Source organism: Macaca thibetana, chromosome 6 (genome assembly GCF_024542745.1).
Source record: "Macaca thibetana thibetana isolate TM-01 chromosome 6, ASM2454274v1, whole genome shotgun sequence".
In the NCBI taxonomy this organism is placed as follows: domain Eukaryota; kingdom Metazoa; phylum Chordata; class Mammalia; order Primates; family Cercopithecidae; genus Macaca; species Macaca thibetana.
The window spans coordinates 109,794,945-109,926,941 of NC_065583.1; the positions used below are offsets into that span (position 1 = coordinate 109,794,945).

Consider the following 131,997-nt stretch of genomic DNA (forward strand, 5'->3'; position numbering starts at 1 on the left):
GAAAAAGTGGCATCCTTTGAATGAGTTGCTGAGTCCTAGGGAATGGGTAGAATTCCAACAATAACAAACATCCCATTCTGGGGCCTTGGGGGTGGGCAGGAAGCAAAGTCAAGTCACCGAGTCAGGAGATCTGGGGAGTACTGAGTGCTCTGGGTTGCTGGACAGTAGGGTGCATGGGAATATGAGAGACGGGGAAGCATAATGGGAAACAAACCTGAAAAGGAACAGTGGAGCACAAATAGAAAATCCAGAGTGGCAGTACATAGCTCCAAATTTGGGTCCAATAAACAGGAGGTAGGAGCACAGGTGAACCCAAAAGATTTCATTTTTCAAAAACTAATACTAAAAACAAGCTTTTGACCTAAATGCCTAGCCTGAGAAAAGTGGCCCTTTTCAGATATAGGGAGATAGCACTATATCTATAGGAGATAGATTGTTTCCTAGGACAAGGAAACATTTCTCTGGATCCCAGCACAGCACACCTTGTTGGAGTGTAGCAGGGGTGGCATCCCAGCACAGCACACCTTGTTGGAGTGTAGCAGGGGTGGCATGCCTAACCCACACTTCGCATGCCACCGCTAACCCCATCTTCTCTAACTTTTCCAGATCCAGATCTCCTAAGCTTATAGAAAGTGTAAAAGTAGCAGCTGATTAGAATACCCAAGAGATTAGCTATATGACTTAATAGGGAGCAATTTTGAATCATTCAATGATTGCTCATTGTCTATAGGTTCAAGTCAACTTCTCAGCATGGTGTCGAAGTTTCTTATAATATGGTTCTGGCCATATTTCTAATTTCATTTTTCTCTACTCCCAACCAGTCCCATCAAATATATTTTACTTTGTAGGTACGTCATCCTTATGTCTAAGTTTTGCACCAAATTTACTAGGTTATGCTGCTATAACAAACAACTCCCAAATCTTGTTGACATAAAAAACACGCAGCTATATTTCTCACTCATGTCCCATGTGCATCAAGAATTGATGGAGTGTTCTATTCATCGTGCTCACTCAGGGACCCAGACTGACAGATCAACCACCATCTCTAAAGTGGCTAATTTTGTTCCAAATGGAAAAAAGCGTTTTGGACAGTCTTTTGATGAACAACTAAAAACTTTGGCTCATAAGTGATACTTCACTGTTCCTTCCAACTCATTAGCCTGAACTAATCACACAGCTCCACCAAAGTCAAAAGGACTAAGAATTACAGTGTTACCAAGTGCCTAGAAAGCAAACATTATGGAACAGCACTAATGACTACACATGCCTCTGCCTTTGTTCATGCCCCTTCCTAGTCCTCGAATGTCTTTACCATACCTTGAACATCTAAAAAACTCATGCTTCCTATCAGCAGAATTTATTTCCTTGTGGATGTATTATTAAAGGCCCCCACCTCTTGCTAGCTGTTGACTGCAGGCCACCCTCAGGTTTTTAAGAGGCAACTCCCAGTTTTTAGACGCCACCCTTCATTCTTTACCATCTGAGTTCCCTCAATATGGCCATTTCATTAAGGACAAAAACGTAAGTCTCTAAGTGCAGTCTGCTAAGATGGAGTTTTACGTAAATTAGTTCAACCATTATGGAAGACAATGTGGTAACTCCTCAAGGATCTAGAACCAGAAATACCATTCGACCATCCCATTACTGGGTATATACCCAAAGAATTATAAATTACTCTACTATAAAGACACATGCACACATATGTTTACTGCAGCACTATTCACAATAGCAATTACTTGAAACCAACCCAAATGCTTTTCAATGATAGACTGGATAAAGAAAATGTGGCAAATATATACCATGGAATACTATGCAGCCGTAAAAAGGGATGAGTTTGGGCCAGGCACAGTGGCTCACACCTGTAATCCCAGCACTTGGGAGGCCAAGGTGGGTGGATCACCTGAGGTCAGGAGTTCAAGACCAGCCTGGTCAACATGGTGAAACCCTGTCTCTACTAAAATACCAAAAATTAGCTGGGCATAGTGGTGGGCGTCTGCAATCCCAGCTACTCAGGAGGCTGAGACAGGAGAATCCCTTGAACCCGGGAGGCAGAGGTTGTGGTGAGCCGAGATCACGCCATTGCACTCCTGCTGGGCAACAAGAGCAAAATTCCATCTCAAAAAAAAAAAAAAGGTGGGGGATGAGTTTATGTCCTTTGCAGGGACATGGATGAAGCTGGAAACCATCATTCTCAGCAAACTAACCCAGGAACAGAAAACCAAACACCGTATGTTCTCACTCATAAGTGGGAGTTGAACAATGAGAACACATGGACACAATGAGGGGAACATCACATCGGGGCCTGTCGGCGGGTGGGGGGCTAGCGGAGGGATAGCATTAAGAGAAATACCTAATGTAGATGACGAGTTGATGGGTGCAGCAAACCACCATGGCATATGTATACCTATGTAACAAACCTGCACTTTCTGCACATGTGTCCCAGAACTTAAAGTATAATAATAACTAAAAAAAAGATGGAGTCTTAAATAATGTAACGTAATTGCAGAAGTAACAGTCAATCACTTTTGCTATATTGTATTGGTTAGAAGCAATTCAGTTCCCATCCATACTCAAGGAAAGGGATCACACAAAGGGGTGAATACAAGAGGCAGAGATCACTGGCATCACCTTAGTTTTTGTCTGCCACATATGTACACTGTGAAACCATCATTACAATAAAGATAAGAGTTTCAATCACCTTCAGAAGTTTCCTTCTGCCCCTTGGCAATCCATCCTTCCTCCATCCTGTCCCCAGGCAACCACCTACTCACTTTCCTATCATCACAGATTAGTTTGCATTCTCTAGAATTTTGCATAATTGAAGTCATACAGTACACACTCTTTTTGTCTGGCTTCTTTAACTCAGCATAATTATTGTGAGACTCAGACATGTTGTTGTGTGTATCAACAATTCATTTCTTTCCATAGCTAAGTAGCATTCCATTGTGTGAATGTATCACAGTTGTTTATCCATTCATCTGCTGATGGACATTGGAGTTGTTTCCGTTTTTGATATAGCAAATAAAGCTGTTATGAACATTTATGTACAAGTTTTTGTATGAACGTATGTATTCACTTCGCTTGAGTAAGTGCTTAGGAGTGAAATGGCTAGTTCCTTTGGTAGATGCATGTGTAATTTTTTAACAAACTGCCAAAGTAATTGTATCATTTTATATTTCCACCAGTAGGCTAGGGGAGTTCTATGTCTTTGCCAGCACTGACATGATTGGTCTATAATTTCACCTAAACAAGTGAGTGTGAAATGGTATGTCTTTGTGGATTTACTTTGCCTTTCTCTGATGACGAGTGATGTTGAGCATCTTTTCATACGTTTATTGGCCATTAATATATCTTCTTTTGTGAACCATCTGTTCAAAAAAAAATCATGCTTTGAGACACATTCTATCTGAAGTCTTCCTCATCATGGCTCCATCACACTGTGAGATCTGCCTTGTCTTTGTTTCTACAGATCTTTATACACATATTTATTAATATGTCTAATGTATTCCATTATATTATCATATATCTATCTCACTTACTAGAAAAGGAGATCCTTGAGGGCAGGGAATGTATCTAATCACTCTTATATTTCCAGTATTTATTATAGTGCCTGATACCCAGAGGTATAGGGGAAAGTTAATTGCTGTGAAATGAAAGATAACCTGTAGACACTAACTAGATGGCCATTCAGTAAAGTACATAATCTGTGATTCACCAAGCACATTAGAAGCACTGCCAATTTACTGTCTAGAAACACCATTATTATCCTCATACCAGGAAAAAAAAATGTATCAGAGAGGAATAAATTCTTCAACAGCTAGTCAGTCTCAGAAGCAGGATATCTGAAGCATAGACTATGACCTCTCTCAAGAGTTCCTCTGACAACTACGTGCATTTCAATTGCAAGATGGAACAATTTTTCTAAATGCAAAACTGGAAGAGGTAAAGTCTCCACACTCTTGCCACAGACTTCTACTGCAATGCTTTCCCCTCACACTCTATGGTGCAATGTGAAAGGGAAAATCTTGGGCAGGATCATATCATAAAGAATCCTGGGGAATTTAAATCTTGTCCCTGATCACCAATTTCCAGTGTGTTTTTGATAGCTTAGATTATGGACTTGGAGAAAATTATTCCTGTGCTGGAAAGGAGTTTGTCTTTAAAGATGTCTAAGGTCACTTTTTAAACCACAATTTTGGGACTCTTCTATGCTTCCTTCAGAACTCATCTAAGTGAGGTCTATTTCTTTTGACATAAATTATAACCTCAGGAAAAACAGAATATCATCTGGCATGATCCAGAGAGGCAGGGCCTGGGGGTTAAAGTATATTTTATGGAAAGAAGAATCATCAACCAGTCTCTCCTTTATTTTTTAGGGGATCTCTGGTCCTGACATTTATCTGCTGTGTGTCAGCAGAAGTTTAATCTGGTTCTGGTTTTAGCAATAGATTCATCATGTTGGCTTGGCTTACCAGCTAAGTCAGGGTCTGACTTCTCCTGCAAGCTTCTCTGCAAGCTAGATGTATTACCATTCAGATCTCAACACTTCCCATGAAGCTGCTTTTCTAAAGCCAGCCTGGTGAGGCCTCTGAGGTAGATGGGCTAGCAATCACTCCTTAAGCTCCTCCAACATTTTCATAAAGCCCACATGGACTGTGCTTACTCAGGAAGGTGAGATTAGAGTGAGACTTTACTTATTACTCAGGAAGGTGAGATTAGAGTGAGACTTTGAGAAGACTGAAGCCCATAGGATGGCAGACTTGCCCAGGGTAATGTGTCAGGTTTCCTCTCCCATTAATTGACTGCCGCAAGACAGTTGTTTGAAAACACAGTTTAACTTTATGAACACGATTATTCATAAAGTTATAAAGACAAGGGAGGTGCTTTTATTTCTATACAGAGAAAACTTAGAGAACTTAGGGAAGGCAACCTAACCAATCAGAAGAAGGGTGGTAGGGGACAGGTCTTGAAGCTGCATTGGTCACAGAGAGTTCACTGGTTGTCGTGGATCTAAGGGAAGTGACAATGGAGATTATGGGACTGGTAAAAACCCTCAACTTCCCTTACTGTTTCACATTCCCTTAATTTTTCACCCTTCTCTAGGAAAGATAGCTCTTCAATCATAGCTTTGTCTCTTAGACAAGACTTGGGCTTTCTATACACATCCATTTGTGGATGTAAGCTGTTTCTTCTCTTTTCTGTACATCATGGCACTGCATGGCTACCACTCCCTCTGACCATGTACCATTTACACGGTGTCACTGTTCACAAATATGTAGTGCCCCTTCTTGGAGGAGGATTATACTCTGGGGCACTGTTGAACTGATATGTGACTATGTGACTAGCATTGTCCCATGAAATACAAGTAGATATATGATGTAACCTTCCCATTGGGAACCTGTAAAAACCAGTGCATACTTTGCCCTGCTCTCTTTTTCGTCTTCCAGGTTGATTTGCAATGTTCCAGATAGAGGGAGCTCTGTCAGCCTGAGTTCTGGAGGGTTCTGAAGGGAAGAAAATGTTAACCATAGTTACAGCCAACCTTCAATGGACATATAATGTGAGTAAGGAACAAATTTTTGTGGGTGTAAGCTACTGAGATTTTTGGTCATTTGTTACTGCAGCATATTTTAGCCTAATCTGATCAACACAGGTAGATATCTCACAGATAGTATTAGTTATCTACTGCTGCATAACAAACTTCCCAAAAACTTACTGGCTTAAAACAACACACAATTAGTATCTCACCATTGCTGTGGGTATGGCTGTGGGCAGAAATTCAGGCATGGCTTAGCAGGGATTCTCTGCTTTAAAATCTGTCATGAGGCTACAATCAAGGTGTTAGCCTAGGGTCTCTCACAAGGTGTTAACTAGAGCTCAGTTATCTCAAAGTTCAATTGGGACCAGATCCACTTCCATGATAACTCAGTGGTTGCTAGTAAGATTCAGTTCTTCACAGGCTGTTGAACTAAGTTACTTGCTGACCCTTGACCAGAAACCACTCTCAATTCCTTTTCAAGTGGCCCTCTTCACTGGAGCAAGCATGTGAGAAGACACTAACAAAACAGGAGTCACAGTCTCTTCCAAACTACTTACAGACTTGACATCCCATCACTTTTACCATATTCAATTCACTGAGTCCAGCCCACACTTAAAGGCAGGGGATTACACAAGGATGTGAATAGGAGGAGTCAGGGATCATGGGGAACCATGTTAGAAACTGCCTACTACAATGACTCTAACAACAAAATAAAACAAATCAACAAGAATCATGTAAGAAACTAAGCTTGAATGGTAAGGTAAGAAACAGAATTATGGAGTTTTATAACTGGGGCTCTGAAGCCCAGAAAGGTTACATATCTTTCTTAGGATACACAGTTTGAAGTAAAGCCAAAACTAAAATTCAGATCACTGCCATTTCCACTAGACAGAGATAAATGAAAAAATTAAATGGCATTATGAGACAAATTGCATTCAACTGAAACAGAATCTAGGACATCAATCACTAATTAAATAGTTAAATAAATCATCAATCACAAATGACAATGAGTGAATTAAAAGTGCAGAAAAGGCAAGCTCTTTAGGCTGGGGCAATCAAAAAAGTAGGTTTTTATATGAACTAGGCTTCAAAGGGTGGAATTGTTTGAGCAGAGAAGAAAGGAAAGGTGTTCTTGGCAAGGGACTGGCCAAGACAAGGCTTATTCAGGGCTACCCAGGCACCACACAGGAGTGTCAATGTCACTCTTTTTCTTTCTTTAATCTAAATTCATCAGATGACATTCTTGGTCCATGCCTAAATTCTTAGCACTTTGGGATGCTGAGACAAGAGGACCTCTTGAGTCCAGTTCAAGACCAGCCCTTGTAAAATATGAACGGTTCCATAGCTAAGCCAGTATAAATGGATAAAGTCAAGTCATTCTCATTTCAGCAGAGATTTCCACTGTCCTCTCATTTAAGTGGTCATGAACACACTCCAAGGGGCTTCCCAAGAGTTCCTGGCATGCAGAGATAAGCCCCCCAAATAGTAAGTCATCAAACTTTGATGAAAGACTTATTTATCCTTACCTTAGCAGATATTGGGCTCCCAGTTTTGCAGGTGATAAAACTGATTATTTAAGTAACTGTATGTAGGTCCCCAGGTAAGTGGGAAGGAGGTTGAATCCAGAATATCTGAAAACCTTGTGTTTTTTATTTACATTGCCTTTTTACTTTGTTACCAATTTTATCATTTTTTAAAAAAAGGAGATAGAAAAGGGAACAAAAGAGAAAATAAAGCTTGAATTCTAAAAATAAAAATCTTTAAATATTGTAAAAGAGATTCTCTAGTGGTTAGAGAATTGCTTGTTCTTTAAAAACAAAGTTGTTTTCCATGGGAAGCTGGAAATAAATGTCAGGATGAGTCTCCAAGTGCAAGCATTGACTATCCAAATGTGAAACGGAACTGGCCACTTTTTTATGACAAAGACCTTGAACTTTGGGCTGAGACCTGTCTTGGTGTCCCAGCAAATATCTTCCCTCTGAATAAACAGAGGAGGCCCTGGAAGCCTTTTGGCTGATGGAAGAGCAAAGGTCTCACCCTGAGTGAACACAAAACCCACCATGCCTGAGTGATAAGGAGGACCCTGAGGAGCCACAGCTGTGAACATTTATGATACTTTTTGCCCAGACGCAAATGTCATTTTCTGTCATTTGCACTCTTGACCAGGGTAGCCCTGGATGAAGACATCACTGATGGACATGGCCTTTGCCCAGCACCCTGCAGTGGGTGTTGGTTGGAATGGATATAATTGTAGCTTCGCCTACAGCGGCCGTCACACACTCACAGAGACCAAGCTCTCCCAATGCTTGCTGATGAAAATCTCTCCTCAGGAGATGAAAAAGACTTCAAAGAAAGCCGTCACGTTTGTTTTATTTTTTATTATGTGTCTTACTTCTGAAGCAAGGATGCACCTAAAAGACCAAGTTGTTTCGAAATGTCATTACTTGTTTTCTAGGAAGCTTAAGCTTTGCCACATGATAGTCTTAACGTCCAAAGCATTTCAAAGGGAAAAGGAAATAATCATCGGTTCATTCCTCATCTATTCTCTTTCCCCACCCACAATTCTGTAAAAATGTGTCTTAACTCTGAAAGCATAGACGTTAAAGTCATAAAGACCCAATTGCATGTCAGTCACGACAGGATGAATGGGGCCGCCTAAGAGATGCTGGGAGCAGAGTAAACAGCCACTTTGCATACAAGATTTCAGGAGCTCATTTCTCTGACAGAGACCCAAGGCTGGAATGCTATTTATGGGGAAACCCTAAAGCGGAGCTTCCTAACTTGGCTGCAGATTAGAGCCACTTGGGGAGTTTTTTAAAAAAGAAAAGTACTTTAAAAAAAGAAAATAAAAGAAAAGTACTAGTATGAGCTCCACCCTCGGGGATACTAATTCAATTGGTGCAGGGCAGTGCCCAGGTAAGCATAGTTTAAAAGCCCCCTAGATGGGAGCAAGAAGCATCTTATACTTTACTTTCAACGATCAGTATGGCTCTTTTGGTGCTTATGCACAGAATATCAGCTGGGCATTTAGGTCAGTTAGCTTTGTTCTAACTTAAGGGTTACAAACTCAGATTTCTACAAGCAAAGTAAGGGATGAAGAGTGCCAGACACCAGGAAATAGAGAGTGGTGGAGCTTCTAGTTTTTCAAAAGGAGATGAAGACTTATTTTTTATGTGAAAGATTCCCAATTTTTTAAAAAATTACACAACTAATTTAAACTCTTTGAAGATGTACAATGCGGCCACCTTGGTTCCCACCTGGAGCTTTTTCCAGTCCTCAGATGACCTGGATATCTCTTTCCTGAGGAAAGAAAGAACACGTCCATCTGCAGAGCTTGATTGCATGACCTGCTAAATGTTGGGCCCCATCAGTTGGCAGGGGTCGGAGGAGGTCTCATCCATACCTGTTTCAGTTGACATTTAACAAGACTGTGGTTGCAGGGAAGAAATAGGAATGTCCTCATAACCAAGATGGGTGGCCCTGGCCCTAAGAAGCTTTACCAGGGCTTCTGAGGAATGCGCCACTGGGTCAAGGGCTTGGAGGAAACCCAATAAAAATAAATAGGGGAATGACTAAGCCCCTAAAAATCATTGTTGTGGCTTTTTGTTAAAATCACCAGGTAGAGAGTGTGGCAAAGAAACACAGGCAATGAAGCCAGGCGCTTACCCACTGTATGACACAGGGCAAACCAAACCATTACGAGCCTCAGATTTCACATCCGTAAAATGGGCATAAAAATACCAGCTCCATGAAGTTGCAATGACAGATACAATGACTACAGTACCTGGCACATAGCACACAACCCACAAATTCCCAGTCACATAAGGCAACCATCTTTCCCCCCTTGATAATCTAATCACAGCCTCTCAGAACTCTTACAGTTGGAGCGTTCTTCCAGATATCTAATGTAATTCTAATTTCCCTTTATCTGCAACAGCTGACAACTACACTTTCATTCTATGTGTGTGGAACAAAGGTGACAAATGCTTCTTCAATCGTAGCTCTTTCTTCCTGCTAGTGTCGTACCAAGGCTGTCGTGATTCCTGTTGCCCTCTGAGTTCTGCCTGCCTATCCACACACCTCAAGCATATCACAGTATTACTATATCACCTGCCACTTGGCCCTCTGGAATAGGAACACCACAACTGAGCAGTCTGCATATGGTCGCCTGATATAATTATCCTCATAGAAGAGACTGTGTGTTGTTCATCTTTCCATCCTCTTTAGATACACAGATGTCGCCCAGGAGATGAACTGTCCCCCAAGGCAGTTCTTTCTTTCTCACAGCCTCTTTAGGCAAAACCCCATCTTGCCTCCAGCACCCACATCAGTTCCAAAATCACATTTCCCATCTCATCTTGGTGGGCTTTGCATTCCACAAAGTAGCTACAGTCAGGGCTCCCCATCTTCCACAACGTCTGTCTACATTCAGTTTAATTCCTCAAACATGTAGTGGTGTCTCTCTCCAACCACCCTCCTAAGGCCCTGGGGAGAAAGGCTGAACAATACACAGCCTTTTGCCCAAGCTCCCCACAGTATTAAGATAGTGTACCAAGTTTGCTTGAGGGGATGACATCTCACCACGAGTTAGACTGCTCCTTATTAACGCTTATTTGCTCTGTATCTCTTCCCCAAGCCGTCTCTGATCCAGAGTCCCTGGTGCCAGTGTGGAGTGGGTAAGACTATGAACTGATATAACTGATTATTTTTAAACAAAGAACTTTGATGCCCAAATAGATCCCCTTCAGAACAGACATTCTGGCGGCCAGTATACTTAGACTCGAAGGCTCAGGACCTACGCCCCTTTCCTAGGAAGGTCTGTCACAGCTGATCTAATTAGTGAGCAATTATTGCCTTGTGGGTCAGCGCTGCTGATGGAGGGCTACAAATAATTCTCTGTCCTTTAGCAATGGCGAGGCTGCTGGGTGTGCAGTGGGAGGTCAGCGGGGGAGGGGGGGACGCCAAACAATGACAGGACAGTGTGATATGAGAAGAGGAAAACTCAACTTAGAAGCTGTGCTTCTAGCCTCCTTCAAGTCCCAGTCTCCAACACAGCAGCCATAGTGGCCTTTTTTAGATATGCATTGAGCCCTGCAGTTCCGCTGCTTAAATCCCTTCAGCGCTAATTCCTAACTCCTTTCATGGCCTGCAAGATAGGGGTGATCTGACCCTTGCCAACCTCTCTACCTTCACTCATTTATGAGCATCTGTTAGGCTGTGGGCCTCGGCTCATCTTATTTAATGCCATTCCCCTTGGCCCACACCGACTCCTAGATGATTTCTTCTCATCCTCTAAGTTTTTTGCTTAGTATCACCTCAAAGAGGCCTTCTCTAGCTGCTCAATAATACTTGCCCTTTTTTATTCTTTGTCACAAAACTCCATGTTCTTCGGGACACTTATTTCTGTCTGTGATTGATGTATTTTGGGTTTTGTTGTTGTTGTTGTTGTTGTTTTGTGTTTTTTTTTGGAAACGGAGTCTTGCTTTGCCGGCCAGGCTGGAGCGTAGTGGCACGATCTCTGCTCGCTGCAGCCTCTGTCTCTCAGGTTCAAGCGATTCTCCTGCCTCAGTCTCCCGAGTAGCTGGGACTACAAGCACATGCCACCATGCCCAACTAATTTTTGTATTTGTAGTAGAGATAGGAGTTTCACCATGTTAGCTAGGCTGGTCTCAAACTTCTAACCTCAAGTGATTCGCCCGCCTCAGCCTCCCAAAGTGCTGGGATTACAGGCATGAGCCACCATGCCCAGCCTGATGTATTTGTTTAATTGTTAAATGTTTATCTTCCTCCTCAGACTGGAAAGACAACAAGTGCCAGGCACAGGCACAGAGCGTCCACGGAGTGAACTGTTCGGAAAAAGGGAATGAGCGAGAGGTCAGCCTTCTGGACATGTGCACCCCTGTCCATCTCCTCCCCTGCATGCCGGGGCTGTGCTGTCTGCAGTCAACCACCCCTCACCTGGTCACAGCACAGCAGGTGACAGATGCCCCCATAGACCCTGGCACATCCAGCGTATCTCAGGGTTCCTTTGCAGCTACACTCCTATGTTCCCTCCCCTCTCCAGGAAAGCCTTTTGAGAGTCCATTGGAGAGAAGTAGAAGCCCCTTTCTCCCCTCTCTCCACATCCCGCACCCCTCCTGGGCAGCCTGTCACACACATACTCACTGAAGGAGCACACCTTGGGTTCCGCAGAGGGAGACACAAACCTGCCCAAGAGCATCTCCTGTGAGGTACAATTTGGGCTTTGTTCTAAGATCTGAAACTCCCAGGCCCTTACTCCTGAGCCCTTGCCCAGGGGTTCCTGCGTAAGCCTGCAGCAAGTCAGCCTTGGGGACAAACTTTCCACTGCCACTCAGGACATCAAGTGTGACCAGAGCTACTGACAGTGCAGTGAGTGATGGTGGACAGCTGGATGACATCAGACATGACCTAAGTGCTGGACTTTAATGCCATACAGCAAGGGTTTCATCATGAGGTCCAGAAAATACTGACTTGATACCTTCAGAATGAAATGACTGAGATCTCTTTTCCTGGGGATCAGACAGATTGAGCTGAAATGGGTGTTGGTAATACCTACGGATTTCATCTCAAGGACCATTTCCCTGAACTAAGCCTGGGTCTTACTGTCAGAGAGCTTATTCCTTTGTAACTGCATCCACTGGGGAAATGCTAGTTCTAAAATACATAGCATTTGAGAAATGAAAAAAAAAAAATTCTTCTATAATTTATAGTGAAAAGGTAGGGGAGATAAAAACTTAATTAATTTCTAGGCTAGCGTGGAGTGGCTTATTGAACAGCGACCCTGAAGGAAAGATGCATTATCACCATCGGGGATATTCAATAGATTTTGCCATAAGAACCCCACTGTGTGCACTACTATATCAGAACCCCACTGTGCTACTACTACCCTTTGTTAGTAGTAACTCTGGCCCAAGCACTGAGCAAAATACAGACATTTCTCATTTAAGTAATTTTTTTTTAATATAGACAGACTCTCCCCGTGTTGCCCACAGGCTGGTCTCAAACTCCTGGGCTCAAGGGATCTTCCTGCCTTGGCCCACAGTGGTAGGATTACAGGCATTAGCCACTGCACCTGGCCGACATTTCTCATTTAAATCAAGGAGGAGGAATTACTCTCCCATTCTCAGATGAGGACATTAAGGCTCAGAAAAGTTAGGTAGCCACACAACTTCTGAGTGGTAGAGCCTGGGCCTTTGTCACATGGCTGGGCAATTCTTCCTACGACCATCTCTATGCAAGGAAGCCAGGGTAGGTACAGCCTGAAAGCCACCATCCACTGCCATCCACTGCCATGCTGCCACCATCTAGACGGCCTCGTCACTAGCCACCCTGGGCAGAGAGTTCTCAAGGCTGCTGCTCCACTCTGAAACAGGACTTGAAGGAGTGGTAAGGAAACAAGAGCAGGAAGACAAAAGCCTCAAAGTCCCCCTGTCACCTACTCATACTACTCCAATCACCCATGCCCAGGGACCTCCTGCCACCCAGGACACCTGCTGACTTGGCTTTGACACATTAACAGGACTCAGCTTTAGTCATCGTGTTTTTCCTGAACCTGAAAACACTGTACTTTTAAAAGAAAAAAAAAAGTTTCCATTCAAAGCTCCATAGAGAGAGCTGAATCTAATCAGTGACTTTTAAATATATTCTAGCATAGGTTTCTTTCCTGAGAGAATAACAATAATAATACATGTCTATTTACTGAATATCTGTTATGTGTCAGATACTTTACATAGGTGTTTCTCTCAAAGAGCTGTATCAGGAATAATGTACACTATATTAATATTTTAATAGCTATTAATTTATTACTAGTATCTTAATAGTTATAAATATAATAATAGTGTCTTATTTATCCATTTTTCATCATTAGCAAAATTGATAATTTCATTCTTTCAGACTTCTATAGCAATTACAGTTCAGAACAGGGCCATGTGCTATGAAGATTCATTCATTCAGTTCTCCTAACGAGACTATGTTATTATCCCATTTTTGTAGATGAAGAAACTAAGGCCCAGAGAGTCTAAGTAATTTGTCCAAGATCACACAGTTTGAAGGTAGCAGAGCTGAGGCTTTGATATGGCTGAGGCTTTGTGTCCCCACCCAAATTTAATCTTGAATTGTAATCCCTGTGATTCCCATAATTCCCAGGTGTCAAAGGAGAGAACAAGTGGAAGTGATTGACTCATGGGAGCAGTTTCCCCCATGCTGTTCTCATGATAGTCAGCGAGTCCTCACAAGATCTGATGGTTTTATAAGGGGCTTTTCCCCCTTCAATTGGCACTCCTCCTTCCTGCTGTCTTGTGAACAAGGTGCCTTGTTTCCCCTTCGCCTTCCACAATAATTGTAAGTTTCCTGAGGCCTCCACAGCCATGTTGAATTGTGAGTCAATTAAACCTCTTTCCTTTACAAATTACCCAGTCTCAGGCAGTTCTTTATAGCAGTGTGAAAATGGACTAAGGCAACCTTGAACCCTAGCACTCTGATTTCAGAGTCCAAGCTTGTGACCTCTATGTTCTGATGCATCAAATGTTTAGTGATCCCAATGGCTGAACTCTTGAGAGAGTTAACAATAAGCGCATAACAATAATACAATTGTTTTTTTTAAAAAAAAGACAACAACAAACGGATTAACAGATCAGACAAGAGTTGATACTGTGACAGTCAGAATCATGTATAATTCATAGAAACACCTTTACACACTGTCAAAATAAAAATAAATGGTAAGTATTTAATGTTATGCACATTATAGAGATTCTAAATATTTAAGATTAAGTAAAGGCTTAGAAATGCTTGCAGTATTTATAAGCATTTCTAATGGTCATTTGTTGTCACCATTTATAAACCAGCAGGAATGGTTTGTAATGTATTCACCGGATGTTCGGGCAGTCAGTGGGTGATCAGTTAAATCTCATATGAAGATGAATCTTGGGAAACACATCTAAATATTTTATTAATACATGTGTGCATGGATATGCCTATGTATATGGATACATCTTTGTGTGCATATCTAACATACAGCAGCCTGCAATATTTATGGATGGGAAATAGCAGAGTTGGTAAAATACAGAATACATTTACTGTCACACAGTCACCGAAGTGCTAGAGCCTGGATTTAAAGCAGATCACCTCCAAAGCCCATATACTATCTACTCACTACCCTGCCTTCCTGAAAGAATAGAATGAGAAGGGATTTCAGTTGTGTTTTCATTTAAAAAACTCTAAATTTATGTTTAAAGCTATTTAGCAAGAAGGCATAAACAGACCTAACACTCATAAAGTATAATTTATCTGCTATTCTTTCATCTATTAATTTTCTATCCTCCATGAATTTTGTATCCTCAGGGTCTTTTGTAATCATATTGGTTATCACTAAAAAGGTTATCTATTTAATTGATTGCTTTTTAATGTGAAATTCTGTGAAATTTGCTATAAGCTTGGAATTTACGTTTTGCAGTATTTCTTTTTAGTTTCTTGTAAACTAATTATTCCTTTCTTTCTTTTTCTAAGTGATTTATTTTTAACTAAAATGTGTAGCAACAGAAACCAGGGAGTTTCGCAGGAAACATGTCTGTGGATATTGTTATTAATTTATTGCCTATTGTCAGTCACAGAAAGCATGATCTTTATCACAACAGTGACTGACAGGATAATTATGAATAAGACATTGTCTGCAGAATAGGCCAAGGGAGAAAGGAAAGAAGAAGGAAAATGGTTAACCTCATTGTAACTGAGTCACACAGACAGAACAAAATGTTTAAGCTGTGATCCTTCCTCAAAATGTGTTTGTTGTTGTTGTTGTTTAAGAGATGGAGTCTCTCTCTCTCACCCAGGCTGGAGTGCAGTGGTGTGACCACAGCTCACTGCAGCCTCCAACTCCTGGGCTCAAGGAATCTTTGTGCCTCAGCCTCACAAGTAGCTGGGACTACAGGTGCATGCCACCATGCCTAGCTAATTTTTTTTTAATTTTATTTTTTGTAGAGATAGAGGTCTTGCTATGTTGCCCAGGCTGATCTTGAACTTCTGGTCTCAAGTGATCCTCCCATGTTGGCCTCCCAAAGTGCTAGGATTACAGGTATGAGCCACTACGCCCTCCCTCAACATGCATTACTTAAAAGCATAGTTTGCTTTTCTTTGCCTTTGACTACACCTTTGAGGCAAGTTTCTAAATCCACCCCTTTACCCCAACTGGCTGCCTTATCCTGAGGTCACTAAAGATAACTCCGGCTGGGCACGGTGGCTCATGCCTGTAATCCCAGCACTTTGGGAGGCTGAGGCAGGTCGATCTCTTGAGGTCAGAAGTTCGAGACCAGGCTGGCCAACATAGTGAAACCCCATCTCTACTAAAAAAAATAATAATAATAAATAAATACTAAAAATTAATCGGGCATAGTGGCGGGCGCCCATAATCCCAGCTACTCGAGAGGCTGAGGCAGGAGAATCACTTGAACCCGGAGGCGGAGGTTGCAGTGAGTCGAGATGGCGCCACTGCACTACAGCCTGGGCGACAGAGTGAGACTTTAACAAATAAATAAATAAATAACTCTAAGAATAACAGCTATGACCTTAAAGACTCAGGCTGCTCCTGACCAGAACTGACCTGCCTGGAGTGGGGGATCTGGCCGCCCTAGCCTCCCACCGACTCAAAGAATAAAGGGGCCCATTTGTTGGGAAGGCCTGTGTCTCCCTCTCAAACTACTTCAGAGATAAGGGTTAAGGTTAGGGTCAGGGACAGGGACGAGCCAAAGCAATGCCCTGAATTTTCACAGGCTGAGGCGACTCTCCGCTTGCTGCTTCCCAGGAAGCATGTGACGTGGCAAACGCCAGACACCGCTGAGCCCTTCACCCGCCACTCCGCAGCTCTAAGCCAGGAGAGCTCTGATTTGCGCCCTTTCTCAGGTGTGGAAAAGGAAGCTCAGGTTGGGACGGCAAAACCAGGCAAACTGGCTCCGGATCCCGCCACCAGGGGCGCTCTTCTGCCCGCAGGGCCCCCCAGCTCCACCACAGGCGTCTTAGGGCACTGGGTGGAATAATGGGGAGCATTATTCTACCTCGGAAGGCCAAGGACTTGGGAAAAGAAGGGGCGGGGGTCTGAGGGCCAAGGAAAGGGCTCAGAGTCTGCACCAGGTCCTCTCCCCACGGGGCCTCAGGAAGGTACACATCCACTCCCAGACCTGCCTTCAGGCTGCCATTTGGGTCCTCAGAGACCCAAAGGAGACACAAAGGGACTAAATCTGAATTTCCACTTTTTTTTAGGCTACTGAAAGCTGAGAATGGTCTGCTTGGGGGAAATTATAGAGCTTGTCCCTGGAGATGAACTTGATAAGAGAACAGACGGTCCTCTCTCAGGTGTTGAACTTCCTTCCTTTGAGCCAGGACTTCCTGCTGTTGCCCCACCTCTGCTACCAATGAAGTCCTCCTTTCTTGTCTCCTGTCCGTCTCCTTTCTTTCTCCTTCTCTACAATTCTTAGCTAATTTGACACTTTGAAATATTCCACCACTTGTCTAGTCACACCATCCAACACTTTACTGAGCTATTTGATATACAGACAATTAAATAGTTCTTGGCTCAGTAATACGACTTACTATGTCGGACTGAAAAAGAAATACTGTTTCAACGCATCTTGCCCCCACAAATCACCACTCTTTCAACTCTGCAACAAATGTCCATGATTAAATGTCCACTGAATAAATAAAAGTTCTAAAAATTAAAAAAAAAAATTATTTTTTTCTAATAAACTCCAATTTGGGAGTAATAAAAACTATTCATGTTGACAATATCCCTGTAAAACGTTTTTTGTTTGTCTTAATATGTATTGCATTCAGCTAAATATTCATTGTGGGTTCATTTATGAGGTAAGGAGACCTTTAATATCTCCCCTGACAAAGGTCCCTCCAAGTGATCTCTTAGGGATAATGTGCATCTCTGGAGAATTTTTCCATTAGCCATGGATCATCATCACCCTCAAAATGTACTGTCCATCTCTACATATGACTCTGTAAGTGGGAGCAACATAAGGTCTTCAGTATTAAGGAGGCCTGGGTTCAATCTCTACCCAGCAATTCTACATGCCCACGTGTGTGTGTGTAAGGAGACATGTACCTGGATGAAGATCACAGCATTGGTTTTAATAGAAAAACATAAGAAACAACCTAAATGTCCATCCCTAAGGAAATGAATGGATACGATGGAAGGTTATGCAAGAGTTAAAAGAAGTGACTGAGATAATGACAACAGCCCACACTTATCAAGTGCTCACAATGGAATAAATGGACAAATTCTGCTCAGTGGCTAGTGATTTCAAGTTCACCTTCATGCACCAATGTTGGTGATGCTTACTAAAGAAAACAAGAGGAATTTGGTGGAAATGAATATAAACAATTCAACGTTTGTCTTACAGATGGATGCAGGGCCATCTTTAATAACAACAGCAAATATCAGTTATTGAGTGTTTCCTGTGTCAGGCACTGTTCTAAGTGTTTTGCATGTCTTTAACTCAATCTGCTCAACAACCTAATAGACACGATTAGAGTCCACATTTCACAGATAAAGGAATTAAGACATAGAGTAAACAGGAAATTTGTTCAGAGTCACACAACTGGTAATGGTAGGGCTGGACTCAACCCAGCCAGGCAGTCTGGCTCTAGATCCTGTGATCTTAACCACTTTGTTGTCTGTTTCTCTACGTGAATTAACATGGAGGGATGTCAAAATAAAATGTGAGCAGGAAGAAAAGCAGGATGCAGAATTTCACGTATCATCTACAAAAACGTTAAGATCACACGTATGTTAAAATAACACCATACATTGGCTACTAATGTATAAATATATTATGCAAAAGTATTTGAAAGTGGACTGGAAGGGGGAAAGATGACAAAAAAAACATAACTGTCTAATGTTTTATTCTTTAAAAAGGAAATCTAGAAAGCAAATATAAATTAACATAGCTAATTCTTGTTGATAGAAATGTAGATGTCTACTCTATTTTTCCTTGGACTTTTCTGATTTTTTCAATTTCTCAAAAACAATTAAGCAAAAAAACAAACAAAAGGAAAAATGTCACAAATTAAGCTGCACTGTTTAGTAGCTAGGATCTTAAATCCTCTCTGAGTATCAGGGACCTAATGTATAAAAGAGAGCTGCTAAGACTATTAATCACCACACCTCCTAGGGCCGTTGCAAAGACTAAACAAGGTCATGTGTGTAAAGTACTTTGTTTCAGTGCCAAGGATATGGTAGCTACCATTTTTGAAATCTAACTATTGTAACATAATAGAGACAAAAGTAGCTGAAAGAATGTGAGGACTTTGGTTTTATGGGATTGCTTTCTTACAATGTTGCAACATGAGAAGCACTTTAAAAAGAGAAGAAAAGGTGAGTTAAGTGCTGGGCTGGCTTTATCAGAAAAGAAGAAAGCAAACCTAAAAAAATTTTTTTTTCTTTTCCTTTTAAGTCTAAAAGAGAAGCCAGCCTCAAGCTGACCAGTCATTCAACAAATACGTATATGGTCCTTGGAGTGACCATCACTGTGGTCTTTTTGGCCTCCCAGCATCTAAACCACCTTGGGAAATTCACCACTGTAGATGTCTTGATAGAAGGCAGGGCCCCAGTTCCCTGCACAGAAGCCCAAAGGTGAGGTGCTTGTTCTCTAGGACACCTGACCTCTGGGCGACAGGCAGATAATCCAAGTTGGGACAACTGGAGCCCTCACTCTAGACCAACAGTTGCAAAGAGGCAGAACAGTTCAAAGTTCACTCTGGCAGTGGCAGCTGTGGCACCCAGTGTGCAAGGGACTGGCCAAACATGCAAGGGCAGTGGCAGCAGCATCCTGGGTGGGTTGTCCTGGAGCAGGGCCCTGGCGCCTTTCCTGCCACCCGGCCCCACTTCATTCCTGCTCATCTTTCAAGCCAGGTTCTCCCTACTCTTGTTGATTCTAGGAATGAACCCAATACCTGCTGATTGAGTTGGCTTTCATCATTTCCAATTAAGGACTCTGATGGTACAGCATGGTGACTATGGCTACTAACAGTATGTGGTCTATTTAAAAATTGCTAAAAGAGTATGTTTTAAATGTTCTCAGCACAAAAAAAAATAAGTAAAATAATGCGTGTGTGAATTAACATAATTTAAGTATTCTACAATGTTTACATATATCCAAACATCATATTGTACACCATAAAGATATACTGTTTTGTTGATTTTAGCATTAATTATTTTGTTTAAAAGAACCCTGCTAGGTATATCCTCATACATGTAATATCTTGTGGTCAATGAATGAGAGCTGCTAGTGTTACTGTTAAGGCTTTGGAATGAGAAGGTCTTGGGCTTGAATTTCATCTCTGCTACATTTTGCAATGAGACCTCGAGCATGTTATTTCTGTATGAGCCTTGGGCCCCTTATCTGTAAAACAATACTCACCTTGTGGAATTGTTGTAAGAACTAAATTAAATACTGCATAGAACAGTGACAAGCTTGCAGAAAGAACTCCCTCGGTGGTAGCCGTGAAGATAATAAAGAAGACAGTGAAGGAGGAGAAGTAGAAAAAGGGCGGAGGAGAGCGATAGTTCCTGTCCTCAAGAAGCCAGAGGAAAAAGATTTTTTGTATGCCATATGGACTTATGTCACAAGAGAGGTACTAGTAGCGACTGTACCTATTGGAAACAACTAAAATACTGGCCAAAAACATACTTTCAGACATTGAACAACAGGCAGTACAGAGCCATAATCCTAGAGAGGAGAAAAACAAGCAGATGAGTCCTCTAACCAGATCCCAGCGCAGGGAGGGGAAGCCACACAGAGTACAGAGGTCCTGGTGAGCTGCAGATAAAGAGCTCAGAGTGTGGAAGAGAAACGTCTGAAGTGTGTGGGAGCTAGGCGGAGAGGGAGCTCCGGAAATCTGCCTAAGGGACCCCTTGGGACTCTGGCCAATTGTGATGGTTATGTACGGCAAAACTGCATAAAGTCCAGCGAAGAACAATCACTAGGGAAATAACGAACACTAGTAAGAAGAAAAAAAACCTGAACAAATACACAAAAAGGCAAATCTGTATGATTCCACTGATATGACATATCTAGATTAGTCACAGTCATATAAACAGAACTAGAATGGCAGTTGTCAGGAGAGAGGGGGAGGACAAAATGGGGAACTGTTTTTTTGTTGGTAATTTTTAAATTATCATTTCAGACTCCCTGCTTGTTATTGGTCTGTTCAGGGTATCTAATTCTTCCTGATTTAAGCTAGGAGGGTTGTGTATTTCCAGGAATGTGTCCATCTCTTCTAAGTTTTCTAGTTTATGTGTGTAAAGGTGTTCACAGTAGCCTTGAATTATCTTTTGTATTTCTGTGGTGTCAGTTGTAATATCTCCCATTTTGCTTCTTTTTGAGGTTTCTTGGATTTTCTCCCTTCTTTTCTTGGTTAATCTTGCTAATGGTCTATCAATTTTATTTATCTTTTCAAAGAATCAGCTTTTTCATTTATCCTTTGTATTATTTTTTGTTTCAATTTCATTTAGTTCTGCTCTGATCTTCGTTATTTCTTTTCTTCTACTGGGTTTGGGTTTGGTTTGTTCCTGATTCTCTCGTTCCTTGAGGTATAACCTTCAATAGTCACTTTGTGCTCTTTCAGTCTTTCTGATGTAGGCATTTAATGTTATGAACTTTCCTCTTAGAACTGCCTTTACTGTATCCCAAAGGTTTGGATAGGTTGTGTCACTGTTGTCATTCAGCTCAAATAATTTTTTAATTTCCATCTTGATTTCGTTTTTGACCCAATAATCGTTCAAGATCAAGTTACTTAATTTCCATGTATTTGCATGGTTTTGAAGGTTCCTTTTGGAGTTGATTTCCAGTTTTATTCCACTATGGCCTGAGAGAGTGCTTGTTATAATTTCAATTTCTTAAATTTATTGAGGCTCATTTTATGGCCTATCATATGGTCTATTTTGGAGAAAGTTCCACATGCTGTTGAATAGAATGTGTATTCTGTGGTTGTTGGATGGAACGTTCTGCATATATCTGTTAAGTCCATTTGCTCCAACGTGTAGTTTAAATTCATTGTTTCTTTGTTGACTTTCTGTCTTGTCTGTCTAGTGCTGTCAGTGGAGTATTGAAGTCCCCCACCATTATCATGTTGCTGTCTATCTCATTTCTTAGGTCTATTAGTAATTGTTTTATAAATTTGGGAGCTACAGTGGTAGGTGCATATATGTTTAGGATTGTGATATTTTCCTGTTGGAAATATTATATACGTTTTTAAATGTGGTTGCTTTAAAGTTTGTTTTGTCTGATATAGGAATAGCTACTCCTGTTCACTTTCAGTGTCCATTGCATGAAATGCCTTTTTCCACCCCTTTACCTCAAATTTATGTGAGTCCTTATGTGTTAGGTGAGTCTCTTGAAAGCAGCAGATAGTTGGTTGGTGAATTCTTATCCATTCTGCAGTTCCGTGTCTTTTAAGTGGAGCATTTAGGCCATTTGCATTCAATGTTAGTGCTGAAATGTGAGACACCATTCCATTCATCATGTTATTTGTTGCCTGTGTACCTTGGATTTTGTTTTTGTTTTTCAAACCATAGTTTTGTTTTATAGATCCTGTGAGATGTATGCTTTAAATGGGTTCTGTTTTGATGTGTTTCCAGGATTTCTTTCAAGATTTAGAGCTCCTTTTAGCAGTTCTTGTAGTGGTGGCTTGGTAGTAGTGAAATCTCTCAGCATTTGTCTGAAAAAGACTGTATCTTTCCCTCGTATATTAGTTTTGCTGGATAAAAAATTCTTGGCTGATAATTGTTTTGTTTGAGGAGGCTGAAGATAGGGCCCCAATCCCTTATAGCTTGTAGTGTTTCTGCTAAGAAATCTGCTGTTAATCTGATAGGTTTTCCTTTATAGGTTACCTTGTGCTTTTTTCTCACAGCTCTTAAGGTTCTTTCCTTTGTCTTAACTTCAGATAACTTTATGACAATGTGTCTAGGCAATGATCTTTTTTCAATGAATTTCCCAGGTGTCCTTTCTGCTTCTTGTATTGGATGTCTAGGTCTCTAGCAAGGCCAGGGAAGTTTTCCTCAATTATTCCCCTAAATATGTTTTCCAAACTTTTAGATTTCTCTTCTTCCTTAGGAACACCAATTATTCTTAGGTTTGGTCGTTTAACCCAGACTTCTTGAAGGCTGTATTCATATTTTCTTATTCTTTCTTCTTTGTCTTTGTTGGATTGGGTTAATTTGAAGACCTGGTCTTCAAGCTCTGAATTTCTCTCTTCTAATTGTTCAATTCTATTGCTGAGACTTTCCGGAGTATTTTGCATTGCTATAAGTGTCTCCAATGTTTCCTGAAGGTTTTATTCTTTTTTCTTTATGCTATCTATTTCCCTGAATATTTCTCCCTTCACTTCTTATATTATTTTTTGGATTTCCTTGCACTGGGCTTTGTCTTTCTCTGATGCCTCCCTGATTAGCTTAATAACTAACCCCTGAATTCTTTTTCAGGGAAATCAGGGATTTCTTCTTGGTTTGGATCCATTGCTGGTGAGCTAGTGTGATTTTGGGGGAGTGTTAAAGAGCCTTGTTTTGTCACATTACCAGAGTTGGTTTTCTGGTTCCTTCTCATTTGGGTAGACTCTGTCAGAGGGAAGGTCTAGGGCTGAAGGCTGTCGTTCAGATTCTTTTGTCCCACAGGGTGTTCCCTTGATGTGGTACTCTCTCCCTTTTCCTATACATGTGGCTTCCTGAGAGCCAAGCTGTAGTGATTGTTATCTTTCTTCTGGATTTAGACACCCAGCAAGTCTACCAGGCTCCAGGCTGGTCCTGGGGGTTGTCTGCACAGAGTCCTGCGATGTGAACCTACTATGGGTCACTCAGCTGTGGATACCAGAACCTGTTACTGGAGGTAGCAGGGGGGTGAAATGGACTCTGTGAGAGTTCTTAGCTGTGGTGGTTTAATGCTCTGTTTGTGTGCTGATTGGCCTCCTAAGGAGAGGTGGTGCTTTCCAGAGAGCATCAGCTGTGGTAGTATGGGGAGGAACTGGTGGTGGGTGGGGCCCTAGAACTCCCAAGAGTACATGCCCTTTGTGTTCAGATACCAGGTGGATAGCAACGGACCAGCAGGTGCGGGCAGGGCTAGGCATGTCTGAGCTTAGACTCTCTTTGGGCAGGTCTTGCTGTGACTGCTGTGGGGGATTGGGGTGAGGTTCCTAGGTCACTGTAGTTATGTAGCTAGGAGGATTATGGCTGCCTCTGCTGAGTCATGCAGGTTGTCAGAGAAGTGGGAGAAAGCTGGCAGTCACAGGCCTCACCCAGCTCCCACGCCATCCAAAGGGCCGGTCTCACTCCCACCATGCCCACTCGAACAGCAGTGAGCCTGTTTCCAGGCAGTGGGCAAGCAGGGCTGAGAACTTGCCCCAGGCTACCCACCTCCCAGCTGGGAAAGAGAGTAGGGTTTCAGTTCTTCCCCCGCCTGTGGAGTCTGCACTCCAGATTCATGCCCTCCCCTGAGATCTGGCCAGGGGGCTTCTTGACCAGTTCAAATTGTTACGAAGTTCAACTGGAGACTTCCTTCTCCCTGTGGCATTTCCCTCATGCCTCTGGCCACCCTCCCGTGGGATCCCTGTGATGCCAGGCAGGAATGGCCTGCTTGGGGACCCAGTGAGCTCACAGGGCCTTTCCCGCTGCTTCCTCTATCCCTGTATTTTGCTCAGCTTTCTAAATTTGCTCAGCTCTTGGTAAGGTCAAAATCTTCTCCCATAAACTAGACCTTCAGTTTCTCCAGTGAGGGTGTGCATTTGGAGGCGAATGACCTCCCTTTCCCACTTCCACAGCGTGGGCACTCACAGTATTTGGAGTGTCTCCCAGGTCCTGTAGAAACAATCCGCCTCCTTCAGTGTGTCTGTGGGTCCCCTCAGGCTTCCTGATTTATTCCTGCAGTTGTTCTGGAGCTAAAATTCACAATGCGAGCCTCCACATGCTCCTCTGTCCCTCCGAGTTGGAACTGCAATCTAGTGCTGCCTCCCGTCCACCATGATGTAATCCACACTAGAAAAAAAATTTTTTTTTGACACAGAGTCTCACTCTGTTGCCCAGGCTGGAGTGCAATCTTGGCTCACTGCAGCCTGCACCTCCCGGGTTCAAGTGATCCTCAACATTTACTGTTAAGCAAATTTTGTTAAGCTATATATTTTAATACTGTGAAAGGATTGGAAGAAAAAAACCGAACAGGCTGCAGCAAACAAATTATACCTTCTTATTACAATAATGAAACGGATTCATTTTAGAAATTTCGGAAAACTCCAATAAGCAAAAAGAAGTACTTCACTGATATTTCATTGATATGCCACTGCTTACATGCCCATGTATATAGTGTCAAGCTTTTACTTTCTTTCCTTCTTGGTTTTGTTTGTCCGATTGCTTGTTTGTTTTGTTGTTGTTGTTCTGAGACAGAGTCTTGCTCTGTTAGCCAGGCTGGAGCCCAGTGTCACCACCATAGTTCACTTCAGTCTCAACCTCCTGGGCTCAAGCAATCCTCCTACTTCATTCCCACCCCCCCACCCCCCATGTATCTGGAACCACAGGTGCGCGCCACCACACCCAGCTATTTTTTGTATTTTTGTAGAGACAAGGTTTTTGCCATGTTGCCCAGGCTGGTTTCAAACTTCTGGGATCAAGTGATCCTCCTGCCTCAGTCTCCCAAAATGCTGGGATTATAAGCATGAGCCACCGCACTTGGCCAGGCTTTTCCATAATCAAATATACATATATAACTTTTGTAGAAAAAATAACATTATACTATATATCCAGCTCCATAAACTACTGTTTTACACTTGATGTACAGTAAATGCCTTTAAATATACTTCTGAAATATTATAAACAGCTGCAAATATATATAAATATAAAACATATATACAAACACATTATATATAGCATATAAATATATTTTATCCTATTGATACACATATTGAACCAACTGTCACTGCCCCCACCTAAAAAAGAAGGTGAAATAAAGACATTTTCAGAAAAATGGAAGTGGAGAGAACTTGCTGCTAGCAGATCCACATCACCAAAAAACAAAACCGTTAAAGGAAGTTCTTCTGGCTGAAGAAAAATTATTCCAGATGGAAACTCAGATCTAAACAAAAGAATGAAGAGCATCAGATGGAAACTTTGGAGATAAATATAAAATACTCTTTTATTTTTTTATACTTGTTTATAAGATCATTTAAAGCAAACAATCATAACAATGAGTGTTGGGACTTATAACACATGTAACGTATATGACAATAGTAGCACAAAAGATGGCATAGAAAGGAAGCAAACTACTGTAAGGTTCTTAAAGTATTAAGGAGTGGTGTAATATTATTTGCAGGAGAATATGATAAGAGTGTATTGTAAACCTTAGAGCAATCACTGAACAATTAAAAACAAAAATATAACATATGACAGTGAACACATGAGTCAAAGCAATAACTAGTGTTTAAAGAAAGGATCATTGAAAGATGCTGCCAGAGTTCTCCAGTATTTTCACCCGCTGCTATTCCAGGAATAGAAATATCTTCTAACAATTTGCCTCTAGTCTAATTCCTTGGTCCCACTCTTCAACTCAAAATATGGGGGCAACAAAACCCACCTGAGAAAACTCCTAAAGAAAATGGACATAGACAAATAGTCCAGAGAGGTCCAAAGAGAGAATTGAACTATGTGAAATCCAAGCGTCTTCACCATAAGCCCATGACCTAACCAGAAACACTTGGGTCCTACAGCTTTGACACCAATTACCTTTATTTTCATTTGATGTTTTCACTGGTGAAGAAATAGTTTTGAATTTACTTTTTAACAGTTCAAATATCAATAACCAAAGGAAACATGATGACATTTTCAATATTAAGGGATCTTTTTTTAAGGCTCAGTTCCTTTTGCATCCGTGTGTCCATAGTAACAAAAACACAATGACTTGGACTTGAATGAGCCCTTCAGGGAACACTCACTTGTTGATGCCAAATACACAGCAGAACTCCAGTGACGGAAATCGGACAGACTTTCTGAATCATCTCATCCTGTTACTTGGATCCAGGCATAGGTCTGACTCTGTGACAGGTCCTCTTACTCAGTGAGGTGCAGCCAGTTGTTGCATCCTCTGGCAGCTAAGATTTTTTCAGTGGTCCTTGAATCCCAGAATATACAGATTACCCTCCAAGACCCAGCCTAGACTTCCTTGGTGGTTTCAGGCAAGCCACCTGTTCTAAAATCTTGCATGATTCACCTAGCAATTACTATATTAACAATAGCCAACAATTACATAGGGTTCAGTATGTGCCCTCCATGGGTTAAAAATGATTGTATATAATACATATATAAAATAAATAATGCATAACCAATATGTAATATCATAATATGTAATATATATTCACCTGATCTTCACAACAGATAAGGAGACTGGGATGAAGACAGTTTGAGTAACTTGCCCCAAAATTACAAAACCAGCAAGTGACAGAGCTGGGGATTGAAACCCAAGATACACTCTGGCTCTTTTTTTTTTTTTTTTTTTTTTTTTTTTTGAGACGGAGTCTTGTGCTGTGGCCCAGACTGGAGTGCAGTGACCGGATCTCGGCTCACTGCAAGCTCCGCCTCCCGGGTTCACGCCATTCTCCTGCCTCAGCCTCCCAAGTAGCTGGGACTACAGGCGCCTGCCACCTCGCCCGGCTAGGTTTTTTTTTTTGTATTTTTCAGTAGAGACGGGGTTTCACCGTGTTAGCCAGGATGGTCTCGATCTCCTGACCTCGTGATCCGCCCGTCTCGGCCTCCCAAAGTGCTGGGATTACAGGCTTGAGCCACCGCGCCCGGCCCACTCTGGCTCTTTTTTTTCCCTTAAGAAACAAGATTTTGCTCTATCACCCAGGCTGGAGTGCAATGGTGCACTCTTGACTCACTGCAGCCTTGACCTCCTGGGCTCAAGTGATCCTCCCACCTTAGCCTTCCAAGTAGCTGGGACTACAGGCATGCACCACCACACCTGGCTAATTTTTTATTTTTTATAGAGACCAGGGTCTTGCTGTGCTACCCAGGATGATTTTGAACTCCTGGGCTCAAGCAATCCTCTCACCTTGGCCTCGCAAAGTGCTGGAATTACAGGCATGAGACATCACACCCAGCCTTACTACACCTCTTAACATGCACACCAGATGGCCTCTGGTAAAAAAAATGATTGGAGATTGAGATATCACAGAATCAGCTCACTCCTAGCAACAATTCCAAGGTGATGATAGACAAAAACTGGGGCAGAGCACAGAAACCTGACTTCTTGCTCATGTTTCTACCATCACATCTGCTGCCACCTCAGTCTTTCATTGACTACTCCAAATGTCCATCTTGTAAGCACTTCCCCTAAAGAGTGGTTGGAAATAGATAGCTCTCCTACAATGACCCCTACAGAGATCCATCTGCATACCAGGTAAGTTCCAGGTGCGACATGTCCACCTAAATTGCCTTTCTTACCCTTAAGGAATGGATTTATTTGCTCATTTAACAAATATCTGGGCCAGGTCAGGCACTGTGCCAGTGACTGGGAATACAGTGGGAAACAAAGAGGTAGAGACATTGTTCTTGCAGAGCATACAGGCAACTAAAGGACGCAGATGTGGAATTCATCATTATTAACTGCTTGAGGAGAAAGAAAAAAATAGGAAAAATTTAATACAAGAGTTACCATTTGACCAGAATTTTGAGGAAAAGTCAGGAAGTTTGTTGGCCATGACAAGAATGAAATCCCAGGTAGGAGGAGAGCATGTGCAAAGGCTTGAAAAAGGGAAATAGATTTGAGGGTCCTATGATGGTTGGCTTGTGGACAGAAGATGAAGGAATAGGAACTTAGGTTAAAGAGATAAGGTAGGCTTTGACTGAAGGCCAAAGAAGCCCAGCTATATGGTTCCTCATCCTCTTTATATGCCAGTAAAATGACAGAAAGGAGCATGTAAGGAATAAGCTGACGAAAACGAAGAGCATAGGAGAGAGGTCGTCCGTGTATGTACAGAAGAATTCATCAAGCTGGAAAGCAGTGGAAAGGATGTTGATCCACGAAGCAGAGCTGAGGAAGCCTCAATCTATACACGGAGCTCTTGACAGATGCCGGAGTTTACGATTTCCCAAAAGCAGACTCAGAGACAAAGACTTCTATACGTGTGATTTATTTGGAAGGCGATCTCAGAAAACAATAGTGAGGGGATGGGCAAAGTGAAATGAGAAAGAAAGGAAGAAAAAGCCAAGAGTCCATGTTAATATGAAGATTACTGCTGCGGGCAACTAGAGCTCAAGTCCATGGGAGCACTGGAGGATACAGAACACATCTCAGAGTCATCTCACAGCAAGACCAGGGAGCCAGAGGATTTATGCAACGACTTCCATCTATCACAGGCTGATTGTTGCCCCTGGAGGCATTACACACCTGTAATCCCAGCACTTGGGGAGGCCCAGGTGGGCAGATCACATTACATGCCTGTAATCCCAGAACCTTGGGTGGCCAAGGCAGGCCAGGAGTTCAAGACCAGTCTTGCCAACATGGCAAAATCCCCGTCTCTACTAAAAATACAAAAATTAGCTGGGCATGGTGGTGCATAACTGTAATCCCAGCTACTTGGGAGGCTGAGACATGAGAATTGCTTGAACCTGAGAGGTGGAGGTTACAGTGAGCTGAGATCATGCCACTGCACTGCAGCCTGGGTGACAGAACGAGATTCTGTCTCAAAAAAAAAAAAAAAAAAAAAAAAAAGGCTGGGTGTGGTGGCTCACGCTGTAATCCCAGCACTTTGGGAGGCCGAGGCGGGCGGATCACAAGGTCAGGAGATCGAGACCATCCTGGCTAACACGGTGAAAACCCATCTCTACTAAAAACACACACACACACAAAATTACCTGGGTGTGGTGGCAGGTGCCTGCAGTCCCCGCTAATCGGGAGGCTGAGGCAGGAGAATGGCTCGAACCCAGGAGGTGGAGCTTGCAGTGAGCCAAGATCATGCCACTGCACTCCAGCTGGGTGACAGAGCAAGACTCCGTCTCACACACACAAAAAAAAGTCCCCAAAACCTCCAAGCTGCCCTGCATACTGAGCAAAGCTCTCACAGCACAGGAGAAAGCCCCCAAGCAGACTCCAAGCAGAGAGGCAGGTACTTCAGATAAGAAACTGTCAATATAGAGATAAATGACCTCATCTCTACAAAAAGTACAAAAATTAGCTGGGTCTTGTGACCTGTAGTCACAGCTACTCTGGAGGCTAAGGCAGGAGGATTGTCTGAGCCCAGGAGTTCAAGGCTGCAGTGAACTATGATTGCACCATTGCACTCCAGCCTGAGCAAGACAGCAAGACCCTGTCTTTTTCTCTTTCTGTCTCTCTCTCCCCACAAACACACACACACACACATACACACACGCACATACACACAAAGAATGGTGACTGGGGGTTAACTCAGAGGTGGGCTGCAGGGATGTGGTGCCAGGCATAATTGTTTCCACTACGACAGGCTCCAAACTCAGTGACCAGAATGTGTAAAGGGCAGCAAGGAGATCTAGAACAGGAATCATCTGAAATTCAGTTCATCAAGCAATGCTCTCCCACAGCCTTATACAGCCAGATGATTCCCCTATTTTTGCTCTGTTACTCATTGCAAACTGAAAGTTTACAAGGAAAAAGGCAGAAATAGCATTTTCAAATATGTTTCCACCAAAATCCAAAAAGGCCTACCAAGGGTTATGCCTCCTCTTCTCGGTAGACGCTGAAATGTACAGCAACCCTTTCACCTTGCAGGAGGGTGTGTGAACTGAACAGAAACTTCACTGAGGAGACTTCCCTGAGAAGACTTCACTGAGGAGACCGATCCCTCAATTCTCATGGTTTCACAATTGTCTCATTTAAGTATCATGAGTACTTTCTACTTCCTTCTCATCAGGTCTAATTAACTTAGTCATCAAAATTGTAATGTTGTATGGCATGTCAAAATGACCAAGGCTTTTGTGAACTACATTATGAGAGAAGCAGGACTCATGGTGTAATCCTCAGAAAAGACCGTGAAAATGTACTGTTGTTCCTGCCAGTTAAAAGCAAATGGTTTCTGGTGATACCTGCAAATTGGTAAAGATAAAAAAAGCATTTTCCAGGTCAATATCTGCATACCAGGTGCCAGGAGTTGTATTAATTTGCTCCAGTATGCATACCATACCTGCAAGAGCAGGTAAAATGGAAGTCAAGTATGAATGACTATCACCCATGGTCATTCTCCAAGATTCTTCCGCCTTCTGCAAGGGTCAAACAGACAAGTTCAACAGGGATGAGATAAGTATTAGCACCTTGCATATTTTATGTCTTCAACTGTGTTTCTGCAGCTCTTCTGCAGGATTAGCTATTTCCTCCCATGTCAGACTTTACACTTGTCTCCCTAGTTATTGACCTAGGGAGACAACAAGGGGAGATTGAAGTAGATCTTAAGGACAACAGGTATTCTCTTACAAGGAAACTCACCCAGGTAAGATTACTGCAAAGTCTTCAAAGTTGAGAAAGGCTAGTCTACAGAAGGGTAGCCTGCTTCCACCAACAAGGAAAGCTCACAGAAACTTGGGAACTTAAGATTTTCCGCTTCATCTAAGCCTACCAGATATCCCATTCCTTCTCAATCAGTGTCCTAACTCTCATAACGGAGACATGGCAAGGCTGTGAAGTCAGTTAAATTTTGTCCTCAGCAAGATTGATTTTGTGGTTATAAGAAATAAGAGATTATTTTAGGAATTTATTATTTAGCAGAAACGATTCTGCCTGGCACCACATCCCTTCAGCCCCCCTCTGAGTTAACCCCCAGTCACCATTCTGTGTGTGTGTTTGTGCATGTGTATGTGTGGGGGGGGGCGGGGTAGAGAGAGAGACAGTTCTCTTGTTCTTTATTAGTAGAGCTGAGAATTTAAATATCTAAACTTGCCATTTGCTTTCTCTAAAATACCCAGAAGAATCCACCCCAGGATACTGTCCTTTGTAGTCATCATTACTGACAAAATGGTCAGGGGCAGTAGCTACTTTTTCCCCAAAGGCACTTGCTTCACTAGACACTTTATCATAACTAAGTACATGTAAGATAGTTTAGAGATTGAATTTGACATAAAGTGGGTTTGGGCACCAAACTTACTCTGCCACCACCAAGAAAACCTTTTAGACTTAGTGGTCTTTCAATGATAAAACTGTGGATAAAAGATGATGACTCTGTGGTATTGTAACTACACTGAGGGGAGAATAGAGAGGAGGGGGTTGATTGTGTAACTAAACTCAAATGTTGACTTTTCATGGCAAAAATTAAATAGAAAATTTCTAAGGTTGAAAAACAATGAAATTGTAATATAGACATTCATATAGGGATATTGTAATCACCAAAGAACAAAGTATAGAAATGGTTAAAAGTAAGTATCTCTGAAAATAGATTTCAAGACAAAAACTATAAAAAGAGACAAAGAAGGTCATTATATAATGACAAAGGGGTTAATTCAGCAAGAGGATATAACAATTGTATACACATATGCAAAGCAAGTATTATTAGAGCTAAAAAGAGAGATAGACCTCAATAAAATAATAGCTGGACACTTCAACACCCCACTTTCAGCACTGGAGGGATCATCCAGAAAGAAAATCAACAAAGAAAATCAGACTTAATCTGCACTGTAGACTGAAGGGAACTAATGGATATTCAGAATACACATTCTTCTCCTCAGTACACGGATCACTCTCAAGGACAGACCATATGTTAGGCCACAAAACAAGTCTTAAAACATTCAAAAAATGGAAATAACATCAAGTATCTTATCTGATAAAAATGGAATAAAACTAGAAATAAACAACAAGAGGAATTTTGGAAACTATAAAAACACAAGGAAATTAAATAATCCTCCCACTTCAGCCTCCCAAGTAGCTGGGACTACAGGCACATACACCATGCCCAGATAATTTTTTTGGATGTTTTGTTGAGACAGGGTCTCACTGTGTGGCCCAGGCTTGCCTTGAGCTCCTGAGCTCAAGTGATCCTCCCACCTCAACCTCCCAAAGTGACGGGATTACAGGAGTGAGCCACTGTGCCTGACTTGATGTATCTTAATGAACTAGAAAAGTCAAAAGCAAACCAAACCCAACACTGGTGGAAGAAATAATACAGATCACAGCATAAATAAATGAAATTGAAATGGAGAAAACAATACAAAAAATTAACTAAACAAAAAGTTGGTTTTTTGAAAAGATAAACAAAATTGACAAACCTTTAGCCAGACTAAGAAAAAAGGAGAGAAGACTCAAATAAATTAAATCTTAGAGGAAAAAGAGGACATTACAATCAATACCACAAAAATTCAAAGGATTATTAAAGGCTATTATGAGCAACTATATGCCAACTAATTAGGAAACTTATAAGAAATGGATAAATTCCTGGACACATACAACCTACCAATATTGAACCATGAAGAAATGCACAATCTGAACAGACCAGTAACAAGTAATGAGATCATAGCCATAATAAAAAGTCTCCCAGCAAAGAAAAGCATGGGACCCAATATTCACTGCTGAATTTTACCAAACATTTAACGAAGCATGAATACCAATCCTACTACAACTATCCCACAAGATGGAGGACTAGGGGATACTTCCAAACTGATTCTACAAGCCCAGTATTATCCTGATACCAAAATTAGGCAAAGACACATCAAAAAAAAAAAAAGAGGCCAGGCACGGTGGCTCATGCCTGTAATCCCAGCACTTTGGGAGGCCGAGGCAGGCGGATCACGAGGTCAGGAGATCGAGACCATCCTGGCTAACACTGTGAAACCCCGTCTCTACTAAAAATACAAAAAAAAAAAAAAATTAGCCAGGCGTGGTGGTGGGCACCTGTAGTCCCAGCTACTCAGGAGGCTGAGGCAGGAGAATGGCGTGAACCCGGGAGGCAAAGCTTGCAGTGAGCAGAAGTCGCTCCACTGCACTCCAGCCTGGGCGACAGAGCGAGACTCCATCAAAAAAAAAAAAAGAAGGAAAGAAGAAAGAAAGGAAAAGAAAGAAGGAAGGAAGGAAGGAAGGAGGGAAGGAAGGAAGGAAGGAAGGAAGGAAGGAAGGAAGGAAGGAAGGAAGGAAGGAAGGAAGGAAGGAAGGAAGGAAGGAAGGGAGGGAAGAAGAGAGAAAGAAAGGAAACTAGCCAGGTGCAATGGTTCACACCTGTAATGTTAGCACTTTGGGAGGCCAAAGTAGGAGGATCATTTGAGGCCAGGAGTTCAAGATCACCCAGGGCAACATAGGGAGATCCAGACCGCACTAAAAAAAAAAAAAAAAAAAAACTACAGGTCAAAGTCCCAGATGAATATTGACGCAAAAATCCTCAACAAAATACTAGCAAACCAAATTTAACAACACATCAGAAAGATCACTCATCATGACCAAGTAGGATTTATCCTTGGGATGCAAGATGGTTCAACACATGTAAATCAATCAGGGTAATACATCATGTCAACAGAACAAAGGACAAAAACCATATGATCATTTCAATTGATGCTGAAAAAAGCATTTGATAAAATTAAACATCCCTTCATGATTAAAAAAATATACTCAAAAAACTCAGTATAGAAGAAACTTACCTCAACATAATAAAAACCATATATGACAGACTCACAGCTGGTATTATACCGAATGAGGAAAAACTGAAAGCCTTTCCACAAAGATCTGGAATACAACAAGGATGTCCACTTTCACCACTGTTATTCAACATAGTACTGGAAGTCCTAGCTAGAGCAATCAGACAACAGAAAGAGATAAAGGGCGTCCAAATTGGGAAAGAAGAAGTCAGATTATTCTTGTTTGCAGATGATAAAATCTAATATTTGAAAAAAATCCTAGAATGTCACCAAAAAACTATTTGAACTGATAAACAAATTCAGTAAAGTTGTAGGATATAAAATCAACATACAAAAATTAGTAGCATTTCTATATGCCAACAGTGAACAATCTGAAAAAGAAATTTAAAAAATAATCCCATTTACAATCATTACAAATAAAATTAAATATCTAGAAATTAACCAAACAAGTGAAAGCTCTCTATAATGAAAACTATAAAATACTGATGAAAGAAAGTAAAGAGGACACCAAAAAATGGAAAAATATTCCATTTTAATGGATTGGAAGAATCAATATTATAAAAATGTCTATACTATCCAAAGCAATCTACAGTTTCAATACAATCCCTATGAAAATACCAATGACATTCTTCACAGAAATAGAAAAGACAATGCTAAAATTTATTTGGAACCATAAAATACTCAGAATAACCACAGCTATCCTGAGCAAAAAGAACAAAACTGGAGGAATTACATTACCTGACTTCAAATTCTACTATGGAGCTTTGGTAACCAAAACAGCATGGTACTGGCATAAAAACAGACACACCGACCAATGGAACCAAATAGACAATGCAGAAACAACACACACATCTACAGAACTCATTTTTGACAAAGGTATCAAGGACCCACACTGGGGAGAAGACAGTCTCTTTAATAAATGATGCTGGGAAAACTGGATATCCATATACAGAAGAATGAAACTAGACCCCTATTTCTTGCCATATGAAAAAATCAAATCAAATGGATTAAAGGCTTAGACTTAAGACCTCAAACTATGAAACTGCTAAAAGAAAACATCGGAGGAACTCTCCAGGATATTGGACTGGGCAAAGATTTCTTGAGTAATACACCACAAGCACAGGCAACTAAACAAAAATGGACAAATGGGATCACACGAAGTTAAAAGGCTTCTGCCCAGCAAAGGAAACAATACACAAAGTGAAGAGACAGCCCACAGAATGGGGGAAAATATTTGCAAACTATCCTTCCGATGAAGAATTAATAACTAGAACATATAAGGAGCTCAATTCTATAGGAAGAAATCTATTAATCAGATTTTAAAATGGGCAAAAGATCTGAATATACATTTCTCAAAAGAAGACAAATGGTAAACAGGTATATGAAAAGGTGTTCAATATCATTGATTATCAGAGAAATCCAAATGAAAACTACAATGAGATATCACCTCACACCAGTTAAAATGGCTTTTATCCAAAAAACAGGCAATAACCAACAATGGTGAGGATGTGGAGAAGAGGGGACCCTCGTACACTGTTGGTGGGAATGTGAATTGGTACAAGCACTGTGGAGGACAGTTTGGAGGTTCCTCAAAAAACTAAAAATAGAGCTACCAGATAATCTAGAATCCCACTGCTAGGTATATACCCAAAACAAAGGAAATCAGTATGTCAAAGCAATATCTTCACTCCCGTTTTTATTGCAGCACTATTCACAATAGCAAGATTTGGTAGCAATGTAAGTGTCCACCAACAGATGAATGAATAAACAAAATATGGTACACAATGGAGTACTATTCAGCCATAAAAAGAATGAGATCTTGTCATTTGCAACAACATAGATGGAACTGGAGGTCATTATATTAAGTGAAATAAGTCAGGCACAGAAAGTCAAGCTTCGCATGTTCTCACTTATTTGTGGGAGCTAAAATGTAAAACAAGTGAACTCATGGAGGTAAAGAGTGAAGGATGTTTACCAGAGGCTGGGAAGGGTAATGGGGTTCGGGAGTACAGACAGAATGCTTAATGGGTACCAAAAAATAAAATGAATAAGACCTAGTATTTGCTAGCACAATAGGGTGACTATAGTCAAAAATAATTTAGTTGTACATTTTAAAATAAATAAAAGAGCATAATTGGATTGTTTGGAACACAAAAGATAAATGCTTGAGGTGATGGATACCCCATTTACCCTGATGTGATTATTACACATTGCATGCATGTATCAAAATATCTCATGTAGCCCATAAATATATATACCTACTGTGTACCCACAAAAATTAAAAATAAAAAAGTGGGTGTCTCTGTGGATAACGGATGATGAGAAAGGTGGATCAAGGGACTGTTTTAAGCCTCTTTGTTTATTTTTTAACCATTGGTAGGTATTATTTGATTTTCTAAAAAATTTCTAAAGTGTAAGCCAGGCTCAAAACACTCAGGGTTGCCAAGGAAAGACATTTAAATTTTATCCCTAAGTGACAGGGAGCTAACAAAAGTATTTAAGCAAAAGAGAGTGGCATGACCAAAAATCATTTTTAAGAATGCCAGGAGGGTCTGCAATGTGAAGAGAGCATTGGAGGGCAGTGGGGATGCGTGGGAGACTGGTTGGAAGATGAGCCTCCCACACAGCGTGAGTCCCCTCACTGAATGGCCCAAGATCAATTTCACCATGCAATTTCAGAGACACCTTCGCTGAAGCTCCAGCAGTGAGAGTACATAAGTGAATCCCTCAGACAGCTGTCAAGCAGTGGGACAGCACACTAACCTGGTTTCTTTGATTCACGATGCTATCAGTTATCATCATTGCCTCGAGATATGGAGACATATCTCCAGACCAGAGTGGATTCCTGGGGTTTAATGGCCATGAGATAAAGGTGCGGACAGAATAAGTGTGGATGGGAGCACCCTTCAAAAGGCCTTCGTTGCTTCCATGCCCCTTCCTTGCTGGCATGCATGGAAAAGATGTGGACAGGGAGATAATCGAGGGCTAGCAAACTTGGTCTTAAAACGGATCCAGCTTGCAAATCACATTTTAAAATATTCCTCCTCAAATTTTATCCCAAAATGTTTATGTAGAAAGTGTGGATAAAGAAAGAGAAGAAGGAGGAGGAAAAGAGAAGGAAAAAGGAAGAATTCACCAACAGACTAACACAATCCTGAAATGTTTGTTTTCTGTGAGTTGATATGTCCCCAATTATGATATACTTACTAACTTTATGTGTCACCTCCCCAAAAAATATAGACAGGGCCAGGCACAGGGGTGGACACCTGTAGTCCCAGCTACTCGGTAGGCTGAGGTGGGAGAATTGCTTGAGCCAAGGAGTTTGAATCCAACCTGGGCAACATCGCAAGACCCTGTCTCAAAAAAAGTCGAGAGATATAGATCAAACATATCAAACATAACACAGGTATGTAGATAGTTTCTCTTTTAAGAAGGGTTTTAGAGTTACGTTCCTAAAAATGGCTTTTGAAAAACTTTTTAGGAAGTAATTCTTTCTTACAAGTGGAGAAAATTCCTTCCCCAATTCACTGCGATTACAGAATATTTTTTTAATCCTCCCACCACTTTTGGGATGTATTGCTGAAAGCAAAGAGACATCAGTATTAGTAATGGTACTTTTAGCTAAAGTAATAGAAAACACAATTAAAATGGCTTAAACATTAAAGATAGGTATTATTTCGTGCAGTGTAAAGTCCAGAGACACAGCTTGAAGGCAGTGGTTCCGTGGGTCAATGGCAGGATCAAGGAGATAGATCCCTCATCCTGCTCGGCCTCCTCGGTGTTGGCTTCATCCTCCAACTGGCAGCAACAAGGCTCCACAGATCCCAGAGTCACGTCTCCACACGACAAGATCCAGGAGAAGAAACAGATCAAATTTCCTGGCTTTTCCTTGGGGCAAGGAAATATCTCCCTCCATGCCAATCCCAGGGCCAGTCCCTGGGAAAGAGAATGGGAAGTTTTTCACCAGTCAGGCCCATCTGGAGCTGTGAGTTAACTGGCTTCCCAAGACGCGTGGATACATTTGTAGGTATGAATAACAAAAAAAAACAATTGGAGTTCTGCAGGAGAGAAACAGGAACAGATGCTGGGCACACACCTAACAGACACCTGCTCTATTATAACACTAAATCCAAAAAATGGCTATGAGTCCAGGAAATCAAATTATATCCACTGATAATTTTGATCAAACTATGTAGAGAAAATATTTAGTTCTCAATTTGTGAAGGTGAAGGTCAGAAAATGCCAATCATCAAGACATGAGACACACACAAAAAGGTATTTCCAGTAACCTCACAGAAATTTGGGGAGAGTGCCTGGCCTCTGAAAACTCACCGTCATGGCCTATGACAGTTACAGAGTTCTCAAGAATCCTCCAAGAGCACAGGAGGAGTAAGGAGTGTAGCAGTGCATAGTTGATGCTTGGTTAAATTAATAACTTAATAAAAATCATAATGAACAGCACATATATATGCTAAGTACTTTACACACAGTAACACAATAATTATTCATATAAAAAGCCAGGCACAGTGGTTGACACCTGTAATCCCAGCATTTTGCATGGATTGCTTTAGTCTAGGAGTTCAAAAACAGCCTGGGCAACATAGTGAGACCCCAACTCTACAAAGAATTCTAAACTTAGCCAGGTTTGCTGGCGCACACGTAGTCCTAGCTACTCAGGAGGCTGAAGCAGGAGGATCACTCGAGCCCAGGAGTTTGAGGTTAGAGTGATTGTGACTGGGCAACAGAGTAAGACCCAGTCTCTAAAGAAAAAAAATTAAAACCAGTGAGAGGTTGTTACAGATGAGGAAATGAGGCTCAGATGGGTCATTACTTCCTAGCTTCATAGTCCTAGTAATGGTGAGGGCAATGCATAAACTCAAGTTTATTTTATTCTAAAGCTGTGCTCTTATGCTCTTGATCACTCATCTCTAATACCTAGTTTCTAGAAAAATGATAGAATTAAACTAACCTAATTAAAGCATATTCCACACCAAAAGTTCTGAAGGATTCCAATGCAGTGTTGTTAGATGCTTTCTCTATCTTGAATTTACTTTGCTGAATACCCTCTCTAACCTGAGAGATCGCTCAGGTCGTCTGGTCTAGACCAGTACTGGAATCGCCTACTACAGCCTTCTCTTACAGCAAAATCCACAGCCTGGCAGCACTGGCATCACTGAAAGCTCACCGGAAATGCAGAATCTCAGGCCCTACTCCAAACCTACTAATTGGAATTTGCTTTATTTTTTATTTTATTTTTATTTTTTTGAGACAATGTCTCACTTTGTCTCCCAGGCTGGAGTGCGGTGGCACAGTCTTGGCTCACTGCAACATCTGCCTCCCAGGTTCAAGCAATTCTCCTGCTTTAGCCTCCCAAGTAGCTGGGACTACAGGTGTGCACCATCACACCCAGCTATTTTTTGTATTTTTAGTAGAGACGGGTTTTACCATGTTGGCCAGACTGGTTTTGAACTCCTGACCTCATGATCTGCCCGCCTCAGCCTCCCAAAGCGCTGGGATTACAGGCGTGAGCCACCGTGCCTGGTTCAAATTTGCATTTGCATCAGATCCCTAGGGGATTCAAGCATTCAAGTTTGAAGTACTTCTCTACAGCATCCCTGACATCTGGGATCCTCTCTACTCTTTCCTGAGATAGCCTGGTCCATAACCATGCAGTCCCCAGCATTACTAAACTCTTTTTTTTTTTTTTTTTTTGAGACTGAGTCTTGCTCTGTTCCCCAGGCTGGAGTGCAGTGGGGACTGCCGTGTTAGCCAAGATGGTCCCCTGGATGCCGTGTTAGCCAGGACGGTCTTGAACTCCTGACCTCGTGATCCGCCCGCCTCGGCCTCCCAAAGTGCTGGGATTACAGGCATGAGCCACTGCGCCCAGCCAGTATTACTAAATTCTTATGAAAACTTGCCTGAAAACCACACCTTCCCTTCACTCTGTCATCTTAACTTACAAGTAACTGTGCTTCAGAGATCAGAAACACCTAATTTCGTCTCCCTATGTCCTTTCCTTCTAGGCTAAACACCCACTTCCTTCAGTATCTTCACCATCATGTCGTTCATGTCCTCCAGATCAGTGATACCCAATCTAAGATATGTATTAGAATCACCTGAAAATATCCGGGGGTGGTCCCAGGAATCTCTGTATTTTATATACTCCCCTAGTACAGCTGCAGGGCATTCCTCAGGCTTCAGAACCACTGCCCGCATGCCCTGTAGCTGGTTAATATTCTTCCAAGGATATGACTGACAGAACTGAAGGCAATGATCAGCCCAAAGAACAGGGATTATTATGGCCCATGATCAGGGTACATTTTTTTAATTAGTACAGTCTAAAATTGGATAGCTAAGCTGGGTGTGGTGGCACACACCTGTCAGCTACTCAGGAGACTGAGGCCCAAAAGTTCAAGTCCAGCCTGGGCAACATAGTGAGATTCCATTTTGAAAATTTTTTTTAAAAGGCCTGGTGTGGTGTCTCATGCTTATAATCCCAGCACTTTGGGAGGTCAAGGCAGACAGATTACCTGAAGTCAGGACTTAGAGACCAGCCTCACCAGCATGGTAAAACGCTGTCCCTACTGAAAATACAAAAATTAGCCAGGTGCCGTGGCATGTGCCTGTAATCTCAGCTCTTTGAGAGGCTGAGGAATGAGAATCGCTTGAACCCAGGGGGCGGAGGTTGCAGAGAGCTGAGATTGTGCCACTGAACTCCAGCCTGGGTGACAGAGTGAGACTCTATTTTAAAAAAAAAAAGAATGAAAGGAGAGAAAGAAAGAAAGAGAGAGAGAAGGAAGGAGGGAAGGAAGGAAGGAAGGAAGGAAGGAAGGAAGGAAGGAAGGAAGGAAGGAAGGAAGGAAGGGAGGGAGGGAGGGAGGGAGGGGGAGGGAGGGAGGGAGGGAGGGAGGGAGAAGAAAGAGAAAGAAAGAAAGAAAGAGAGAAAGAGAGAGAGAAAGAAAGAAAGAAAGAAAGAAAGAAAGAAAGAAAGAAAGAAAGAAAGAAAGAAAGAAAGAAAGAAAGAAAGAAAGAAAGAAAGAAAGAAAGAAAGAAAGAAAAGAAAGAAAGAAAGAAAAAAGGAAAGAAGGAAGGAAGAAAGGAAGGAAGGGAAAGGAGAGGAGAGGAGAGGAAAGGAAGGGAAGAGAAAGAAAGAGAAAAAGAAATAGTTATCATGAGGTATGTCATACCAGGATTAACCCATGTCAAGTTTGTTGACAAACAAAACTCCAGGGTCATTTTACTTTTCCATATGAACTATTGCAAAGCCAGATTTCCCCAGTTCTGTATGTAAGCTCTTTATTTTCCTAAGTTTAGAGACTGGATTCTGTATTTATTACTCTTAAATTTCATCTTGTTGTTCTGAGCCCTTGATTTAACCTGTCAAGAGTTTTGAATCTTTATTCCATCCTTTATTGGGAGGCCGTGAGTGGACTGAGGAAAGCGCGGCTCTGGAGTAAGACATACTTGGGTAAAATCAGATCTGTTCGAGACAGATGGCTCAAGGGGTTATGCGGAAGATGGTAATTGAAGAGACAGGCTCAAGGCCAGATGAGAAATGTTCATGCAGTGTATTTGTTGGGTGACTTCATGAAATAATGGCTGATGGCAGATAACCAGAGAAACTGGTTAGGGTGCTCTGACACTGATCCAAGAGAGAATAAAGGCCTATGCTGAGGCTAGTTCAATGATAACGGAGGAGGACTTAGTGAGCTTTTGGTGAGGCAGAATCAATGAGATGTATTGAGCAATTGGATGTCAGGGTAAAAGAGAGGGAAGAATCACAATGACACTCATGTTTCCAGACTGAGCAAGTAAGAGGATACAGTTGCCAGGAGCAGGACTAAATGCACACCACACCAGCCCATCCCGGGGGCTTCCTAAAAGCTCCGGGGAAATAGTTGCTCTGTTCATCACCTGTGTGTTTGTTTAACTGAAATGAGACTGACATCTTTATGGACCCAATTTAATTGTGACACGAATATATTTGATCAAAAAATAATCTCTGGATGAACCTTGATGACATTATACTCAGTGAAATAAGCCAGACACGAAAGAACAAATACTGTATGATTCCACTCATATGAGGTAGAATAGGCAAATCCACAGAAATAGAGAGTACAATAGTGGTTACCAGGGCCTGAAGGAAAGGAGAGAATGGGGAGTGATTTTTTAATAGGTACAGATTTCCAGTTTAGGATGAGGAAAAAGTTCTGGAGTTGGATGGCAGTGATAGTGGCACAATAATGTGAATCGATTAATACTTAATGCCACTGAGTTGTACATGTAAAAATGGTTACAAGGGTAAGTTTTATGTTATATGTATTCTACCACAATAAAAATCAAAAAGGTGGCCGGGCCCGGTGGCTCACGCCTGTAATTCCAGCACTTTGGGAGGCTGAGGCGGGCAGATCATGAGGTCAGGAGATCGAGACCATCCAGGCTAACATGGTGAAACACCATCTCTACTAAAAGATACAAAAAAATTAGACAGGTGTGGTGGCGGGCACCTGTAGTCCCAGCTACTCGAGAAGCTGAGGCAGGAGAATGGCGTGAACCCAGGAGGCGGAGATTGCAATGAGCCGAGATCGCACCACTGCACTCCAGCCTGAGTGACAGAGCCAGACTCTGTCTCAAAAAAAAAAAAAAAAAAAGATAATAATCTCAAGTTATCAGTCATCCATGTTGGTAATAAATATTTCCTATTTTATTTTATCTTATTTTATTTTATTTTTCAGACAGGGGTCTCACTCTGTGACCCAGGCTGGAGTGCAGTGGTGTAATCCTGGCTCACTGCAACCTCCTTCTCCTAGGCTCAGGTGATCTTCCCACCCCAGTCTCCCAGGTAGCTGGGACTACAGGCAAGCACCACCACACCTGGCTAATTTTTATATCTTTAGTAGAGCCGGGGCTTCGCCATGTTGGCCTGCTTGGTCTTGAACTCCTGAGCTCAAGCCATCCATCCACCTTGGCCTCCCAAAGTGCTAGGATTACAGGTGTGAGCCACTGCACCTGGCCTAATATTCCCTTTTTTAAAAGTCTAATCGTGGTCGGTTGGAAATGAATGGACAAGAATCCTCAGAGACCTCAACCCTGTGTTTATTCCACTAAGAAGTTACAACAAAGCCACCAGAGCAGAAAGAAATGACTCTGGAGATGATCCTATGGAAGCAAAACGTCAGCTACTGTGATGGCCCATTATATAAACTCCTGTCTTTGCTTGTTTGTTTTTGCTCTGATCTTATTTATTTCCATCACTGGGGATCTCATTAGAAATGTTTAGCTATTGGTACCCACTTCCAGCAGTTTGCCTGAAGTGAGGTAGGTCAAGAAACCAAAATAAGGCCAACTTTTATGTGCGCTGTGAGCTCTATCTGGAAAAACTACACACAATGTAAAATTTAAGATTTTAAATTCATGAAAGTGTCTGGAAATGAACAGGTGCCCCATTTTGAAATCTACTGATCTAGCCTTTCCCTGTGAAGTGACTCTCAGCTTTGACGGCACATCAAAGTCACCTGAGAGCGTTTTAAGAACTACTGATACCTGGGTCCTAACCTGAACAGGTCTGTTTAGTTCGCCTGGCATGTAGCCAGGGCATCAGGATTTTTCTTTTTCTTTTTCCTTTTTTTTTTTTTTGAGACAGATTTATTGCTCTGTTGCCAGGCTGGAGTGCAGTGGCGTGATCTTGACTCACTGCAACCTCCATCTCCTGGATTCAAGCGATTCTCGTGCCTCAGCCCCCCATGTAGCTGGGATTACAGGCGCCCGCCACCACACACAGCTTTTTTTTTTTTTTTTTTTTTTTTTTTGTATTTTTAGTAGAGATGGACTTTCACCACGTTGGCCAGGATGGTCTCAATCTCCTGACCTCATGATCCGCCCCCATGGCTTCCCAAAGTGCTGGGATTACAGATGTGAGCCACCGCACCCGGCCAGGATTTTTCGTACTCGGATTTTCTCAGGTGATTCTAATGTGCAGTCTGGGCTGTGAATCACTGATCTAAAAGAACACTTACTCACTGAGAAGTTAATACAAACCCTTCCCTGAAAATGGGGAAGAGAAATGTACAATTACCTAGCAAATACGCAAGAATGATAATATCACCAAAGCGGAAATTTATCTTAGGATCCTAACATTTTGGAGCTAGGAAGGGATTTAGCGATCATTGAGAGTGGTGGTTCTCAGAGCATAATCCCCAGACCAGCAGCATCAGGGTCAGCTGAAAACTTGTTAGCAATGCACGTTCTGGGCTGGGCGCAGTGGCTCATGCTGATAATCCTAGCACTGTGGGAGGCTGAGGTCCGCGGATCACTTGACCTCAGGAATTCGAGACCAGCCTGGGCAACAATTCGTTTATCATTAATAAGACCATCACTGTGGCCTTAAGGCTATCCAAAAGCCACTTAAGACTACCTAAGAAGTCACTTCCTTGTGTGTCCTGGTATGGTTGTCTTTCAACTATCCCCAGTGGAAGACTTTTAGATTTTAGCCAGATTTCCAATTAAAAATAACCTAAAATCTTGTTCAGTGACATAGTTCAGTGATCAAAACATTGCAATAAATCGAGTTGCCCTTGTGATAATTTAAACCCTTGATCCAGAAGCCCCACATGGTGGCCCATGCCTGTAAGCTACTCAGGAGGCTGGGTGGGAGGATCCCGGGGGCCCAGGAGTTTAAGGCTGCAGTGAGCTATGATCATGTCACTGCATTTCAGCCTGGGTGATAGAGCAAGCTCCTGTCTCAATCAATCATTAAATAATTAAATTTAAAAAATAAACATTCAATCCATCCTCACTGGGGATGGTGGTGAGAAGTCACAACCCTCCTCCTTTGAACGCTCTGTGTATTTGAGGACCAAAATTCTCAGTTTACTCTTCTGTCTATACCATCACTCTTTCACCAAGTTTGAAAATACAGACTGACGTACTGTAACCTCTGGCTTGCAGAACATGTTGCCAGGTAGGGTTGGTTGCTACAAGCATTGAAACATGACTCCACTAAATAAATCAATAAATAAGATTGTTGGAAGGATACAGATGCCTCTGACTCACAGATTCTCAGTAATCAGGGTTGTGCCAGGGACCCTGGAGCAGAGGCGAGTGAACAAACAGCTTCTTCAGGTCTACTTGAACTCAGGGTCGTTTGTCTTCCATCTTTGTCCCTCTGCTCATGAGTCAAAGCACGTGAGAGAGTCCACCTGGCCAAGCCTCAACATGTCTCCAGCTCTTAGTATCCAGGGCTCTTTGCTTGCCACACTGGCCAAGACTGCACAGAACAGGAGAGGGGTAGTTCCCAAAGGAGAATGAAAGAACAGTTATCAAAAGAAGACAGAGGGGTACCAAGAGGGCGAAGATAACCCTCAAGTCACTGAGCAGATGCTGCACCAGGCCAGGAGCCACATCTTCTTATCTTTGTGTACCATCCCAAAGCCTGACGCGTAGTGAGCCCTCGGTAAATGTATGCTCATTTGAACAAAAGCTGTGACCAACTGGAGAATGGGTCAACCTGGTAAATGATTGCCACCATGAGCTTCACCGAGCCCTGAGGCACGTGCTTTCCTGTGGAATAAAAAAGGCTCTCAGCATACTGTATCTACCCTTCCCTCCAGTCCTCACCCCTCAGCCCACCTTCCCTAGCACCACCCACTAGCAGAGAAAGAGGGAATCTGGAGAGGTGGAGAAAAGACTTAGGCATGTAGATGGAGGGAAGGAAAACAATCGCTAGGCCAGAAAGGCTGATTTTAATCCACTCCCATCCTCCTCAGATTCATACAGCGTGTTAGTAGCTGGACTAGAGCGAAACTGGCCCAAATCCCTCCCAGTGTTCTCTCCACGACCGTGACCTCCCATGCATTAATGCTCAGTCTTCACAACTCATTACTAATGTGACATGGTCACTTTGACACAGCTTTTTTTTTTTTTAGACAGGGTCTCGCTCTGTTGCCCAGGCTGGAGTGCAGTGGCGTCATCACAGTTCACTGCAGCCTTGGCCTTCCTGGGCTCAAGTGATCCTCCCACCTCAGCCTTCTGAGTGGCTGGGACTACAGGCACGCACTAACATGCCTAGCTAATTTTTTATTTTTCATTTTTATTTTTGTAGAGACGGGATTTCACCGTGTCGCCCAGGTTGGTCTCAAACTCCTCGGCTCGTGAGATCTGCCTGCCTCGGCCTCCCAAAGTGCTGGGATTACAGGCATGAACCATCACGTCCCGGCCTAGACACAACTTTTAACAATGAAAGAAAACATTGGTTTATGATAAACAATTTAATTCTATGGGAAGCTATTTCTGTATCTAAAAACACCAGGGTAACCATTATATCCAGCAATACCATAACGTACACTTATAGAGCAAAACTCACCAACATGTCTTAGAGGTCTGTGTATACTTTAACCTGTACACTTTTATCCAACAATACCATTGCTAAAAATGTATCCTAATAATCACAGATATGTAAAGAAACTAAACAGATGTTCGCTGCAGCATTATCTGTAATGTGGGAAACCAGAAATAACCTACAACAGTAGGGGAGTAGTTAAATCAAAGGGAGCATTCATGTACTGTATTATCATGCAACATCAGAATTATTGCAGAATATTAGGCTGGGCGAGGTGACTCACGCCTATAATTCCAGCACTTTGGGAGGCCAAAGTGGGTGGATCACCTGAGGTCAGGAGTTTGAGACCAGCCTGGCCAACATGGTGAAACCCCATCTCTACTAAAAATACAAAAATTAGCCGGGTGTGGTGACACACGCCTGTAGTCCCAGCTACTCAGGAAGCTGAGGCAGGAGAATCGCTTGAACCCAGGAGGCAGAGGTTGCAGTGAGCCAAGATCATGCCACTGCACTCCAGCCTTGGTAACAGAGTGAGACTCCATCTCAAAAAAGGAAAAAAAATTTGCACAATATTAAATTTCATGTAAACAGGTCAATGATTGGTTCTGTTTATAGTTCATGTAAACAGGTCAATATATTTACAATACATTAAGTGAAATGCAGACTACAGAATAACATGTAGCACAGCACTTTTGCAAAAAGGCCGGGCGCGGTGGCTCAAGCCTGTAATCCCAGCACTTTGGGAGGCCAAGATGGGCGGATCACGAGGTCAGGAGATTGAGACCATCCTGGCTAACACGGTGAAACCCCGTCTCTACTAAAAAATACAAAAAGCTAGCCGGGCGAGGTGGCGGGCGCCTGTAGTCCCAGCTACTCGGGAGGCTGAGGCAGGAGAATGGCGTGAACCCGGGAGGCGGAGCTTGCAGTGAGCCGAGATCTAGCCACTGCACTCCAGCCTGGGTGACAGAGCAAGACTCCGTCTCAAAAAAAAAAGATAGAAAAAGATAGACTAGTACACAAAAAATATTAATAGCAGTAGTTATCTCTAGGTAGTGAGACTATGAAGCTTTTTTTTTTTTTTCATTTTATTTTCTTCACTTTGTCTTCCTAAATTTTCCACAAGTAACATTGTTAGATTTTTTAAATTATAAATAATTTTAAGATAAAAATTACTTCTAATTATCCTGTAGATAAAGGAATGTCATTAACAATGCTGCGGCTGAAAAATGTTGAATACATTTTCTATAGAAACATTTAAAACTAGTCTGAGTATTCTAAAATTCTACCTGTTTTTCTTCTGAGTTCACTTCTTACAATCAACACTTACTGAATTACACTTAAAAAAATCGTTTTTCTCGGTCAAGCATAATGTTTCATGCCTACAATTCCAGCACTTTTGGAGACTGAGGCAGGCAGGTCACTTGAGTCCAGGAGTTTGAAGCCAGCCTGGGCAACATGGCAAAAACCCATCTCTACTAAAACAAAAATTACAAGATACAAAAATCAGCCGGACGTGGTGGCATGTGCCTGTAGTCCCAGCTACTCAGGAGGCTGAGGTGAGAGGATCACTTGAGCCCAGGGGGGCAGAGGCTGCAGTGAGCCAAGATCATGCCACTGTACTCCAGCCCGGGCACTGGAGTGAGACCCTGTCTCAAAAAAAAAAAAAAAATTTTTTGTTTTTTCCTCCAGCTTACTTCTAACATCTGGTTCTGGGTATATTTTCCCTGTGATAACTTCTCTGTGAAATCACCACCTTCCAAGACCTTATTCTCCCTCATAGATGCCTCTCTTGCTAACCCTAAAAAGTAGCACAAACATGTGATTCGGGTCACCTTTGTGAAAGAGAAAGCTGCCAGACATATTGAACCACTGATCTCAGAAAACCAACGGTTGGGAAACAAAATTATCCCCACCCTATGGTAAACTCTCCTCTAGGGTCAATTAAATGACTCCCTAGAATACGAATGCACACATATTACATGACTGGTATCATAGTACTGAAATCTATATTAAAAGCCATGAAGCAGGTATCCGGAGCAAAGGCTTCTGAGAATTCTCAAAAGCTGATATGCAGCCAAAGTATTTAGTCATGATGATACTACAGGCAGCGAGCACACATCCCTGTTCAGACCTGTTTCCCAGTGTAGTTATTATTGAGACCCCCTTTTTCTCACTCTCAAAAGCCCCAATGTGGATAAATTACACAGTCAACTAGATGGAATGTACATTTGCCTAGAAAGGTAAAAAAGGCATAGAAATTTCATTCATCCCTAAGAACAACTTAGTCCTCAGGATCCTGATTCCAGATACAAAAGAATTTGGAGCGCATAAAATAAAAGCACTATTTATTTATTTATTTATTTTTAATTTATTTATTATGTAGTAGAGACAGGGTCTTACTATGTTGCCCAGGCTGTTCTCCAACTGCTGGGCTCAATCAATCCTCCTGCCTCAGCCTCTTAAAATGCTGGGATTACAGGTGTAAGCCAGGGTGTCCTGCTGAAACAAACTGTTTTTAAGTGTTTAGTGGAAACGCACAAAACTTGTCAAAAATGATTAAAATCTGTGTCATCATTAAATACTAATTGTACTTAATTGTAATATTTTAAGAGAAATGAATGACACTAGGCTATGATAATCTAGCTCGTCTTCTTGCCATTTTTCCATATATGAAACTTCAGAACCAATCATTAAAAGATCACTAAGAAAAAAAAATTACCAAGACTCTCAGTGGAGATTTGATCTTTCATAAAACCAACCTCAATACATTTTACAACTAATGTGGCCTCTCAAAAATAATCTTATTAATGAAATCATCCCAAAATCTGCTTTGATTTGTCCCTGTGAAGGAAACATATGGCCTCTCTCCCGAGAGACATGCACATAAGCATGTTGGCAAATGATCAAGTGGCACTCAAACATCTATCAATAGTGCCTTCTGCTGGTGCAAAAGTGTTTGTTTTTTTTTTTTTTTGAGACGGAGTCTCACTCTGTCGCCCAGGCTGGAGTGCAGTGGCCGGATCTCAGCTCACTGCAAGCTCTGCCTTTTGGGTTCACGCCATTCTCCTGCCTCAGCCTCCTGAGTAGCTGGGACTACAGGCGCCCTCCACCTCGCCCGGCTAGTTTTTTGTCTTTTTTGGTAGAGACGGGGTTTCACTGTGTTAGCCAGGATGGTCTCGATCTCCTGACCTCGTGATCCGCCCATCTTGGCCTCCCAAAGTGCTGGGATTACAGGCTTGAGCCACCGCGCCGGGCCCTTTTTTTTTTTTTTTTTTTTTTTCTTAACAAATTCAATTTGAAAATATATTTCTTATGAACTGAAAAATAGAAGTAATCTTGTCTTTTTCATTCTTTAAGTACCAACAGGGGCAAATGTAGAGACTAACTTGTATATTTCTTCAAATTCCAAGTAGCTCATATTATCCTTGCTGGAATTCATATTTATGATAGTCAAAATGCTAAAAAAAGTATTACCTATTTTGATAAGACAATTATAAATGTTTATTATTGGATAAAATATACAAAATAGAGCAAGGCGTAGTGGTGCAAGCTTGTCGTCCCAGCTACTTGGGAGGCTGAAGCAGGATTGCTTGAGCCCAGGAGTTCAAGTCCAGCCTGGGCAACACAGCAAGACCCTGCCTCTAGAAAAATAAATAAAAATCCAATTCACTTAAATGTGGTTTTATTGATGGCCAGTTTCTTCCCAGAAAGGCAAACGCAGTCCTAAAATATCCATGAATCCTTGACTTGTTAATGGTTCCTACTAAAGGACTATTACCTAGTCTTTACATAGAAAATTTTGTTTTGACATAGATGTGCATTTTCATTAAAATTTTAATGTAACTTACTATTTTAATATACTTAATGTGTTTCTTCTGAAAACATAACCTACCACTGAATTTGATCATCTATCTGTATTCTCCCCACAAAAACTAAATTGACTTCCTGATACACACTGAACGTCACACACAAATGTTTAAAATATTAAGTACACACAAATGTTTGAAATATTAAGTATCACAAACAAATGTCTGAAATATTGACTTTATTAGGAAAACATCTGATAGTTCTATTCGGTCATACAATCAATCACCTAATTTTAAAACTATGTGGCCGGAGGACATCAATTACAATATGGATTTTTCATTCATTCAACATATATTTGAGCACCTACAAGTGCCAGGCATTGGAGGTACAGGGTAAACGGGAGGATCCTTGCTCTCACGGAGCTTACATTCTAGCAGGAGGACAATATGAAAGAAATGTGTATAGTAAAATGATGAGTTTACGACAAAGGAAGTAGATAGTGTTTCACAAGAGCATAGAGTAGAGAAGCTAAGGGAGGTCACAGAGACATCCCTAAGGAAGTGGAGCTTAAACTGAGAGAAGCAAGTGCTTAAACTGAAGGATGTGTTGAAGAAGACGGGAGAGTAGAACAATTTGGGCAGAGGGAACCTTATGGACCCTAAGGTGGGAAGGTTCAAAGAACTGAAAGACAGCTAGAACAGCTGGAGCCATTCTCCTGTGCAAAGAGGAGTCAAAGAAAAAAGATTAAAGATGTGAAGGTTAAGATCTTGGTGGCATTCAGGGATTGGTACTTCTACAAGAAATCACTGAAGGGAGCACCATGTGACATTACTTTTCACTTCAGGATGGCCTACTCCAGGGGGTAGACTGGACTAGTAAGACTGGAGGCAGATAGACCTCTTCTAAGGCCTGTGAGAGTGAAAGACAAAAATAAGTGGGGGAATTCAGGGGATAGTGAAAATCAGTAGGGCTTAACAAGCAAGCTAGAGGTTCCTCCACAACAACCAATACAGATGTCCAGTAGACCTATTGGATATGCAGGCCTGCAGCTCAGGGGAGAGCTGGGTTAAGAACTGTCAAGGCAGTAATCATCTGCATTTAGATGGCAATTGAAGCCATGACAGGGGCTGAAATGGCCCAGCAAGAGTAAATCAAACCATGAGAATCACATACATTTAAGAATAAGGAAACATGGCCAGGTGTGGTGGCTCATGCCTGTAATCCCAGCACTTTGGGAGGCTGAGGCGGGTGGATCACTTGAAGTCAGGAGTTCGAGACCAGCCTGGGCAACATAGTGAAACCCCATCTCTACTAAAAATACAAAATTTAGCTGAGTGTGGTGGCGCATGCCTATAGTCCCAGCTACTTGGGAGGCTGAGGCACAAGAATCGCTTGAACCTGGGAGGTGGAGGCTGAAGTGAGCCGAGATCATGCCACTGCATTCTAGCCTGAGCAACAGAGAAACACCCTGTCTCAAAAAAAAAAAAAAAAAAAAAAAAAAAGAATAAGGAGATGTCACAGGCTAGAGGGAGGGGGAAATGGGAGCACTACTGTTTGAATGGTATAATTTCAGTGTGGGACTGAGAACAAATTCTGGAGCTGAATGATGGTGATGGCTGCACAGCAGTGTGAGAGCACTTTATGCCACTGAAGTAACAGACGCCTGTCAAAAATAAGCCTGCTAAAATATCACCAAGCATAACCAGCAAAACAATCATTTCAGTGAAAATACAACTTCATATTAATCATCTCAATAATACAGATTACAGAACTGAGTTTACAGATTATAGAAATTTTCATACCTTGTGGGTCAGAAAGGATAACTGTAAATTACTGTCTCCACTTTATGGGTGGTAAAACTGAGCTACAGAGAAGATTCTCTGAGAAAATTTAAAAGGAATTGACGTTCATTAAATAAATATCCTCGCTGATTTTTTTAAGGTAGAAAAGTACAATGCACTGTGTTAAAAAAATTACTGTAATAGCCTCATGTTCGAGAAGTCTAAATTTCTAAGGTTACTACATGTATTAATTTTTGGTACATGTCCAACAGAAAACATCCTTTATTCCAGTTACATCCTGAAGATACCGAAGTCAGTCTTCTCTATTGGTGCGTTGAGGGCTGCACTAAAACTGAGACCCAAGACCAGTCTGGTGTCTGCTGGATCAATGATCCCATCATCCCACACCCTGACAAAAGAAGAAACAAAGAGTTATGAATTTACCATCGAACTACCATTTATACACTCTCCACGCGCAGAAATGCCAAGAAAGTTTTCCTTCAGGTAATATATGAATCTACTGATTAGCATCCACAACAGAAACTATGTTCAAGACAGAGGGGGAAAAGGTGGAAAAAAATGATACGACTTTCATCCCAGGCCACCACAGAATGTCATGTCTTAAGGCTTAAGGAACTACTTTTACAAGAGATCTCAAAGTAACCCCTGGTTTGAAAATATGTTTACTTATTTCAGGAAAAATTTTCCTATTCCTTTTCTTCCCACACAAATATACAAACCAAGTTGGTGTATTCTGTCATTAATATGGAGAACCATATATATCCAGGTAATAACTTCAAACTTCACTGGAAAAGGTATATTCCCCAACCCCCCCCCAAACTCTTAAGGAACTATGAAAATTATTGAATAGGCTTCAGTACATTTTATTTATTATTATTATTATTGTTATTTGAGATGGAGTCTTGCTCTGTCACCCAGGCTGGAGTGCAGTGCAGTGGCATAATTTCGGTTCACTGCAACCTCTGCCCTCTGGATTCAAGCAATTCTCCTGCCTCAGCCTCCCTAGCAGCTGGTATTACAGGAATGCGCTACTGCACCTGGCTAATTTTTGTATTTTTAGAAGAGATGGTTTTTCGCCATGTTGGCCAGGCTGGTTTCGAACTCCTGACCTCAGGTGATCCGCCCACCTCGGCCTCCCAAAGTGCTGTAATTACAGGTGTGAGCCACCGCACCTGGCCAGCTTCAGTACATTTTATTAATAAAATAGACATCTTCAAATGTAGGTCTTTATTTTTTGCTACAATAGGAAAAACAGGAACTTTAAACTGCTTGCGGAAGAAACTTTTAAGTAGAAATTTTAGTTTCCTTTTCATTGACAATCTCAAATGTATAAGGAAAAATGACTGAGAAATATTATTTTTCAAAGGTTATTAGCAGGTGGCAGTTTGCTTTTTTTATACAAACTCCCTTCAGTATCGGAACCTGGCATCAATTATTAAACCGTTCTTACATTGACAGACATGAATCAAATCTTTGCTCATAAAACATTCATAGTAGGGACCCTAAAGTATCAACACCCAATAAAAAGAAAGCCATTCTTGTCATCGGCAATCAGGCGAATTGATTACACTCCCTTCTGAAGCCTGCAGCACATCAAGCATGGTGATGAAGGGGCTGCCTAATAATGTTCATTAAAAAGACTGCCCCAGGTAAGACGCGCTAATGAAACGCCTGATACAAGTTTGATTATAAAAACAACTGAGCAGAAGCAAATTGGCACGCTACATATATAACCTATTAGGATTAAGGAAAACATTGTAGGTTACAGTAACTGATCATGACAAGCTTTGTCTCTGAAAAGACAGACCTAGCCATGTTCAAACCTAAGCAGGTCAGGGAATTTTACTGTGAAGCTGAGATTTACTAAACCCAAGGAAGGTAAACTGGCTTGGAAATCCTTTCAGCTTTGAAAGAAAGCTGCTGTCTCCATGCCACCAACTGTTTCAACAGAAGGGTTAAACATCTACAGATCCGGCCAGGCAGGGTGGCTCACACCTGTAATCCCAGTACTTTGGGAGGCCAAGGCGGGTGGTTCACATGAGGTTGGGAGTTTGAGACCAGCCTGACCAACATGGAGAAACCCTATCTCTATTAAAAATACAAAATTAGCCAGGTGTGGTGGTGCATGCCTGTAATCCCAGCTACTCGGGAGGCTGAGGCAGAAGAATCCCTTGAACCCAGAAGGCAGAGGTTGCGGTGAGCTGAGATCAGGCCACTGCACTCCAGCCTGGGTAAGAGCAAAACTCTGTCTCAAAAAAACAAAAAACTACAGATCCACAGAAAGCTTTACTGTCTGTTAACATTTATTTCCAAAGATAAGTCTCTCTGGGCCATTTACTCTTCTGCCTTGAATGTAATCCATTAAAAATAATAATAATAATAATAATGTTAGTATGAAAATAATAACTCTTTCGCAAGAGATGACTTATCTTAGCCAGGGCTGAAAAACAAGCTAATGGCTCACACCAAATACGCAATTTTTCAAACTTTAATATTTCAGCTGTCCCTGTGTATTTCAGTCAAAATCCTATGTGGAAAAGAAAACTATAGAAAAGCTTGACAATATATATTTTATATTTCATCTCAAACCTCTTATATGGCTTTCTATTGCTTCTTTCCATTTACTGGCTACTATATGTCTGTTTACATGATGATCAAATCAGGAACATGTTTAGCTCTCAAAGACTATAAAATATTTTGCTCTTAATTAAATGAATCAAACCACCACAACAAAATATACCTGCAAATTTGTTTGTAAAAATATATATTTAGCAAAAGACCTTTTAAAAATCCCAAATGCTGACCACCCATGATTACAGGTGGCTCACACCTGTAATCCTAGCACTTTGAGAGGTTGAGGCAGGATCACTCAAGCTCAGGCATTCAAGACCAGCCTGGCCAACATGGTGAAACCCCCTCTCTACAAAAAATACAAAAAAATTAGCCAGGAGTGGTGGCACATGCCTGTAGTCCCAGCTTTGGAGGCTGACGCAAGACGATTGCTTGAGTCCGGGAGGGAGAGATTGCAGTGAGCTGAGATCACGTCACTGTACTCCAACCTGGGCGACAGAGTGAGACTCTGTCTTTAAAGAAAACAAAACAAAACACATACACACACCCAAATGGTATTATTTATCTCCTCAAACTAATTATGTTCTTGAAAATCAGTATGTTTTGTCTTTGTATCCACCAAGGAACCATTCAAATAATTGTAATGGACTCTAACTTTTGCCTTTTTTTTTTTTTTTTTTTTTTTTTGAGATAGGGCCTTGTTCAGTCACCCAGGCTGGAGCACAGTAGCATGATCTCGGCTCACTGCAGCCTTGACCTCCCAGGTTCAACTGATCTACTTGCCTCAGCACCCTGAGTAGCTGGGACTACAGGTGCACACCACCACACCTGGCTAATTTTTGTATATTTTTTTGTAGAGACCAGGTCTCGCCATGTTGCCCCACCGGTTTCAAACTCCTGGGCTCAAACAATCCGCCTGCCCTGGCCTTTCAAAGTGCTGGAAATATAAGTGTGAGCCACTGTGCCTGGCCTGATTTTCTTTTCTCTCCCCTCTCCTCTCCAGTTTGCCTTCGCCAGCATAAATTACAACATAAGCTAATTTTACAAGATGCAGAAAGAGTTACTTTCTTTTTTCCATCTGCCCAAGGGATGAAAGGAAGACATGAAGCTTAGATTAGTCTTCAGAAGGCAGAACACTAAAGTTGTTGAAGACAGATGTGAAAGCAGGCACCAGCGGGTCTTCAGCTGGGACAGGCATGATAATTTATTACCTCATTAAGTGGTGTAAGAAACAAACAGAGCCAACAGCAGCAATGGTCTGTGAGGTAATTATTTGGCGCTGACACACAGACCCTGGCAGCGACTAATCACCTTCCAAACGTACAAGCATGCTTGTCAACAGATGCCAGTAAGTGTTCAAGCAGTCTCATGCTTAAAATGGGGTAACAACAAAATGATCAAGAAGAGGGGTTTTTAAGCAAAAATTAGAACTGCTGAAGTAACATAGCCAGCTTATAACTTATTCTCAGCTCCTAGCATGGCCCACCTCGGGCTGCAGGACCCCTGCGGGCCCCAGACACCTCAACTAGGGGCAAGACAAGAGAAGCGGGAATCAGACCAGTGGTGGTGAGTCCACAGCGCAGGGACGCTGGGAGGAGGGGTGGCATTTCAGCAGTAGCCATTCACATTGTAAAGAAACAACAGTACAAAATTAAGTGTGTCCACAGGTTATTCTCCAGTTCCTATGAATGCTGGACCATCCTGACTACATAGAGCTCTGTAAAGCTGCTCCCCTAAACACCATCTACACCCATCAGGGAGTTAGTGATGTTCTGGCCCCCACCTTGCACTGGAATAGTAAGGGTTCCCCTCCTCTTCAAACTTCTTAATGATGGGCTCTTTTAAAGCTGCTTCATCAGCACTGGAGAACTAAAGGAAAAAAGGCCATGAGTAAGTCAGCTTCAGTGAACAACTGGCCCTGTTTAGATCATCTCAATTCAAAAGAAACAACAGATTTCATGAATAATAATGTTACAACTAACATGTGCATGGTGATGTACAAATTACAAGTGATCATTAACATACATGCTCTCGCCTAAGACATGAGTATCAAGTGAGTGCCCCATCCCATCTCTCCTAGCAGAGAAAATATCCTGAGGCTATTTCACATAAGGTGAAAACCCAGGGTACTGTGTATCACAACAGGTTACAATAATGGATGTGAATTACACAACCTAACAAAAGGGCTGCATTACACTTAGCAGCCTCCAGTTAACAACGTGGAGAAGTATGAGATTTTCATTTAAAATAGCCAAAATTTAAAACTTAAGCTTAAATGTTTAAGTTTAAAGGGGTAGTATACCAACCAAATCTTGAATAACATTTTCAGTCAAGTTCCCGGAGAACTGAAAGATATTTTTCCCTAATTAAGAATTTCACAGCCTTCCCATCAGTATTACAAGGATCAAGTGATAATTAATTCAGATGTAAAAATCTTCAGAACTTAATTTGAAACCCTGAAAAATATTTTCAACTCAAAAAGCAACTCGACACCAGAAACAAATGACTTATTCCAAAAAAAAAAAAAACCCTACCTTCTTTTGTGTAAATACGTTAATACCTTAATATCATTTTCTAGGTCATGAATTCTAAGGGAGAACCATTAACACACTGTGCTTTCCTTTCCTATATGAAAATGAATGAACTCAAGTATCTGTATATTGAAGTAATCAAAGAACAACTACTTAATGAGAGATCACCATGCTAGGCTTCATAGAGTTTCAGACATGTCTTTGAAGTATCAGGTAGAATTTCATATACCACCTCCCCCGCCCACACCCCCACACGCCAACCACTCGCACAAAAGCAAAGCTATCCATTTCCTTTGACAGTAATAGGTACTAAAGTGAATCTGAAACCTCAATGTAAGCCTCCAGAGTTCCCTGTGCTTGGAAAAGACAACTAGGGATGTGAGGCATGGGTGGATGCATTCAGGGAGGCAGAAACCACCCTCTGGCTTTACAGTACCTCACTCCACAATCTAGGTGGAAGACCTGATGATTCCTGCACAGAGCAGACAGGGCTCCCTTCATTTCATTCCTTCCCATAATGAGACAACAGTGCACTTAAGCAACTTCAGGAACACACATCCATCATCTTCCTACTTGGTACTTACACAAGAGTTAAAAGTTGTAACTAATAAAAATTAATGCAAAATTTCAAAACAATCTCCAACAGAGACACAAACAAAAGAATTCATTTTAAAAGCAGCTGCTTGCTGATTTGCCTTTTATCAAGTTTCCACTGCCCTTTCCATTTTTCTTCATTTATACACAGGATAATGTTATTCAATTCTCAATAGATGACGGAGCCCTCCCACTCAGGGTATCCTTAACAACAATCTAAAAGTAAAATAGAAAGAACAAAATTCTGCTGCTTTTGGTCATAAAATCAAAGTAGTACATCAGACTTATTTAAATCTCACTAAGTACAAATGACTAAGAATCAAACATCTTTATGCCTCAGATACTTACTGGCAGTTTCTAAAGTGTTTTCTTGGCTGGGCACAGTGGCACACACCTGTAATCCCAGCACTTTGGGAGGTGGGCGGATTACTTGAGGTCAGGAGTTTGAGAGTAGCCTGGCCAACATAGTGAAACCCCGTCTCTACTAAAAATACAAAAATTAGTCTGGCGTGGGGGCGCATGCCTGTTATCCCAGCTTCTCAGGAGGCTGAGGCATGAGAATCGCTTGAACCCAGGAGGCGGAGGCTGCAGCGAACTGAGATTGCAGCACTGCACTCCAGCCTGGGTGACAGAGCAAGACTCTGTCTTAAAAATTAAAAATAAGAAAACAAAGTGTTTTCTTGGAAATTCTGAAAAAATTTTAAATGGCCACAAAGAAGGTACCCCATATGAAACGGCTTTAAAAAGAAAAAGAACAGAAATCCTGTGAGCCTCGATTGCTGGAACAACTTCCAGGGCAGCACCGTCTAAATATGGCCAGGCAGCGTGTGCCAGGTCCCCAGCCACGAACACTAAGGGCTTCCGAGCATGCTGCTCCTTGACTCCAGGGTGTTTATAGTGAGAGGCAAACCCAGGGAGAAACAAGAGAAAATGACACTGACCTGCTTTCCTTCCCGGGCTCTTTGGTCCTTTGCTATTGTGGCCAACACATTGGCTGCCTGCTCTCCTCCCATCACTGAGATACGAGCATTTGGCCAAATGTAGAGAAATCTTGGGCTGGGAGAAAAAAAGAAATAATAAGCAAGTTAAGTCAATATACAACATAGATTTTCAGAGGCCCATGTTTGCCTTTTAAATTAGTGGTTCCTGATTCTGGCTGCACATTACAATAATCTGTGGAGCTTTCACAAATATACAAATGCCTGGAACCCACCCCAGACTAGACTCCAGAGGAGGGGCCTGAGCACAGACGGGACTTCTAAGTTCTCCATGTAATTCTGGGTATAAAAGTGTTGATAATATCCTCTCATGATCTACGGTCATGTCCTGTTTTCCATTCCTGATAGTGGTCCTATGTGCCATCTCTCTTTATTTTTTAGTTTAAGCACAGGATTATCAAGTTTGTTAACCTTTCAAATCAACCAACTTTGGGCTATGCTGATTCTTCTATCTGATGTCTGCTCTTCATTATATCCTTTCTATTTGTCACGGGTTTAACATGCTGTTCTTTGAACCTCCCACAGCTGAAGTCTTAGCTCATTGACTTGCAGTCTTACTTCTTTTCCCATATATGCCTTTAAGGCTACATACCTTTCTCAGAGCCAGACTTTAGCTGCATTGCACAAATCTTAATGTGTGGCATTTTCATTATCAGCTATTTCAAGTATTTCTTGACTCCCATTGTAGATTTCTTCCAAATAACACCTTTGGCACTAAATTTCATTTCACCCCTCCAGATGATACAAATTATGGTATAATTGATTGAGATCTGGAAATGGCATTCTGTGTTTCAAATAAACCTGAAATAAACTGACCATGTATTTTACACTCAAAGTATGTTTCTTTGTTTCAGAGAAAATCATGACACCCTACCTATATGCTCTGCCACACATCCCATAGTTTCCAGCTCCGTACGAGCCCCCAATGATGAGGGTTATCTTAGGCACTTGGGCACAGGCCACAGCGGTCACCATCTTGGCACCATCCTTGGTAATTCCTTCAGCTTCATACTCTCTACCAACCATAAATCCTGAGAGAAGGATCAGAAAGACAGCCTCTGGGTGATGGGATTAATATGTGGAATGCAATTCCACCAAAAGGACATCTTGTTTTACTAAACTCATTTTACTAAACGCCTCTCGCCTTAAGAAAATGTATATATGTGAAACATACCCTTAAAAAGTTTGCTTTGAAAGGATAAAATAAAGTTTTCTCTAATCACTTTCTAAATTTTCTTAAAGCAGTTCATCTGGATGCACATAGAAACCTTCAAACAATATGAGGATGCAATCTATCTTCAAGAGATGATCTTGGCTGGATGCTATGACTCACCCCCATAATACCAACAATTTGGGAAGCCTAAGCGGGAGGATCACTTGAAGCCAGGCGTTTGAGACCAGCCTGGGCAACAAAGCGAGACCCTACCTCTATTTAAAAATAAATAAAGAAAACTTTTTAAAAAAGAGATGATGTCAAAGAAGCAGCTTGATGCTGAAAAGAATGTGACATGCCTAGCCAAGGACAAAGTGCTGTGATGAGCCCAACAATGAGGGCTTCAGCCTTCACTGACCTGGTTTTAAAACAGACTGTTCTTTCTAAAGTGATGCTTTAAAACTTTGATGACATAAAGATGAATATTTCACAGAGATGCTAACAGTCCCTGCCAGTGACTCAATAGCAAGGTTAAAAAGAAACTATTTTTCCATTTCAATACAGGATCCTTCTATTTCTTCAAGCCCCTAGCTCTCTGGAGGCTGCTCTGTAACTTCACTGCCTTCCAGAACTTGGGTTCCTCTTTCTCCACCTTATAACACTGAGTTGGGCTTCACTTGTCTCCTTCCCCCACCCAGTCTCCAGCGAAGGCATTTCTTCCATCTGTGGACCTGCACACTCACCTGCCTCACTGACTGTCACTATCCCTGGTTTGCCAAACTCCAGTATCTGGTCATCCAATTCAACCCAACCAGTTCCTCCAGAGCACGTGCCCCTCCTGCACTCACCACAGGAAAGGCAGCACAGCCCATTACTTGGCACCATCTGCTTCCTGCAGCTACCCTACTCAGCTGGACCCTAGAAAAGCTCAGAAACTCCTCAATCTCCCCAGCCTTGACTCCACTGTAACATTCCCACGATACCTACTTCAAATATCAGTTGTCTTCCAGTTCTCACCGCACCCAACCCGACCCACCACCCCTCTCTTCTCTGGAGGGGATCCTGCCTTCAAAAAGACGAGTGAAGCTTCTCACTTGGCTTTCTCAAATCCTTCTTCTTCCCATCTTAAGAAAACTGCATAATCATGCTCCCCATCTTCCTTTACTCTTGAAGAAAAAGGAAAAAATCAGAGGTACTCGAAGACTGTCACTGAACCTTCTCTTCTCTCAGGGGGGTTCTTATCTATTCCCACAGCTTTAAAATCACCTCCATATTCGGATGACATCTACATTTTCATCTCTACCTAAAACACCTCTTCTGTGCTGAGACTTATCCACCTGTCTACGATATGCCTCCAGGTGAATATCGCACAGGAATCTCAAATGCAATGCTGAAAAACTAAACTCAACCCAACAGGGCCAAAACAAAACAAAAATGTAGATATCTTCAAACCACAGAGTTTTAACTGCGTGGTGGTTAACAATCCAGGAATCATTATTAGAAACAAGAACTCTGGTATAGTTAGGCTTCAGAATCCTTTCTATCTGCCCTCTTACATAGGTTGCCACATAGGACCCTCTTAGGCTGCCATTTGGATATAACTTCTCTCAACACTCATCTAACCAAATACGAACCTAAGTAGCTCACAGGATGAAGAAGCTTTAGCACCAGTACTATTTCAAGTCCTGTTGACTTCCAAGAGCCTGACTCTTCCTTCTCATAGAGGCTTGCCTGATCCCAACAACTACTAAGAGCCTCTCCTTCCTTTGAAGCTGAGGTAGCCTGGGATGGGGGAGGCTGTTTTCTGCTAACCAACATATCTGAGTGCCTTGTATATGTCAGACACTCTGCAACATATAATGAAGGATACCAGAGAATCAGAGAATTCTTATGAAAGAGAACTCTTGAACCATAACAGACCTTAAAAATAAATGTATCCACCATGTTCAGGTCATCTCTGGAGTATGAAGTCCAGAGAGGTGACGTATCTCACACTTTGGTCATACAATTCTTTGGGGCCAAAACTCAAATCCCCAGACTTTGGATCAGGGTATACACATACATTTTAAAATGATGTTGCTTCAAGTAGAATTAACTGTACAATAAAAGGGAAGACCATAGCATGTGTCTGAAATCTTGAGGAGGAGGAACAGAGTCCTGGAAAAAGCATGATGCTCTCTTCAGTGATCAGATCATGCTCCTGCTGCTTTCTGGGTGTGTGGCTGTGCACACACAGGAGTAAAGGATGGCCATGTGAATGCTGATCATGTATATAACTCAGAAATGGCTTTGCTTAGAAAATATGAATAATCAGCCAGGTGTGGTGGCTTACACTTGTAATCCCAGCACTTAGGGAGGCCAAGGCAGGCAGATCACTTGAGCTCAGGAGTTTGAGACCAGTCTGGGCAACGTGGTCTGGGTGAAACTATGTCTCTACAAAAATACAAAAATTAACCAGGCATGGTGGCACATGCCTGCAGGCCCAGCTATTTGAGGGAAAGAAAATATGGATAATCTCCTCAGAATATTTAACATTCATGAAGAAAAGTGCTAACTCTTAAAGGGCCTCCAGAAAGAGCATGTCCAGTAGAACTTACTGCTCTGATGAAGTGGTCTACATGTGTGCTGTCCAATACATCAGCCACACTGATGGTACAGCTCTGGAATCAATACAACCAAACTGATTAAGCTATTTTCTTACCAGTAACATTTTGAAGGAATAGCAGAGGAATATTTCTTTGGCAGCATACCTGGATAAAGTGAGTACCCTATAAGCAAATAACAAAAATCTTTTTAAAAGGGAATTAACTCTATTATCATCATGCATTCTACAAATACCACAACTTCAGCCAAATACAAGAAAGAATACTCCCCTTTAAAATTTTTTCTCTTATTAATTTTCTTTTTTTTTTCTTTTTAAGAAACATGGTCTCACTCTGTTGCCCAGGCTGGAGTACAGTGGCACAATTATAGCTCACTGCAGCTCAAACTCCTGGGCTCAAGCAATCCTCCTGCCTCAGCCTCCTGAGTAGCTGGAACTACAGGTATGTGCCACCACTCCTGGCTAAGAATACCCTTTGTTTGGCTAGTCTTACCTTATAGTAAGAGTACAGTGCTACTCCATTGTCAATAGGATATGTAACTGTAGGTCTGTACTATCCTCGTTTTCACAATCACCTGTATAATCACTGGCACATGGCTCTAAGACTATTGTGTCAAGGATGAAGCAAAGGCCGGGCGTGGTGGCTCATGCCTGTAATCCCAGCACTTTGGGAGGCAGAGGCAGGTGGATCATGAGGTCAGGAGATCGAGACCATCCTGGCTAACATGGTGAAACGCCATCTCTACTAAAAATACAAAAAAATTAGCCGGGCATGGTGGCAGGCGCCTGTAGTCCCAGCTACTCGGAAGGCTGAGGCAGGAGAACGGCGTGAACCTGGGAGGAGAAGCTTGCAGTGAGCCGAGATCTCGTCACTGCACTCCAGCCTGGGCAACACAGCGAGACTCCAAGGAAAGAAAAGAGAAAGAAAAGACGAAAGAAAAGAAAAGAGAAAAGAAAAAGGAAGGAAGGAAGGAAGGAAGGAAGGAAGGAAGGAAGGAAGGAAGGAAGGAAGGAAGGAGGGAGGGGGAGGGAGGGAGGGAGGGAGGGAGGGAGGGAGGGAGGGAGGAAGGAAGGAAGCAAGGAAGGAAGGAAGCAAGGAAGGAAAGAGAAAGAAAGAAGGAAAGAAAGAAGGAAGGAAGGAAGGAAGGAAGGAAGGAAAGAAAGAAAGAAAGAAAAGAAAGAAAGAAAGAAAGAAAGAAAGAAAGAAAGAAAGAAAGAAAGAAAGAAAGAAAGAAAGAAAGAAAGAAAGAAAGAAAGAAAGAAAGAAAGAAAGAAGGAAGGAAGGAAAGAGAAAGAAAGAAAGAAAGAAAGAGGTCAATCACTAACATTGTAAACAGCAAGTGAAACTTAAGTAACAGAAAAGAAATAACTGATGCCAATGAGAATTGCTGAACTCTGCTATATGATAATTCTCTAGTTCTCCACTTTAGAAAAGCCAGAATATAAACCCTCCCAGCATATGAAGGATGACATTTCCGTTTTGATGATCATCTGAAATTCTTTCATGCATCAAGATTATAGTAAATACATCTTTCTTGCCAACATTCCCCAGATAAATGGGATTTTAGATTAGATGAGTGATAGAGATCTTCTAACCTTGAATTTAGGAAATTATTTAATCATACAAAAATACAGCTATTCCTTCCCTAAAGATTGTATGAGTAAGGAAACTCTTATAAGCCATTTCCTTTATGTTTTACTCTGAAGATCTCTTTACGTCTGCTGGAAATGCCTTGTCAGGTACAAAACCGCAAAGTAATTGCTCGACTTCAATATGACTACATTTACAAGAATGAGAAAATCACACAGACCTTTGGGGCTTATTTCAACAAATGAAATGTCAGGCGGAGGCCAAACGTAACTCCTCAGGGGTTTCTTTGTGCCAAGCTGACACATAAAGCCAGGCAGAGTTTGTTTGGACTCAGTCTGACATTTCCTCTATTGAAATAAATGTATATTCATTAAAAGTCATTATTTCAGGAATATCTAATATTTTGAGAAATACTGTCTATATACTATTAAATGAAAACATGCAAAACCTCTCTATATATAGCATATCAATTTTTTAAAAAGGGAAACTATTAAGAAAAAATAATAAAATGTTACTAAAAGCTATTTCTGGTATAATTATAAGTGATTTTTTATTTATATTTTCTTTACTTTTAATTCCTTGTTCTCATTTTATCATTGAGTTGAAGGAGTAATAATAAATGGCAGAATACAGAAACCAAATTTATTGATAAAAAATTTCACAAAAGACAAATTCTTCCTCAATTAGGGTATTAAAGAGCTTAGCTGCCTATTACCTGCATCAATAAAGAGACCTTTGACCCTGTTATTTCAAGAGAAAAAGCAATACTAAACATATTTTTTCTTAAGGAAACATTTTATTTCCCGAAGCAGTTTGGTGAATTAAAATTTTTTTAAAGACATTTTTATCAAATAAGTATATGAATTATATTTATCCAAGTTTAGGTAAATCTGAGACGATATATGAAATCAAATAATAACCAAGCGAAAAGATATTCAAGAACTCCCTCTTTCTTTTGCTGTCTTGGAGTTAAATTAAATAATGATAATAATAAACAAAAAGAATTTCCTTTTTTAAAGCCATGGGTCCAGTAACAAAGACCCACTATTCCCATTTCCAAAAAGTAAAAATATAATAAAGTTAAAGTGATAATGGGATAGAAGAGAATAAACAGATCATGTCTCAGAACCACCTGAATCTTTGAACCATGAGTCCTCTGAGTCCCTCCAGGACATGAAGCACTTTCAGGACAAGTATTCTCTATCATGAGAACATGTACATGTCCTCTATAGCAATTGTAACTCAAGTATCTTAGGAGAATTTTCCTAAAATGAGTACATTTTTAATAGTGCTCCAGATGGTTCATCACAGCACGTTAATGTAAACCACCATAAAAACTGTTTCAAATACTAACGTACATGCACATATATATACACGCATGCACACACACACACACACACGCCTGCACACACAGTATTCTGGTTGCTGAGGCATCTAGTTAAGCATTTTTATACTTTTATGCAAGAAATTTTAACTCATTATTTGACCTTCAATGTTATGTTACATTAAAACAGAAAATCTTGAAATATTTTTAACAGTACTTGCCTTTTTTGCAGATTCAGAAAAGAGAACTCCGTTGTTTCCAATGATACCTACTGGGTACCCAAATATTCGAGCAAATCCTCAAAAGAAAATTCAAAGAAGATTTATGGTTTGTGTTTTTCCAAGGGCTTTTAATTCACAAGAAAGAGGCATATTTACACATTCTTTAATATTGGATCCAAGTTTAAAATGCAAAGAGATTTTGTCTATGGTATAAAACAGCTCATGTCACAATCTTCTTGTTCCTAAGGTCCTAGAGTCTGGTTTCTTTTGCTTCTAGAAAGGGTCATGATACATGTAGAGTTATCCATTTGTCTTGACTGATTTGGTTAAATAATTGGCTGAGTGTATTATCCATTTATTCATTTAATATATCTGAGTGTCCAGTATGTACCAGACACTAGGGATACTATAAAAATATCATTTTTAATATCAAAATAATTATTGAAGAAAAATTAACAGATAAGAGAGAGTGTCAACATACTGATAAGCCAGAAAACTGAATTTTTTTTTGAGACAAGGTCTCACTCTGTTGCCTAGGCTGGAACACAGTAGCACAATCATGGCTCACTGCAGCCTCAAATTCTCATGCTTCAAGTGATCCTCCCTCTTACCTCAGCCTCCTGAGTAGCTAAGACTACAGACACTCACCTCCACACCCAGCTAGTATTTGTATTTTTTGTAGAGATAGGGTTTTGCTATGTTGCCAGGCTGGTCTCGAACTCCTGGGTTCAAGTGATCCTCCCACCTTGGCCTCCCAAAGTACTGGGATTATAGGCATGAGCCACCACACCCAGCCTGAATCTTGAAAGATTTGGTTGTTTTTTTGTTTTATTTTTTTTTGTTTTTCTTTACTCTGGCTTTGTCTGGATTTATGACTTTTTAAAAATCATCATGTTCTTATTTATCTATTTATGAGACGGGGTCTTGTTCTGTCACCCAGGCTGGAATGCAATGGTGAGATCATGGCTCACTGCAGCCTCAAACTCCCGGGCTCAAGTGATCCTCCCACTTTGGCCTCCCAAGTAGCTGGGACTATAGGCCCCAGGAGTCACTACACCCGGATAATTTATCATGTTAATTTAATGTGATACAATGAAACCCTGATTTGATGCCACCTACATGTCTTTCAGTCCTAAAATCCCAGCCAAAACCCTATGCAGTACATCCTAAATGGCACTGCCACTTACAGAAGCAATTCACAAAGGGGTAAACTTCCAAAAAGTCCAGTAATCCATTCTTAGTCCTGCTTCACTGCACAAAGACATGGGAATTTAACATCACTCACTGGAAAGATGCTACCCCTGCAAATGTGCAACCCTGTTAACTACTTAGATTCAACCCACACTAGGCGCCGCTTAGAGGATCTCCAGGTACAGACAGGATGTGCTGAGTAGGGAACATGTCCCCACCCTACTAGGGACACCCATAGAGGGAGGGCCTTCAGCAAATGCCTGATCCAAACTTGAGTTAGAAATGGGAAAGCACAGTGTCCAAGAAACAACTAGAGGCTACACATGGTAACTGCTGAGGCAGGAGGAAACCCTGAGGAACTTCCAGAGACACTTGAGACCCAGAAAAATCTGTCCTCCCCTCTCACCTCCTCACCCTTTATGCCTCCCACCTTCTCATTCCTCCTCCCACCCTTCTTATCTGCCACCCCCACCCCCACCCCCACCCCCCACCACCAGCCTCTCATTCCCTTCTTCTCCTTCTCACTCCCCTTCTCTGTCTCTAAACGTATTTGAATTCCAGTATAGTCAAAAGATGGAAGAAACCAGGTGTGTATTCTTGGGGACAAGAGTGCCACAGGGCTTTTAGCAAGTAGGAGGCAAATCCATACAAGCAGATGACAAAGAGAGCCCATCCATCTTTAGAGAAAGCAGAAACAGCTTTGACTTGTTTTAAACTGCTACACAATGACTGTTACATTCTGAACAATTTGGTGACAAATCCTGTCTATATATCAAACAAAAAGCTTTTAATCACTTAAACACCTAAGTACAAAAACATAAATTCTACTCCCAGTGTGAACCCTTCTTTTGTTCACAAATCAAACTAGGACAAAGTACTGTGATTTATCCTTAAGCCTCAATGTATATTTGCAGTTTGGATTTCTGTAGCTAGCTTTTTCCTACCCTGACATTACCTTTGACTAACTATTATATTTTCAAGTTTTTTATGACCAAGTGAAATTCATAAAATTTGTTCTTCCATTTGTCCTAAACAGATTATTATAGGTCTAGCATCTACCTTAAAAACTTCTTCAAAGGCCTATGAACTAAACACTTTAGATTAAAAATAAAACTTTTAAAAACATCCTTATTTTGGTTTTCCTGACAAGATATACTGAATTCTCAATCTAGTGTCTGCATGAATCAGTTTAAGACCTACACAGAGGCTGTGAGAAGGTTTAACTCACTCTATATCCTTTTGGGAAGCTAAACACAATATAAAACTTCCTCGTCGAATTGGACATTGAAGAACAAAGGAAACAGTGCTGAAATTTTCAAAATAATTATTGTTATCCAGAAAAACAAAAAGAACTAGAAGTATTTTCTACTAATTTTACTATAAGAACCTTTTTATACAACTAATATCACAAAGTCACAGATAGGGACCCACACTACAGCATCTGGCTATTACCATTTTAAACTATTTGGATCCATGAAGCCATTAAGCTACAAATTTGTCTTTATAAAGCAGTTCCTTTTGAAAACTGGCTCACACATTTGCAGTTCCTTTTGAAAACCGGCTCACACATTTGTAGTGCTCTCAACAACAAAGCCCATGCCAAGTGTATCAAAGTCTTGAGACAAGAGATTCCTGATTTTCAAAGCAGCAGAAAATGTTCATATTTTCAATTCTTCACCTTTATACCTGTAACTAACGTGTCTCCATAAAAGGCTTTGAACTCAGTGAATCTGCTTCCATCCACGATTCTAGCAATGACCTAAGAGGAAAAACAACACTGGCCTTCAGAAATTATATTACAAAATAATTTTTGTATTAAAGTTACTTACAGGAAAACAATTCACAGTGAATTTGTCACTTTCACAACATTTTACACTACACAGAAAATCTCACTAGAATTTCATTTGACATGCCTGGTCAATGCCCTGAAGTCATTCTGGGTTCTGATTTTATACTTCACTATACAAGCAACAGCACCATGCTGTATGCAAGAAAAGCAGGAAAGGTTCCAAGTGCTGGTTGCTAGACTTAGAGTTTCAAGGACTGTTCGAATGCACCGGCAGAGGTTCAGGGATGCAATCAGAAAGATGGGCAGAGACAGGGCTCACAGTCAGAAGACACAGGCTCCAATCTAAGGTACCATGTATGACTGGTGTGCCCTGGAGTAAGTCACTTCACCCCTCTGAGTCTCAGTTCTCACTTCTGGAATGATGGAACAGAAGAGCTGGGAAGATATGATCTACTTGTAAGAAAGTAGGAACCTATAAAAATCATGCTGAGATGAAAAGCCAGCTCTGACTCTCAGCTCTGCCACTGAGAAACTAGAAAATTCTCTAAACTTCAGTTTCCTCATCTGTTACAAAAAAAAATGTAAAAAGTGCTAACTATTCCTTTCAGCAAGAAATAATAAATTAGAAAAAAAAAAAAAAGGATAAACAGCGCTATCAGTTAACAGGGTAGAAAAAAGAAAAATAAAAAAGTAAGAAATAAAAATAAAGTGCTAACTAAAGCATACTGCCAGGCTCTCATTAAAGTGCAGCTATCACTATTATTAAGCCCTTAATAAAGACTCATTGATTCTGAATCTGTTACACTTGAAGGATCATCCACATATGTACAAAGGAGTAGAAATTGTTGAATAGTTTATCCCTGGGGCTTATCACCATATATCAGGACTACTGTAAGGAGTTCTAAACATGAAGCCTATTTTCAACTTCAGAAACTATTTTAGAGGATACATACTATTTTCCTACATAGTTTGCACTTCCCTTTTTCTGTTTGCCACATCAATCAAAAGCTTGTTTTGTATGATGCAAAGGCTGAAAACTGAGTGAATGCTTCCCAACATCTTTCTCTCCCATCAAGTAAAAGTTTACTCTGAATTATTTTTTACTTCTTTACCTAAAAAATCCAGTAATATAATGGGAATGTCATAGTTATCTGTTTTGGGTGCTATATACCTCTAAAAATTGTACCTTTAACAAGCAATTAACCCGTAACAACTATCATTCTTCCACACAGAGATACCGCTCAAAGGGCACAGCAATCTAGGGCCATTTAGTGAAAAACTATGTTGTATTTGCATTACAATTAACACCACCCGGCCACATAAAATACATTCACTTATCTTCACAAAAAATCCATAATGTTGAGAAAGCGAAAACAGCCTTGTTGCTGAGATGGAGAAGGTTGGAGTAGTCTGGATAGAAAATCAAGCCACTCACAACATTCCCTTTAATCCAGAGCAAGGTCTTAACTCTCTCCAATTCCCTGAAGGCTTGCATAGGTGAAGTCGCAGAAGAAAAATTTGAAGCTAGCAGAGATTGGTTCATGAGGTTTAAAAAAAAAAAGCCATTTGTACCACAAAAGTATAAGGTGAGGCAGCAAGTGCTGATGTATTATAGAAGCTACAGCAAGTTATCCAGAAGATCTAGCTAAGATCACTGATGAAGGTGGCTACATTAAACAACAGATTTTCAGTATGGATGAAACCGCCTTCTGGTGGAAGAAGATGCCACCTAGGGCTTTCATAGCTGGAGAGAAGTCAGTCCACATCTTCAGAGGACCGGCTTACTCTCTCATTAAAGGCTAATGCAGCTGGTGACTTTAAGTTGCAGAATTATGCTAAATCTACTCTGCCTGTGCTCTATAAACATAACAGCAAACCCTGGATGACAGCACATGTATTTGTGCCATGGCTTAATGAATTTTTAAGGCCACTGTTGAGACCTACTACACAGAAAAAAAGATTTCTTTCAAAATATTACTGCTCATTGACAATGTACCTGGTCACTCAAGACTCTGATGGAGATGCACAAAGAGATGAGTGTTCTTTTCATGCCTGCTATTATAACATCCACTCTGCAGCCCACGGATCAAGGAGTCATTTTTACTTTTAAGTCTTATTATTTAAGAAATACATTTCCTGGGCCAGACGTGGTGGCTCATGCCTGTAATCCCAGCACTTTGGGAGGCCGAGACAGGTGGAACACCTGAGGTCAGGAGTTCAAGACCAGCCTGACCAATATGGTAAAACCCTGTCTCTACTAAAAATACAAAAATTAGCCGGGAGTGGCGGCGTGCACCTGTAATCCCAGCTACTTGGGAGACTGAGGCAGGAGAATTGCTTGAACCCAAGAGACAGAGGTTGCAGTGAGCCAAGATCTCGCCACTGCATTCCAGCCTGGGCGACACAGCAAGACTCCGTCTAAAAAAAAAAAAAAAAGAAAAGAAAAGAAATATATTTCTGCAAGCTATAGCTGCCATAGATAGTGATTCCTCTGACAGATCTGGGCAAAGTAAATCCAAAACCTTTTGGAAAGGATTCGCCATTCTAGATGCCATTGAGAATATTCACGATTCATGTGAGGAGGTCAAAATATCAACATTTAAGGATATTTAATTAAATTAAAGATACTGGAAGAAGTTGATTCCAACCCTCATGGGTAACTTTGAGGGGCTCAAGATTTCAATGGATGAAGTCACATCAGATATGGTGGAATTAGTAAGATAACTATAGTTAGAAGTGGAGTCTGAAGAGGTAACTGAACTGCTGCAATTTCATGTTCAAACTAGCACAGATGAGGAGCTGCTTCTTATGAATTAGCAAAACAAGAAGTTTCTTGAGATAGAATATACTCCTGATGAAGATGTTACGAACACTGTGAAAGGACAACTACGGATATAGAGTATTACATAAACTTAGTTAATAAAGCAGTAGTCAGGTTTGAGAGGACTGACTTTCATTTTGAAAGTTCTACCCTGGGCTGGGCGCGGTGGCTGACGCCTGTAATCCAGCACTTTGGGAGGCCGAGGCAGGCAGATCACAAGGTCAGGAGATTGAGACTATCCTGGCTAACACAGTGAAATCCCGTCTCTACTAAAAATACAAAAAATTAGCCAGGCATGGTGGTGGGCACCTGTAGTCCCAGCTACTTGGGAGGCTGAGGCAAGAGAATGATGTGAACTCAGGAGGCGGAGCTTGCAGTGAGCTGAGATTGCACCACTGCACTCCAGCCTGGGTGACAAAGCGAGACTCCATCTCAAAAAAAAAAAAAAAAAAAAAAAAAAAGAAAGTTCTACCCTGGATCAAATGCTAGGAAACAGTATTGCATACTACAGAGAAATATGTCATAAAAGCAAGAGTCAGTCAGTCTGGCAGACTTCATTGTTGTCTTATTTTAAGAAATTGCCACAGCCACCCCAACCTTCAGCAACCTCCACCCTGTCAGCATCAAGGCAAGACCCTCCACCAGCAAAAGATGATTCACTGAAGGTTCAGATGATTGTTAGCATGTTTTAAAGCAATAAGGTATTTTTAAATTAAGGTATGTACTTTTTAAAGGCAAGGTGCTCCTGCACACTTAACAGACTACAATATAGTATAAACATAACTTTTATATGCTCTGGAAAACCAAAACATTCACGTGACTCACTCACTTTATTGTGATACTAACTTTATTGCAGGGATCTGGAACTGAACCCACAACGTATCTGAGGTGTGCCTGTGCTTTAAAATGTGTTTCACACACAAATGGCACAAAATTCTAACAATTGTTGACTCTAAGAGGTTCATATACAGGTGATCATTGCATTATTCTTTGAACATCTCAGCATATTTGAAAATTTCTTAGGAAGAAGTGGGGAAATGTGAACATTTCCTAGACTTATACATAGAATAATGTATCTTTAAGCTGAACTTAAAAGCTATAACTTTAATACAATTTTTTAAAAGAATGTAAAGTTTTTAACTGTTGAATGGGGGGTTAAAGGAAGCAGACAGATAACATGATACTATCCCTATTTCTAGAAGCAGAAAGCAATGTTCAGAGAGGTTAAAACCCAGGACTATTGACTGGGAGAATGAGAACTGGAACCCAGGTTTCCCAACTCAGATTCCAACATTGTCCCACAGCACCATACACTATTAAGACTTCCATATAAGGAGCTGGGTGTGGTGGCTCACGCCTGTAACCCCAGCACTTTGGGAGGCTGAGGCAGGAGGACTGCTTCAGCCCAGGAGTTCAAGATCAGCCTGGGAAACATGGCAAGTCAGATCTCTAAACAAAACAAAACAAAAAAAAGACTTCCATATAAGGTTTATTTGCCAATATAGAAAAATGTAATAAATTATATTCACAATAATGACCATGGATCAGCAAAAGGTATAAGTCCAGATTACTATTTAAGAAGACACAAGTCGGCCAGGCGCAGTGGCTCACACCTGTAATCCCAGCACTTTGGGAGGCCGAGGCGGGTGGATCACGAGGTCAGGAGGTCAGGAGTTTGAGACCATCCTGGCTAACATGGTGAAATCCCATCTCTACTAAAAATTCAAAAAAATTAGCCGGGCGTGGTGTTGGGCGCCTGTAGTTCCAGCTGCTCGGGAGGCTGAGGCAGAAGAATGGCGTGAACCCAGGAGGCGGAGCTTGCAGTGAGCCGAGATCGCGCTACTGCACTCCAGCCTGGGCGACAGAGCCAGACTCCATTAAAAAAAAAAAAAAAAAAAAAAAAAAAAAAAAAAAAAGAAGACAAGTCTATTTTTTAAAAAGATTTCCATTAAAATGAAATGAAAACAACATGAAGGCATGTATTTGTATCTGTTTGTTTGTTCGCTTCTGTATGCCTGGCACCTGAAACAACCCCTGAATAGAACAAATATTCAATAAATACTGTGGATAAAGGAAAAAGTGGTTACGCGAAAAAGGGTGAATTATTAGCCAACTAAAGAACTTGGCTATCTGGAACAACTCATTTTTTGTAATTTATTTATTTACTTTTATTTATTTATTTGAGACAAAGTCTCACTCTGTCACCCAGGCCGGAGTGCAGTGGTGCAACCTTGGCTCACTGCAACCTCTGCTCCCAGGTTCAAGCAATTCTCCTGTTTTGGCCTCCCAAGGAGCTGGGATTACAGGCACATGCCACCACGCCAGGCCAATTTTTGTAATTTTGGTAGAGACGGGGTTTCACCATGTTAGCCAGCTGATCTCCAACTCCTGGACTCAAGGGATCTGCCTGCCTCCGCCTCCCAAAGTGCTGGGATTACAGGCATGAGGCACCGCGCCCGGCCCAACACATTTTTCAAGTATGTCAGAATTTAAGTACCATTTTTTTCTATGCTTATAATTAATTAAAAGTCAAACTAAAAACCTAATTTAAAAATTTACAATTAACTAAGTCACCTTTGCTAAAGTGATGTATCACTTGAAGCTCAATAAAATCCAGGATTTAAGACCCACTAGCAATGCTAGGGTATTGCCTAAATAAATCCATACAACAGAACGTTACATCCATCAATGCAGTCAGAAAATAGTCACTGATTACTTCCCATGTTGCCAAGTACTATTATAGGAATTAAGATCTAGCCATAGAAAATATTTCATGAAGAATTTCTAAAGACATGGGAAAATGTTTATAATTTAAACTAGAAAAAGTAAAATAAAAAAAATACACATGCACTATCTCAACTACATAAAAATGTGTGTATATGCACATTAAGCTAAAACATCCAAATATTAGCCACCTTCTCTAGAGGGTGGAATTATATGCAATTTTATTTTATTTTTTTCTGTATTTTCCATATTTTTCACAACTAATATATAACATTTTATAGTCAAGGGGAAAATATAATTTGAAATATTAAAACTTCCAGCACAGAATTTGATATTAAGATAATTTCCTAATTTAAGAACTACTCGGCCAACTATGGATACTGAACAAAATAAAAGACTATACGCTCTAAACCCTAAAAGTTGTCCATCTAAATTACAGAACACTATGTTGACAATGTGTAACCATAGCAACTTTTTCAACTGTAATCAGGTCTAATCATGCAAATGTCATGTTGATCTAAAAGGGTATGCTTTTTCTTCCAACGACTTACTGACGTTTCCTCCATTTCCCAAAATAAGAACAATGAAAAGAAATAGCTGACAATTGTTAAGCTGCTTTACATCATTCGTAATGTGCACAGGACATGGAGTCTTACTTATGACCAAATCACGCTTTGTGCAACGAAAACTCTCCAGTCACTGAGGTCCCCCACTCCCCTCTTTTAGTATTTACTCTGTACCAATGATATCTACAGTAGGGAAAGGTATCGTTGCCACATATGTCACTCCTTACTGAGATCCACATCTATTTCTAGGCATGAACATATCTTAACAAACTTTAGCTTTGAAAACAGATACACATACAAAGAGACTCACAGCTGGTCAAAAAGCTCACAGTTCCACTTTCACATACCTCTCGGACATCAAAGTTCCTCTTAAGGTTAGCACCAACTATTCCATACAATTCATCAGCAGGAAATAAAGGTTCTTCAGAAGGTTCAATGGTGACCTGCAGAAATACGGATCATGTTAACCTGTTTAAAGACATGATTTCAAGGTGCAGTGAGTCGAAATGCATTTCAGGAGAATAAAAGATATAAGAACACATCGTACTCACATCCAATTTCTTCTGATAATTTAGATTCCTCACAACCTTCCTAGTTAAGTGAAGGGCATGATGATCATCCAAAGCATAGTGGTCACCTACTCCAGACTTTCTACAGAGTAAGCAAACTAAACTCGTCAGAACAGGGAAAAGGAAAATAATTAAATATCTTAAGTCCCAAGTCTCTTCTCTCATCTAAAGATGACAGCACTTTTACTTCTAAAACACTTAAAAAATTTGTCATCTTTAATAAATGGCCTCTTAAGTAGTCCCTTTAAGAACCCTGGTAAAACTGTATTCCCTTTGTTTTACAAACAGGAAAAGCTGAAGTATGCATAAGTTAAGTACTTTGACCTAAGACCACAAGTAGCTGCAGAAGAACTCATGCCTTCTATTTTCTAACCTGAACCTTCCTCTGCCACACCAAGGGGCCTTGCTGACAAAGGCTTCTATTAAGTACTCATCCCCTGTACCTTAAGCACAATTGCGTGTGATGAAGGCCAACCACAGATGGCACGCTTTCATGATGTAGTTGGTTACAGCATAAACTGTGTACATTACTGAGCTCCCAATGGAGATGCCAACTCTGGCCTCTCATTTCTGAGAGAACTCTGAGCCCTCTCCCTAGAAGTTACACTGACAGTAAGCCATCACAGGCAACAAATGAAAAGGCTTGAATGCATTGGGCCTGGGATTACGGGTAAAAATCGGAACGGATAAAACGGTTCCGTGGCAGGGGCCATGGAAGTTCCTGTTCAATTTCAAGTGCAGTGAATGACGTACGGACTTGCTCTGGTTATTAGTCCTGTCCCAATTAGATGGCCTGTTATTTCAGATGTAGATAAACTATGACTTTCTAATAAAGTATTTAAAAATCTATAAAGTCATAGATACATACCTGAAAATAATAGAATTTGTTCATTTTATGAGTAAGGACTAAGCTGCTGCAATCTAAATTTTTATGGCTTGCCTGGGAAAACACCAAACTCCTTGGGAGACATATCTTAGAGCTAGGCTCTCAGTGATTTCATGACACTCTACTTTAGGACTGGGAGTTACTGAGCAAAAGCAGAGACCATGTTTACTCCTTTTCATAGCCCACAGATGCCTCGCAAATGGTAGATCTTTTTCAGTTTCTTTAATTTAATACAACATTTTATCATTTTATGACTGACCATATCTTTTAAATGCTTCATACATTATACCAGTTATAAATGCTGACTTCTAACTACACTGTCAGAAGTCAAATAGAAGCAGAAGGAACAGCTTCTAAATCAGTAAATATTTAAAATAAAATAAAATGCTTTTTTATGAAAACTGTCTAGTATTTACCAAAACAGCAGGAAAGGAAAACCTTTAATGAGACACTGTATATATAAGTCTTTGTGTCAAATTAGCTCTTAAGGATGACTTAAGAGAGGTACAAAGATGCATTTGAGAGAACACAGAGCAACCTGTGACTAATAAATTTCATGGTACTTTCCAAAAAAAAAAAAAAAAAATTCTTCACCCCCAATCATTTCCTCACAAATTTAAACAGGTTATTATGAATATTATGAATAACAGTAATAGAGTTATATAGTAGGTGCCGTATTATGAGGCAGGCACTATTCACAATTTTCACTTTATGAGGAAATGAGACTCAAGGAGGGTAAGCAGTTTGTCTAAGTCCCAAGGGTAACAGGGGAGGCAAACAGAAGTTAAATTCCAGAATCTACACCCTTACCTAATATAGCTAATTGCCTACAGCTTTACTTTTTTAAAACAGTCAAACTGCTTAAAAATTTAGTCCAGGTGCAGTGGCTCACTCCTGTAATCCCAGCACTTTGGAAGGGCAAGGCAAGAGGACTGCTTGAGGCAAGGAGTTTTAAACCAACCTGAGCAATACAGTGAGACATCTGTTTCTACAAAAAATAAAAACAAAAATATAAAAAACTGAAAACAAACAAAAAAACCCTCCTCAACTGCTTCCCAATTACTCCTAAAAAAAAAAAAAAAAAAAAAAAAAAAAAAAAGTCTAAAACCTTTATTGAGCAACTATGACGATAAACAAGAAAATAATCATAATGGCAATCAACATTTATAGCTAACTTATCAAAAGCAGGTATAGTTTCATTCTAAAGCAATCCACATGTATTGTATCTCATTTACTTCTGACAACATTCTAGGAGGTAGAGGAACTTCTTACCCCTGCACTCTAATCTAACACGGTTAGGCCAATGATATGACGAAGCCAGCTCACACCTAACTCACAAGAGCCAACTACGTGCATCTGTGTCTGATTCCACATAGAGGCATCATGTTGGCAGCTTGAAATCAGCCATGGTGGGATCACTCATACCACAGAAATTGGCAAATGCCACAAATTGGGGCTTTTTTTCCTCCCCAGAGAACCAGTTACTAAACATTTACCTGCACACCCCAGGGTAGACCCACCTCCTCTATGCTCTCCCTCTTCTCCTTTGTAAGTCTTATCACGTATCAGCCACATTTACATAATTTTGTGCAATTACTTGTGATTGCCCACCTCCCTGACTAGAATATAAGGCCCTGGAGGTCAAAGATGGTATCTAACTTCTTTTTTCAGCCACCCAGAACAGTGCCTGCTACATAACAGGTGCCCAGTGGATGTCTGTCAAATAAATAAGAAACCTGTCTCTCCATTCCTTCTTGGCTGATGCTCTAGCTTGGAAATGCAAGTCTATAGTTCAAAGAATTGAACATTAAACCAGCAGATCAAGAACAAATAAACTGTGGTGTGGTCTGGCAAGTTTAGCACCCGAAACAAATACGTAAAACTTCTTTTAAACAAACAAACAAACAAAATGACACTCAATCCTGGAAAGAAACAACCATTTCTGTTTCACCTGCAATGAAGATCAGCACCTCCAAGATCCTCAGCGGATACTTCTTCCCCAGTTGCCGCTTTAACCTACAACAAGGATAAAAATTATCAGTGAAACCGGTCCATCAGAGATATAAAAATGCTTCCTCAACATGCACATCTCCTCACCTGACTGTACCTACACTTTTTCTTCCACAGAACTAAAGAAGACTGTGCTTTCTCATTCCATGCACCTAGGAAACCTGGAGACTATTATCTCTACTCTACAGGTGAAAAATCTAAGCCCAGAGTCACCAAGAACTTGCTTACAGTCCACAGCAAGCAATAGAGTATAATTCGAGCCCACACGTTTCCAGCTTCCAGCCTGAAAGACCTGAAAGGCCATCCTCTTTCCCTATGTCATGCTGCCCTGACACATGTGGTCAAGCCTTTGTGTCTGTGTGTGTGTTCCTCCCAAGGCCTGGGATCTCTTCTTCTCACCTACCTGACGAATTCCCACTTACCTTTCAAGTCCCACCTCAAGTTGCCTCCTCTTTGCAGCTTTCCTGACCCGCCCAGGCCTTCTCCATGGTATTAATAGAGGACTGCCTGCCTATCCATGGTCCAAGGGTGTTGTACTTACACCTCCAAAACGGCATGTGTCAGAATGTAGTTCAGTAATGTGCATGTATGTCTGTCATCTCCTCTATGCTGTGAATTCCTTGATGGCAGGAACTGTGATTTATTCATCTTTGAATACTTAATAACATGCTGAAAAATTCCATTTACTATCACAAACTCTGCCTAGGAAAGAGAGGTAGGAAAAAAATCTCCAAGATTACCTAAACCTAAGATCTAGCAGAATGTGGCCAAAAAGAAAGAAACCTCAGTAATAAATTAAGAATAACTTAATTATAGCCAGAAAAATTCTACAAGGAAAAAGAAAAATAATTTAAGGCTAAATGCCAATCCAACCCCTTAGGAACTATTTATTGATTCCTACCTCTCTGAAGAAAAAGAAACAAATTAATCAACCCAAATAAGAAAAGCTTTCATTAGAATAATGAACATTAATCTAAAATACAGCACAGAGAGGTTGGAGGTAAAGAGAAAGTCTTTCCTGAGGGGAGCCCTGAAAAAAAAATTAAAAAGAAAAGAAAATACAGCATAGAAACAACTTACTACTCACTACATCAAAAGCTTTGTCTTAAATAAAATATCTTTCTGCAGAGAGAGTTAGTTAAAATTTTCACCTCCAATTATTCCGCCCCCAGAACTGAATTCCTGGTTCTTTTCCTTCCAAAACATTCAGGGTAAATTAACATCAGTCCAGACAATAACAAATTATAAGAGGTGTCTGGATATTTAAAGTTGCAAAAAGGAATAAACAACAGATAAATTATATTTATTTTCAGGTATCTGACTAATATCAACCAAAAAAAATAAGAATTTGTCATCAGTTAATATTTATTGAACACCCACGTTTGATAGTGTGATAGGTGCAAGGATGATAGAAGTCAAAGAGAAATTAAAACAGCTCATTCGACTAAATGACAAGTTCAAAAGATAAACAAAAGACAGGAGAACAAAAAGCTCCTTCAAAAACTTGTCTTACTATCCATTTTTTTCAACCACTCTAAGCTACTAAAAGCTACAGCAACTACACCCCACACTATGTGCAAACCCTTCAAAGCCCTTTCTCAACATTCAGTCAAACATGTGTCAGAATTTAGAATTCTCTAAAGGATGAGGCTGCTGCTACTGCTTTTTTCTCCCCCTGAATGCAGTCTTTCAAAGGTGGATTGCTGGATGGGGTCCAACAGAACTTCAGGCTTCCCTGGCTGCCAAGTGGCTTCTTTATAATGTACAAGTTAACTGAATTAACTGAATGGACATTTTAACTACTGACCCTTAGACAAACTCTTCTCTCAAAACCCTTCATGTTATTCCACTATTATGATCTGCCTATATTTCCAAAAAGATATTTTCGAATTGTAGCCATATCTTTACTCAGTTTCTAGTCAAAAGATAAACAAGAATGGCCCATGAAAGTTTGTACCTTTTACTATACAAAGGTAAATTTTGAGTGCATTTTCCTCTCATTAACAAATAACAGCTATCACATACAAGAGACATGTTAAAATAATAATAATAATAGTAATAATAATGCTACAGGCTTTTAAAATAATGCCTTAAGACTTTTACATTTGAAATGGCAGCCCTTCAGGCCTACCTGATCTTCAGTAAAAGTTATGAAAAATTAACACTGTCTTTTGGGAAACATACTTATTTTACATCAAAATGTAAGCTCTATTTAATACATCCTTTCTAATGAATTTGTATTAGTATTCCATAACCAAAGATGATTCCTGGACAAATTTTGAAGCAACAAACTTTTTGGAATAGAATTCACATACCATAAAATTCACTATTTTAAAGCATACAATTCAGTGGCTTTTAGTACATTCACAAACTGGGCAACCATCACCACTACCTAATTCCAGAAAATTTCGTCACTCCCAGAAGAAACCCCATCCTCATGGCGGTCACTCCCATTCCACCCTCCTCCCAGTCCCTGGCAACCACTAATCTACTTTCCGCCTCTATGAATTTGCCTATTCTCAATATTTCATACAAGTAAAATCAAATATTTGTCCTTTTCTGTGTCTTTTTTTTTTTTTTTTTTTTTTTGAGATGGAGTCTCGCTCTGTTGCCCAGGCTGGAGTGCAGCAGCACAATCTCAACTCACTGCAACCTCCACCTCCCAGGTTAAAGCAATCCCCCTGTCTCAGCCTCCAGAGTAGCTGAGATTACAGGCGCACACCACCACGCCTGGCTAATTTTTGTTTTTTTAGGAGACACAGGGTTTCACTATATCGGCCAGGCTGGTCTCAAGTTCCTGACCTCAAGTGACCCACCCACCTCAGTCTCCCAAAGTGCTGGGATTACAGGCATGAGCCACTGCACCCAGCCTCAGGCTCAAAAAAATCAAAGGTCTTTCTTCCACCCTGTTTCCTCTCCTCTACATTTTAAGTAGTATTTTTGTATCTTTTCTAGAACTTCTTTATGCATATACAAGCATACAAATGTATATTTCCCTCCATTTTACACAAAAGTTAATACACTGTAGGAACCTTGCTGCTTTCTCCTAACAGCTTATTAACTTGCTATCCCTCTTGAGTCAAACAATGGTATAGCTGAGGTAAAAGAAAAAATAAGTAAAAGTTTTTTTCTGCCAAGACCATTCAATGGGGAAAGGAGAGTCCTTTCAACTAATGATGCTGGAACAACTGCAGATCCACATACAGAGCAATGCCGGGGCCCTTCCTTATCTCACACCCAAAAACTAGCTCAAAATGGATCACAGACCCAAATGCAAGAGCTAAAATTATAAAACTCTCAGAAGAAAACAGAGGAGTAAATCTTCATGACCTTGGGTTAGGCAAAGGCTTCTTGGATAAGACACCAAAAGCACAAGAAACCAAAGGAAAAAAATGCATAAACTGGATGTGATCAAAATTTAAAACTTTTGTGCTTCAAAGGAAGACATCACTAAGAAAGTAAAACAGACAGCCCACAGAATGAGCAAAAATATTTGCAAATCTAATAAGGGACTTGTATTCAGAACATATATAGAATTCTTACAACTAAATAAAAAGACAAATAGCCCAATTTAAAAATAAGCAAAGAATCTGAATAGACATGTCTCCAAGGAAGACATACAAATGGCCAATAGGCACATGAAAAGATGCCTTGGCCAGGTACAGTGGCTCATGCCTGTCATCCCAGCACTTTGGGAGGCTGAGGTAGGCATACCACCTGAGGTCAGGAGTTCAAGACCAGCCTGGCCAACATGGTGAAACCCCGTCTCTACTAAAAATTCAAAAATTAGCCAGGAGTGGTGGCATGCAACTGTAATCCCAGCTACTTGGGAGGTTGAGGCAGGAGAATCACTTGAACCTGGGAGGTGGAAGTTGCAGTAAGCCAAGATCATACCACTGCACTCCAGCCTGGGCAACAGTGTGAGACTCTCTCAAAAAACAAAAAATGCCTCAACATCACTAGTCACTAGGGAAATGCAAATCAAAACCAAAATGAGGTACTACCTCACACCCACAAAGATGGCTGTCATCAGACAAACACACAATTACAAGTGTTGACAAGAATGTGGAACAATCAGAACCCTCACATGCTGCTGGTAGAAATGTAAAACATGTATTGGATAGATTGGAAGTTTTTCAAACTGTTAAACATAGCTACCACATGATCTGGCAATTCTACTCATAGGCACATATCCAATAGAAATAAAAACATTTCCATGCAAAAACCTATACGTTCAAAGCACCATTATTCATAATACCCAAAGCAGAAGCAACCTAAATGTCCATCAACTGATGAATGGATAGATAAAACACAGCATATCCATGCAATGGAATATTATTCAGCCATGAAAAGGATGAAGTGATTCCTCAAAAAACTACACATAGATTTCCATATGATCCAACAATTTCACTTCCAGGTATATACCCAAAAGAAATGAAGGCAGGAACTTGAATAGAGATTTGTACACCCACGTTCATAGCAGCATTATTCATAAGAGCTTGAGAGTGGAAGCAACCCAAATATCGATTGATGGATGAATAAACAAAATACAGTGTATACATACAACAGAACATTATTCAGCCTTAACAATGAGGGACACTCTGACATCTGCTACAATATAGAACCATGAGGACATTTTGCTAACTGAAATACGTCAATCACAAAAGGACAGATATTATATGATTCCACTTACATGTGAGGTACCTAGAATAGTCAAATTCATAAGGACAGAAAGTAGAATGGTGGGGTGCCAAGGTGGCAGAGGTGACAGAAATAGGGAGAATTTCAGTGGGGAAGGATGAAAATGTTCTCGAGATAGATGGTAGTGATGGTTGCACAACAATATGAACATACTAAACGTCACCAAGCTGTACTGAAAAAACGGTTACAACAGTAAGTTTTATGTTATGCATATTTTATCACAATATTTTTTAAAACATCAAAAAAATAGTTAAAATGGTGTATTTTATGTTATGCATATTTAATTTCCATCAGCCAACATTCTTATGTTCTTACCAAGGGGGGTCCTCCCAAGAAAATGGTACCCTGCTTGCGTACGATGATGTTTTCATCAGCCATGGCAGGCACATAGGCTCCTCCTGCGGTGCAGGAGCCCATGACCACTGCGATCTGGAATCCAAGCACACGACAAACACATGAGATGCAGCTCGTGCAGTGACTTCTATAGTGTTTGATCCAGAATCCCACAAACACTGCAGTGACCAGGGGACATTACTGGTTGGTCCCTGAACATCATTTAAAAAACAAAGTCCTCTAAATGTTTCAAAGAGTTTTCTGACTTCTTGTATCAAAACATTTTCAAGGGCTTATGTCTCACTTGTACAAAACTTATGGACAATCTAATCTCCCTGTCAGAGAGAAGACTGGCCTGATAGACTACTGGCCTGAGAAACCAGTGGAGAGAAGAAACCCACAATATACCCATAATTTTGCAAAACTGTATTAAAAGGATAACTTTTATGTCTAATAATAATAATAAGTCCTCTAAACATTTGCCACTTACCTCACAGGAATACTAAAATAACTCTTCAAATGGATGTTATTAATATTTTGTTACACTGGATGTAATACTTTCTAAATATAAAACTAATGTTAAGACTGCAGTTTAAAACCTTGCTCAAAAGAAAAGTCAATTGTATTGAAGCTGGGTGATGTGTACATAGGGTTCACAGTACTATTTTCTCTAGTTTCGTGTGTTTAAAATTTTCCATAATAAAAAGCTTTAAAAAAAATCTTGCTCGCAAATTAGTATGGTACCAAGAATAATAAATAAAGGTTTGGCTGATGACTCCTAAATAGGAATGAACAATATCACCAAAGAAAAATAAAGTATATAATGAATATTTTTAAACTTAGCATATGAAAGCAATTTTTGCTGCTAATTCCAATATTCCATCAGTTTTCCTTACAGGCATGCAAACAGCATGTTCTGAAAAACAGCATGCCATACTAGTATAATCAAAAGATGAAAGGTAACATGAGTTAGCATCTTTCCATCTAAATGGCCAACACAAAAAGCATTCTTCCTCAACTAAAGCTTTCATGTATGTTATTAAAAGTGGCTTCAACATTTATTTGTCAACATATTACAGAAGTGATTATCACTTACAGTTTTGCTTATCAATCACCCAGAAGTTCGTGTTACAGATATCTATGGCTACAAAAAACTTGCCTACGAGCACAGAGAAACCCTCACGTAGCACTGTCACAATAGCAAAAATATGTAAATAACCAAGATGTCCATCAATACATTTTGAACAGATAAATAAACTTTTGAAGGGGTATATTCTTTTCAAATCTGTGGCAAAAATAACAAAATGTAATGTTAACGCTTAATAGATCCAGGTAGTGAGCACACAAGCATTCAGTTCTATTATTCTATATACTTTCTGCATGTTTGAAATATTTTATGGGCTTTCTTTTTCAAGTTTCTGTGGGAAGCAAAGGACACAATTTTACCTTAGCATCCTGTTCTCTGTACCAGAACACTGAGTTCAGCTCAAACTATTTCAGTACTCAAAAAGAAATACAGTCAAGGAACTTAGAGAAGAGTCACAGTGATGTCAAATCTAAAAGGGAACAGTTTTCAAAAATAATACCTAAAGAACTAAGCGGGCATGGCAGAGTCCCATGAAAACAACCAGAGGGCAAAAGGAGGAGAAAGAAAGCAACTGTCAGCAAGAATTCAAAGACCAAGATGAGGTAGGGAGGTGGGGGAGGAAACAGAGGAAGAGGAATTATTGTGTTGAGATGTAGTTAGACAGGCTCGGCACAGTGGTTCACACCTGTAATCCCAGCACTTTGGGAGGTCGGGGTGGGTGGATCACTTCAGGCCAGGAGTTCAAGACCAGCCTGGCCAACATGACAAAACCCAGTATTTACTAAAAATACAAAAATTAACTGGGTGTGGTGGCGCATGCCTGTAAACCCAGCTACTCAGGAGGCTGAGGCAGGAGAATCACTTAACCTGGGAGGCGGAAGTTGCAGTGAGCCGAGATCACGCCACTGCATTCCAGCCTGGGCGACGGGGTGACAGTCCATCTTAAAAAAAAAAAAAAAAAAAAAAAAAGGCAGGGGTGGGTGTGGTAGTTCATGCCTGTAATCCCAGCACTTTGGGAGGCTGAGGCAGGTGGATTACCTGAGGTCGGGAGTTTGAGATCAGCCTGACCAACATGGAGAAACCCGTCTCTACTAAAAATACAAAATTAGCCAGGCGTGGTGGTACATGCCTGTAATCGCAGCTGCTCGGGAGGGTGAGGCAGGAGAATTGCTTGAACCCAGGAGGCAGAGGTTGCAGTAAGCCGAGATCGCACCATTGCACTCCAGCCTGGGCAACAAGAACAAAACTCCATCTCAAAAAAAAAAAAAAAGAAAGGAAGAAAGAAACATCGTAAGACAAAAGTAAGAGAAATGATAAAACTAAATGCCATCATACCATCTACTACAGACTGAATGTTTGTGTCTCCTCCGAACTCATCTGTTGAAGCCCTGTCCCCAGTGTGATAGTAGGCAGAGGCAGAGGTCTTTGGGGAGTAATTTGGTGATATGAGGTCATGGGGTAGGGCCCCCCACCCCCATAGGATTAGTGTCCTTATAAGGAAGAGACAGGAGATCTCTTTGGCCACCATGTGAGAACACAGTCAGGAACAGGGCCCTGACCAAGAACCAGGCCATGCTCGTACCCTTATCTCTGGGGACTTCCAGCCTCCAGAGTTGTGAGAAATAAATGTCTGTTGTTTAAGACATCCAGTAGTCTATGACAATTTGGTATAGCAGCTGGAAATGACTAAGATACCATTTGAGTAGGGGAAGAAGGATGGAAAGGAGATCTAGGAAAGTCTCACAAGGGAATAGCTGACAAATTATTAGCATATCTACTTCAGGGAATTTTACCATATGGCTAAGGACGCTTCCGACACGTTTCTCCACAGTTCCTCAACAACCAAGGAAATCAGCAGTCCACCTCTCTGACACTAGCTACACAAGCTCAGAAAAGGACAGGAGATTCTGGTAACCAAGCTTTTAAAATGGTCCCCCCAAACCTGTGACTTGGTATTCACATTCTGTGCAGTTCCTTCCTCTTGAATATGTGGTGGGTCCACTGACTCGCTTGTAATAAAGAGAATATGGCAAGTGATGGATTGTCACCTCTGTGGTCAGGCCACGAGAAACTGTCTACCATCCTGCTGGCCCCCTTGCTCTTGCTGGCCCTCTTTCTTGTCTTCTCCCTCTCTCACTTTGATGAAACCATGTGACAAGCTGTGAGATGCTGTAGGGAGAGGCCGTATGGCAAGCAACTGAGGAAGGCCTCTGGTCAGCAGCTCGTAAGAAACTGAGGCCTGCAAAGTGGTGGACCCTGCCAACAGCCATGGGAGTGAGTCAGGAAGTGGGTCCTTCCTAGTCAAGCCCCGAGATGATTGCAGCCACGTGAGAGACCCAGAGCTACGCTGCGCCCAGACTCCCAACCCACAGAAACTGTGAAATAATTAATGTGTGTTGTTTTACACCGCACAAGTTTGGGACAATTTGTTCTGCCACAATAGGACAATTAATACAGAGATAAAAAAACATCTATCTTAAGTGACTACAATTGAAGTGCATCTGAAGACTTGAGACAGACTTTGTTTGAAAGTACTTATCTAATGCTGTTCTTCAAAGAACCTATCTAAACTGTTCAACTATTCCAGAGATGGCAGACAGTATGAAGAACTTTTTTTTTTTTTTTCAAGAACAGTTTATGAACCATACTGCAGAAATATGTACAACTTTCTGTGCCATCCCAGAAAGCGAAGGAAAACCAGGAACAAGACACGGAAACCATGTTAGCCAGGATGGTCTCCATCTCCTGACCTTGTGATCTGCCCGCCTCGGCCTCCCAAAGTGCTGGGATTACAGGTGTGAGCCACTGCACCCGCCTTGAAATGCATTTTTAAAACAAGCCAAGCAGGGTAGCACACGCCTGTAATCCCAGCTACTCGGGAGGCTGAGGCAGGAGGATTACTTGAACCCAGGAGTTCAAGACCAGGAAACCATTATGTTAAGTAAAAGAAGCCAGTCACAAAAGACCACTTATCGTATATGATTCCCTTTACATGAAATGTCCAGAACAAGCAAATCTATAGACAGAAAGTAGCTTAGTGGTGGCCTAGGGCTGCGGGGGACTGGGTAGAAATGGAGAGTGACTGCTATTGGGGAAACGAAAATATTCTAAAATTGATTCATTCAACTCTGTGAATATCCTAAAAGTCATTGAATTGTACACATGAAATGGGTAAGTTATATGATATTTGAATTATATCTCAACAAAGCTGTTGCAAAAAACATTTTTTTTTAGCTTTATAATTTCTTTTTTTTTTTTAATTATACTTTAAGTTCTAGGGTACATGTGCACAATGTGCAGGTTTGTTACATATGTATATTTGTGCCATGTTGGTGTGCTGCACCCATCAACTCGTCAGCACCCATCAACTCGTCATTTACATCAGTTGTACTCCCAATGCCATCCCTCCCCCTTCTCCCCTCCCCATAATAGGCCCTGGTGTGTGATGTTCCCCTTCCTGTGTCCAAGTGATCTCATTGTTCAATTCCCACCTACGAGTGAGAACATGCGGTGTTTGGTTTTCTGTTCTTGTGAAAGTTTGCTGAGAATGATGGTTTCCAGCTGCACCCATGTCCCTACAAAGGACATGAACTCATCCTTTTTTATGGCTGCATAGTATTCCATGGTGTATACGTGCCACATTTTCTTAATCCAGTCTGTCACTGATGGACATTTGGGTTGATTCCAAGTCTTTGCTATTGTGAATAGTGCCGCAATAAACATACGTGTGCATGTGTCTTTATAGCAGCATGACTTACAATCTTTTGGGTATATACCCAGTAATGGGATGGCTGGGTCAAATGGTATTTCTAATTCTAGATCCTTGAGGAATCGCCATACTGTTTTCCACAATGGTTGAACTAGTTTACAATCCCACCAACAGTGTAAAAGTGTTCCTATTTCTCCACATCTTCTCCAGCACCTGTTGTTTCCTGAATTTTTAATGATCGCCATTCTAACTGGTGTGAGATGGTATCTCATTGTGGTTTTGATTTGCATTTCTCTCATGGCCAGTGATGACGAGCATTTTTTCATGTGTCTGTTGGTTGTATGAATGTCTTCTTTTGAGAAGTGTCTGTTCATATCCTTTGCCCACTTTTTGATGGGGTTGTTTGCTTTTTTCTTGTAAATTTGATTGAGTTCTTCATAGGTTCTGGATATTAGCCCTTTGTCAGATGAGTAGATTGCAAAAATTTTCTCCCATTTTGTAGGTTGCCTGTTCACTCTGATGGTAGTTTCTTTAGCTGTGCAGAAGCTCTTTAGTTTAATTAGATCCCATTTGTCAATTTTGGCTTTTGTTGCCATTGCTTTTGGTGTTTTAGACATGAAGTCCTCACCCATGCCTATGTCCTGAATGGTATTACCTAGGTTTTCTTCTAGGGTTTTTATGGTATTAGCTCTAAACATTTAAGTCTCTAATCCATCTTGAATTAATTTCCGTATAAGGAGTAAGGAAAGGATCCAGTTTCAGCTTTCTACTTATGGCTAGCCAATTTTCCCAGCACCATTTATTAAATAGGGAATCCTTTCCCCATTTCTTGTTTTTCTCAGGTTTGTCAAAGATCAGATGGCTATAGATGTGTGGTATTATTTCTGAGGGTTCTGCTCTGTTCCGCAAAAAACACATTTTTTTAATAAGAGTCAAAAAATAAGTACAAAGGAGTCAAAATTCTCAAACAAGTATCTAACAGGCAAAATCTTGTTTTTATTTTTAATTTTGGGAGGTACATAATAGGTCTATATATTTATGGGGTACATGAATTTCGTTTTTTTTTTTTTTTTTTTTTTTTTTAAGTAGAGATGGGGTTTTGTCATGTTGCATTCATCTGTGGTACAACAAAGACATTACATGAGCCCACACTGGACAAAGTTTACTGGACAAAGCTCACTGGACAAGTGATCTGAAACCCCAGAAAGAAAATTCTGTGGCATTCTCCACTAAGAGGACACTGAAAGGATATAAGATGCATGACCAGAAACGTGGCCCAGGCTGGTCCTGAACTCCTGTGCTCAAGCAATCCTCCCACCTTGACCTCCCAAAGTGCTGGGATTAGAGGCATGAGGCACCACACCCAGCCGAAGACGTTTTGATACAGGCATGCAATGTGAGATAAGCACATCATGAAGAATGGTTATCTATCCCCTCAAGCATTTATCCATTGAGTTGTAAACAATCCAATTATACACTTTAAGTTACTTTAAATGTGCAGTTATTATTATTGACTACAGTCATCCGGTTGTGCTATAAGATAGTAGGTCTTACTCATTCTTTCTTTTTTTTTTGTACCCATTAACCATCCTCACATTCCCCCAACCTTCTACTCCCATTCCCAGCCTCTGGTAACCAACAGGCAAAATCTTAATATTGCTAAGAACAAATTCTGATGACAGAAATAAAAATTAAATTAAAAAACAGAGATAAAAGAGCTCACTAATGATTAGTCACTGTCATGCAATGTCATACAATCTCTTCTCTCTTTTTGTTTTGAGACTCTGTTGCCCAGATTGGAGTGCAGCGGCACAAACACAGCTCACTGCAGCCTTGACTTCCTGGGCTCAAGAGATCCTCCCACCTCAGCCTCCCGAGTAGCTGGGACTACAGGTGCACCACCACACCCAACTAATAATCTTTGTAATTTAGTTCTGAGTCATTCACTTATTCACAAAAGGTGACAAAGTGAATGGAACAAGAGTTCTGCCACTGTGTCTGCTTTTTCTTTTTTTTTTTGGAGATAAGGCCTCCCAGTATTGCCCAGGTAGCACTCCTGGGTCAAGCAATCCTCCTACCTCTCAGCATCCTAAGAAGCTGGGAGCACAGGCATGAGCCACTGTGCCCAGCTGTATCTGCTTCTTCCTGTATCTGCTTCTTCCTCTCACAAAGCACAGGAATCCCAGGGCCAAACAGCATTAACAACTTGCCATGTCCCAAAGCATTCATTGGTGGTACCACAAAGTCGTTACATGAGGACACTGAAAGGACATAAGATGCATGACCAGAAACTTTTCTGATCAGACTCGGAGGCAGAGATTTGGCTTGTGATGTGGTACAACACAGGCATTGTGCCAGGACAGACATCACAGGGACCTGCATCTGCAATGGGACAGAGGTAAACTCCAGAGAACTCCACCGAGAGGCTACAGTCCACCCAGTCACCAGTGAGGTGGGCCTGCTCTGTGACAGGAACAAACACCTCTTGCAAGGTAAGGTGATTCTAAGACTTCAATCAAGAGTAAGAAAGTACAAGAAGGATGAGGATAAGACATACCTGACAGTAACAATTCTTGTCAGCCCCTCCACAGAAGGCACAGGCAACATTTCTGAGCAAAAGGAAATGAGATGCTACAAAACAGAGGTAATCATCTGGAAAAGCTTTAGATTGAATTTCATTACCCTCCAGGTCTTGCCTAAACAAATAGAGACTGGGTCTCCTTGCACCAAAAGCAAATTACATATTGTAGGTCAGCAGCCTGCCCCATGGAAAGGGTCTCTGACAGGGAGCTAAGAGGTTTTTGATCTAATTCTGAAAAGCTAGGTGAACTCTAGACCTCAGTTCCTCCCTGCAAAATTGTAGAATACTATCCAATTCATAGAAATACTGTGATAAATGTAATGTAACTTGGAGAGAGAAAAAAGTTCCAACTGCTTGATGAAAAAGCCATTAAAAATATAATAATTTTTTCTAATGTCACCTTACTTCTTTTTCAATTCAAAGTAGAAAGCAGATACTACTGCCCACATCACATTTTTCCTGCCCCTACCTGAAAAACTACCATTAAAAAATAAAAACCACAAAATATACATCTCAATTCAATAGCTGTCAAGAATTTAAGAGCTTTATCAACTATACTGACTGATCAATACCACTGATTTGATAGTAGTCATGCTTATCTATGCCAACTGGATAGACTGAAATGCACACAGAATACAAAAAGTCCATCTTACCCAGTATGTTCTGTTTCCCCCTCAATCTTTTTGTCAGAGAGCCTCAAAGTAATCAAACAGTGATTTCATTTCTCCTAGGCCCTATCCATCTCCATGACAGGTTGAAATTAATTTTTTTTTTTTGAGACGGAGACTCACTCTGTAACCCAGGCTGGAGTGCAGTGGTGCAATCTCGGCTCACTGCAACCTCCATCTCCTGGATTCAAGCGATTCTACTGCCTCAGCCTCCCGAGCAGCTGCGACTACAGGCACACGCCACCACACTCAGCTAATTTTTTGTATTTTTAGTAGAGACGGGGTTTCACCATGTTAGCCAGGATGGTCTCGATCTCCTGACCTAGTGATCTGCCCGCCTTGGCCTCCCAAAGTGCTGGGATTACAGGTGTGAGCCACCACGCCCACCTTGAAATGCATTTTTAAAACAAGCCAAGCAGGGTAGCACACACCTGTAATCCCTGCTACTCGGGAGGCTGAGGCAGGAGGATTACTTGAACCCAGGAGTTCAAGACCAGCCTGGGCAACATAATGAGGCCTGTCTCGAAAAATAAACAAATAAAACAACAAGAGGCCACATTGGTTCATGCCTGTAATCCCAGCACTTTGGGAGGCCAAGGCAGAAAGATCCCCTAAGCCCCTAAGTGTGAGACCAGCCTGGGCAACATAGTGAGATTCCATCTCTACAAATATAAAAATAAAAATTAGCCAGGCATGGTGGTGTGCACCTGAAGTCCCAACCACTTGGGAGGTTGAGGCAGGAGGATCACTTGAACCTTAGAAGTCAAGGCTGCAGTGAGCTGTGACTGTGCCACTGCACTCAAGCCTGAGAACAGAGTGAGACCCTGTCTTAGAAAAAAAGAAAAAGGATGCAGTACCTATCCTAAGCTCCTCAGAACAATTACCAAGATGAAAACAGTGAAAACCAACAAGATACATTTCAAAAATAATAAGCTAAGGCAAGCGGGGAGGAGGAGGGAAGTAAGGTAAGAGGAAAAACGGGAAACCTGAGAATAATTTTAAATATGTCTCCAAAACGAAGTGAAAATAGGCAGAATACAACACAAAGGAAAAGAGAAAGGCCTGAGGAATTGCAACTAAGTATGGCTAGATGAATGATGCCTATTTGAGAAGAAATAAACTATTCATTCAAACAAAAACACCTTGTTGCTTATATTAAAACAAGAAAGAGAACCAATGCACCAGAGCAAAGATCAATCTACAGCAAACTAGACTATCACTAAATTATAAAAATGAAAAGTAATATGAGACCTAAAGAAAACACATATGAAGATCCCACTTCTGTGGAGGATTCTAAGTCTCACACTTAAAAAGCCAGACATGGAAACCATAATCAGTGTCTCAGACTGTTTGCTGCTGCTATAACAGAATACCCAAGACTCAGTAATTTATATAGAAAAGAAATTTGGCCTGGCATAGTGGCTTATGCTTATAATCCCAACGCTTTGGGAAGCTGAGGTGGGAGGATCGCTTAAGCCAGGAGTTCGACACCAACCTGAGCAACAAGACTTCATCTCTACAAAAAAAAAAGAAAGAAAAATTTAAAAAGAAATTTACAGCCAGGCGCAGTGGCTCAAGCCTGTAATCCCAGCACTTTGGGAGGCTGAGACGGGCGGATCATGAGGTCAGGAGATCGACACCATCCTGGCTAACCCGGTGAAAATGCCGTCTGTACTAAAAAATACAAAAAACTAGCCGGGCAAGGTGGCGGGCACCTGTAGTCCCAGCTACTCGGGAGGCTGAGGCAGGAGAATGGCATGAACCCAGGAGGCGGAGCTTGCAGTGAGCTGAGATCCAGCCACTGCACTCCAGCCTGGGCGACAGAGCGAGACTCTCACTTGGATTCAGGAAAGGGAACATCACACACCGGGGCCTATCATGGGGAGGGGGGAGGGGGGAGGGATTGCATTGGGAGTTATACCTGATGTAAATGACGAGTTGATGGGTGCAGCACACCAACATGGCACAAGTATACATATGTAACAAACCTGCACGTTATGCACATGTACCCTACAACTTAAAGTATAATAATAAATAAATAAATAAATAAATAAAAGAAATTTACTTTTCACAGTTCTGGAAGCTGGGAAATCCAAGAGCATGGCATTGCCATCTGACAGTCATCCCATGGTAGAAGAGCAGAAGTTGGGAGGGCAAGAGAGGGCAAGAGTGTGTGAGACAGAGAGTAAAAGGCCAAACTCCCACAATGACAGCATTAATCCATCCATGAGGGCAGAGCTCTCATGACCTAATCGCCTCCCAAAGGTGCCACCATTTAACATCACCACAATGGCAACTACGTTTCCAACACATAAACTTTTGGGGGACACATTTAAACTGCACCTTTGGGAAAATAAAAGAAGCACATTGCAAAGATCATCATGTCATCAGGCCTCAGATATGGAGAAGGCCCAGAGAAGACATTCTCATGAGACTCGAAGAAAGACCACCAGACACCAACACATCAACTCTTTAAACTTCAGAAACAATTAAGGGGTCTTAAAACCTGCCATGAAAGAAAGATGAAACAGAAGAGAACATAAAGGTAAGCACCTAGCTTAACTATCTTTTCTGCTTGACAGCAAAAGAAAATGTTGAAAGTTGGAAGGTCTATAGGAATCTATCCACATTCTTATAGCAGCAAAGATATAGAAAACTATAGAGATATGATTGCCAATAGACACACTCTTTGAAATAAGTAGGTAAATGAATTTACAATGGGCAAGGCAAATAACATTAAATAAAAACCAACCTTGGAGAGAAAAACAACAACTAAATTTGAGTAAGGAAGCTGGTGCTTACTATTGAAATGAATACATAACATAATTGAACTTAAAAGTGATTAACTTATATAATAAATATAAGGAATTGTTTTATCAGTCTGTCTAAACCAAAGTCTTAAATAAACAACAAAACAAATATTAAAATTAGGAAATAGAACCACTCAATATCTATCATGTTACAACTTTAATAGTTATAGGGAGATTCATCTTTTAATAAATATTAAGTAAATAGCATCTCAGGGAAATGTGTGAGGATATAAAAATTCATCTAAATTGTCTAATCTCAAGTAGCTAACAGACTAGTAGAGGAAATTAGTCCAGATATATCTAGATCAAAGGGATAAATGCCATTAGTAAGGCACCGTACAAGAACTATGGGAGCTAGGAGAAAGAAAAGATTACTTCCAGTAAAGGATTCCGGGATTTCCTTAAAAGGGTGGCATGGGAGATGTGTCTTGGAAGATGGGTTGGAGACTCAGACCCAGGAGGATGAGGGGAAAGAGGACCAGCACAGGCCTGAGCAGACAGTCAAAAAAGGCCAGCGTATATATGGAGACTAGTGACTGCATCAGGTTGACTGCAGTTTAGGGTCCAGGAGCAATAATGCTAGAAAGTTAGGTTGAAATCTGATCACACGGGGACTTAAGTATTGAGCTAAGAAGTAGGAGCTTTGTTTTGTAGCAAATAGTAACGGGGGGGCCACATAAAAGAATAACCTTGCAGCACGTGTCCACTGTATGGGAAAGGATAAACTAGGCAGGCAGGGACGCCAGGCAGGCGAGGTTAGAGCCACAGTGTAGTGATAACAAAGGCCTGAGCTACCTCTGGGGGTGACAGTAGGAACAGAGTGGAGAGGACCTACCCAAAGGTGAAACCAACAGGACTCATCAGTGTATTCGGCAAAGGCTTAGGATGTGTTGACTTTGTGCCCAGATTCAGAGCAACTGCCGGGGATACAAAAATGACAAAGATGTATATTTTTGACCTAAAAGGACTAAGTAAGGGAAAATGAAGAGAAAAGAGCCAAGGATGACATCAAGTCCTAGGGAGAGAGCAAGGGAGTGCTAGCAGCAGATGGGAACTCAGGTGAAGGAACAAATGAGCAGCGGAAGTTAATGTGTTCAGTCTCTAGTTTGAACCTAAGTCTAAAAAGACGAGGAAAAAGTGATTTTCCTACTGTCTGACACAGTCACTCAATACCTCTAACACCAGATATGTGGGGGTATTTCTCCACACACCAAGCAGTTCTCTAGCAGACACCAGCTGTCCTCTAATCCAATTCAGTTCTTACACTGTCTACCTAGAGACAGCCTCAGATCCCACAGACTGAGGGCTCAGTCCTACAAGATGGCCCTCACTTCAGATGCCAATCCACAAGGAGCAGGCTGTCACCTATATTTCTGATTGACTGTAAATCGGGGCTGCCACTACCCATCCTTGGGTTTGATTAATTTACGAGAGTGGCCCACAGAACTCAGGCAAGCACTTTATTTACGTTTACTGGTTAAGAAGGACACCATAAAGGATACATATGAATGGCCAGATGAGAAGATACATAGGGTGAGTCTGCAAAAGTCCTGAGTGCTGGAGCTTCTGTCCCCACAGAGCGGGAATGCACCATCTTCCTGGCACTTGGATGAGTTTGCCAGCCCAGATGCTCTCTGAACACCATAGTTTAGTGATTTTTATGGAGGCTTCATCACAGAGGCATAGTCCATTTTTAACTCAATCCCCAGCCCCTCTCCCTCCCTGGAGGACAGGGCTGGGACTGAAAGCTCCAAGTTTATGGTCATGGCTTGGTCTTTCTGGTGACCAGCACCATCCAGGAGCCCACTAAGAGTCACCTCATTAGAACAAAAGATGCTCCTATCACCCAGGAAATTCCAAGGGATTTTGGAGCTCTGTGACAAGAATGAGGGTCAAAGACCAAATCATAGAACAAAAGATTCTTCTAGTACCCCTATCTACAAGGTATTAGGAATTCTGTCTGAGGAACTGGGGCAGACACCAAATATTGGAACAAAAGAGCCTCCTAGTAACCCTACTGCTCAGAAACGTATGAGGATTTTAGGAGCTCTGTTCCTGGAACTGGGGACAGAGATCAATGTGTATATTTCTTGTTATTTCACACTAAGGTACCAGCAGGAAATTGACTGAGAAAGCAGAACCCCTGAGGTTCAGAAGTGGAGATGTAGAGGGGGGTCAAGACTAGAGAAAGATCAGGGAGATGACAGGTAATGAGATCTGGCTAAATCATTAAATAAATAAATAAGGGCACACCAGTGGCATGAAGCATAAGGAGAATTTCAGGAAAAAGGAAAAAAATGATGATACCAAGAGGCTGTGCAGAGTGGCAATCTGGTCTCGGCTGGTGAAACTCTCATAGGGCACGGAGGTTTGAAGGAGTGAGCAGTCAGAAATGAAGACACTATGCCAATCCTTAAGAACGTTGGCTGGGTGTGGTAGCTCACACCTATAATCTAGCACTCTGGGAGGTCAATGCGGGTGGATCACCTTAGGTCAGGAGTTCAAGGCCAGCCTGGCCAACACAGTGAAACTTCTTCTCTACTAAAAATACAAAAAAGTTAGTCGGGCGTGGTGGTGCATGCCTGTAGTCCCTGCTACTGGGGAGGCTGAGGCAGGGGAATTGCTTGAACCCAGGAGGTGGAGGTTGCTGTGGGCCGAGATTGTGCCACTGCACTCCATCCTGGATGACAGAGTGAGACTCCATCTCAAAGGGGGTGGGGAGGGCAGGAAAGTAGCCACCTAGGGTAGGAGAAAAGCTTCAAAAACAGCAGAAGCTAGAAAAGGTCTTTATCTTTTGGCATCATTTTGGTGCTTTTTGTTTCCTTTAAAGAAAAGGTACCAACATAATTTTGGGGTGTCAGAAGAAAAATAAGCAGATAAAAAAAATTGTTTTTTCATTTTTAAAAGATGGGGACTGGGCTGGGCATGGTGGCTCATGCCTGTAATCCCAGCACTTTGGGAGGCTGATGAGGGCAGATTACTTGACCTCAGGAGTTCGAGACCAGCCTGGGCAACATAGTAAAACCCCGTCTCTACTAAAAATACAAAAACTAGCTGAGCATGATGGCATGTGCCTATAGTCCTAGCTACTCGGGAGGCTGAGGCAGGAGAATCCCGTGAGCCTGGGAGGCAGAGGTTGCAGTGAGCCAATATTGCACACCACTGCACTCCAGCCTGGGGGACAGAGCAGAATTCCATCTCAAAAAAAATAAAAAAAATAAAAAAACAGAGAGATGGGGTCTCACTATGCTGGCCACGTTAGGTCTTAAACTCCTGGCCTCAAGCAATCCCCCACCTGAGCCTCCCGAAGTGCTAGGATTAGAGGTGTGAACCACCATAGCTTGCCCAAGAAAATTAATTAGAGTAAGAGAAAGATAAAGATACTATGGAAACTTAAAAATACAGTTCATAAAAATATGGGAAGGCAGGCCAGGTGCAGTGGCTCACGCCTGTAATCCCAGCACTTTGGGAGGCCGAGGCGGGCAGATCACAAGGTCAGGAGATTGAGACCATCCTGGCTAACATGGTGAAATCCCATCTCTACTAAAAATACAAAAAATTAGCTGGGCGTGGTGGTGGGTGCCTGTGGTCCCAGCTATTCAGGAGGCTAAGGCAGGAGAATGGCGTGAACCCGGGAGGCAGAGCTTGCAGTGAGCCGAGATCGCGCCACTGTACTCCAGCCTGGGCAACAGAGCGAGACTCTGTCTCAAAAAAAAAAAAAAAAAAAAAAAGGAATACAGTGTTTGAGATATAGCTGAAGTGCCTGTCTATCTCCTACCTCATCCCTGTCTCCTCCTTCCCACCTCAGAGGCAACCACTGTTCTAAAGCTGAGTGTATCACTCCCACGTGCATATTTGTACACAAATAATATACAGTAGGATTTGATGTATTTAACCTTTACATACATAGTAATTAGCTGTACATTGATTCTAGTATTTTTTTACTCAATCTACTTTTTGAGACTTATGTTGACAGATGCAATTTTAGTTCATTCCTTTTAACAGATAAAACTGTATTATTAATCTCCCATTAATGGACAGTTAGGCTATTCTCTAACTTTTGCTCTAACAAACAATGTTACAATGAATTTTTCTTTTCTTTTCTTTTCTTTTCTTTTTTTTTTTGAGACAGGGTCTCATTCTGTTGCCCAGGCTGGAGTGCAGTGGTGCAACCACAGCTCGCTGTAGCCCCAAACTCCCAGGCTCAAGTGATCCTCCTACCTCAGCGTCCTGAAAGCTGGAACCACAGGCATGTGCCACACCACACTCGGCTAATTTTTTATTTTTTTGTAGAGACGGTGTCTCCCTATGTTGCCCAGGCTGGTCTCTCACTCCTGGGCTCAAGTGATCCTCTCACTTCAGCCTCCCAAAGTGCTGGGATTGCAGGCACAAGCCACGGTGCCCGGGCATGAACTCTTCTAAGTATTTCTTCATGCATATATTAGAGTTTCCCTAGGGTATAGCCCTAGAAAAGGAATTACTGGAGCCCTTTCTTTTTAAACCCTGTTTTCCTTTTAAAAACCTGTTTTTTGTTTGTTTGTTTGTTTGTTTGAGATGGAGTCTCATTTCGTCACCAGGCTGGAGTGCAGTGGCACAATTTCAGCTCACTGCAACCTCCGCCTCCCAGGTTCAAGCAATTCTCCTGCCTCAGTCTCCCAAGTAGCTGGGACTACAGGCACGTGCCACCATGCCCAGCTAATTTTTTGTGCTTTTAGTAGAGATGGGGTTTCACCATGTTAGCCAGGATAGTCTCGATCTCCTGACCTCGTGATCCGCCCACCTCGGCCTCCCAAAGTGCTGGGATTACAGGAGTGAGCCACCGCACCTGGCCTAAAACCTGTTTTAATAATCGTATTACAACATAGGAATATTCCTATAGTTAATAAAAGGCTCTAGTTGGAGACAACCTTAAGATACTCTCTGTGGAAAAAGATTAGATTTTGTTTTAAATTCTGTTTTACTTTCTAGCCACCACAGAGTACCTAATTAGTAAAGACATTTGGAGTAAAAAGCACCACTGTACACTTCATTCATGAAAAATTACCTGTGCAATATTTTTAGAAGACATAATTGCCTGATTATAGAACAAACGGCCAAAGTGGTCTCGATCTGCAAACACATCAGCTTGTCGAGGTAAGTATGCTCCTCCCGAATCAGCTGAAGACAAGGAAAATGAGAGAAATAAGTATCTCTATGAACAAAATGTGCTACACAGAGGGAAACTTGTATCACTGACAGCATTGGTTCTTAGTCACATTCACAAAAAACTTGCTCTGTCTTTCTAAACTATTATACAGCCTCGTTCTCCAAACCCCCAATACACCCAAAAGGATTCATTGCCCCAAACCCATTAGGCTTTCCTACCTCTGTGCAAAATTCTCCTTGAAATATTTAGAACATTCTCTCCTTTGAGGACCAGCTAAAGCCCCAGGAACATCATAAATTCTTGAAGAGTTAAGGTGGAAAAGTCTCTTTCCTTCTTCTAAACTAATACAAAAACCATCTACAGAATTCATATAACAAATTATACATATCGCCTTCTGATACTGTTTTTATTGCAGATTGGAGTGGTGGGTACATATGTCAGCTGCGTTCAAAGCAGAGCTCATTAATTCATAGCTGTGTGATTCCAGGTGTGTCTCCTAGCCATCCTGTGCCTCGGTTTCCTTACCCATGAAATGAAGATAACAAAAGGAGCCATATCATATATTAGGACGACTTGAAAAATGTGTAGAAAGCACTTTGTTCAGAATCTGCAACCATTAAGTCTTTTGTTGGTTGCACATTATATGCTGTGTCCAATTCATTATGAGCTCGCTGAAGACAGAGACAACAAAATCCTCCTCACTGTATCCCCTATGGTGACTGGCACAGCACCTGCAAGCAGCTGGGCCTCATTTGCTATTTACTCTATGTGCAGAGCAGTTCGTATTGTGGGTTAACCAGGTAAATTCAATTTCACAGAAAAAACAAAAACAAAAAATACCTCTACATCAGTACCCGTTCAAATACCTGCATAAATGACCGACATATGTTGGAATTTTACCAGACTAACCCAATATCCAGGAAAGGCCCCTTTTAAACTGCTTTGCTTTCAGGTTCTTTGATTTAAATGTATTATAATTTCAAATATAAGTTTACTTTCATTGGAAATTAAATTTACTTTAAATTACATCTGCTCAAATTATATAATACTTGAACATCTAACACAGTACCTGGCACTCAAGAGATCTATAAACATTGACTATTTTTTTTCACAGTTTGAATCCATAAGGTTAAAAGAAAAACAGAATCTAGAGAACAAAAATTTTTTAAAAACCACACAACGTGTAGAGAAAAAAACTGGCATGCATCAAAATGTCTATTATGCACTAGCACTATGAGCAGTTCCTGGTTCCTTTCCCCCAGAGTTTTCAGCAAAGAACTTGTGTTTCCTTTTAATTATGGGAGAAATCAACACATTTTTAAAATACCCATCCCAAATGTAATACATACAGCCTTCCCAAGTATCTTGCATTTTACCAGCTAATAACAGTGTATTTCACCACTCTTGTGACTTGCCTAAGTAGATGCAGGGGAGCCTGTTTTGCATGGCAATTTCTTGTGCCCGTAATTGTTTTTTCACAGTCACTGGGTAGTAGGTACCTCCTTTGACAGTGGCATCATTGGCAATAATCATGCATTCTACTCTAAAAGGCAGAAATTTCATTGGAGAGAGAATTTAAGAGATTTCTTCAAAACTAATTACATTCATTACAAGACACCCCAATACGACCTTCAACTTCCAGTACACATTACTATTAACATCCATTAGCAGGCAACAGTCTTAGGTCATAAATGCAAGCTTTAATCACAGTTCACATATTCATTTATATAATACAAAATGAATACTTTTAACAAGTTTATAAACTCATACTTGGTTTTTGAAGAGTCATCGGTCCTAGATTAGTAATGAAAAACTAACAACCTAAGCCATGTGTCATAATGGTTCTTTGAATGAAAGGGTCCTAACAAGATGATAACAATGAAAAAAAAAAAATCCAAGTCTCAAGGGAAAAGAATTTCCTCATAATAAGCCTTCAAAGTCTCCTTTTAGGAGGGTATTTTGCAAAAATGAAAACTGACCTATAGTAGTAAGATTTATTTTTTGTATTTTTGTTCTTCAACATTACAGCCCCATGGTTTTCTATAAAACTAAAAGTAGTCTAAAATATAACGTTTATCTTGCGTGAAGTCAGAATGAATGCAAACTTTAAAATAATATACTGAAAACACGTGAAGGGTGTACTGAGTCATCAACAGTGCCCTTTCTCACCATAGCCAGTCTACTGGGTATGAGTCACAAAGAGCAGGGCGGCCGACAACAATGGCTGGTTGGGGAAACTGCACAGCACCGGCAGGAAACCTTAAGGTCAGAGGTACCCTTGAAATCTGAGATGACAACAGTGTGCTCTTTACAAAATTCAATTTTCTTTATGTTTATCATGTTTGTGTTACCTCACTTTATGCTGACTACAACTCTAAAGAGTGAGTCATTAAATCCCTGCTGAAAATAGAGAATGGCAACTGAACACCCAGCACAGGGTAGTGTTGGGCTTCTCATACTAGGATATGTGGCCAGCAGGGCTCACCACAAGACAAACAGGACTCTTCTTTGAGCGTCAATTTTATTCCCTAGGTCATATAAAACCTTTTTCTGCACTGCAATGAACATTTTATAGAGTAGAATGCAAACTTTTAATGATTTAACATTAAACGAACTAGACCTCAAAGGAAATGCAGGCTTCTCATAGGTTGCTGGGCCATAACCTCACACTCCAGCGTGTGTGCTCACACTTCCTACCACTGGGGGTGCTACGCTAGAAAGTTTAAGAAGCTCTGGTACTGGAAAGAGGCCAGGCTGTGAAGTCACACAAAGTGAGACTGAAATCCTGGCTCCGCCAACTTGCTAGATATGTGACCATGGACAAGGGACACAGCCATATCTGCTTGTCTATTAAAGGTCACAGACCTATTACAGAATGAGAAATCAAATTGGCCCACAAAAATACTAGATTGCATATCTATTGGTTTTGCCTACCCAGCATCTATTATTTTGGCAACAAAACTAAACTTTCTTTCAGAAACTGCCTCTTATCTTTAATCCAGGTGGGTCAAGTAGGACTGACCCCAGAGCCCACCTTAAAGGGGGGCACGGCCGGGCGCGGTGGCTCAAGCCTGTAATCCCAGCACTTTGGGAGGCCGAGACGGGCGGATCACAAGGTCAGGAGATCGAGACCATCCTGGCTAACACGGCGAAACCCCGTCTCTACTAAAAACACAAAAAATTAGCCAGGCGAGGTGGCGGCGCCTGTGGTCGCAGCTACTCGGGGAGGCTGAGGCAGGAGAATGGCGTGAACCCGGGAGGCGGAGCTTGCAGTGAGCTGAGATCTGGCCACTGCACTCCAGCCTGGGCGACACAGCGAGACTCCGTCTCAAAAAAAAAAAAAAAAAAAGGGGGGGCACAGGGACCAGGTCTTTCTACCCAGAGTTCCTACTGAGGTTCGGCAACGGGACAGGGTCTAAGCCTAAGCGGATCTTGCCTTCCACTGCAGCTGCTAAACTTATAGAATATAAACCAGGAACTGCCTATGACCATCGCTGCCTCTGGATTTTGGGGGCTGCCTAGCAACAAAGCTGACACACAGCAAGTCAGGGCCAGGAGCAGAAAACAGCCTGGGACCTAATAATACCTAAGACCATTTGAGCTCCCAGATCCAGCCATACCCAGACTCTACCAGATAAGAGAACCAATATATTCTCTTTTTTGCTTAATTTGAGCAAACCCAGTTCATCTGTCATTTGTAAGAGAAAGAGTAGTGATGATATAAACCATTCAACAACAATTTTTATGTAAAAAAGGTCAATTTGAACTATAATGAAGGCCAGGGCAGTGGCTCATGCTTATAATCCCAGCACTTTGGGAGGCCGAGGCAGGAAGATCACTTGATGCCAGGAGTTTGAGGCTACAGTAAGCTATGATCATGCCACTGCATTCCAGCCTGGGCAACAGAGTAAGACCCCAACTCAAAAAAAAAAAAATTATAATGATATGCTAGCCTATTTTCAACATCGTTTGAGCCCAGAAGTTCAAGATCAGCCTAGGCAACAGAGCAAGACACCGTCTCTAAAAAAAACAAAAAAGGAAAAAAGAAAGAATCTATAATTAAGTGCTACTTTATACCTATTAAATGACTGAATTTTTTTCAGCCATAATATCTAATACTAGAGCATCTCTAGTGAAAAGATAAAGACTGGTCTCCTTCCATGACCTTGTCTCCATGGAAAGAAATCTTTTTTATTTTTTTTTTGAGACAGAGTCTTGCTCTGTCACCAGGCTGGAGTGCAGTGGCTTGATCTCAGCTCACTGCAACCTCCACCTCCCAGGTTCAAGCGATTCTCCTGCCTCAGCCTCCCGAGTAGCTGGGACTACAGGTGTGTGCCACTATGCTGGCTTATTTTTTTATTTTTAGTACAGACAGGGTTTCACCATGTTGGCCAGCCTGATCTCAAACTCCTGACCTCAGGTAATCCACCCACCTCGGCCTCCCAAACTGCTGGGATTACAGGCATAAGCCACCATGCCCAGCCAGTCCTACATAATATAAATAGCATATAAATCGCATGCTAATATGCAAAGTGAGTGCTGGATACCTGTGCCTCATCAAAGTCTTCTTCTTAACCTACATTATGAAGCACAGGTAGAATACTCACCCTGATACTCTTCCAATGCCTGTAATAATGCCACCTCCAGGCACCTCCTCATTGTCATATAACTGGTAACCTGCAAACTGGGATAATTCCAGAAATGGAGACCTAAAGGGAAGAAAGGATGCTGTTTGAATTAATGTCATTAAAAACTACACATTTAAACAGTTACACACGGAAAAGGAAAAGATTTTTCCTCAATGGGACAATGTTTCAAATACACATGTTGTACATAAAATCTATTTTTAAAAATCTAAAATGGTTGTGGTGGCTCAGGTCTGTAATCCCAGTTACTCAGGAGGCTGACAGAAGAGCATTGTTTGAGGCCAGGAGTTGGAGGCCAGCCAGGACAACATAGTAAGACCCCGTCTCTTTTTTTTTTGAGATGGAGTCTCACCCTGTCACCCAGGCTGGAGTGCAGTGGCGCGATCTCAGCTCACTGCAACCTCCACCTCCTGGGTTCAAGCGATTCTCCGGCCTCAGCCTCCCGAGTAGCTGGGATTACAGGCATGCGCCACCACGACCAGCTAATTTTTTGTATTTTTAGTAGAGACGGGGTTTCACCATGTTGGCCAGGCTGGTCTCAAACTCCTTACCTGAAAGCGATCTGCCCACCTCAGCCTCACAAAGTGCTGGGATTACAGGCGTGACCCACCGTGCCCAGCTGAGACCCCATCTCTTAAAAACTTTTGGAGGTAGGTGGGGTGGGTCACGCCTGTAATCCCAACAGTTTATGGGGCTCATGTGGGTGCACTGCTTGAGCCCAGGAGTTCGAGACCAGCCTGAGCAACATGGGGAAATCCCATCTTTAAAAAAAATTTTTTTTAACATAGCTGGACAGGATGGCACACGCCTGTGGTCCCAACTACTTGGAAGGCTGAGGTGGAAGAATCACTTGAGCCCAGGAGGTCAAGGCTGCAGTGAGCTGTGACTGTGCTACTGCACTCCAGCCTGGGCAACGGAATGAGACCCTGTCTCAAAAAACAAATAAACGGCCAGGCACGGTGGCTCATGCCTGTAATCTCAGCACTTTGGGAGGCCGAGACAGGTGGATCACCTGAGGTCAGGAGTTTGAGACCAGCCTGGATAACATGGTGAAACCCCGTCTCTACTAAAAATAAAAATAAAATAAAAATAAAAATAAAATAAAATAAATTAGCCAGGCATGTTGGCACCTGCCTATGATCCCAGCTACTCAGGAGGCTGAGGCAGGAGAATCACCAGAATCCAGAAGGCAGAGGTTTCAGTGAGCCAAGATGGCGCCACTGCACTCCAGCCTGGGCAACAGAGCAAGGCTCCATCTCAAAAAATTAATTAATTAATTAATTAATAAAAATAAAAATCCTTTCTAAGTGCCAGGCTCTCTTCTAAGAGCTTTAGAAACACTCACTTACAGCATGGCGTGGTGGCTCATGCCTGTAATCCCAGCACTTTGGGAGGCCGAGGTGGGCAGATCACGAGGTCAAGAGATTGAGACCATCCTGGTCAACGTGGTGAAACCCCGTCTCTACTAAAAATACAAAAATTAGCTGGGCATGGTGGTGCGCACCTGTAATCCAGCTACTTGGGAGGCTGAGGCAGAAGAATTGCTTGAACCCAGGAGGTGGAGGTTGCAGTGAACCAAGATCGCGACACTGCCCTCCAGCCTGGCGACAGAGTGAGACTCCGTCTCAAAAAAACAAAAAAAAAAAAACAAAAAAAACACACTCACTCATGTCCTCCTTAGAACCACCTTCTGAGATGGATCCTATTGTGACCCTGGTTTACTGATGAGGAAACTGAAACACACAGAGATCAAGCCACTTGTCTAAGGTTACACAGTAAGTAAGTAGCAGAGCCGGGAGCTTCATAAGCAATCTTGCTCCAGGGGCCAGGCTCTTAACCACCAGTCTGCCTCTCACTTACTTACATGGTCAAGATACATTAGGAGGGAAAAAAGAGAGTTGGTTACAAAACAGCAAATTTAGCATGATTTCATTTTTGTTTTTTAAAAATGTAGGTGTCTGGTATATATATGCATACAAATGGCCTGGAAGGATAATAGACTAGGTGTTAACAGTGCTGTCTCCAGGTTGGATGTGTGTGCACGTCAGGAGAAAAAACACTTTGGGAGTTTTCACTTACCCCTCTCTCCCCCTTGTACCCCATATCCAATCCTTCAGGAAATCCTGTTGGGTTGGCTCTGTCTTCACAATACAACCAGAACCCTGCACTCCTACCACCACCACTACCACCACCCTAGGCCGAGTCCCTATCACGTCTCCCTCAAATCCCTGCAATCGTCCTCTAACTGGTCACAGGGCTTCCACCCTTGCTGCTGCGTCTACTCACAACACAGCAGCCAGAATCACTCTTTTAAGCTATGTCAGATCATAATCATCTCCTGTTCAAAACCCCACAATAGCTCCCCATTTCTCCCATGGTGAAAACCAAAACCTTTACGATAACCCACAAGGCCATATAAGATCTGACCCATCTCCTACTCCTCTCCCCTCCCTCCCTCCACCACAACCACCCCAGCCTTCTGGCTGCCCCTTGAGCATACCAGCACTATCTGGCACACTCCCACCTCAGGGCCTTTGCACTGGCCGTTCCCTCTGCCTGAAACACTCTTTCCCCAGAGAGTTACAAGGCTCTCTCTCTCTCTCTCTCTCTCCTCCTTCAAATCTTCGCTCAGACATCACCTTCTCAATGAGGCCTACCTTGGCACCACCCCTGAAAACTGCAACTTGCCCCATATCTTCCTCTCCTTTACTCTGGGCTACCTTTTCTTTTTCTCATGATATTTATCACTTACTAACACACTACAGAAGTTACAATCTATACAGTTGTTTTCTGTCTCCCTTTGCTATGATGTAAACTCCAGTAGGGCAAAGATCTGCATCTGTTTTGGTCACTGATATATCACTAGTACCTGACACATAGTAGGCTCTCAATAAATACATCAACACGTAGTGCTTGACACATAGTAGGCTCTCAATAAACACATGTTCCTGAATCTTAGGATAAGAACTAGAATTCAAAATAACTGATTTACAAGACTGTCTAATAAAGTACCATGGAACAGAGAACACTCTGAGTCAGTACTTGGCTGTGTACACACCCTGGGTCTATGAGATTGTCAATTCTTTCTCTGGGCAATAGTTTTCCTCTTGATATGTGAAGTGCTCGGGCTTTCTCACCACCACCTATGATAAAAACACGATTAGATTAGATTAGATTGACACGATAAAAAGGTCTCAACTTAATGCCAGAGAAACGTAATACTTAATCCAAAATATAGCACTTTTTAAAAGTTCAACATATCCTCTGAGAAAAGGCTAATCACTCACTCAACTCACAAGTTGCCAGTTTTCTGAAGTAATTATAAAAACTGGTATTAAAAAAAAATCAATCTATCCCTGATTGTAGAGTATATACTAGAGTCTATGTTCTGCATTCACTAGTAGTTATTCAAATTACAGAGTATTTTCTCCGCAGCTCACATATTGCAAATATTGCCTCATCTCCGCCACATTTATTACATACATGCTATGATAGATCTGGAAAATTCCTATCTTCATTTGTACCAGGTAAAAATATAATTTTAGAGATTACTTCCATGATAAGTGCAGTAAATTTACCTAAAGAAGACATTAGTGATCTGTAACTTTGTAGGCTTGCAACTGGGCGAATTGAACACTTTAGCAATTTAAAAGTCCCTTACTTGACTCAGAGATTGTCTTCAGTGCTTCTCAACATTGCTCACATCATGACAGACAAAAAAAATTATAACTGAAGAGCCCACAGGGGTATTCTTGGGAATATCTATAACCCACTCTCGGCAAACCAAGGTAATGGAGCAAGAACAAAAGTATCAAATTGTACCTTTAATAATGAAAAATTAGTTTATTTTTATTGGTGCCCAAGAATTTCACCTTAATATAGTCTTTGTCTAATGAAATGTTCAGCTATTTCAGAAAGTTATTTCTTTGTTTATTTAGGCAAGAAAATAATTTCAAACAATCTTCCATGTAGGATTTTTTTTTTTTTTTTGAGACAAAATTTACTCTGTCATCCAGGCTGGAGTGCTGTGGTGCCATCATGGCTCACCACAGCTTTGAACTCCTAAACTCAAGTGATCCTCTCACCTCAGGCTTCCCAGCAGCTAGCACTACAGGCACGTAGTCCCAGCTAAATTTCTGTGATGAGGTCTCACTATGTTGCCCAGGCTGGTTTCAAACACCTGGCTTCATGCAATTCTCCTGCCTTGACCTCCCAAAGTGCTGGGATTACAGGCATGAGCCACTGCACACAGCCTTTCTTTGTTTTGACACAGGGTCTTGCTTGGTCATCGAGGCTGGAGTGCAGTGGCGTGGTCACAGCTCACTGTAACCTCAAGATCAGACTCAAGCAGCCTTTCCGCCTCAGCCTCCCAAAGTGCTGGGATTACAAGTGTGGGCCACCACACCCGGCTATGACCTTATTTTTCAAACCTGGACTCTGCTATACCCGAAAGGAATTTTTTCTTCCCTGAAGAGATACATAGCATATTTTTAAGATTAAATCTGCCGGCCGGGCGCGGTGGCTCAAGCCTGTAATCCCAGCACTTTGGGAGGCCGAGACGGGCGGATCGCAAGGTCAGGAGATCGAGACCAACCTGGCTAACATGGTGAAACCCCGTCTCTACTAAAAAATACAAAAAAATAGCTGGGCGAGGTGGCGGGCGCCTGTAGTCCCAGCTACTCGGGAGGCTGAGGCAGGAGAATGGCGTAAACCCGGGAGGCGGAGCTTGCAGTGAGCTGAGATTGCGCCACTGCACTCCAGCCTGGGCGACAGAACGAGACTCCGTCTCAAAAAAAAAAAAAAAAAAAAGATTAAATCTGCCTTTAGGTTGCCAAGAAAATTGTATCACATGTCTAATCTTCTTTTAAAATGAAAATACTTCTGGGAGGGAAAGACAGACTTCTGTACAAGATAGTGTGAGTTAAGTCAAATTGCTTTTCTCTTTTCTCCAACTACTGGCTGAGTCCCTGCTGAGGTGTGTTGAGGGGAGGGGGAGGGAGGGACAAAGAGGTTATAAAGGGCCAAGGAAGCTTTAGGGAATTATATGTTCATTATTTTGATTGCCCAGATGGTTTCATGGGTGTATACACATGTCAAAACTCATCAAATTGCACACTTTAAATAACAGTTTACTGTATGTCAATTATATGTCAATAATCCTGTTTAACTGGTAGACAAAATTATTTGTACACAAAACTCCCACAACGTGCAATTTATTCATGTAACAAACCTGCAAACGTATCCCCAAACCTAAAATAAAAGTTGGAAAGAAAAACAAAATACATATTAAAGGAAAAATGACCTAAGGCACTGCAAGGAAATCCAGATCTGGGTGAAGGTCTTTGGAGAATCAGCGAAAGTGCCCACTGAGCTGCGAGATGGAGAAGGGGAGAAGAGGAGAGTAGGGGTGACAGAGAGGTGTGATAAGACACACTGAAAAAAAAAAAAAGGACTTAACACTGGGCACGGTGGGTCATACGTGTAATCCCAGCACTTTGGGAGGCTGAGGTGGGCAGATCACTTGAGGTCAGGAGTTTGAGACCAGCCTGGACAACATGGTGAAACCCCATCTCTACTAAAACTATGCAAAATTAGCCAGGTGTGGTGGTGCATGCCTGTAGTCCCAGCTACTTGGGAGGCTGAGGCAAGAGAATCAGTTGAACCCGGGAGGCCAAGGTTGTAGTGAGCCGAGATCGTGCCACTACACTTCAGCCTGAGCAACAGAGCAAGACTCCATCTCAGTAAAGAAAAAAAAAAACAGACTTAAGACAACATCATTCTTTAGCAATTCTGCCTAGAGTGGGGCCTTACAATTTGGAGCAGCTGGTGAATTCTGGTTTTATTAGGAAGAACCAGAAAGAGGGTTATTCTTGATGCAGGCTCACAGAGCACATAATTAAGCTACCTGACATTTAATTCTTGGCAAAACTGTGAAGGCCAAGTTTGTCCTTTCCCCCTTCTCCCTACCTCCTTCCCCAGGGAGTCCGGCTCAGTCCTCTACCCTCCTGTGGCCACCAGACTTCACCAAGGTTCCTCAGCACTCACTATCCCCAGCAGGCACCCAATGCCACAGGAATCCTCACCCTTCCACCATCTTTTTTTTTTTTTTTTTTTTTTTTTTTGAGACGGAGTTTTGCTCCGTCACCCAGGCTGGAGTGCAATGGCACCATCTTGGCTCACTGCAACCTCTGCCTCCCAGGTTCAAACAAGTCTCCTGCCTCAGCCTCCTGAGTAGCTAGGATTACAAGCATGTGCCACCACACTGGCTAATTTTGTATTTTTAGTAGAGACAGGGTTTCACCATGTTGGTCAGGCTGGTCTCGAACTCCTGACCTCATGTGATCCGCCTGCCTCGGCCTCCCAAAGTGCTGGGATTACAGGCATGAGCCACCATGCCTGGCCCCAAAACCCACCACCTTAATGTCTAAGGGGGATAGTGGGTTCACCAAATCAAACTCTCAAAATGGACATAACGATTGAGTTATTGCCCCTAACAAAACACATTTTCTTTTCAGCAAGAGCCTGGATTCTTTTTCTGGAGACAACACCTTAATCTAAAATGGCTTCAAAAGTATGAATTCCGTAGCTGGGTACGGGGCACATGTATAGTCTCAGCTACTCGGGAGGCTGAGGCAAGAAGATCACTTGTGCTCCCGACTTCGAGTCCAGCCGGAGCAACAGACTGAGGAGACCCTGTCTCTAAATAAACAAGTAAATAAGCAATTCTAGACCATACTTTCCAAATCCAGTCTTTTTCACTATTTTCATACTCCTGAGATCTAGTATTTAAACTACTCCACTCTAAATGTACAATTTTACATTAAAAGTATTATATATTATTTTAAGTATTATATACTTGTTGATAAAAGTTATCTGAAACAGTCAATCAAATATGAAGAATTCTTTCCATCTGAGATTCAGCACTTAGGGAAGAAATATTAAACACCTACTAAGAAATCACTGGCCAGGTATGGTGGCTCACACCTGTAATCCCAGCACTTTGGGAGGCCAAGACGGGAGGATCGCTTGAGCCAGGGGTTTGAGGCCAGCCTGGCAACAGAGCAAGAACTCATCTCTTTAAAAAAATAATAATAATAAAAATTAAAAATAAATTATTTATTCATAAAATTTATGAATTTAAATCTTTAATTCCCCCCCCAAAAGTGGTGGTATTCTATGAAGAGAAACTGGCCAAGTAATACAAAAAATAAAATTAAATGCCTGCATACCAACAAATGCATAGTCTTAAGAGTCAAAAGCTCAGCCAGGAGTAGTGGCTCACATCTAATTGCAGCACTTTGGGAGGCCAAGGCAGATGGATTACTTGACATCAGGAGTTCCAAATCAGCCTGGCCAACATGGTGAAACCTTGTCTCTATTTTAAAAACACAAAAATTAGACGGGCATGGTGGCAGGCACCTGTAATCCCAACTACTTGGGAGGCCGAGGCAGAAGAATTGCTTGAACCCAGGATGCGGAGGTTGCAGTAAGCTAAGATGGCACCACTGCACTCCAGCCTGGGCAACGGAGCAAGACTCCATCTCAAAAAAAAAAAAAGTCAAAAGTTTAATTCCAGTAGTTTTTCCCAAAACCAATAACTATTTTAGGACATCTTAAGTAAAGGCATAAACTGAGGAATAAATGCTGTGTTTACCTAGTTTTATATGCTCCACTCGTTCATGGAGCTGATTTACTAGTGCTTTCATCTGCTCGTAGTTCTCCTAAAACAGAAATAGAGGAGATGGGGGAGAGAAATATTAGAAAGCAATTCCTTTTTACCAAAATAAAGGTAAAAAAAAAAAAAAAACAACAAAACACAGTGGTCTGTGCCAAGTCTGTGTGGCCGCCACACTGGGCCACCCCTATCCATGGCAGCCACACTGGACCACTGGATCCTATGGAAAAGATTCACCCCTGCCTGTCTTGTTCAAGGTCTTCTTCACCACCCCACTTGTCCATCTCTCCAAATCTTACCCCTCTGTAAGCCTAATTCATGTTTTATCTCATCTTCAACTCTACTTCTGGCCACTCCTACTCCGTTTAACATCTTTCTTCCTTAAACATCTTCTGAACTTAAATTGATCTCTATTTGTTTTCCTATTTTAAGGAATATAAGCTTTTTGAAGTTTAGAATACCATCTTATTTTTCCTGTCCCATCAGTCACTATCTGAGATTCCAACCAATGCTTGCTTACTGACAAAGTAGAGTTGTAAAAACAAATCCCAGAGGGAAACAAAGGATCCTATTTTTATTTTTAATTTTGTATTTTTATTTTTGGGGGCAGAATCTCACTCTGTTGCCCAGGCTGGAGTGCAATGGTGCGATCTTGGCTCACTGCAACTTCCATCTCCTGAGATCAAGCAATTCTCCTGCCTGAGCCTCCCAAGTAGCTGGGACTACAGGTGTGTGCCACCACGCCCAGCTAATTATTATATTTTTAATAGAGACCGGGTTTCACTATGTTGGCCAGGCTGATCTCGAACTCCTGACCTCAAGTGATTCGCCCACCTCGGCCTCCCAAAGTGCTGGGATTACAGGTGTGAGCCACCGCACCTGGCCAGGGATCCTATTTTGTGTTTTAAAAAGAATAGGCTGGGTGTGGTGGCTCACACCTGTAATCCCAGAGCTTTGGGAGGCAGAGGCAGGAGCATCACTTAAGCCCAGGAGTTCGAGACCAGCCTGAGTAACACAGGGAGACTTCCATCTCTACAAAAAGAATAAAAGTAAAAATAATAAAAATTTAAAAATTATCTAGGCATGGTGGTGTGTCCTAGCGACTTGGCCAACTGAGGTGGAAGAATCTCTTGAGCCCAGGGGTTTGAAACTACAGTGAACTAGGATCGTGGCATTGTACTCCAGCCTGGGTGACAGAGTAAGACTCTTTCAAATAAATAAATAAATTATTAAAAAAGAACAAACTCGGCCAGCCGTGGTGGCTCACACCTGTAATCTCAACACTTTAGAAGGCCGAGGCAGGCAGATCACCTAAGGTCAGGAGTTCGAGACCAGCCTGACCAACATGGAGAAAACCCATCTCTACTAAAAATACAAAATTAGCTGGGCGTGGTGGCGCATGCCTGTAATCCCAGCTACTCGGGAGGCTGAGGCAAGAGAATCACTTGAACCCGGGAGGCGGAGGTTGCGGTGAGCCAAGATCATGCCATCGCACTCCAGCCTGGGCAACAAGAGCAAAACTCCATCTGAAAAAAAAAAAAAAAAACTCTATGCTGGTATGTATTCAGAAATTTTCTAGGTACTACATAAGGAAATATTGACAGTGAGAAGTAGAAAAGAGGTAGAGGGACTAACTTTTAACCTTTCTGTATTTTTAAATTTTCTTTGGTCAGCATATTACTTTCGAACAATACTTAACTAATTATCTTTGAAATTCAGACTTTGGCCCACTAATACATTTTGCCCCCCATGTATTAGCATCTCTTGTTATTTAGTTCCTTCTATTTGACAGAACACTAAGCAACTTCCTAATTGTTCAAACTTAGATGAATATTCAGTCTACAGTATATCTCCATTATTTCCTATTTTCTACAGCTCCAAGAGCTCTGGGGGTCATGATTTCTGCTACATTCTCTTGCTCTGCAAAATCCAGAAAATAAAAAACAAAGAAGTAGCACGGTATTAGGGAAAGAACCAGTTGGAGCTAACACATATATACAGAAATTGTCACCCTACAACAGCAGAAAAAAGTAACTTTTCTCAAGTGCACACGGAACATTCTCCAAGATGAACTACATGTCAGGCCACAAAATAAATTTTAATAAATTTTAAAAGATTGAAATCACACAAAGTATCCTTTTTTTTTGTTGGTTTTTTGTTTGTTTGTTGTTTTGTTTTGTTTTGTTTTGAGACGGAGTCTGGCTCTGTCACCCAGGCTGGAGTACACTAGCACAGTCTTGGCTCACTGCAACCTCCGCCTCCCGGGTTCAAGCGACTCTCCTGACTCACCCTCCCAAGTAGCTGGGATTACAGGCGTGCGCCACCACACCCAGCTAATTTTTTTTATTTTTTAGTGGAGACAGGGTTTCACCATGTTGGCCAGGCTGGTCTAGAACTCCTGACCTCAAGCGATCCACCAGCCTCGGCCTTCCAAAGCGTTAGGATTACAGGGATGAGCCATCGCGCCTGGCCCAAAGTATCCTTTCAATTGCAATGGAATGAAACTAGAAATCAATGGCAGAAGGATGACTGGAAAATTCACAAATATATGGAAATTAAACAACGTACTCTTACACAACCAGTGGGTCAAAGAAGAAAAGCAGTCACCCACTGAAGCTGACATTTGCCTGTACAGACTGGGCAACATCTGTGCCAGGCTCAGCCCATCAGACTTAAATCACAGAAGAGCCAGTACTGGCTACAGTTCACCTCCCAGGCAATCCTTTGTCAACCAACCTAGCCTCGTTAGCATGAGGCTCACTAACCAAGAGGCAGTGTAGTTTAGTGGCAAAACTAAGTTCAACTTTTAGTTTCCCTACTTACTGATACTGACATTTGGCAAATCTTGTGATCTCTCAGGGCCCCAGGTTGGGGTGTGTGTGTGTGTGTGTGTGTGTGTGTGTGTGTGTGTGTGTGTAATCACCTACAAAACAACAGTTTCTACAACCTAGTAATTTTCTTGTGAAGCTGAGCAACCACAGCGGTTAGTGCCTGACAGTCATAATGAATTGGAGCCGAGCCACTGACAAGTCCCCACCCCGTCTTTTCAACCATAGAACCCACTTAGGTAGAGCTGGGTGAGTAAGAAGCATTATAGAGCAACAGTTAAGACCCTGGACTTAAGAGTTATGAGCCAGACCACCTGGCTTCAAATTCAGGCTCTGTGTTATCTCAGACAAATTACTTGGACGCTAAATACCACAGTTTTCCCATCTATAAAACAGAAATAACAATTGTACCTACTACACAGGATCATTATGATAAATACATGAGTAAAACCATATAAAGCCTTTAGAAAAATGATGGGAACACTATAACATTTCTGCATTATTATTATTATAGTTGCTGTTATTTGTAATCAGGAAACACAGCTAAACTGGATCATTCATCCCATTCTCCCCCACCCTCATGGACTTGCTTTGTCTAATATGAGCACACATGAATTTCATCACATGCCAGCAAGAACTTTAAATCCAATTTGTGTTCAGCCTCTTGCTCTTGTGCCTTCGGCCATGAGAAGGGCATGTTTAATTCAGGGCTGCTCTTCAGCCTCAGTCCAGGAATGGGAAGACACGTGGAGCAGACCTGAACCTACCCTGCAGTGGAACAGTCACAGCAGCAACTAACTAACCAAAGGCCACCAACACCAGTGAGAGATTAAGAAACAAAACAAAAACAAGTGAGAGACTAATATTTGCTGTTGTGAGCTACTGAGATTTTTTGATTGATTGTTACAAAGCGCAACCTAGCAAAACGTGAGTCATACAAAACCCATCACCAAAGCCTTCTTTTTATTAATGGCAGTTCCACCTACCTAAATATTCCGCTCAGTTGGAAAACTCCAAAGTCATCCATTTTCCCCTTCCACTCAGTTATTAACTCTACAGTCTTTGCTCCTCGGGTATCTATGCCCCCCTCCTACATACAATTCTAACTTTGACTACTTCATCTCAAGACTCAACTCTCCACTGTCACCTAGGTCTAGTTTTTTCCCTACATCAATCCATCCTCCACATTGCCACCACACTGATGATTCTACCATATCCATAGGATCATGCCACTTATCTACTTAAATATTTTAATGGACAACCTGCAAAATGGAATCTAAATGTGGCTTTTGCATGCAAGATCCTCCTCTATCTGGCCCCATAATCAATCAATCCCATCACCAGACACTGTTCAATGAATTCCATGCCCTAGACATGGAATTCAAGTCCTCACACCAGATATACACTTTCATAACTCAGTACCTATGTTCTCGTAACTCTCTTGGTTTGTACAGTCTTGCCTTCCATCCTGCACCCTGAACTTGGCCAGCTCTTATCCAAGATTCATCTCACCTATTACTTCCTATCTGTAGCCTTCTGTAACCACCTTCTCAAGCTTTAGACAACCCTTCTCACACTGTACCACAGTTACCTGCTTTCTTGTCCATATTCCCTACAAAATTATTAGTTCCATTCCTACACATCTATACCAAATATCTAAAATAGTGCCTGGACCACAATAACCACTTAATAATTCTGAATTAAACATTCTGTCCTGACAAATAATTGTGTGTTGTTTGCACTATTTAGATGTTATCTGTATAGGCTTAGAAATCGTGGGAACAGAATGAAATTTTCCAGCTCTGATATTTCACAAGTTTTGAGTTTTTTGGCCTTATATTGGATGCCTCCTAATTCCAAGAAAAGTCACTCAAATATACTGTGGGATATTTTCTATTAACATAACCAACTTTTTTTTTTTTTTGAGACAGAGTTTCTCTCCTGTTGCCCAGGCTGGAGTGCAATGGCACAATCTCAGCTCACTGCAACCTCCGCCTCCCAAGTTCAGGCAATTCTCCTGCCTCAGCCTGCCTCAGCCTCCCAAGTAGCTGGGATTACAGGCACGCGCCACCACACCCAGCTAGTTTTTGTATTTTTAGTAAAGACTGGGTTTCACCACATTGGCCAGGCTGGTCTCCAACTCCTGACCTCAGGTAATCCACCCGCCAGGGCCTCCCAAAGTGATTACAGGCGTGAACCACCGGGCCCGTCCATCATAACCAACTTTTAAACTCAAATTTAAAAGTTGTAATTTTTTAATTCAGGGCTGTGTGTAATTCAGGGCTGTATGTAAGCACAGCGCCACTCTTGGGCTGCTCTAGGCCAGTGGTTCCCAAAGCTGGCTGCCCAAAGTCCCCTAAGGACTTCACTAACAACGTAAACACCGCGACTCCACCTGAGACCCACAAGGTCCAGAGTGGGCGTGGGGCTCAGGCAGCTATTCAACGAGCTCCCCAGGTGACAATTCTAAACCAGGCTTTAAGAACCACTGATTTTTTTGGCCGGGCGCAGTGGCTCACGCCTGTAATCCCAGCACTTTGGGAGGCCGAGGCGGGCGGATCACAAGGTCAGGAGATCGAGACCACGGTGAAACCCCGTCTCTACTAAAAATACAAAAAATTAGCCGGGCGCAGTGGCGGGTGCCTGTAGTCCCAGCTACTCGGGAGGCTGAGGCAGGAGAATGGAGTGAACCCGGGAGGCGGAGCTTGCAGTGAGCCGAGATCGCGCCACTGCACTCCAGCCTGGGCGACAGAGCAAGACTCTGTCTCAAAAAAAAAAAAAAAAAATAAAAAAAAAAAAAAAAAAACCACTGATTTCAAAGACACAAAGCACAGGGCCAGCTCTAAAAGTGAACTAAACTTTCTTTTATCTGTTAGGCTTTTCTTCTTCAAACTTCACGCGCGTCACAGAATCGACTGTGGCTCCGGACAAGAGAGCAGCAGTTGTTGAAACCTGCCCCTCCTCCACTTGCTTCCTAGCCTGGCACCGGCGGCCAGGCCACCGGGGTGCTCAGCCTACCTGGTAGAGGGCAGAGCCCACGTCCGGCTGCGTGCCCAGCGAGGCCACCGAGTCCCCGTGATAGGCGCGCAGCCCGGCGGGAGAAGCGCGGGCACACGGCCGCAGGATTAACCTCAGGGCAGCCCACATGGCGGCGGGCACCGAGAGAGCGAGAAAGCGGCCCTTGCTGGCCGGGAGCCGGCACTTTCCACTGCTGCTTGCCTGGCTGGGACTGCGGCTGGGTTCGCGTACTGGCAGCCCCAGAGAAGGCCTCTCTGATTCTCAGGCCTGCCCCCACACGTGCCTAAGCGCGCCGCCCGCGATTGGTCAGGCCGTGCCACGCCCCCTGACCCAGCCAATAAGGGACAGAACTTCAGCCCCGCGAGGTCGCGTCTAGTCCCCAGCTCAGGAAAGCGGGTCTCCGGGGCGGAGCGACCCTCATGTGGCCAACTGGGTCCCCCGAAGCGGTGCAGGGCTGAAAGAACTGAGGTTGGGCTTGGGGTTGTGTTGAAACAGGGATATATAATATCACGATAGTGACTGTACCTGAGGCAGGAGAATAGGGTCCGGAGGCAGGGAACCTAAGGCTGTCTCACGCTGACTTCCTAGAGCTAAACTCAAAGGAAAACCCTAATTTGCCATGCCTAAGTAACAAAAGGACCAAAGGCTACTCCCTTTGCAAACCCCACACCTTTTCCGCAGGGCAGACAGGAAACTGGCTGTCCCAGACAAATCAGACTTACTACTGGTAGAGTCTTCCTTTGCAACTTTGTAACTTAACTCCAGCCTCTGAATGGTTGCTGTCCACAACCAATCAGACTGACTGGGGGTCCAGTCTTCGTTTGCATAGAAGTATAACTTTGTAACTTCACCCTAGCCTCTGATTGCTTGCTTTTTGCAACCAATCAGGTTTGAGGTGAGCATAAAATGGCCAATAGGAAACTTCTAGTAGGTATTTGGACCCAAGAAGATTCTGTATCCGGGCCCTTGAGCTCTGCTGCGTCCTCTCCCACACTGGAGTGTCCTTTCGTTTTCAGAAAATCCCTGCTTTCGTTCTTTCGTTGCCTCGTTCTTTCTTTGCTTTGCTGGGTGTTTTGTCCAATTCTTTGTTCAAAACGCCAAGAACCTGGACAACAACTTGGCAGTCACAACCCTTTACCAGTGACACACCAACAACATGGGTGAATCGCACCTAACACGTGCTTGTGTACAGCACAACAAGCCTCTTGTCCTTTCGCTGGAGACCTTAAAATTCTTCTGATTATTTTTGCTATGTAGTTATTTTTCTTTACTTTTTACTTTTATTTCATTTTTTTGAGACAGGACCTCACTCTGTCGCCCAGGTTGCCATGCAGTAGCACAATCACAGCTCGCTGAATCCTCGACCTCCCACCTCAGCCTCTCGAGTAGCTGGGACTACAAGTTTGTGCCACCAAGCCTGGCTAATTTTTTATTTTTGTAAGGGTTTCACCATGTTGGCCATGCTGGGTCTTGAACTCCTGGACTCAAGTGATCCGCCCACCACAGCCTCCCACTCTGGGCACTATGTAGTGAAGATTGTGGACATCATAAAAATTAAAACACTCTATACAAAATGCCTTGAACTTAAGGTTTTTCGTTCACATATTTATTGAGCACTTACTACTTCTACTCCATCGATTGCTTAGCCGGACAGAGTAAAGGGGGAGGATGGGGTAGAGAAAGGGTGCATCTACAGCTGGAGGTAAACTTAGTTTCAGAGTTCAAGGTACTTATAAGAAAATAATACAAATGGCCACGTGATTTCTTGCTGGACTGTGTAGGACAGACATTAAAGGAACAGAATGCAATTGGGAAAGAGTTGCAGCTGAGCCTTGCAGAAGCATTGAGAGTGGACTGAGCCGTGAACATGGCCAGGCTTTGTGCAAATGGAGGAGAGCATGAGCTAAACTGCAAAGGTATGATTTACACTGTGCTTGCCTCCCATGGTCAACAGAAAAAAGGCCAGTAAAAACTGACTTTTCATATGTATCAGGGTACCAGAAGAGAGTGTTTGATATTTTAATTACCACACTTTATTTTTCTCTAAATAGTTCTTCAATAATGCAAAGTACTTACAATCACCACCTGAAGACAGAAAAGACATAATAGGATATTATTCCTTGCTTTCTTTAAAGGTCATACGTGTTTCGGCTGGGCGCAGTGGCTCACGCCTGTAATCCTAGCATTTTGGGAGGCCGAGGCAGGTAGATCACCTGAGGTCAGGAGTTCGAGACCAGCTTGGCCAACATGGTGGAACCCCGTCTCTACTAAGAATACAAACATTAGCCGGGCATAGTGGCACATGCCTGTAATCCCAGCTACCTGGGAGGCTGAGGCAGGAGAATCGCTGGAACCTGAGAGGCAGAGGCTGCAGTGAGACGACATGGCACCACTGCACTCCAGCCTGGGTGACAGAGCAAGACCCTGTCAGACAAAAAAAAAAAAGTCATACATGTTTCTTATTTCTTGTAACTTTTGTCACAAAAAGCTCTTTGGAAATGTATAATGTTCCCAGAACAGCTAAGTAGAAAAATGCAAAAGGTGAAGTGCAAGTGCACAGAAGGCCACAAGCAAAGTCACCTAGCATCTGTTAGTGTCCAGTGTCTCTCTACCCCACTATTGAGATTACAGGGAACATAATCTTTGCCATCTCTGATTTTTTAAAAGAATGTTTTATTGAGGCCAGGAACTTGAAACTAGGCTAGGCAACATAGTGAGCCCATGTCTCTGAAAAATAAAAATAGCCATGCATAAGTGGCATGTGCCTGTAGTCCTAGCCACTTGGAGGGTGAGGTGGGAGAATCACTTGAGTCCAGGAGTTTGAGGCTGCAGTGGGCCATGATCCTGTGAGGCACTTCAGCCTGAGTAACAGAGCTAGACCCTGTCTCTAAAATAACAACAAAAATAAAATAAAATAATGTTTTTGTTTTATTTATTTATTTATTTTGAGACAGAATCTCGCTCTGTTGCCCAGGCTGGAGTGCAGTGGTATGATCTTGGCTCACTGCAAGCTCCGCCTCCCGGGTTCACACCATTCTCCTGCCTCAGCCTCCTGAGTAGCTGGGACTACAGGTGCCCACCACCACGTCTGGCTAATTTTTTGTATTTTTAGTAGAGACGGGGTTTCACCATGTTAGCCAAGATGGTCTCGATTTCCTGACATCATGATCCGCCCGCCTCAGCCTCCCAAAGTGCTGGGATTACAGGTGTGAGCCACCGTGCCTGGCCAAAATAATGTTTTATATAATAAAAATAAGAGAATGAATTGAAAAATGTAATTGCGAGGGCTGATCTCTGCAGCCTGGTGCACCGCCTTTCATCTCACCCTCAGTTCCTTCCTATGCATTGCTCATTCACTTTGGCTGCCATCTTCCACATGCTCTCCTTCCTTTATACGCACTGTTCCCTCTGCCCAGGGCATCTTCCTACAACCAAACTTGTCCGTTCCATCGTCTCCACCTGGTGAGCCCATACACATCCTTTAGGACTTGGCTCAGGAATCTCCTCCTCTAGAAGCCCTCCCTGACCCCACCTCATTACCTCTTTCTCCCTTAAACAGGCCTCTATTGTGGCTTGGGTCAGCACTTGTTGTTAGGGCTCATTTAGTTTCTCTAACTTGGGGTCTTGTCAGTGTCATCATCTATGGCCTATGCCGGGCATATTGCAGATGCTAAATTTGTTGAATGAATACATAAAAAATAACTGCTCTGGAATCAGAGCAAGGAGACTTTCCAGGACACCTAAGGGAGGGTTATTTAAAGGCCAGGCAAGAAACTGGGAGGTCAGGATAGGCAGTTAGACCTGGCAGTCTCTCCTTTGCTATCAAGTCTGTTCTGTAGAAACTTGATGACCTTGCCTGGGATATCACATGGTATTACTTTGGTTGTACTCTATTGAATTCAAGGAGAGGGGACATAGACCCCACCACTCAATGGGAGGAGTGTCAAGGCCACTTGTAGAAAAGATGAGAGACATTATGTGACTATCTTTGGAGAACATGACTGACACTCCAGGCACATGCACTCGCATTTATTTATTTATCCCGATCCAACCTTATATTTGTTTTCCTTGGCATTACAATCCATTTCCGTATTCCCTAACTCTTGCCAATACAAATTGGCAAGAAACTGTCTCTTTCTGGGCCATGTTCAGGGCTTATTGGTTTGCACTGGAATAACTAATAACTTCTGTTAAGATTCAGAGGCAAGGAGGCATGGTAGGATCAGTCCCTCACCAGAACTGGCATCAGCTCATAAGGCAAGTGCCCCAGATGAAGTGACTGAGTGACTTTTACACAGGTAAAGGCTGGTTGGGAATGGGGAGTGGATATGAGAGTAGGTTGCCTCTACTTCTGAGAAAGGCTCAAGGGGATTTGGGCATTTGAGAGTCTGGGTCATGACCACATCTGCCCAAATGTGTCCATCCTATTTCTCAGCTTTCCATTCCTTCCTGTGTAGTGTCCTTATATCATATTGTACCTTTCATTGACCCCTCAGCTCTCGTCTTGTCAAGTCCTGGCTTGATCCTCAGCCAAACTACCCTGTATCTACAAAGATATTAGACTCCGAGCCGTGGTAAAGGCTTTTTTACTTTTCACTATTATAAGAATCTACTCAAGGTAAATAAAATTAGGTGTGCATATAAAAACTTGAACAAAAATATTTATAACAGCTTTATTTGTAATAGACAAAATCTCTAAACAACCCAAATGTCCATTAACAGGTGAATGAATAAGCAAATTATGGTAAATTCATATGACAAAATACTGCCTACAATAAAAACGATGTAGGGAATGGTAGTTCACAACAACAATCCCAGCTACTTGGAAGGCTGAGGCCCTTCAGCCCAGGAGTTCAAGACCAGCCTGGGCAACATAGCAAGGCCCTACTCTTAAAAAATTAGCCGGTAGCACCCAAGATGGCCAAATAGGAACAGCTCCAGCCTCCAGCTCCCAGTGTGAGCAACACAGAAGACGGGTGATTTCTGCATTTTCAACTGAGGGGGTACCCAGGGTTCATCTCATCCGCCCGTCTCGGGTCCCAAAGTGCTGGGATTACAGTCAGCCACCGCGCCTGGCCGATTTCTGCATTTTCAACTGTTGTGTCAGACAGTTGGCACTGGTCCGTGGGTGCAGCCCAACCAGCGAGAGCTGAAGCACAGTGAGGCATCGCCTCACCTGGCAAGTGCAAGGGGGAAGGGAATTCCTTTTCCTAGCCAAAGGAAATTGAGACACACAACACCTGGAAAATTGGGTAACTCCCACCCTAATACTGTGCTTTACCAAGGGTCTTAGCAAATGGCACACCAGGAGATTATATCCCACACCTGGCCCAGAGAGTCCCACGCCCACGGAGCCTCCCTCATTGCTAGCACAGCAGTCTGAGATCTAACTGCAAGGCGGCAATGAGGCTGGGGAAGGGGTGCCTGCCATTGCTGAGGCTTAAGTAGGTAAACAAAGCTGCAGGGAAGCTCAAATTGGGTGGAGCCCAGCACAGCTCAAGGAGACCTGCCTGCCTCTATAGACTCCACCTCTGGGGACAGGGCATAGCTAAACAAAAAGCAGCAGAAACTTTGGCAGAGGTCAATGTCCCTATCTGACAGCTTTGAAGAGAGCAGTGGATCTCCCAGCATGGAGGTTGAAATCTGAGAATGGACAGACAGCCTGCTCAAGTGGGTCCCTGACCCCTGAGTAGCTTAACTGGGAGACATCCCCCATTAGGTGCAGACTGACACCTCACACCTCACACGGTGGAGTACACCCCTGAGACGAAGCTTCCAGAGCAAGAATCAGACAGCAACACTCACTATTCAGCAATATTCTATCTTCTGCAGCCTCTGCTGCTGATACCCAGGCAAACAGGGTCTGGAGTGTACCTCAAGCAAACTGGGTCTTGACTGTTAGAAGGAAAACTAACAAACAGAAAGGACACCCACACCAAAACCCCATCAGTATGTCACCATCATCAAAGACCAAAGGCAGATAAAACCACAAAGATGGGGAAAAAGCAGTGCAGAAAAGCTGGAAATTCGGCCGGCGCAGTGGCTCAAGCCTGTAATCCAGCACTTTGGGAGGCCGAGATGGGCAGATCACGAGGTCAGGAGATCGAGACCATCCTGGCTAATACAGTGAAACCCTGTCTCTACTAAAAAATACAAAAAACTAGCCGGGTGAGGTGGCGGGCGGCTGTAGTCCCAGCTATTCAGGAGGCTGAGGCAGGAGAATGGCGCAAACCCAGGAGGCGGAGCTTGCAGTGAGCTGAGATCCGGCCACTGCACTCCAGCCTGGGCGACAGACCGAGACTCCGTCTCCAAAACAAACAAAAAAAAAAAAAGAAAAGAAAAGCTGGAAATTCAAACAATCAGAGCGCATCTCCCCCTCCAAAGGAACGCAGCTCATCGCCAGCAACAGAACAAAGCTGGATGGAGAATGACTTTGACGAGTTGAGAGAAGAAGGCTTCAGTCGATCAAACTTCTCAGAGTTAAAGGAGGAACTACGTAACCAGCGCAAAGAAACTCAAAACCTTGAAAAAAGATTTGACAAATGGCTAACTAGAATAACCAATGTAGAGAAGTCCCTAAAAGAACTGATAGAGATGAAAACCATAACACGAGAACTACGTGAAAAATGCACAAGCTTCAGTAACTGACTGAATCAACTGGAAGAAAGAGTATCAGCGATTGAAGATCAAATGAAAGAAACGAACTGAGAAGAGAAGTGTAGAGAAAAAAGAGTAAAAAGGAATGAACAAAGCCTCCAAGAAATATGGGATTATGTGAAAAGACCAAATCTACGTCTGATGGGTGTGCCTGAAAGTGATGGGGAAAATGGAACCAAGTTGGAAAACATTCTGCAGGATATCATCCAGGAGAACTTCCCCAACCTAGTAAGGCAGGCCAACATTCAAATTCAGGAAATACAGAGAATGCCACAAAGATACTCCTTGAGAAGAGCAACTCCAAGACACATAATTGTCAGATTCACCAAAGTTGAAATGAAGGAAAAAATGTTAAGGGCAGCCAGAGAGAAAGGTCGGGTTACCCACAAAGGGAAGCCCATCAGACTAACAGCAGATCTCTCGGCAGAAACTCTACAAGCCAGAAGAGAGTGGCTGCCAATATTCAACATTCTTAAAGAAAAGAATTTTAAACCCAGAATTTCATATCCAGCCAAACTAAGTTTCATAAGTGAAGGAGAAATAAAATCCTTTACAGACAAGCAAATCCTTAGAGATTTTGTCACCACCAGGCCTGCCCTACAAGAGCTCCTGAAGGAAGCACTAAACATGGAAAGGAACAACAGGTACCAGCCATTGCAAAAACATGTCAAAATGTAAAGTCCATCGATGCTAGGAAGAAACTGCATCAACTAATGAGCAAAATAACCAGCTAATATGATAATGACAGGATCAAGTTCACACATAACAGTATTAACCTTAAATGTAAATGGACTAAATGGTCCAATTAAAAGACACAGCTGGCAAATTGGATAAAGAGTCAAGACCCATCTCACATGCAGAGACATACATAGGCTCAAAATAAAGGGATGGAGGAAGATCTACCAAGCAAATGGAAAACAAAAAAAAGCAGGGGTTGCAATACTAGTCTCTGATAAAACAGACTTTAAATCATCAAAGATCAAAAGAGACAAAGAAGGCCATTACATAATGGTAAAGGGATCAATTCATCAGGAAGAGCTAACTATCCTAAACATATATGCACCCAATACAGGAGCACCCAGATTCATAAAGCAAGTCCTTAGAGACTTACAAAGAGACTTAGACTCCCATACAATAATAATGGGAGACTTTAACACCCCACTGTCAACATTAGACAGATCAACGAGACAGAAAATTAACAAGGATATCCAGGAATTGAACTCAACTCTGCACCAAGCGGACCTAATAGACATCTACAGAACTCTCCATCCCAAATCAACAGAATATACATTCTTCTCAGCACCACATCGCCCTTATTCCAAAATTGACCACATAGTTGGAAGTAAAGCACTCCTCAGCAAATGTAAAAGAACAGAAATTATAACAAACTGTCTCTCAGACCACAGTGCAATCAAACTAGAACTCAGGACTAAGAAACTCAATCAAAACCACTCAACTACATGGAAACTGAACAACCTGCTCCCGAATGACTACTGGGTACATAACGAAATGAAGGCAGAAATAAAGATGTTCTTTGAAACCAATGAGAACAAAGATACAACATACCAGAATCTCTGGGACACATTTAAAGCAGTGTGTAGAGGGAAATTTATAGCACTAAATGCCCACAAGAGAAAGCAGGAAAGATCTAACATTGACACCCTAACATCACAATTAAAAGAACTAGAGAAGCAAGAGCAAACACATTCAAAATCTAGCAGAAGGCAAGAAATAACTAAGATTAGAGCAGAACTGAAGGAGATAGAGACACAAAAAAACCCTCCAAAAAATCAATGAATCCAGGAGCTGGTCAACAAAATTGATAGACCACTAGCAAGACTAATAAAGAAGAAAAGAGAGAAGAATCAAATAGATGCAATAAAAAATGATAAAGGGGATATCACCACCGACCCCACAGAAATACAAACTACCATCAGAGAATACTGTAAACACCTCTACGCAAATAAACTAGAAAACCTGGAAGAAATGGATAATTTCCTGGACACTTACACTCTCCCAAGACTAAACCAGGAACAAGTTGAATCCCTGAATAGACCAATAGCAGACTCTGAAATTGAGGCAATAATTAATAGCCTACCAACCAAAAAAAGGCCAGGACTGGACAGATTCACAGCCGAATTCTACCAGAGGTACAAGGAGGAGCTGGTACCATTCCTTCTGAAACTATTCCAATCAATAGAAAAAGAGGGAATCCTCCCTAACTCATTTTATGAGGCCAACGTCATCCTGATACCAAAGCCTGACAGAGATACAACAAAAAAAGAGAATTTTAGACCAATATCCCTGATGAACATCGATGCAAAAATCCTCAATAAAATACTGGCAAACCGAATCCAACAGTACATCAAAAAGCTTATCTACCATGATCAAGGGGGCTTCATTCCTGGGATGCAAGGCTGGTTCAACATATGCAAGTCAATAAATGTAATCCAGCATATAAACAGAACCAAAGACAAAAGCCACATGATTATTTCAATAGATGCAGAAAGGGCCTTTGACAAAATTCAACAGCACTTCATGCTAAAAACTCTCAATAAATTCGGTATTGATGGAACGTATCTCAAATAGTAAGAGCTATTTATAATAAACCCACAGCCAGTATCATACTGAATGGGCAAAAACTGGAAAAATTCCCTTTGAAAACTGGCACAAGACAGGGATGCCCTCTCTCACCACTCCTATTCAACATAGTGTTGGAAGTTCTGGCCAGGCAATCAGGCAAGAGAAAGAAATCAAGGGTATTCACTTAGGAAAAGAAGAAGTCAAATTGTCCCTGTTTGCAGATGACATGATTGTATATTTAGAAAACCCCATTGTCTCAGCCCAAAATCTCCTTAAGCTGATAAACAACTTCAGCAAAGTCTCAGGATACAAAATCAATGTGCAAAAATCACAAGCATTCTTATACATCAGTGACAGACAAACAGAGATCCAAATCATGAATGAGCTCCCATTCACAATAGCTTCAAAGAGAATAAAATACCTAGGAATCCAACTTACAAGGGATGTAAAGGACCTCTTCAAGGAGAACTACAAACCACTGCTCAGTGAAATCAAAGAGGACACAAACAAATGGAAGAACATACCATGCTCATGGATAGGAAGAATCAATATTGTGAAAATGGCCATACTGCCCAAGGTAATTTATAGATTCAATGCCATCCCCATTAAGCTACCAATAACTTTCTTCACAGAATTGGAAAAAATTGCTTTAAAGTTCATATGGAACCAAAAAAGAGCCCACATTGCCAAGACTATCCTAAGCCAAAAGAACAAAGCTGGAGGCATCACGCTACCTGACTTCAAACTATACTACAAGGCTACAGTCACCAAAACAGCATGGTACTCATACCAAAACAGAGATATAGACCAATGGAACAGAACAGAGCCCTCAGAAATAATACCACACATCTACAGCCATCTGATCTTTGACAAACCTGAGAAAAACAAGAAATGGGGAAAGGATTCCCTATTTAATAAATGGTGCTGGGAAAATTGGCTAGCCATAAGTAGAAAGCTGAAACTGGATCCTTTCCTTACTCCTTATACGGAAATTAATTCAAGATGGATTAGAGACTTAAATGTTAGAGCTAATACCATAAAAACCCTAGAAGAAAACCTAGGTAATACCATTCAGGACATAGGCATGGGCGAGGACTTCATGTCTAAAACACCAAAAGCAACGGCAACAAAAGCCAAAATTGTCAAATGGGATCTAATTAAACTAAAGAGCTTCTGCACAGCTAAAGAAACTACCATCAGAGTGAACAGGCAACCTACAGAATGGGAGAAAATTTTTGCAATCTACTCATCTGACAAAGGGCTAATATCCAGAACCTATAAAGAACTCAATCAAATTTACGAGAAAAAAGCAAACAACCCCATCAAAAAGTGGGCAAAGGATATGAACAGACACTTCTCAAAAGAAGACATTCATACAACCAACAGACACATGAAAAAATGCTCATCATCACTGGCCATCAGAGAAATGCAAATCAAAACCACAATGAGATACCATCTCACACCAGTTAGAATGGCAATCATTAAAAAATCAGGAAACAACAGGTGCTGGAGAGGATGTGGAGAAATAGGAACACTTTTACACTGTTGGTGGGACTGTAAACTAGTTCAATCATTGTGGAAAACAGTGTGGTGATTCCTCAGGGATCTAGAACTAGAAATACCATTTGACCCAGCCATCCCATTACTGGGTATATACCCCAAGGATTATAAGTCATGCTGCTATAAAGACACATGCACACGTATGTTTATTGTGGCACTATTCACAATAGCAAAGATTTGGAATCAACCCAAATGTCCATCAGTGATAGACTGGATTAAGAAAATGTGGCACATATACACCGTGGAATACTATGCAGCCATAAAAAAGGATGAGTTCGTGTCCTTTGTAGGGACATGGATGCAGCTGGAAACCATCATTCTCAGCAAACTATGGCAAGAACAGAAAACCAAATACTGCATGTTCTCACTCATAGGTGGGAATTGAACAATGAGATCACTTGGACACGAGAAGGGGAACATCACACACCGGGCTATTGTGGGGAGTGGGTAGGGGGGAGGGATAGCATTAGGAGATATACCTAATGTAAATGACGAGTTAATGGGTGTAGCACACCAACATGGCACATGTATACATATGTAACAAACCGGCACATTGTGCACATGTACCCTAGAACTTAAAGTATAATTTAAAAAATAAAATAAAAATTAGCCTGCTAGAGTGGCGTGTACCTGTAGTTCCAGCTACTTTGGAGGCCAAGGTGGGAGGATCACTTGAGCCTAGGAAGTCAAGGCTGCAGTTAGCTATGAATGCACCACTGCACTCCAGCCTGGGCAACAGAACGAGGCCCCAACTCTTAAAAAAACAAAAACAAAAACAAAAAAATTAGATTTTATGTAAAAGACAATCTCTAAAGGTTATCCAAGACCACTTTAATCTTAATGATTAACTAGAAAGACTCACAGAACTCAGAAAAGTTATGTTCAGTTATGGCTTATTACAGTGAAAGGATACAGTTTTAAATCAGCATAAAATTAGCATAAACTATCTGTCATGGCTGAAGGCCCCAGCTATACAAAAACACTCTTAAAAGGCAGGATTTTTACTTCAAGGGTTTATAGGTTAAGGAACTGGTCAAGTGTCAATTCCTTCTTTGGAATGTGCACAACCCAAACCTGCTGAATTAACCCTTTATTGCACAGTTACATACTGTATGATCCCATTGTAATGAAATGAAAAGTTGTGGGCCCAGCATGGTGGCTCATGCCTGTAATCCCAGCATTTTGGGAAGCCAAGGCGGGAGGTGGGGATCGCCTGAGCCCAGGAGTTGGAGACTAACCTGGGCAACATAGCGAAATCCAGTCTCTACAAAATCTTTTTTTAAAAAAACAGTTGGGTGTGGTGGCATGCACCTGTGGTCCCAGCTGCTTGGGAGACTGAGGTGGGAGGATTGCTTGAGTATGAGAGGCCAAGGCTGCCGTGAGCTATGCACTCCAGCCTGGGTGACATAAAGTAAAAAATAAAAATAAAGGTTGTAGTGGAGAACAGGTAAGTGGTTGCCAAGGGTTAGAGCTGGAGGAGGGAATGACTATAAGGGACAGCATGAGAGTGATTTTCGGGGTGATGGAATAGCTGTGTACCCTGACTATGGTGATGTTACATGGGATAAAATTTCATGGAATTGTATATACACATGCACTACTTGTAAACATGATATATAGTCAGCTTTCTGTATCCCCAGGTCCCACATTGGCAAATTCAACCAACCACAGATGGAAAATATTGGGTGGGAAGAGACAATAAAAAAAAAACAATACAGGCCAGGTGCAGTGGCTCACACTTGTAATCCCAGCACTTTGGGAGGCCAAGGTGGGCAGATCACTTGAGCCTAGGAGTTTGAGACCAGCCTGGGCAACATCGTGAAAAACCCATCTCTATTAAAAATACAAAAATCAGCTGGGAGTGGTGGCACCTGTAATTCTAGCTACCCGGGGGGCTGAGGCAGGAGGATCACCTAAGCCATGGGAGGTTGAGGCCATAGTGAGCTATAATGGCACCACTGTACTGCAGCCTGGGCAATAGGTGAGACCCTGTCTTGAAAAAAAAACACGCAACAATACAATAAAAAAATACAAATTTAAAATGCGGTATAACGACTATTTGCATAGTATTCTCATTTGTATTAGTTATTAGATATAATCCAGAGATAATTTAAAGTACATGGGAGGATGTGCATAAGACATATGCTCATACCATGTTATATAAAGGACTTGAGCTTCCTGGGGTTTTGGTGGAGGAGGAGAGTTGTGGAACCAATCCTTGAGGTTACTGAGAATTGGCTGTAATTTGAATAAAATCTTTAGTTAATAGTATTGCGCACATGTCAATTTCGTGGTTTTCATCATTGTACTAGGGTTATATAAGATGTTGTTGGGGAAATATAATTTAAAACAAAAATTCCTGCCACGACAAAAAACGTCTCCATAAAAGTAGAAGAGAAGAAAAGCAATTTAATTATCTGAAAACCCATCAAACTAGAATGTGATGTGCATTACAGGCAATCTGCTAAAGAGATTGCAAAGACAGAACCTAACCCTCACCCCTGGGAGGCAGAGGTTACAGTGAGCCAAGATTGCGCTACTGCACTCCAGCTTGGGTAACAGAGTGAGACTCTGTCTCAGAAAAATAAAAAACACTCACTCCTTTATATAACCAGGCAGATGCAACCCATGTCATATATGTTTTCAAGATAAACAACTAGTTCTCAAGTAAGATGACTTGACAGCACCACTTATCACCTGCGAATCGGAGTAGCCACCTGTGTTTATTAATTGTCTTTATCCAAGGGAAAATTAAATTTCTTATGTCTTTATGGTAGGTTTGTAACTTAACAGGTGCCAGCTGAAGTTAGGTTTCTACCCTTTCCATAGGACTAGGAAATAGAAATGCTATTTCCCTCGATGATTTCATTTCAAAGAGAAGGCTTCCAGGTCCTTAAGGAAGAGATTATGGGGTTGGGAAAAAAAAAAAAAAACTGACAAGAGATTTTTTTCTTTTCTTTTCTTTTTTTTTTTTAACTAACGCCTTTCTCATGGGTTATTTAGCTTATAAAAAAATATGTAGGCCGGACGCGGTGGCTCACACCTGTAATCCCAGCACTTTGGGAGGCCGAGGCAGATGGTTCACCTCAGCTCAGGAGTTTGAGACCAGGCTGGCCAACATGGTGAAACCCCGTCTCTACTAAAAATACAAACATTAGCCAGGCATGGTGGCGGGCGCCTGTAATTCCAGCTACTCGGGAGGCTGAGGCAGGAGAATCACTTGAACCCAGGAGGCAGAGGCTGCAGTGAGCCAATATTGCACCACTGCACTCCAGCCTGGGCAAAAAGAGTGAAACTCTGTGTCAAAAACAAACAAACAAAAAATCACACTAAAGGGAAGAAGTGAAACCAAAAAGGAAAAAGGGTATATATTTCATTTATATAAAATTCTAGAAAATGCAGGCTATCCATTGTGACCAAAAGCAGATTGTTACCTTGGGATCTGGGAGGTGTTCAGGAGAGAGGGAGGAGCAGGAGGCCAGGGTAGAAGAGGCAACTTTGGAAATGATGGATGTATTATTTTTATTGTGGTGATGGTTTATGGGTGTACACATATATCAAAATTTAATTGTATTCTAAATATATGCAGTTTGTTGTGTGTCAAATATAGCCAATAAAGCTATTTAAAGGAATCCCAAGCCAAGCACTCCATACCACTTAAACTATCATTTCTGATGTTGGAACCTAGGGATGAGTATTCTTTTAAACATCTCAGGTGATTCCAGTAGGCAGCCAAGTT

At 41.7% G+C, this 131,997-nt stretch overlaps 1 protein-coding gene across 1 annotated transcript; it reads right to left on the bottom strand.

The window, feature by feature from the left end:
• Window positions 1-50,538: 50,538 nt before the first annotated feature.
• MCCC2 (methylcrotonyl-CoA carboxylase subunit 2) lies at window positions 50,539-117,737 on the bottom strand. Its single transcript, XM_050793558.1, has 17 exons — window positions 117,459-117,737; window positions 111,592-111,658; window positions 106,996-107,080; window positions 103,899-104,000; window positions 100,707-100,834; window positions 99,190-99,302; window positions 83,273-83,386; window positions 78,198-78,262; window positions 75,343-75,442; window positions 75,139-75,234; window positions 68,578-68,650; window positions 65,701-65,777; window positions 62,664-62,730; window positions 59,684-59,840; window positions 58,753-58,867; window positions 56,470-56,555; window positions 50,539-52,503 (listed from the first exon to the last, which is right to left on the bottom strand). The coding sequence occupies exons 1-17, from the start codon at window positions 117,585-117,587 to the stop codon at window positions 52,386-52,388; spliced, it is 1,692 nt and encodes a 563-aa protein (XP_050649515.1). The 5' UTR covers window positions 117,588-117,737; the 3' UTR covers window positions 50,539-52,385.
• Between the last annotated feature and the right edge of the window lie 14,260 nt (window positions 117,738-131,997).

Bases quoted from the DNA above. Each gene is read 5' to 3' on its own strand.
- MCCC2 (XM_050793558.1), bottom strand. From the start codon at position 117,587: ATGTGGGCTGCCCTGAGGTTAATCCTGCGGCCGTGTGCCCGCGCTTCT. The intron at 75,235-75,342 runs GTGAGTACGATG...GTATTTCTGCAG, and splicing joins ATTATCAGAAGAAATTGGAT to GTCACCATTGAACCTTCTGA. The intron at 65,778-68,577 runs GTATAAAGGTGA...TTTTCTTTTGAG, and splicing joins TGGAGACACGTTAGTTACAG to GATTTGCTCGAATATTTGGG.